Source organism: Sander vitreus, chromosome 22, assembly GCF_031162955.1.
Source record: "Sander vitreus isolate 19-12246 chromosome 22, sanVit1, whole genome shotgun sequence".
Lineage (NCBI taxonomy): Eukaryota > Metazoa > Chordata > Actinopteri > Perciformes > Percidae > Sander > Sander vitreus.
The window spans coordinates 13,029,279-13,173,457 of record NC_135876.1 but is presented as its reverse complement, the minus strand read 5'-3'; the positions used below and the strand labels follow the sequence as shown (position 1 = coordinate 13,173,457).

The 144,179-nt window shown below is 39.4% G+C and overlaps 4 protein-coding genes and 1 pseudogene across 9 annotated transcripts; all 5 read left to right on the top strand.

The window, feature by feature from the left end:
• Positions 1-44,254: 44,254 nt before the first annotated feature.
• On the top strand, positions 44,255-112,676 carry neto1l (neuropilin (NRP) and tolloid (TLL)-like 1, like). 5 transcript variants are annotated; one of them, XM_078281020.1, is made up of 12 exons: positions 44,255-45,057; positions 46,285-46,341; positions 46,440-46,574; positions 46,968-47,216; positions 89,120-89,161; positions 89,537-89,664; positions 97,897-97,979; positions 98,651-98,796; positions 106,458-106,571; positions 108,563-109,190; positions 110,035-110,109; positions 111,045-111,131. In XM_078281020.1, the coding sequence occupies exons 1-11, from the start codon at positions 45,030-45,032 to the stop codon at positions 110,093-110,095; spliced, it is 1,671 nt and encodes a 556-aa protein (XP_078137146.1). In that variant the 5' UTR covers positions 44,255-45,029; the 3' UTR covers positions 110,096-110,109; positions 111,045-111,131. The 5 variants fall into 5 exon arrangements, 4 of the variants coding, with proteins under 4 accessions (XP_078137146.1, XP_078137149.1, XP_078137148.1 ...); XM_078281023.1 differs by lacking the exon at positions 110,035-110,109 and having other exon boundaries at positions 111,045-112,676; XM_078281021.1 differs by lacking the exons at positions 44,255-45,057; positions 46,285-46,341; positions 46,440-46,574 and having other exon boundaries at positions 47,068-47,216; positions 89,120-89,165.
• Positions 112,677-116,062: 3,386 nt separating this feature from the next.
• Positions 116,063-118,143, top strand: LOC144537109 (uncharacterized). The gene is made up of 2 exons (XM_078280546.1): positions 116,063-116,338; positions 116,464-118,143. The coding sequence occupies exons 1-2, from the start codon at positions 116,161-116,163 to the stop codon at positions 117,543-117,545; spliced, it is 1,260 nt and encodes a 419-aa protein (XP_078136672.1). The 5' UTR covers positions 116,063-116,160; the 3' UTR covers positions 117,546-118,143.
• Positions 118,144-119,791: 1,648 nt separating this feature from the next.
• LOC144537110 (uncharacterized) lies at positions 119,792-122,759 on the top strand (annotated as a pseudogene). Its single transcript, XR_013503821.1, has 2 exons — positions 119,792-120,053; positions 120,219-122,759. The product of XR_013503821.1 is annotated as an uncharacterized LOC144537110 (transcript).
• Positions 122,760-123,264: 505 nt separating this feature from the next.
• timm21 (translocase of inner mitochondrial membrane 21) lies at positions 123,265-126,600 on the top strand. The gene is made up of 6 exons (XM_078281030.1): positions 123,265-123,822; positions 124,439-124,501; positions 124,629-124,726; positions 124,952-125,025; positions 125,225-125,330; positions 125,569-126,600. The coding sequence occupies exons 1-6, from the start codon at positions 123,510-123,512 to the stop codon at positions 125,659-125,661; spliced, it is 747 nt and encodes a 248-aa protein (XP_078137156.1). The 5' UTR covers positions 123,265-123,509; the 3' UTR covers positions 125,662-126,600.
• Positions 126,601-127,067: 467 nt separating this feature from the next.
• LOC144536980 (uncharacterized) lies at positions 127,068-140,083 on the top strand. The gene is made up of 5 exons (XM_078280353.1): positions 127,068-127,432; positions 127,818-127,918; positions 128,042-128,201; positions 133,982-134,114; positions 137,783-140,083. Exons 2-5 carry the CDS (start codon positions 127,899-127,901, stop codon positions 137,998-138,000), a joined length of 531 nt encoding a protein of 176 aa, XP_078136479.1. The 5' UTR covers positions 127,068-127,432; positions 127,818-127,898; the 3' UTR covers positions 138,001-140,083.
• The last annotated feature ends 4,096 nt before the right edge of the window (positions 140,084-144,179 follow it).

Below are 144,179 nucleotides of genomic sequence, written 5' to 3'. Positions count from 1 at the left end.
TACTCAAAGGAGTTTATTCCATCAAGCAAAACACTCTATCAACTTAAAATAACAAAGTGGCTGCCAAGTGACACAAAATAAGTGACACATAAGCACTTTTATATATACTTGTATACAGTAATTAAAGCATGAGTCAGTTCAGCAGATTAAACTTGACTACACAGTCTCTAAGAGCATAATGCTGCTGAGAACTGTATGTGAACACACTGTGACAGCATGTCTTTTTTTCTCGAGTATCTGTTTGTTTTTGTGGGACAATTAAAAAAAACTGCAATGTTTTGCCAACACAGTGTACAATGTTCTGACAGCAGCAGGTTGGTAAAAGTGTGAGAATACTGTCAGCAAATCACAACAGAGTCTGAATCTGTTAGCTTCCTCGGGAGCATGCAGACATGCGAGACAGTCAAGCTATTCAAAAGGCAGAGACAGAGGAAGAGACAGACAGAGGAGCTGACATCGACACTTCTGCCAAACTGAACTTACAATTGACTATGCCCGCATGAAACCAGCCTGAGTTTATTTGTATTAAACAAGGTGTGCTGCCGCTTGACTTACTGATTATCTTTAACGCCTGAGTAGGCTGTATGGCAGCCCACTGCAGGCCTAAACATTTTCCAAGCACCTCCGGGGCTTTCTTTGAATTTCAGATGGGTGACAGTGAAATTGAACAGTTTGAAACATAAACAGGATTAGATGATTTTTATTCTTCAAAAAGAAAGCAGAGAGAACCCCTGTCGATTCTCCTCTGCTGGTTTGGCAACGATAAAGTGTGATTGATATCGTCCGTCGGATTATTTAATAACGTTACCTCGCTGCTATGACCTGGTTGATGGGGACTGTGCCGTTCATATGTCTTGCAACATTGATGGGAAATCTTAAGATACATTTTTTTCTGTTTTAATTCATTATAGCCTGTATGCATAGTATAGTAGCTTGATAAGATATAATTCATAATAAGATTTTTAATGTTCTTATTTTCTGTTTATAAAACAATATATGTTTATTAAACAAGTTTAATTTGAGTGTTGATGTACTGTAGACTAGCTGTTTTCCCCAAAGATGCAGTAATTACCAAAATGAGTTATATGGGCTTAAGAGGGTACGAGGTCAGAAATGAAGGGCGCACCAATTGCCACAACACTTAAAGTGATCCAAAATAGTGGTAAGACTTTATAATAGGCTTCTGTAGGCTCACAAAGGCTTACATAATACATTTCTAATGTATGACTCATAGTGATTTAGTGAATGGCTTAAAGGAGGATGTATTATGAATTCATGTTGCTCACAACTAACAAAATGTTAGTCAGTGACTAGTTAAAGCTATATTGCGTAGTTTCTGTCGCCCCCATTTTTTGGATCTCACTTTCACTTGTTTTTGAAGTTTTAGTCATTGACAGTCAACGTTTTTTTTCCAACCATAGTAAGCGTTTACGCTAGCAGAGACCGGGAAAAAAAAAACAGTACCCTGCTTCACATACAAGTGAGTTGCAGAACGAGTATGTTGCGTTAGCTCCGCCTACCCTCTCTGGTGGAAAACGCGCCACTAACTGTGTGCCGCTTGTGATATTTCTTGGGAAAGTCACCACAGACACCCAGTTTGTAATACTGCCAAATGCAACGGCTTTCATCAGTGGGCCAGAGGCTCAATCACCATTGTGTTACATTATTCAGCAATAGATAATGACTTAACAGACATTTATTTAAATTAAAATCTTCTCGATTTTTACTTTAACTCACTGTTACTTTATGCCTTTAATTTGTATGCCATCAAATTAGCTGGAATCGAGTTAGTACCTATTCTCATAGATATAGATATGAAGCCGTTTCTATGAAACTGGAGTCAGATGTAAACATCTACATGTTTCTGTATGATAGTCTTTGTTTATGTCACAAGCTAGGAGGTGTGAAATATGAGTTTGAAAGAGTGAGTTTTGTATTTTATTTTTTGTTGTTAAAAGAAGTGCATATAAGAGACTAGAACTAAAAGGAAACCCCTCCAGCAGGTGATTAGACAAAGGGCCATATCTTCCCATGAGTGAATAAGACAAGAGCGTGCTTATCATTATTTTATTAATTCACACATGAGATCCCCGTTTCTTACGTAATTTTCTAACTTAAATTTCTTAAGTTATGTGCTTTACTTGTGTCCCCTAAAGTTAAGACATGTTGTTATACTAATGTGCAAATGACTACTTGATGTACATTCACTAAAAGTGAGTGTAAATACATACTATGTGCTGTGCATTCAGAGAGACTGGACCAATGCTTTGGTCTGAAATGCCTTTTTCTGTGTAACTGGATTCCAGTTCAGTTGGTGGCATATAAATTAATATATGAAACAACTGTGAATTCATTATTTGATGATCCCTTAAGGGTTTATTAATCACATAAACTCATAATGACTTTTCTTATATAAGATATAATTGCATTCCCTTAATCATAAGGCATGCATGAATTACATATTTACCCTTATTGTAAAGTGTTACCAATATCTAAAATAACATTATACAATGCCAAAATACTTTCATTTATTCATATAGCACCCTTTCACTCGCAAGTAAATAATAGGCTAAGCAGCACCAGAAAGCTGAGCCTTTTCTTGGTTCAGTGGAGTTCAAACTCCAGCTGCGGAGATGCTTCTGTGCAAAAAAATAATGAATGCATACTTTAATAGGATTTCAACATTTGTTCAGATGCATCATCTTTTTTTTACATTATTGTCAGTGGCTAAATATTTCTGATGAGTCACTGGCGTTTCCTGGCTTTAGTCTCTGGCATCTCTTCTGCGTCTGTTATCTAAACATAAGCACTCACTGAAACAAAGACTGAATACCTTTGGTCTCCCCTTTGTTTAAAATTGTCAAAGCTTTATCTTGTATTGAATTGTAATTTGTGTGACTAAAAAAGAAAAAAACAAATCTATTATATGATACAGCATTTAGCCTAATGAGACTAACTGCATCAACATTGTTATCCTTATGTAATATTCACTACATTACTATTACAATGCATGTAAAGAGGCTTCACACACTTCCCTGTGCTTAAATTCCACTGATCTCTCTCTCTCTCTCTCTCTCTCTCTCTCTCTCTCTCTCTCTCTCTCTCTCTCTCTCTCATGACCTCGCTTGTAGCATTTTGTGAATGCAATCTTAACTGACAAGCTCAACTGTTTTGCATGCAGGGTGGAAACATTAAAGACTGAGTTAATCCTCTCTGATTCCCTGCTGCTGTCACTCACACAGTCTGACTAAAAGCCACAAAATGTTCCTGAATCAAACACCACAGCATCACTCCTTTGATGCGGTGTGTCATTTTACACTAAAACACAGTAAAACCCCATCATTTGAAAAGGATTTCAATTGTCTCTGTGGTAATCACCTGAGAGATGAAAAGAAAAAAGACAGATGTTTAGTGTAGAGATAATGTCTGGGCCCTACTATTCCAGATTTAACCAAGGTCCAATTAGCAGTTCATTTTTTCTTGCAGTCGTGCAGGTTTGCGTTCCTGCCCTTGCTGAACTCTGGATGTTGTGTGATCAAGGTGCACATTTTAAAGTTCTACTTCATTATTATGTTTGTCATTAATATGATGATTAATCATTTCAAATAGGTCCAGAGCAACTTACAAATTAATTCTGCTGGCAGCGATCTGTTGCAGCTCATTAGCACATTATGTCCCATTCCTTGCCTAATAAACTTGTCCAATAAAATAACAAGCCTGTGTGCAAATACCCCAATGTGATTTTGGCAAACTGTGGAATTGTGATGGAATGAAGTATGTAGAAACTGTACATGGCATCATTTTGTACAGTATATGTGTGGAAAAAGCTGCCTTTCTCCCTTTTCATGTTTTTTTTCGTTTTAGCGCTGGTATATAAAAAAAAAAAAAAAATGATACCCAATCCAAGCTATTGCCAAATGAGTTGCTACAAAGCTAATTAAGACTATCAGCTCCACACAACTCTCTCTGTATTTCTCAGTATGGCTATGTTCAGAAGATTGTGTCGTCCGGTGACTTTCCCGCGCACAAGCTCGAGTGAAGATAATTACCTCTTCTGAAGAGTCCATCATGTTTTTTAATCCTCCGTGTCGTCTTTGGCTACTAGCAACTGCGTGGAGGAGGGTGGGGGTGTGTGCGTGATCACGGAAGGCTTGTATCATGTGGCAGCCAACAGTTTTGTTGTCATTACTTAGAATTCCTCATGGGGGCGACAGAAACTACACACTATAGCTTTAAAAGTGCCTTCAGAAGAATGGAAGATAAAAGGGACTTGGCAGCTTGCTGTGAGGTTGCTGTTTTAGTTGTATGTTTCTTTACCTCAGTTTAAGTTTTTTTTGTTGTTGTATTGCCCGGGTTTCATTTTGTGCCCATTGTCTGAGTATGTTTTGTTGTCGTTTTGTTAATGAACACACCAGTTTTTGCACTTTTTCAAGCTTCCTGTCCAGCTTCGTCAAAGCGCCCCACCACCTCATTGGCCTTGGCATGAGGCAATATATATTTAATTTCACAGTTGCAGTCAGATCTATAGACGATTAAATGCTTTGTGTCACTAATCATAACTCAATTAAACAAATAGAGATAAGGCTGTGAGTGTAAAATAGCTTTCATGGCAACAGTGTTCATTTTGTGTGGATCTGATTTGCTGTGAGGAAAGATAAAGATGTCTCACGATACATGTCATGCTGAATAATGAAACAACATATGTATACTTCTGTTTGCCGTTTGTGTGCGTTTAATGTTTGCTCATGCGACTGTGCAATGCTATGTTCTTTGACTTTATGCAAACAGAATTCCCACACACAGCTTGATATAAACTGAAGTTGGACCTGATTTATAAACACTTTTTAGCGTTTTTTACTAAATCCTCTCCCTTAAAAATCAGTGAAATCTGTTCAGACTGCAAAATACCAGTTGCGGGTAAATACAAAAGTTGCACTAGATGCACTACTGTTAGTCTCGCATTGCCAGACCTTCCTCCACAGCTCTGCAAAGGACGGTCTGGCGAGTCCACACAGCATTCTGGGATCGGAAAAAAACGTGCTCTGGTTTTTTGACTTTTTTTTTTAAACCAATCATAATCTTGGGTGGAACATGTGTATGTTCAAAAGTTGCTTTAATCATGCAAAAGAAAACTCAGATTGGACAGATAGTCTAGCTAGCTGTCTGGATTTACCAGGGTTTCCCGCAGCACTTTGCAGCTAAGGCGGTCGCCTTAGCAACACCAGCCTTAACTACGTCGTCAAAATCTAAATATTATTTATCTTTCAGTGCCAAATTTCGGTTCCAAAAGCGCCTGAGCGTGTAAGTGCAAACTTATCTGTGCTCTCTGCATATTGACAGAGAGCGGAGCTCCGATACAGACACACACACGCGCACAGAGGTGCGGGCAAACAACAGCTGAGCTAACTGGCTGTAGGTTCATATGTACTGTATAGGCAAGCGTTTTACCTCTGTTTTGGCTTGTTAGTCATCAGAACTACTGCCATGGTCAATCACAACTACCTTGCCTCAGGTGATTGACAGTGACTTCCAAAACCAGAAGTAGTAAAGTGCAGGCTCAGTGATTACATCTGGCATTTGTTTTGTTAAGGTCAGATCTGTAATGTGATCACCTTACTTAACTGCCATACCTATTTGGTGAAAGGCCAATCTTTATTAGGGAAATGACGTGTACAGCACTGTGGACAGGCAACAGCATGCATTATTCAAGAGATGGTCCATCTCTCCTCTCTGTGCTCTCACTTTTGCAAGCAGTCTCAGTATCCCCCTGATTCAAAGTCCCAAACAAATGTAATCTTTTGAGTAATACCGGTATTATTTTGAACTTATATTTAGTAACAATTATAACTGGTGTATTAACAGTTAATATATGATTGTTGTAATATAACATAGCTGTTGTTCAAAGGCGGGTGTAAAACTGTTTATGGATGTGCTCACATCGCAAAAAGAAATGTTACATTTGAAGGTTCATTTGTGATCGTGAAAATACTTAAAATAATTAAAAAGATTGATTGTCTGTTTATACAATCATACAGATGCATCACAGGAGGAGTTATAAATGTTAACAGTTACATTTATAAACACAAAAAATTATGATTTTAAAAATCCTTATATATATATATATATATATATATATACAGTGGTGTGAAAAAAGTGTTTGCCCCCTTCCTCATTTCCTGTTCCTTTGCATGTTTGTCACACTTAAGTGTTTCGGAACATCAAACCAATTTAAACAAAAGTCAAGGACAACACAAGTAAACACAAAATGCAATTTGTAAATGAAGGTGTTTATTATTAAAGGAGAAAAAAAATCCAAACCATCATGGCCCTGTGTGAAAAAAGTGATTGCCCCCCTTGTTAAAACATACTATAACTGTGGTTGTCCACACCTGAGTTCAATTTCTCTAGCCATACCCAGGCCTGATTATTGCCACACCTGTTCACAATCAAGGCATCACTTAAATAGGAGCTGCTTGACACAGTAAGGTCCACCAGAAGATCCTTAAAAAGCTACACATCATGCCGAGACCCAAAGAAATTCAGGAACAATTGAGAAAGAAAGTAATTGAGATCTATCAGTCTGGAAAGGGTTATAAAGCCATTTCCAAAGCTTTGGGAATCCAGCGAACCACAGTGAGAGCCATTATCCACAAATGGCGAAGACATGGAACAGTGGTGAACCTTCCCAGGAGTGGCCGGCCGCCCAAAATTACCCCAAGAGCGCAGCGGCGACTCATCAAGAGGTCACAAAGACCCCACAACAACGTCCAAGAACTGCAGGCCTCACTTGCCTCAGTTAAGGTCAGCGTTCATGCCTCCACCATCAGGAAAAGACTGGGCAAAAAATGGCCTGCATGGCAGAGTTCCAAGGAGAAAACCACTGCTGAGCAAAAAGAACATCAAAGCTCGTCTCAATTTCTCCAGAACACATCTTGATGATCCCCAAGACTTTTGGGACAACATTCTGTGGACCGATGAGACAAAAGTGGAACTCTTTGGAAGGTGTGTGTCCAAGTATATCTGGCGTAGAAGGAACACTGCATTTCATAAAAAGAACATTATACCAACTGTAAAATATGGTGGTGGTAGTGTGATGGTCTGGGGGCTGTTTTGCTGCTTCAGGACCTGGAAGACTTGCCGTGATAAAAGGAACTATGAATTCTGCTGTCTACCAAGAGATCCTGAAGGAGAATGTCCGACCATCTGTTCGTGTACTCAAGCTGAAAGCGAACTTGGGTTCTGCAGCAGGACAATGATCCTAAACACACCAGCAAGTCCACCACCCGAATGGCTGAAGAAAAAACTAAATGAAGACTTTGGAGTGGCCTAGCCAAAGTCCTGACCTGAATCCTATTGAGATGTTGTGGTATGACCTTAAAAAAGGCCGTTCATGCTCGAAAACCCTCTAATGTAACTGAATTAGGACAATTCTGCAAAGATGAGTGGGCCAAAAATTCCTCCAGGGACGCTGTAAAAAGCCTCATTGCACGTTATCGCAAGCGCTTGGTTGCAGTTGTTGCTGCTAAGGGTGGCCCAACCAGTTATTAGGTTTAGGGGGCAATCACTTTTTCACACAGGGCCATGATGGTTTGGATTTTTTTTCACCTTTAATAATTAACACCTTCATTTACAAATTGCATTTTGTGTTTACTTGTGTTGTCCTTGACTATTGTTTAAATTGGTTTGATGTTCCGAAACACTTAAGTGTGACAAACATGCAAAGGAACAGGAAATGAGGAAGGGGCAAACACTTTTTCACACCACTGTATATATATATATATATCCTTTATGTGCAATACACCATTCGTTTTTTTTTCCACACAAAATGTAATGTATTAAAATAACACACCAACAACACTTGTTTGTACAACCAAACATTGTTTATATTTTAATTTAATTTACGATCCTATTTTGTCTTTTGTATCCAATCTCTAACAATGGAAATATTCCAATTTATCAAAAATATATGAGAGTGACTGAGCACTTGTCTGCTGGGAACGTGAGGATGTTGCTGGAAGACAAATAACATGTGGTCGCCGTTTCAATCCCGTTCCTCTCTAAGCATCTCTCCATAACGTCCTAAATCCTGCAAAGTTTGCTGCAACTCTTCTAAATGTCTAAATGTAGACACAACTAAGCATGCACCATCTTCATTCTTCTGCATCTCTGATGCCTAGAAGTGGTTCAATAGTCCCTCTGAGAGTGTGTCTCTTGATGGGCAAAATCAATAACCAGTTTTCACACATTCATCTTGGTGTTTACGTTTGCCTAATCAGCAATAGAAAAATCACTGACACTTGGTTCAACTCTCACAGGCCCCGCTTAGTAATAATGCTGTTTTGTAATGCTAATCTCATGTGCTCTGGCACTTTCTACCGTAGAGTGCCTGTTAATTGGCCACAGTGACCTGATGTTTGCTTATTAAAGCTATAGCTTCGGTCCACCGTCTCTTAATTTCTTTAAGTCTCACAGACCCTCTAACACACTCCATAATTAGCATACTCACATGGCACGAGCCTTTTAGGCTATCATCAATTCATGTTCTCTATATTTCTTTAAGGCAGAGAGTGGACACTGGAAATGCCATAAATATCTTGAGAATAATTACTGGTCTCAGCTTTGTCTTTGTTCACTCACTTAACCTGTTTATATATTCACACATATGCCGTTTCTGTCTTTATTTTCCTTACAGCACAAGGCATGTGTTTGGTTAAAACCTAGGGTTATTAGCTGTTTCCTATCACATCAGATAGATGGAATTTGCATAGCACAGGAAAAATGCTCATGTTCCTAATTTTCTTCAGTGGCTTGTCTTCCATGAAAAGTGGCTACAGATTGCATTTTAATGTCAAAAGTGTCAGAGCCTCACCGGGACTTGTTGACAACAGTCGAAATTGAACAGGGATAAAAACATGATTGGAAGCATCAATGCTGCAGACAGAAAAACAAAACCATCATTGACAATAATAGTGCAGAACTGTCTGTGCACCCAAGGATGGAAGACGAAAATTATTTGATCCGACGGAGTTGCACTGACACTGACATATCTGCAAATATGATTCACCTTTTTGCTTGCTTCACTTGCAAAAATGTACTACACTATTGAGTCCATGTGTAGAAAACATCATACCTACAGTGTCTCTATCTTCCTATCTGTTTAACTAAGGGTACCATCAGCATCAAGTCTTTCACAGATGTCAGCACAAGGAGCCACTATATTTCAGTTTTCAATCAGCTCTTAATCATTAAAGTTAGCAGTGGATCACTGATCTGTCTCCTTGAGCATCTTGAATGGCTCCTGCAGTCACAGAGCCACACATGATCGATGCCTCCTACTCTTTTCCTGTCGCAGAGGCTGAGTAAAGGTAATAACCAGACCATGACCCTTCAAAGACGTTTACCTTTGTCTTGAACACCTCCTAATCCCACAAACATCCAGACCACAACACACTGACAGCCACACACACACACACACGCACGCACACACTCTGCATGCGTGATGACGTTGGACCCTACGGGGTTTTGTTGCTGGTCAGTGCCTTTTTCCAGTTTGTTGTTTTCCTGTCAAAATAAACGACACACGCATTTGTGTGCTCAAAGTGAGAAATTGTCTCTTGCAATTTACTGCAATTTCCACAATACAGCACATTCACAAACATCCACCCCTGTCCTCCATTGAATCAGAGCTGCGAGTCAGCTATTGGAAATGTGGCAACTAAGGCAAGCACTTGATATGCAGGCATCTGCTTTGTGGCTTATCTCCACTGCTCAACTGTGCAGAGCAATTGCTGCTTGGCTGGCCCCGTAAAAAGCTTTCTCTTTTCTTTTTCTCTCCTTCTGCTTCCCATCATTTCCTCTCTGCCTTCCATCTCAGTTCAGTCTTCTCTGGTTGCCTATGGCTTCACTGCTCTTAATTGCTATTTTGGAAAGACATTATTGAAATCATTTTCAATGATGTCATTTGTAATCAAATGGATGATTTAACCCTAATGTAGAAGACGGTCCACTGCCATTTCAAATTGTGTTAGCGTTGAGGCACCGCTGTTGATAGGAGAATAAGGATGGAAAGTATGTAAAGGGAGAGAAACAAAAACATCCTAATAAGATTAGAAAATAAGATCAATACCGCCAAGGTAATCAAAAACCTAAACGAAATTTTAAATAATCCTCATTTTGTGATCATCTCCATGCCATAATATAAAGAAATGGGTAAGTTTTCCATGTCTTTACAAATGATGTGGGGTTAACAAGAAATTCTTAAGGGCTCGGGTCACACCAAAGCAACACTTTTTTGCACACTATTTACTTTAATGTAGACTAGACTTGCTTCCTTTGGTAAACACAAATCCAGTTTGTGTGTTTTTCAGACCTGCAATAAGGGTAAACTGTATAACAATGTTTCCTTAATATAGTCGTGTTTATCTTTTGTCGGCAAGCTAGCTTCTAGTAGTACTGTTCAACCACAGGTCAGGCTTTGTTTACCACAGTCACTTGAGTAAGACACTATAGTCATTGACTTTATTCTTACACAAACAAGAAATGTCATCTCAGTGTGGCATATTGCATTGCTACAAATCATACAGGATTTTGAAAAAAAGAGCATCATGGACACTTCTGTGTTTTTAAGAGCCAGATTTTTTTGTTATACTCACCCAGCAACACAAATATACAGCGTTTATTTGAAGAAAATAAAAGTTTACACATAACGACTGTTGAATTCATTGTTTCGCAAGTCATTTATATCATCATCATGTCTAGTTTTGTAGATGCATTTGTAATGAACAATTGTATTCTGTGCTAGCCGGTAAATGCGTTTCCTGTGGCTGCTCCACAATAAAAGCCACCGGTGTTTCGACAGTTGACTGTTTTTTTTTTCTTTGGGAATCCCTCGTGTTTAAGTAGGCAAGCGGAATCCAGTGCGGGGAATGGCGGCCTCCACCACTGCCAATTAAAACTACTATATGGAGACATAATTACTTGATGTTAATTCATCAAATGGCTATTGAAGAAAAAATGCTGACTATAAACTGTCAAAAAAAACGATAATCTAAAGGATTATAACTTTAATGTCCTAGTAAGCAGTCTATTATTATGAAATCCACTGCACCTCATTTATAATCAACTTGTTCTACTCATGAGGATTCATTCAATATCATGAAACACGTACTCCACCTTTAGTCTTTTTCTGGCTTGCTGTTCTTTGATGGTATAAACATTAGAGCACCAGTACTTTCATCCCATAGTGCAGGGAGCAGATCTCAAAGTTACTGAGAGTGTAAGGCATGATCCAGCTCAGGGAGTGGCGCAAATGAGATATTAAAATATTAAAGTGAAGACAAGAAGTTGAAGGTTTCCCCTGCCTGGATGAGAAATGTTAAATGCCCAGAATCTATTGAAATCCCCACCAGTTTTGTATAATGCATTCAATCAGCTAATTATTAAACGGTCATACAATTTTAACACATGTGAGGACACTGCAGGATTTCTGTCCTATATAGTGTTCTATAGTGTGCTATGTGAGGGGTCCTCACATAGCACAGTAGGCTTCCATCTAGCTTATCAAAACCACTACAACTCCAATAAATCAGGCTGCATTGAGTTAGAAATGAAGCACATCAAATTAGGATGGAACTGAGATCACTAAGTAATTGTACTGCATATTACTGCATTTGACAGAATGAAGGGAAAACCATAATGTTCATAATCACCCTCTGGTATGAGGAACTGAAGGTTATTAATGTAAGGAAACTGCAAGGACGTGATTGACATTTCTGCAATGTCATGGAAAACGCTTAGTTTCTGATTAACTTATAATATAGCCCAAAAAATATATCTCATGCAAATATGTCTTTATTATAAATGTTTATCCATCAGGTTTCTGTGCTGTTGAATAATCTTTTGTCCAATTATCCCCTCTGAAGTGTGTCTGATTTCATTCTGAAATGTAAATCCCTACAGATTGTTTTGTTGCCATTTTCTTAGCTTCATTTCCGACCTGCCCACGGTGTATCTTTTTCCACTAAACCTCAAACTGGATTCATGTATTTCTGCCTGGGTATAGTTTATTGTATAACCTTTGAATACCTTTCTTTTTTTATTCCCATGCCAGTGTAACAAGGAGAAACTTGCAGACAAATGATAAGAACTATTTGTCAGTTATTCCCAGTTCCCTGCCATTCTATTGCTTTTTTTACGAGGTCTTCTGACACCTTTCCTGATGCCCACATCTATCACTTAAGTTTTCTTATGCTCTGCAGCAATAATCAGGTTGCTTGCACTGCCTATATTTAGTCCATTCAATGTCGTGTAAGGACGGGAAGCGATATCCGTAGTGTAAGCATTATGTGGAAGGGGCTTTTAAAGCTAGTGTCTCTTATGTAGCTCTATAAAGACACTCAAACATGTTGTCAAAAGCATTTATAGGTTCATAATATACTTCAAATTGTTCTTCTGGTGCCATCTCTCCCTATCAAATGTAATTAAAGCCCTCTCCCTTCTCTCTTTCTCTCTCTCTCTCTCTCTCTCTCTCTCTCTCTCTCTCTCTCTCTCTCTCTCTCTCTCTCTCTCTCTCTCTCTCTCCCTCTCTCTCCCTCTCTTTCTGTCTCTCTTGTTTGATGTCAGTTATACTTTGAGCCATTTGCCATGCCGCCTCTGATTGCTCATTCTGGCTTCATTATGTATGTTTAATGAACAAATAGATTCACAGACACCATTAACTTCTCATACAACCGCAAACTCTTATAATTGAAATGAGGCCCAAATTACCTGTGGGTGGCAATTTACTCCAACACATTCTCTCTTGCTGCATTTAGAGGACTATAATACAGTTATCTACTGACTGTCAGACTTGACAGTTGGTCCAGCAACTGGTAGAGAAGTGACAATGAGTACCTCTCTGGAGTCAGATAAAATGTTTTGGGGAGCTTTTTAAGTCTGGATCTAGTATAGTGGCTGGCTGATAAATTGTTTGGTATTAGTGCTGTCATACTTAATGGATCACTGTCAATGTTTCACATGACATTTGCTTTTTATAAGAAAGAATAGTGTCTTTTAAATTCAAAGATAGCAACCACAAAGATTTACTTTTTGAAGATGAATAAGACAATAACGCTTTTACTGCATATCAATCCACCTGCGCGACATCCATCCCGTTTGACAATGGTGGCGTGAAAAATGAGCGTGGCCCAACAGCGTGTGTGATTGATAATTGCTGTACTGTGGCTGCCTGCCTGCCATCTCCACTGTGGCCTGCCAATTCATCAGGCATCAGAGGCAGATTGGGCCGATGACTAATGTCTGTGTCTGTCTGTGACAAACCTCAGCTATACGCTTTCTGCTGCAGCCAGGCAGAGCGCAACTCGCAAATCTGGCTTATTACTGAGGTGACAGTCCAACTCTTGAACTTGGCATCAAATAATAATATAACAGGGAAAGAAATAGCTTGAAACGCCTCACCCTGCCTTCTGACACCTCAAAAGTAAAAGTCACCCACATCAGTCTTAGAGTTACTCTGTGCACTATTAGCATTTTGCAGTCAAATATAGAGCAATTTAAACAAAAACAGTTCCTAAACATTGCATGTAGCCATTTCCATAAACAAGCAGGTGCTGCAAGCCTCACTTTACACACACCACCCTGTGTGTTAATGAGGCAATGTTATGCTCACTCTCTCTCTTCTTTGCTGATTGACTTTCTATTTCCATCCCTCATTTGCAGATAGTGTCGTTATTAAGCAAATGAGTTGCTGCTCCAATGAGCTTTACCATCAGATAGCCGTGACTGAAGGTTAATGACAGTGTTGTTGAATGGAAAATGGGGAACCTCACAAAGCATGACACCCTGCTACGTACATGTGCCCTTTGACCTGCCGTCATCTCTGGGTCCTGACTCCCACAGGTGCACGATCTGTAAGAGCATGCTGCACCAAATGCTCGATGTTGAAAAGAAACAACATCATTAATCAGGGCAGGTAAAGGTGTCCTTAATTTACTTTTCACGTCCACTGTATACATTGATTGTTTATTACAGTAGACGGGCTGGTTGTCATACAATAAATTAGCTAGCAGTCGCGGATAAGGCACCCAAAAAGCAAAAGGGGAGAGAGACTTGAATGTGCCTAAGGTTGTTTTGAATTGAACCTCTTGCCAGACTGTAATTTACTACACAATCTCAGACTACACAACAGGTGAGCACATGCAAGGATTGTACTGTTTCTTATTATGTTAGCAGCAATAGTTTTGTGTAAAGATGCTTTTCTGCAGGCAATATGGTAATCAAGTGATTGCTAAAATATGTTGTGACAGAGCACCATGACCTCAGAACTGCAATTGAAATATCTTTAATGCAGCTCAAATGAATTGCTTTCCCTGTTTGATGTACTGTTACTACTTTATGCAAAACTTTCCCTCTTGTACTAATGTTTTGTGTAACTGCATTACACCTGTGTTGTTCAAGCTATTTGCATCTGCTCTATAATTAGGTTTTCTGGTCTTTTGTTCTCCGTAAAAGCGAACCAAAGAGTAGCTAAGGAGTTTAGCTTCTTTTTTTGACAAATCCAAAATCTGCACTAAAAATCTTTTGCCGTAGGTTAATTGCCACGTTTGAAAAGTCAACCTCCTTTGCCGGTCTTGAATGAATCTTTTCTTTGTCTCCTGTGTGCCAAACATAAAAAGACAAATAAATAGCTAGAATCCTTAGGGCTAGCAGTGCCAACAGACATTGTGTTTGGCTCGGTGCCTGGTTTCACGAGAAGATTCTTTCATTTGCAGCAGGCTTTCCTCCCCTTAACATGGGGATAGAGGTGGGTTTTCCTGTATTACACCAGAAAATCAGAAAATCACTCTTTTAATTTTAAATCTGGGTATTTTTTTGTCACTTTTGTCTTCAGTGAAGACATATGGCAGCTATTCTCAAATGAGCAGCAGGATATACAGTATATTCAATTTGGTATCTAATACCTCATTTCCGCTGTTTCCGCAGAAATGTGGCATAACTAATTAGTAATATATACAGTACTAGTAACGGCCAAAACAAGAATGAGATAGCTACTGTAGGAGATTCACATGGCTGTTCAGGTCGCAAACAAAACTATTAATCTCTAATTTAATCTCAGTATTTGAGGGTTATGTCACTAGATTGTAGTAAAATAAATCTTGTGTTGAATTCCGTTGTAAAAAACAATAAAATAAGATAAAACAGTTTATGTTTCAATGTTGATTTCAGTGGTTGTACTCAGATAATCTCTGCAAAACACTACTTTAGGCAACATTTCTGATTTCATCAAACTACATAAGCCCTGCCTTAGGTAGGCCTATGCAATAGATAATTCCAGGGGGATTCCCTCTTTCATTGATGTGTGAATATGTGGATAACATGACAATCTTTCTTGTACAAATTCTGATATAGCCTACTTTGTTAAACATAAAAGAGTCAGTGTTACAATATAGCCTCTTTGAGCCACTAGTGGGTCCAATAATAGCTCTTTCAAAATGTTCACTATCTGCCACAACTGCCCATGAAAACGCCAATATGGTACGCTGACCAAAAAATTGTAATGACATTTTATTGCATTTAGCCATGTACTACAACAGGCACATGTGTGCATGCGTGCGTGTTGGATTGATAGGGTGAATGCTGTGGGAGTGACACTGTCCAGTTGCAGGTGGTGCTGCTGATACTAATGCACCAAAAGTGGCTTTGATATGTCAAAGACACGTTCAGATAGTAGATGTAAAAAATAATATATTTTTTTTATTTTGGTTTGCTCTGACACTTATTGGGTACTCGTAGGTGTACAGATCTAATTATTGGCAAATTATCAAAGATGTTTTATCAATATTAATAGTTATGAATATGGTTATTAATAACTTTATCAAATCGACAAACAATCAAAACGGGGCACCACCCTGGAATATCAGGGACCAATAATCAACTGTGTGGTATTCCCTTTAAAATACAGATCTTAATTAATTTGATTAATTTATCTGGTATTTTCTCAAGGAACAAAGGGAAGGATGAAGTTCGAGCACTACCTGTGTTCAACCAACAAGTATTACAATAAGTACACAAACAATCACAGGCAACTGCTAATTAAAGTATAGTAGAATTTATTAACTTCAAAATTATCAATGGCCAATCAACAATCCTTTGATCAATTAAACCCAATATACCCTTTATTAAAGTAAAACAAAACAAAACCAGCATATGATGTGTGTGTGTGTGTGTGTGTGTGTGTGTGTGTGTGCATGTTTGCGTGTGTGTGTGTGTGTGTGTGTGTGTGTGTGTGTGTGTGAGAGAGAGAGGGAGAGAGAGAGCGAGGAGGAGGGGTGACGAAACATCTACCCCAAGGTCTTATAAAGCTAATAATGATGTCCGATTTGAATTTAATGAATTTTTGTGAACATTAGGGGTTTCGTTAGCTGTGACTGTCCCTTCAATCCTATGTGTATAGATTGCAGCTAGTTAGCTTCATTTTCGGCGTAATTAGAGTATATTTACAGTTTGAATTTCGTCACGCCACTTATATAAACGGCCCATATTTGACCTCTACATAGTTGATTTCTTGCATAAAAAAGTCTCAGAAGTGAATTTAGTGGTAAAATAGCAGATGAACAATGTATACAATTTCTGAGATCTGCACGACCTATTCAGAAGACTAAGCTGACCTCAGATCAGTGGTGTAGCCTATGCAAATGTTTGGGCGTGACAAAGATAGAGACTAGAGTCAAATGAGGAGGAGCCGCCGAGTTGACGTCAACTAAGCGGCTCGTTGAGATTTGCCCGTGAGAATCTCGTCCGCCCGGGACAGCCCGGGACAGCGGGGGAACAAGCCAGAGTCGACTTTGAAGAAACCATGTCCGATTTCCTTCTAGAGAAAGTGTTGTTCTCTCTGCAGCGTTGAAACACGACGTGTGTTTTCAGGATCCAGTAGTGTTCTTCAGAACACCTAGAAATAAATCCAGTTTGTCCAGAAGTGGAAGTTTTTAGCACAAGCGCTTGCGTGCTCCCTTCAGCAACGGGTTGCGGTGGAAGACAATGATTTTGGTGTGTCAGCAGTTTTTATAGTTAAGGCCCCATGCTGTGTTTATGGTACCTTTGAACCAATGGGAGAATCAAAGTGAAGCTGAAGGTGTCGAACCTTATCTGCAGGATCCTCCCTGAGGCCATGTAGACTCTTCTCCTCCTGGTAGTTTGGTGACAAGGGATGTGGAATTTACATTTAGGCCCGAAAACCCTTTGTCTGTGTCCACATGTGCCACATGTGTGTCTTGTCTCCAGAGGTCAGTTTAATCTGAGGCCTTTTTAAGGCTTAACACAACTAATGGTCCCAACACCCTTCAAACAATGCATTGTGGGTTTTGCCTCGCATTGGGAGGAGGGAGACGGGGGAGAACATCTTCTGTTGGGCCTTGAAAAAATCGACTGCATTGTGTTCAGAGTATAGAGACATTGATTGCAAGTCAGAGATGAGCCTGTCACTCAGTCCTTCTCTCCTTATCCTTGATAGTGTTCCATTTCCAGCTTCTGCTCATTTCTTGCATTCAGTTATTGTTTAATAAAATCTACAGATCATTGCTGCAATGTGGCCTGCAGAGCAGAGTCTGCCAGCCACATGTTAATTACTTGCTTTAGTGGTTAATTACAACGGATTAAAATAGTATATCAAAAAACTATTTATAATGTGATTATGTGCCTATTTGCATGGCACAATCAATAAAGCAGTTAATAAACAAAATTGGCATAACATTCATTAATGAATCAATGAGTCAATTAATTATGCATTATTTTCTCTCTGAGCACTGAATACATTTCACAATTTATGAATGGATTTGTAAGATTGTTTTGGAGCCTGATATTGTCTTGTATTCTAATTCAACTACACAAAACACAATTGGCAGTTTCTTGTTCAAAGTTGCCTTTCTTGAACAAATTAGAAAAGTGCTTTTTAGCATGAGGAGTTTTACAGTAATGAAAGAATATTAACTGGCACAATGTGTGCATTAAAAAAAGACTAATCACTTCTTTAAACACCTAAAATGACCTACAGTATAGTGCATGCTTCTCTTTATGTATATGATATGGCAATAATAATACATTCTTCATGTCTGAATAAGCACCCCAGTGACTTTTAGGCCGGACCAAGTACCACTTTTAACCCAGCAACAGTCTGAAATGAATGCTGTCGTAGTAATGTAGCCTGAAGGCTGCAGTTGACTTTGATGCCAGAGGTTTGCATCCTATCTTCTATCAACGGCAGGTTTCTTTAAACCATTTAGGCGATCTTCCCCTAACTTTAACCGAGCAGTTTTTCTTGACCTAAATTTAACCATATTGGTGATGGTAAAATGGGTCTGGGTTTCTCACAGATGTCATTTTCAAAGACACTGACAAACAGCCTATTTTATCATTTAGGTATGAGGACTCATTGCCTTATTCATGAATAATGCTGCAGTCAGTCTTTGTAAGTTAAATAAGAGATGCCGGCAGCTGTTACAGAAATGAATTTCAGATGCCTGGAATTGAGTGCTATGATTAAAGCTTTGCCGATTGATTCTTTCATTGCATTACTTGATTTTACTCTCCATTTTGTTTGTTTCTTACAGACTTATGACTAATACATGATACACAATGGATGGCTGTTTCAATTCCATTCACCTTTTTCAATTAGAAATTAATTATTTAGGAAGCTACCTCAGTTAACTGCCAAACTAAAACATCTTTCATTGGCCATTTAATTGCCGATCATTTGTTCATCAGCCTGATAACATTTAATAGAGAGTCTGCAATTCAGAAGTGAGCATTCTGTAAAGAAAAAAAGCCTTTCTTTCTTTCTTTCTTTCTTCTGCCCTTTTCCAGCTGAAAAAGCTTGCCAGCACAACATCCAACATCAGTGCTTTGGCCAAGAAGTTCAAACATTTTATCTCCCAATGAGGAAGAGCAGCAAGCAATTAAGACCCATAAATAAGAGAGAAGCTTGTTCTGTTTTTGAAGTTTTGTCATCGCACTGGGTTCACAACAAGGTTGAGTGTTAAATACGGCCCTTCATCCTAAAATTACCAGAATTGTGGTGGGAAAAAAATGTCCAGCAATTCATCAGGACACACATGCCACAGCCAGCAAATATCATATTCAATGATTATGTATAAGTTCACATGGCAGGATGTTTTTGTTTTTTTTATTCCACAAAAAAGTCAATCAAGTACATTCCACAAAGACAAACAAAACAAATACATGACAGACACAAAATCAAGTTTAACCATCAATTACCCACCAAACATCAAAAGATAAAAATAAAAATTGAAAAAATAAAAGGAAGAGAAAGAAAATGGTAATAAATTATTGGAGTTGACCTATATTACACCCACTGTGAGCAATAAATTCTATCTTATTAACGCTTCTCCAAGCGTTAATTGTCAGCCGTTGTAACCCACCATGGAGTGTTGTTCCAAATGCATAATTTATGCTGTGCAATTACATGGGATCAAGCAAACTAGCTTGGCTTCTTTTAAATGTCTGTAATATTTGGGATTGCATCCTCTCTAGAGACTATATATAAGCATCATAATGATACTCTGGGATAAGACCTTACATAAAAAGTCCCATTTCATCCCTAACAAATGTCCGGTTTGAAAATGAACATTTTTCTGTATTTAATTTGAATCTCTATAGCTGGATTTCTTATATCAAAACCAATTTATTTTACAACTTGCAAGAAGAATCAATTGAACCTCTCTTTTGTGATTCTTTTCCAGGTATTTTGAGCCAAACCAGTTTCAGCATTAACAACCCCCATCACATCACCTCCATGGACTCAGACCAGTGTAAGATGGAATTTAATAAAGACTTAAGAATAAATGGTGAATTAAAGAAGAAAGTTGGGGTCAATGTGTGGTGAGAACAGGTATAGTTTTAATTTGGTCTACTTCTGCCTGATCTTTGTTGTATGTGTCTGTTGCAGCTCATGCTTGACTGTGAGCTGCAACAAAGCAAAGACAGAGTCCCTTTGGGACACGGATACAGGATCATGAGGGTCACAGCAGACCGAGAGGAATTCAGCAACTCTTTAAAACCGGGATGGGGAAGACGGCCTGGCAGGTGACTTTCATCACTCCCATCATCACTCTCTCTTTCACTCTATCAACTTCTTGTGGCAGTGAGGCTGCAGGTGAGTGTTCATATGTTCAAAGATTGTGGGATTTGCGTGGGACAGAGGCAGTGGAAACAAATGAATGCAATATTGACATATCATATCACCTTATAAGTTGATATGATGAACTTGTTGGCAAACGGTTGCCTATTTATACATAAATGAATTCATATTTGTGTCCACCTGATGAATGTAAGTGAAATAGTTATTCTCCTTTTAGCTCTGTTTTGGTCTCCACCAACTCCTCGATAAAATATCTGGCTCTGTAGCTGCAAAATGCTCCACTACGTTCACCAGCTAGTCACTTGCATTGTCTGTCCATCGTTGCTGGGCAGGTAGTGTACAGTTGGTTTTTATGAGCATTCTTGCTAAAACATCTGCTTGTTGAGGGTCCGGAAAACCCAAACAACGAGCTGAAAGATGAAAGATTGCTTTTCTCTCCATTCTTTTCATGTTTCTATGTGTGCATCTGTGAGCACTGTACTGACCAACAATACATATAGTCCTGCACATCATAATATTAACATTTTACCAGCTTTTGCACATCATCAAAAAATATAATTATAATATAAAATATATAATTAATTGCAGACATATTCCCTTTACCTTCACACTAAGTCTAACCCATTAAACTCAGGAGACATTTTCAGGACATTTTTAGCAAAAACATGTATGGCAATTTCATGGCTGTTGTATTTTCTGTGAAGCAACATTTAATTGGAAATCGTTTGAGTGTGAACGATATCAACAACAAGCTCATTACAGGCTTACAAATTGCATTTATAGTTGACAATTCATTTTACAAAAAAAATACTTATTTGCTCCTTGATTACAGGGTATTTTTTTTGATGGTGCAATATTAGGAAACAATCATTATTTTTATGTTTACATAATTGTTTAGCAACCCCAAAACAACACATGTGCCTCGGGACACAGGATTAGTGGGAAAGTAAGAGGGGATTGTAAAGTTTAAAGTGTGGTAGAGAGAGCATAGCTATGCTGTTAGTGTATTGAGTGATGAGTTGTATTAGTTAGCCAATTACAGGAACATCAGAATAAACAGCATAAAGATATGGAAAGCTATTCATCATTTAGAACAACAACTCTGTAGGTAATAATGGAAATACTCATTCATCTTCAAAAGTCACTGAGAAATGGTAATGTGTGTTCAGCCCATTACAGCCTGTTGTCACTGCTCTGCTATCTCTAATGTAATAATGGTTTCAACAAGGGTGGTGGTTACACTACATGATTGATTGAGTTGGGTAATATTATTATTTTAATGTGATGTCATACAATTGAGGAGTGGATTGTGATTCTTTATTAATTATGAACATAGTCCATCCCTTGAATTTCTGTGAAACCTATTTATCCTATTGATTTCCCATTACACATTGAATTTCAGCACTTGCACAAAGTTGTTTTTCTTCTTTGTTTGCTGTTTGGTTTGTAATGAGTTCTTTCTTCAAGGGAAAGTGTTGACTCACCAAGAAAAGCTTTACATCTACACTCTGACTCAGTTTTACTGCTGACCCTTTTTGTTTTTGAGTTTGTGTGATTGAAGAAGAAAGTAGCTGAAAGAGGGATGACAGGAAGAAGATGAAGAGGTAACCTCAAATATGTACTTTTAGCCACAAAGACATTTATAGCTTGTGTTTAGCAGGCAGCTCCAGCATCGGCTATGAGTCAGACATTATAATGACTTCAGACCTTCAAACCTCCACGGCACAGAGGTGTTTCTGTTTGTAACCTAGTTACTAATGGGGCCACACTGTGTGTGTCATTTGTCATAAGGGTGCCAGTCCAAATGACTTATTACAAAAAACAATCTAAGCTAACAGAGACTATCATATCCTATTCAGGCAGTTTTTATTCAAAATTCAATTCAATTTGAAATTTTCTATTTGTAATTTGTTCAATTTGAAATTCCTCAGTTTGTAAGTTCAATAGGATGTGCCTTTGTAATCTGCTGTCTTCCTAAAAAAGCAATCTGACACACTGCCTGCCTGTTAGCATATCAGTAAATCAGACTATTGTTAATGTCTTTGCAAATGCAAAATGTAGAAAACTAGCTGTCAGATAATAATGAGACCAAACCAAAGTAATGTAAGGAGGCATTTTTGATTTACATGGAAAAAGCATTGATTAAGGTAAGGCTATGAGGCCTGTAAGGCTGACTTCATAAAATGCAACTGCCTTACATTAACATTAGCTTGTTACTCAATGAGGCAGTGGAGGTACAGCAAATAAACAGAATCACATCAATTTGACGAGTAGTAGTAGTAGTTGTAGTTTCACCTTAGGCTAAGTGGGTTGCGTTTGAATTAGTTTAAATAAATTACATGTTAGATCAAATGTGTACAAACTTGTGACAGACCTATAAATCATATTAGAAACAAACTGAATCTAAACACTACCTTACTGTAGTTCACCCATTAACTTAACGCAATTAAGTACTGCAGCAATAATCAGTACAGTGCCTTTTATAGGCTGGTTATACAAAAGCCAAAGCAACTTATTCAGCAGATACTGTACATAATGTACTTTATGTGGATTTTTATGGTGCAAATTTGCTCCTTATTAATCGTAGTCTGAAGGAGGCATTGTTCTTTCCAAATGATGCGAAAACTAGTTTTGTCAGCATAACCAGTTTACATGTTTTACCCTGCAAATCACTAATTTTTAATTGCCAAAACACTTGTTGGATGTGTATTTCCTGCTCCAGACAGACACATTTCCATTCATTTTAGTACAATATGAATAATGAACTCACTGACACTTGAAACTTAGCTAAGCCGCAGTACCACATTACAGTATGTACAGAACAATTATTATTTTATTTTAGTTAATGTTATCTCATCATTTTGTGGTAATACTGTTGAAAGTATGGACTCATTTGCAAAGTCTGCTGATAATTGCTGGTGCAATGCAATAAGCAAACATGGACATGGTGGAGAGGATTATGTGTATTTAATCTCTTTAAATTGAGTGAGAATGTTTATTAGCTGTCATTTAGATGGCATTAATTGATACCTTATTATTGTACTATGTGCTTGTATGATGGCTTAAGTACATCAGTATCACAACAATAAGAGTCAATGACAACCACATAATGTCGCTATCTCAACTATCTCGTTATAATTGCAAATGTGACATCTGTTAAAACCCTTAATATAGTTCTATCTATTATTATAATCATCAATTATGCAGTAAATTACACACGCTGAAGGGACCATAAAGCAAAACTGTAGTGGAAATAGTAAGACCTTGCACACAGAGAGATGCCACTGCACAAGAAATAAAGGCTGTGAAGTCCTAAATAACCATATAGCGGCTGTACTGATTGTCACTACTTGGTGGTGTGTACTGTATGTGTCAGTGTATGTGTGGAAGAAGTGGCTAATACCAATGTGCTTGTTAATTACAAGTTGTCCCAACTCCAGATCCTTTGGTCCTAAATAATTTGAGTTTTATTGCGTGGCTGTTACACTCAACACAAAGGTCTGCGAAGGTAGTAAATATGTGGAGGAAATGTGGATAGGGACATTCAAACATGAATGTCTGAGGAGCAAGCACTCAACAGTTGAATTTCAGATTGAATTGGTCTTCCACATGGCCATCACTATAGTACACAAGCTTTTTTTAATCCATTGTCTCCTATAGCGAAGCACCTTTTAAATTGACGCTGTAGTGGTTCCCCTCAAAAGTGGAGCCTCTTCATTTCCTCTCTATTGTGTTGAGTGCAGCCCACACAACACAGATGGATGCACCTCTGTGATTACTTGACACACTGATGGCACCTTCTGATTGCTGTTTCATCTGTCATCTCTGCTTTCTTGTACGCAGTCCTCTATGTTGCCTTTACTATCAGCTATCGGAGGACTTTTTTCCCTTTGTTTTTCTTTTTTCTTTTAATCTTACTACAGTATAACCAATATAACGATAAAAGGTTAGCAGCTAAAGAAGGAATCTCTGACTACTGATTTTGGTTTGCTAAACACCACCAGTGCTCTGTGGGTAATATGTGCAACCTTCTGGACATTAGCAGTGGCTTATTGGCTGCAAGTGACAGCAGAGTGCTGTTTTTCAAGGCTGCCGGGTCTGGAGATGTGGGGTGCTGTTTAATATGCATGGACTCACTAATTACAGCCCTCTTACTTTAATGATGTGGCCTTGAGACCGGCATGCAGAGGAATAGGCTCAAATAACGACACATGCACACACAAACCACACACACACACACACACACACACACACACACACACACACATTGTGTCTCTTTCACACATGCACAAATCACTAAAACACACAACACCCATGCTGGATTAGTTTAAATCATTTTGAGGAACCGGTAATGATATCAGTCTAGGTCTTTCTGGAAGTTATGTGGTTAGTTTTGATAAGGGTCAGAACTGATATGACATATGACACATGAGGGGACGTATTTGTGTGAAGCTGATTTAACCCAGACATGGCAGGTGTGTGGGAGAGATTGAGATTGATTCTGGAAGGAGGAAGACGGAAGTGGGCACACTGCATACTGATGCTGAAAAGACACGCTACCACATGGTAAGACTATTGAAGACAAAGACTCAGCATAGCATAGCACAAGCATATTCTTGTTTTCCACCAACGCAACTTTTGTAAATACACCTTTTAAAACCTAAACTAAACACCAAGGAACGGGTTGGTGAAGAAGTCAACGCAAGACGCTGGAGCCACTCGAAGCACACAAGCCGGCTGTCGCTCCTGATGACCGACTCTAGCAGGCCGGAAATGCTAAACGACACAGCGGCTGGGTGAGTAAGTTTAACACAGCACAAGCCCTCTTAGGTAGGAAAGTATACACTTATCCAGGCCAGCTAAGTCTTATTCTCACATTAAACAGAGAGAGACAATATAATTAATGATTTGATAGCCTTTAGTAGCTGTGTTTTGTTGTTCTACAAGCCCAGGTTAGTTTAGCATTGTAATAAACCCCTCAAGCAAATCTGCTTGTTGGTGGACATTTCAGATGGTGGTGCGCACAGCACATATGCCATAACAGATCACATATAACAGCAGCCCATGACCAAGAATGAGAAAAATAAGCATTTAATGGCATAAATATGTCACAGTCATGTTTGTGTGCACCTGTGGAGATGTCAGCATAACACAAGAGATATCCATACAGATAAGGCAGATTTAAGGCTCACTGAGCTAAAATTACTGAAATGCACAAGAGATGCACAAGCCCAGAGAAAATTGTCATGTCAATTGGCAGATCAAATGGGTAATTTTGATTTTTGGTACATAATGTTCTCATTCTGTTACTCCACCAAAGCTGTGAGTAATCTGAAATTTCCCCTACTTCCTCCCTAATCTATTACTCCGCTGTCTGCAGCTCTCTAGCAAAACACTGCCACATATGCATCACAAACTTTCTGCACACACAAATATTTGTCTGCCCCTGTCCTTCTCTCCGACATATTTTCATTCACACACAAGCCCGAGCAAGAAAGCTACACACACCCCCTCTGTGTCTCTCACCAGTGTGTACACACACACACACACAACTAAACACACACTGCCTATGTCTAGCACTTTCCCAAAGCACTGTGGGAGTTTGCTGTGGCGGAGACATTAAACACATGGAAGCAAAATATCCTGTTTGAGCCAAGGCACACTGACACAACACTGCAGCTATACTTTGATAAACGGCCAGTTGAAATTTCAGCAAAAAAATATACTTCACATTCAGGGGCTGCCCCGTGTCACAGGAGGTGATTGCATTGTGTTTGTGAAATACAAAGCAAATTAATAATTCACACAAGGCAGAGACATATTCCACAATTTACACGCTGAGTTTGCTTTGCCATGAATTGTGCTCGATTACTTAACGACGGATAAAGCTTTTTTTGTTTCTTTTTTTGAAGGGGTCTTGTACCTAGATGAACTGTCAATTCCCTTGAGAGAGTTCAGACTGAAAATGAAAGCGAGGCATCCAAATTGTTCCTCAGCCCTCAGCAGGGCTTCTGCTGCTACATGGCAAAAATTCCACAGCTCTATGCCGCACCGTGGCGAGTGGAGAGGGAGATTACAGCATTGTGTATGCTTTCTGAAGCTTTATCTTCGCCCCTGCTCAGTGGGTGGTTTTTACACCCAGAAAATGGATCAATTATCCAGTCACAGACACCCATCCACACCACTCTCACACAATTAACTCGGCCTGACACATGATAAGAGGGACTAGATGATTTGGGAACAGCTTCCTCAGTTGTAAAATCGATCTAAATGCATACCCTCTCAACCTTCTCCAAAAATAACAAATCTCTTTTTTCTGTTTTACTCCAGCTCTCTTGTAATCACAACAGAACCCATATGTGGTTGCCTGCCTCATGTTGTATCAGTAGAAGCAATGCTGCCATAATTCTGGCATGTAGGAATGTTACTACCAAACTGTTTGGATTTAATTAGACAAGAGTAAAGCTCTAAGACTGAGATGCACAGTTGTTTGCATCTCACTTGTCACTGACAGTTGTCTCTAAAAGTCATAAAAGGCAAAGTCATATTTGTAACAAAGCAATATGCTTTGAATGTGAATGCCCCCCGTGGTTCTTTTCCTGAGGTTGAGCGAGAACACGATGTTGCTTTAATTGCTGTTTTGTAACGGGCACACTGAGGCAAGCGGGCAGACATTTCATAGACCCTTAGCTTAGACAGTCTCATAATGTTTGACTTAACATGTCCTAGTTGGCCTAAATTAAACTTTAATCACATGAGCAGATAGAAATGCGAGGAAATGCCTTTTTCTTAAAATAGGTTTCAGAGTAACAAGCAGTGGCCTTCAGCGTAGGTTCAATCTTGTAAAACGCATGCACAAACCAACAAAAGTGATAAAAGCATCAGTGTAATACTTAATAATGCATTGCAGAAATGAGTACTGTAAGAGTCAGCTTACACCAAAAAATGACAGAGGCATTGTTCCAGGCTCAAGCTTTTAACTTTACCTAAAAACCATCACCTGTCTGGCCAGAAACTACTGTTTTGGTTCACTCTTGCGGCTCTCATAGCATTGTTCTCAGCAAAAAAGCTCTTAAAGCCCACTATACACTACCTGCTCAGCACAGCACAGTCAGACACAGTTAGTGTCTAGCTGGTGAACCTAGTGGAGCATATAGCAGCTAAAGTTTAAAATTCCAACACAAAGAAAGCGGAAGGTAACGGACATCAGGCCGAAAAGAGGGACATCCAGCGGAATTTACGGCGGTACCGGAGCAATCCCGGAAGTGGAACGTTGTGGATACAGACTACTTAAAAGGTGATATGTCAATGCTTCCCCCAAGTGACCAAAAAAATCTGCTATTGCATGTTTAAAGCTTTAGTGTGTAACTTTTTTTTATATTAATAAACGTCCATTACATTCAAACCATTGCCAAATGAGTTGCTACAAAGCTAATTAATATAATTAAGACTATCAGCTCCACACAACTCTCTCTGTATTTCTCAGTATGGCTATGTTCAGAAGATTGTGGCGTACGGCGACTTTCATGCACAGAAACTCAAGTGAAGATAATTTCCTCTTCTGAAGAGTCCATCATATTTTTTTACTCCTCTGTGTCCTCCTTGGCTACTAGCAATTGCATGATTGTGATGATGGGTGGGAGGCGCGTGCGCGATCACGGAAGGCTGTATCATGTGGACGCGCCGACAGTTTTGTTGTCATTACTTAGAATTCCAGATGGGGGCGACAGAAACTATGCACTATAGCTTTAATGTTAAAGCCTGGAATAATGCCTCTGTCATTGTTTGGAGTATACTGTATGTGTTGAGTATCCGTGGATCTCCTGCTTTAAGCGGTGAGGTTACAATTTCAAATTCATCAAAGCTGATCCCAGTAATGCTTACTTGACAATTTGCTCCATTTGTACATGTGTTAAATACAGTATATGCAAATATATGACACCTTTGATGGAGCTGGGTTTAGTAAGTAAGGAAAGTAAGGTAATATAACTAATTACTTTTGCTGTTGAGTAAAATGTGATAAGTAGATGATTATATCTTTCAAGTAACTTGCCCAACACTAATACGGATACGCACAAACTAATCTGCACGGACACACACCTCTGACAAATCGTTGTACCGTTCAACCCTGATTTTTCCAGGTAAAGAGCGTTGCAGTCATCCATCGTGCTGCACACTCTGAACTTGTGTGTGTGTGTTTTTAGTGAAAAGAAAGATAGGTATTGGAGAAGAGGGAAAGACAGAGAGAGAGAAAAATACTTGGTGAAGGACAAAGCTGGCTCAGCACTCTGAACCCCCACCAATCTCAACTAACCTCATCATGCTTTGGGGGGATCATCATGCCGCAGAAACAGGAATAACATCAGCTTTGCGACATTCAATATGATCCTTATATGAATTCATAAATAACATAGTCACATGGTGGCAATTACTTTGGGACAAACTTTTCAGAACAACTCACATTTCCATTCGCATATGTTCAGCCAGACATTTTATTGCCTCCCTGGATTTTTTTTATTGCTCCAGCAGATGTTCTAGTGGCTATCATCAAAGAGATTTATGCAAGCTGATTACAGCCAAAGAGTCTCCAGAACTGAATAAACATATTCAAGCCGGAAATGGACCCAGGCTCCTTCTGTAGATAAATAAGGTCTGCTCTCCTTTGGTGTGTAGTTTAACCTGCATGTGGAAAGAGACTGGATAAGGTCTGACATGTACTGTAGGATGTAAAATGTCAGGAATCTTGCTCAGTGTGCTGGGCTTTAAAAGTGATCCATAAAATCTTAAATTCACCTCTAACATAAGGTGCTAGAAAAGTGGCTAAATGTAAAAACTTCCTTACCCTCTCATTATCAGTTTCCTTCTTTCCCCTTTTAATATCCATATTATTTCCCTCCAGAAATGTGTTTTCATGTAATCTCCAGTTCTCAGAGTCAAAGTGTTAGGAAGATTCTACCAATTATATCCCATTTCTGCTTACTTACCCAATTCAGAACTACTATTACGAGTCAAATAAAATCAACTGCGACCACAACATAAGACTGCATTCTGTTGACTTACCAGACTCTAAAGGGCTTCTCAAGTAAGCATCTCAGGCAGCATTTACTCACTGCGTACTGTGGAATTCCCAGCAATCTCCACTAAATAAGATGTCAAAAAACTACATGTAAGCCTATACTGTACCTGCACTGCCAACATCTAAAACTCTCTATTTCATTTATGGAGCTTATTGGAGCCGCACAAGGTCTGGAAATAGGAACTACATCATACTTTAGGCCTAATTTAATTTTGGTCCACAAAAGTTACAAACACTAACATTACTTATTATTCTGCACTAAAACTTTAATTTTTACTTTTGGAACCAATAGTGTGTTATTATTATTATCTGATTCTTACCATATTTTTGTAATGGAAAAATAAATAAAAGTCTTGTAAATTATATCAGAACTTTTCAGAAAAGCTTTTTTTTTTTTTAAATCAGTCTCAACTGGGCCACAATTATCAGAATATTCTGTGAGGTCATGATGTGTGCATTCTCCTACCTGTCTTTATGTGTGTGTGTGTGTGTGTGTGTGTGTGTGTGTGTGTGTGTGTGTGTGTGTGTGTGAAACATGTGTGTATATTTGCACATATTCTATTGTGTCCTGGGGTACCTGCTGCCAATGTTGGGAGTCAGAGAACAGCCACGCCAAGAGTGGCAGCTGACAATGTTATGTGCTTGCTGCCCGCACTGCACCACTGAAGGCAATGAATTACGCAGTAAACAGGTTGTTTGTCTATACCTAAACATTTAATTAGAAACTTTGGACTGCATGCCTCCAAATAATCACACAGAGTCCCTAATGGGCTGCGTGGGCCTGTGGCCTGACCTATCTATCAATATTCAACTTCTGAAAACATTCTCAGTCTTAAGTGACACCAATTCATTACAGGCAGGCAGCACCGGGGACCACCAAGGCTGCTGCTGCTGCTGTCTCTTGGGTTCTGAGCTGTCAATATGAAGGACAGAGAAACCGCAACAGTCAGCTCAAATCAGCAATTAACAAATAACCTTTTACATTAATTTAGGGCCAACTCTTAAATCTAACTGGAATTGTAAATACATTACACTGTATTGCTCTGATGAGTGTGAAATTTAGTGTTACTTGCAGCAGTGGGGCATTGGGTAAATGGATTTTACTTGGCAAACCAAAACCAAAAGAAATTATAGCTAATCAGTGAGGATGAGATTTGTATAAAGTCATATTTCCTCACATCTATAATGCTAAAGCCGTAGGCTAGATACACTTTCAGGGAAGTAATTTAAAATAAAATCTACTTTTGCATTTGTGGTTAGTTTATCAGAGAGATGTGCTGCCATTTTCACAGGGGGTAATAGGATTGCCTTCTTATATTAAAAACATAATTACAAATGTTTTTTACTTTACTGCTCAGATGTTCATTAGTTGTCTGATGTATGGGTTTTACAACATAAACGTTTTGTTCTAACATCAGAGTAGCCTCTTAGCAATTAAAGTAATCTATTAGCGAGCAAAAATCGTATCTGTTACTGACAGCACTATCCTCCTGCTCTAGTCCGAGGGGGTTCAGCTGCTCTCATGACGAGCTTTCGGTGAATGCTGAAAAGATTGATTAAAACACCAGAATGATGTGTCTCGCAGCACAATTAAAATCATTGATTTGAGTGTAGCTTAAAGGGATTTCTAGCCTCATTGATTGTTTGTCCATTCCAATTAGTTGATTATTTCCATGGAATTGAAGCTTTGGTGCTATGACACCTCACCAATGTTAGTGCAGTTTGTACATTATACTCATATCTTCATATAAAAAAGCAAGTCTGACTTGGATTTCTTCACATGACCAAACCAAGCTTGTACAGCTAATTAGATTTATTACTGTAAGGTTTACAAATTAATTAATATATTTTAGTTAATTTGCTAAGGTTGTGTTTACACGGTCAGTATTTGCAAACTTACATCAGCGGTTATGAATCTACCTCTGTGGTTTTCCTCGCATTTGCCTGAATCTAAGTTCTGCTAGCGTCTGATTGTTAGTTCAACTACATGTAATACAGTAAAACGACGAAGTGTTGTTGTTGTGGAGCTGATGAAGTGTGAAAAACAGTAAAGTGCTGCTCAACAAAGTAATTTGTCCAGCTGTTTCTTCTTATTTAGAGTGATACAACCACCACATATCGAACCCTCACGTTACACTGCCTACAGTAGTTATGATAACGTAGCATTACTTCCAAAGCCAAGCACTTTATCATTCCTAACTACATTTTTCCTGGGGTTACAGGTTATGTTAGAAAAGCCCCCTTCAGGATCGGGCCATCCACTGTCTGGTTTAAAGAGCATATGACGTCACTTTCACGCTTTCAATGCTATCATGAGAACTTTCTAGTTGTTGTTTTGCCTGGCTCTCTATCCCATTCTCCAGCCACTGCTCACTCCCCCCAGGCCTTGTACTCTCCTCTCTCTCCCCAGACCTGCCATCCTAGAACCATCCACTAGATGCCCTCAAGACTTATTTGCCAGTTCTGGCTTACCTGACATTCCCTCTCCCACCTACACACCAGTTCCCACTTTCCTCATCAGCCCTGCAGTACATAACCGGCCCTTTTTCACCTGCTCCTCAACAGTTTGTCAAAGGTGCCATGTGCTTCTTGCCTGTGTTTTCTGGCTTCTGTGATCTACTGAACACCTGCCCCTCGTCACTATTCCGTCAGTTTGGACTGCCTTCCCGGTTTTGATACTTGCCTGCTGTCAGGCTACTATTTTGCCGTACTTCCTCGTAACACATCCTGCTGCTGCAGGAATAGCAACGCGGATTTCGGTGCCTCATTCTGGTGCCACTGATATGCCTGCACTTCTCTCTGATGCTCTGAAACAGACGTTACAGGCAAACATTGATGCACGTGACGCTAGTTAACACTATACTCGACAGCAGCTAACGTTAGCCTACCGCTAGCTAGTAGCTGGATTAAACACGGTTAAAATGCTGACAGCTAACAGTAAACGGTGTAAAGTTTGTCTGTATTTCACTGTAGAGGATTCAACACGGGGATGTAACAATCTGCAGCTGCTGTTGTTGGAAAAACACAGACGGTGCGTTCAATGAAACTGGTAATTTACAGTCTCGTGGTGCATTCAAAGTTGTTGTTAAATGCCTTTTTCCCATCTGGTGGTTGTTTTTGTAATTCAACAGCTATTTACTAGTGAAATAAGTTATTGTTATAGTGATTACATTATTATTAAACATTTAATTTTGACGATATGGCCTTAGCAATAAACAAGCCGTTCTTTAATGTCGCCAACTGTTTAGCACCCTTCTTTTTTTTTTTACTTTCTTAAAAAGTATCGGTTAAGGCACCGGTACCGTTTTAAAAGTACCGCTTTAGCACCGGTATCCAAACCAAACAATACCCAACCCTAATATTGACTCTAGATTCAAATGTGTGACTAGATTAAATATATAATAAACGAATACAAATCTTAAAATCAAGTTCATAAAGTCATTTTCTTTGCATTCATTTGATTCCCAATCAAGATACACTGGTAATAATTGCTTTCCATTGTTAATATGTACTTAAAAACAGTTCTGAAATGCAAAATAATAGAATTTTAATCGTGATTAAAAAATGCGATTAATCGTGATTAACTACAGAAATTCAACGATTAATCGTGATAAAGAAAGTGTAATCGTTTGACAGCCCATATATATATATATATATATATATATATGTATATATATAATCTCTATCTATCTATCTTCAAATCACTGAACTCATCCTAGTCTTGCATTACCAGACCTTCCTCCACAGGCTCTGCAGAGGAGGGTCTGGCGAGTCTACAAAGCATTCCGGGATGGGAGAAAACGTGCTCTGGTTTATTGGCATTTCTTTAAATCGATCACAGTCATCTTGGGCAGCGCTAAGCGCAGCACAAAGAAACGGTGCCTAGGAACTTGTTTTGGTGGAACATGTGTACATTCAAAAGTTGTTTTAGTAGTGCAACAGAAAAGTCAGGTTGGACAGATAGCCTAGCTAGCTGTCTGGATTTACCCTGCAGAGATCTGAGCAGCAGTTAACCATAGTTATCATGAATAGACCAGAGTTAAAAATTCCAACACAAAGAACGCGGAAGGTGACGGGCATGGACACAAATTAAAGACATTCGGCGGAATTTCCTGGGGTACCTGAACAATCCTGGAAGTGGAACATCGTGGACATAGACTAAACTCATCCTGTCTACATGCTTTTGGGTCCAATCCTGTCGTGACAAATTAACTTTAATTCAGTATTTCCTTTCCATCGGTCTTTCTGAAAGAATGAAGTGTGTTCCTGTGCTAACTAGCTCTACCCTGCAGTACAAAACCATGCTGCTGCTTTTATTTCCATGCATGTCTTCTACAATGGATCATCAGCTGGTGAGGATGCTGACTTTTTGTTGGATTTAACCTTTAGTTTTAGCCTCCCTTTTTTAGCATGATCTGTAGAAAGCCACCAAGTGCACATTTTGTTCTTGTTTCTGGACACAGAGATTTCAACGATAATTTGCTAGTTACAGTAAAATATGCTAGTGACAGTTTCAGCCGTCAAAATTGATGGTTGCCAGCTGGAAGTGAGAAGCCTGCTTCTGTCTACCGTTGTCTGAAATCTAGGACCCCTTAAGATGAGGTTAAACCACAGTATATAGTTAGACTGTGACAGGCCAATGAGCTAAATTTTGGCAGTAAAAAACATCCCAAGGCTGTCATTGAGGACAGTTTGTACCTATTCATTTTGAAAGAGCACTGGACAAGGTGGAAACTCCAACACTCAAAGAAAAATGGTGAAACGTCATCACTCGCTCAGTAAGTCAGGGACAGACTTTCCATATATAGGGCTGTCCACGCTTTGCTGCGGTCCAACCAAACATTTTGATTGTTAAATCGGACATTGTTATCATCGTAAACTGCAGCGTGCATAAGCAAGGGGGCGATTAGCAACTGACATTCGCTATGCAGTATTTTACAGGCTGTGTCAAGTCTATATTTCAGATTGCTGCAGCACGTATGTCTATATTTGCATCTAACTGCATGGGTGTTTATGCAGTAACAGTTCTGAACACACACAAGTTGGATCTGAGTTGGTATGCACGTGTGAAGCATCTTCTACTCCCTGTGGTCTGCTGCTGGCTAAGCCCCTGTTAATTTCACTAACCACCTTGGCCATCTTTTCTACAGTCATCATTAATCATAGCTCTTCTTCCCTTTCCTCTTCTCTACTCTCTACCCTTCCCTCACATCCTCTTTTATTTTCCTCTATACTATCTTTTCTCCTCTCTGCTGTTTCCTATAGTGCTTCAACATTTGTGATTTATTTGGACTATGGTTAACCTTTTCTCAGATCTCTGCAAGGTAAATCCAGACAGGTAGCTAGACTATCTGTCCAATCTGAGTTTTCTGTTGCATGACTAAAACAACTTTAAACGTACCCGTTCCACCAAAACAAGTTCCTTCCCGAGGCTATTTTGCAGCAGCACCGCGGCTTTTCCTGGCGCCTAGTTCCGCCCAAGACGATTGTGATTGGTTTAAAGAAATGGCAATAAACCAGAGCATGTTTTTCTCCCATCCCGGAATGCTGTGTGGACTAGCCAGACCCTCCTCCACAGCGCTGCGGTGGAGGAAGGCCTGGCAAAGCAAGACTAGTGATGAGATAACACCAACAGGCCTAATGGCAAGAATGCAGTAAAGTTGACAAATAACCTACTACAAACAAATTATACAGATAATGTGCTGCTACACTGTTGTAGAACACTGTTGTCCAGAAAGTGCGATAAACCATCTACACCAAGAATATAAAAAAAAAATTTAAATTACATTTTTATTTATTTTGTATTTTAAGTCTTACAAAAGGCTGCAGGCTAAAATGTTGACCAGTACAACACACAGTCAATATAAGCCTCTTTTATTATAAATAATGACAATATAGTTTGTACATAACATAATGGCTTTGTTTTATGTATAATCAAAGCCATTCATACCGAACGAACAAATGTGCTACAGTACAGAAAATGTAAAAATAATCAGTTAATTCAGATGAGAAACCACCGGAAAATAATTCTTACCAGCATCTTATGAAGTGTACATGGTATGGGATCAAGGCAATATGGCAAGAGCCGCATTGGAGATGAATTATTTATCTGCCATATTGCAACATTTGGGCAGGCCTATGATTCCCTCATGAATCCATATGCTACCACTACCATGTTGTTGTTGTTTTTTTGTTTTGTTTTTTAAATCAATGCATTGAAAGAAATCCAGTTTTTAGCTCATTTTAGTCATTTACTGTGAAATTCAGTAAATTACATACATATATATGTAGGCGAATATATATATATATATATATAAAACTGTATATATGTGTGTGTTTTATAGATTTCTTTCTTTCACTGAATATAATCAAGGCAGCATCACCTTTGCCTCAAAATGTATTTGGCAAAACATATGTATAGATGTAATTTAATAGGAGACAAGGTTAGTGTATGACAACAGGCAGTTATGCACTTTTTTTAACGATAAATTACAGTAAAATACCTAACAAGAATGCCAGAGAAACTGACTGCTGATTTCAGATTTCTCTCATTTTATGTCACAAATTTGTTTATGATTCATAATGCATGAAAACTTTAGGACCTAAGCTGAGGAACTACATTTCTGCCCATATTGGATATTTTTTAAGAAAGCTGCTTTTATTAATTCAGGTAACAAAAAAAAAGATGAACGTAACATCTAGAACAGTGACAGCTAAATGGCTAAATTTTAACTCAGTGCCTTCTGCTCTATGGGTTCAGATACTCTATGAAATCAAAGTAAACTTCAAATAATATATATAAAACTTTCCTCTTTCACTTAGACAAAATCATTTTCTTACGTTATAGACGTTAACTGCTGCCCTGTGCCCCAGAAAACTGAATTTGTCACACACCCATGACTTGACTTCACATATCAATGAGTAGGTTAGGACTCTTTCACATCGCACAGCTTCTAAAGCAGCAGTGGCTATAAGGAAGATGAGAAAGCTCTTCTTGGAAATTCAAGTCATTTTATATAACAAACATAAAAGAAAATACAGATTGCTTTGTTTGTTTATAGTGCTGAAAGAAATGAACCCCTACGGACTTTTATTCCTCACAGCCAGAATCTATATGATTTGATTTATTGGGATCTCCATTAGCTGGGGCCGTAGCCACAGCTATTCTTCCTGGAGTCCACCCACAAAATATATATATATATATATATATATATATATATATATATATATATATATATATATATATATATATATATACATACAGGTGCTGGTCATATAATTGGAATATCATGAAAAAGTTGATTTATTTCAGTAATTCCATTCAAAAAGTGAAATTTGTATATTATATTCATTCATTCCACACAGACTGATATATTTCAAGTGTTTCTTTTTTTTAATTTTGATGATTACAACTGACAACTAATGAAAACCTCAAATTCAGTATCTCAGAAAATTAGAATATTGTGACAAGGTTCAATATTAAAGACACCTGGTGCCACACTCTAATCAGCTAATTAACTCAAAACATTTAAACCATTTAAAACCTTTAAATGGTCTCTCAGTCTAGTTCTGTAGGCTACACAATCATGGGGAAGACTGCTGACTTGACAGCTGTCCAAAAGACGACCACTGACACCTTGCACAAGGAGGACAAGACACAAAAGGTCATTGCTAAAGAGGCTGGCTGTTCACAGAGCTCTGAGTCCAAGCACATTAATAGAGAGGCGAAGGGAAGGAAAAGATGTGGTAGAAAAAAAGTGTACAAGCAATAGGGATAACCGCACCCTGGAGAGGCTTGTGAAACAAAACCCATTAAAAAAATGTGGGGGAGATTCACAAAGAGTGGACTGCAGCTGGAGTCAGTGCTTCAAGAACCACCACGCACAGACGTATGCAAGACATGGGTTTCAGCTGTCGTATTCCTTGTGTCAAGCCACTCTTGAACAAGACACAGCGTCAGAAGCATCTCGCCTGGGCTAAAGACAAAAAGGACTGGACTGCTGCTGAGTGGTCCAAAGTTATGTTCTCTGATGAAAGTAAATTTTGCATTTCCTTTGGAAATCAAGGTCCCAGAGTCTGGAGGAAGAGAGGAGAGGCACAGAATCCACGTTGCTTGAAGTCCAGTGTAAAGTTTCCACAGTCATGATGGTTTGGGGTGCCATGTCATCTGCTGGTGTTGGTCCACTGTGTTTTCTGAGGTCCAGGGTCAATGAAGCCGTCTACCAGAACGTTTTAGAGCACTTCATGCTTCCTGCTGCTGACCAACTTTATGGAGATGCAGATTTCATTTTCCAACAGGACTTGGCACCTGCACACAGTGCCAAAGCTACCAGTACCTGGTTTAAGGACCATGGTATCCCTGTTCTTAATTGGCCAGCAAACTCGCCTGACCTTAACCCTGTAGAAAATCTATGGGGTATTGTGAAGAGGATGATGCGATGCTCCAGACCTAACAATGCAGAAGAGCTGAAGGCCACTATCAGAGCAACCTGGGCTCTCATAACACCTGAGCAGTGCCACAGACTGATAGACTCCATGCCACGCCGCATTGCTGCAGTAATTCAGGCAAAAGGAGCCCCAACTAAGTATTGAGTGCTGTACATGCTCATACTTTTCATCTTCATACTTTTCGGAGATACTGAATTTGGGATTTTCATTAGTTGTCAGTTAAATCATCACAATTAAAAGAAATGAACATTTGAAAAATATCACTCTGTGTCTGATGAATGAATATAATATACAAATTTCAGTTTTTGAATGGAATTACTGAAATAAATCTACTTTTTCATGATATTCTAATTATATGACCAGCACCTGTAATCCTGATTTAAAGTGAATGTAATCCTCACCTCACTGTGACATTTTCAATCATTGACTGCAGTTCAACTGAATGAAATGTACCATGAGCAAATACTGAGGTACCTGACAATGTGGAAACGCAGCGGGGATATTTAAGGGTGAGAGGATCTTAGCAGCCAAGCCGTGTCTTTAAACATTGGGGGCAATAGAAAAGGTCATCTCTCACCTACACTACACAGAGCTCACCTTGCATTTCAGCAGAAACGATCTCTCTCCATGCCAGTGTGTGCAGCGGGGTTAATTTAACACAGGATGAATAACATTTTTACACCTCCACAGAGGGGAGGGAGGAAGTGTGATTTAAAAAAAAAAAAAAAAAAGCATATTCATCATTTTCATTAACACAATGACCTCAGCATAAAGTTGGCAAATTTACCACTAACTATTTTTCATAATGGTTTTAAATAATGGATCTTTGATTTCACACAGAAGTTAACAAAAAGGTTTCTTAGTTCTAGCCAATGAATGTGGATTGTGTCAGCTGAAATGACTATCTCTAGCAGATTGTATCAGCTGTGATACCGGTTGAAAACTCTGTATCCAAAATAAATAATAATTAGGGCTGTCAAACGATTAATTTTTTTAATCGCGATTAATCACATATTTTATCACATGATTAAAATTCTGCATTTCAGAACTGTTTTTACGTACATATTAACAATGGAAAGCCATTCTTACTAGTGTATCTTGATTGTGAATCAAATGAATGCAAAGAAAGTTACTTTATGAACTTGACTTTAAGATTTGTATTTGTTTAGTATTTATTTACTGTAAACAAAAGAAAAATGTGTGACTCTGTCATTATTGCACAATTCCTCCAAGTACCTAACTAAAAATCTCTATCCTTACCAGAGTCAATATAGTGTGCAGTATCTCCTAAATAATTTTGATTACTCACTGACGTCCAGTGATCACCTGTTAATGAGACAGCGTTTGCAGCACCTTGCAGCAGTTCCAGTTGGGCTGCTTTTTCCGTGTCATACAGGCTGTGTGTGCGTGAAACTACTGTCCCCCTCGACGGCAGTGTATAAGACGGGTCAGAACATGCCAACCGTAGTACGTCTTTAAGACCCGAGTCCTCTACGATGCTGACAGGTCTGCAGTTAGTTGCCACCCATTTCACAAGAGCTGTAGTAATGTTTTGGGATTTGGTTTAATCCATTTGTCGGGGCTGAACGTGCCTAAAATCTCTTGCCTAAAATACACAGTCCCCCCTTTGATGTGGTGGGCACTTGGGACATTCTGATTGGCCTCTTCCTGTATTTAAGAGCTCTGCTCTGCATCTTGTGCTCCATCCTGCCAGCCTCAGCACTGGTAACTTAAAGACATAGAAATTTGAACAAAGGCAAACTCATCTAAAGACACACTAGTGTGACTGTACAGAAGTTAACTAAATGTGCACACTTTGAGTATGATGTCATTTATCTGTTGGCTGATGTATGTGCATGAGGTCAAAAAGTCAACAAACTCAATGAGGAGAAGATGAACTATTAAGTGTAAACTATAGCAAACTAAGGTGTATAAGTGGGGTTACCCACATTTAAATCAGCTGTGTGGCAGCAGGGGCGGCCATCACAGTTACTGTAAACTCTGATATACTTGCATCTTTGCTCCCACTGGCTGAATGATCCAGTCCTGAACAATTATTGTTCAAATGTTAGTTGTAACCCCACAACATGCAGAGGGCATGACATGCCCTTTGCCTTTTGGAGATAACATTTATAGTAAGCTAGTCAGCTGGGCATGCTAACATTTGAAGCTTATGTTAGAGCAGATAAACCATTTAATCCATTCCTGATACTGTTTTTTTGGTCATTAAATGTGAAGTATCGCTCTTATTAGAGCCACATGCACATTGTTTCGGCATGCAGAGGAATCCAAAGCTGGACAAGCCTGCTGTGACTATGGTTGCTAAGCTATGATTGGATAATTGCTGTTCTGACTGGGGTATCACTAGGGTTTCTAATAAATGCAAATTAAATTAATTGCATGCAACATACTCTGCTGTTTTGAAATGCATCCGATTTGACTGTGGTTTGTTGGAGGCTGTCAACAAACACAGGGCTGAATCAGTGGCGGCTGTGATTCTGGCTTCACTCTCTCAACCTCAATCCCCAAAAAAAAATCAGTTTTTGTGATTGTATGACATTGGTGAATCTAACTCCCCCATCAGGGGTGTTATGGCCCACAGAGTGTCACTCCCACAGTGTCTATGGCACCCCTACCAAGTGGCTAATGAGGTCAAATGACGAATTACACAGTCAGTTTAACCCAGGGGCTTGGGGCTTTAGAAACAGAACATATTGCAGAGGGTATGCTAGCCCAAATCCAGGTCACCTGTGAAGCTGCGAGTCACTGTCTTCTTCATGCCTGATCATATGGACAGGACGGCGGAGTGTAAGACATGTAGAGGAAGCACGAGGACAATAGATCTGTTGAAAAGTGCTAAGAAAATTCCCCTCTCATATAACTACTCATAATACTATAACTACAGCAGAAATCTGCCGACCAGGCATAGCAATTCAGCAGACATTTAGGTTCATAGACAGTGCAGCTGCCCCTCTTGGGCTGAGATTAATTGCTGGATGGATAAAGTCACAGTGATTGACAGATGAGTTGCAGCATTGAGGAGACATGAGAGAGATGAATGTGGAGCAGTTCAAAGTAAAATTAGCATTGAGCAATTTGAAGAACTCAAACAAAACTATGCTAGAATCAAACATTTGAAGTTTATCTCGCAAAATGTGATTTTAGTCGTCAGCATTAGGAACACTGGGCGATTTATTAATGTCCCAGATGTGCAGGGTTTTGTTCTGACTGTGCATTCAAACCAGATATCCATGCAGTATTAACTACTCTATGGACTGATGCCTCTGATTGAACTGTAGGCACATGTAGGCTACTGAGTATTGTGTGTTGTAGTGGCCTTGCATTTTAAATTCTTCACCCAAAGGACATGGAGCACATATTGCTTCCATCTGTAAATGTGATAGAAGGCACAGGTAACAAAGCACATTTGACCTTCTGGATGTTCTATACCATATATGGACTGTTTAAACACATAGTGAAGTCGATGTAAATTGCAATTAGTTTTCCTGACCCTTCATCACAGGGTTGCAGTCATTATACAGTAATAACTGTACAACCTCTTCATACCAGATCATTAACATTTCAGCTCTAATCAGTGTTGGTTAGCCACAATTGTTCAAATGTATGCTATAATTTGGCATAATTTATTGATTATTTGCATATGTCACCTTCATACGTCGATAGTATAGATCTAAAACAATTTGTCGATCAATCAAATAGTCGATCGACAGGAAAACTATTTGTTCCAAAAATGTGCTGTTCCAAAATATCAAATAGGTTTTCTACTGTTGATTGGACAAAACAAGCAATGTGTTGTGTGTATTTTAATTTTATCTTCTGTCATTTTTAGACCAAACAATTAATTGATTAATCAAAAAAATAGTTGGCAGATGAATCGATAAAGAAATAACTGGCAACTTGCAAATACTTAGTATCAGTATTTTTGTGTCAAATGTAGTTTTCTTTAACTATTTGTCATTTTGCACAATAAAAGATGGCCTAGTGCATTTTTGTGAGAGAGCACAGGACTTACAGTATAATGGCATGCTGCATTGCAAACTAACAAAGGCACCTCAACAAAAATGAAGCCACAGGTAGTTTATGGGCTATCATCTGATGGAATTATTTTCCCACTGGCCCCAGGTGCTGGGCCAGGATAAAGGCAGTCTATCACCAGAGACCCAGACAGCTAATGTAGCATAAACAGCAGCTCAAAATTTTCCCGTGGTCAGAGCAACTGTTTCTTGTAACTGGGTCCTGATTAATGAACTACAAGGCACCTTGAATGACAAATAAATGGTGTTTTTTTTTAAGGCCAACAAACTGCTCAATGCATTACTAATAAGGTTAATTTGAGTCCCACCGGGCAGGAGGCATTAGCCTAAGTGTTTATCTGCTTTAGCGCTGTCCCCTGTTACACTGACAAAAAGAAACGGTGCTGGCAGTGTCATTAGAATGACACAAAGTAGAAGGTGAATCCCCATTTTTGCACATCAGGTCTGAGCCAAATGAACAAATTGCAATCACAAGGTACTTGCTGCTTTCTATATGCTACAAGATAATGTACTTGTTGTGACGGCTTGTTTGCATGTTTTAAGTGAAGCTTATGAAGTTTGATGTTTGGGAAAACAAGCCGGAGAAACTGAATTGTTTGATTTCAAGCTGGACAATGAGCAATCATGAGATTGAATTGAAGATAAAACGGCAAACAGAGCAGTACCTGTGTAATGTATTGATACGTTTACCTGTCTGTGTAGTCGTGTATGTGCTGCATGTTAAACATGTGGTTCCCGGCCTGCATGGATGTCCCATTTCCCCGAACTGATTACAATTACAAATTTAGGTTAGGCCGACACAGCACAATAGTTATCTTCTGCCAAATGACAGACTTCCTTAATTAAAAATGGCAGACTTTGAGGCTGCTGTTGAATGAATTATTTCTCTAAGATGCTCCCACTGCCTCGGCGCCATTCAGTCAAACAGTTTATACATGCTGGAGAGCTAAACCAGAGGCTGCTGTTAAATTCTCCAGGGCCACTGTTGCATACAGTGGGCCAGATAAGCCTCATTTGAATAATTCCCTTATAGCTCTGCTGTTTTATCTCAGAGTTTACCCATCAGAAACGTGTGGTGTTGTGCTTATAAAGTTGTCAGACACCACAGCACCACTGTTAATCAATAACTAGCTTTGGGCACTGCATTGTATTTTGGCGCGGATATTATTGATGTCCCCTCAGACTGTAGGCTTGCAGAGAAATTAACATTTTAAATTTTTTTCAGCCATGTTGTGTTTGTGAAATTTTGGAGAAAGCAAAGCTAGCAACGCTACACTGTGGGCTTCAAGCTCCATGGGAGTTGATTGTACAGTGACAAGAAAGTGACTGGCTAAGCTTCAGTTCTTGTGTTAGGGAGGTCTAAATCCCAAGTCCATTAAATTGTTCTGTATAACAGATTAGCAAGAGCCTATTAGTTGAAAAGAGTTTCCCACTCACGTATTCTCAAAGTCAGCATGGCTCCTGAAAAGTCTGCATTACCTGCTGTAAAAACCAAACACTTTTAGAATAGTGAGTAACAGGCCCATCTCTGGGACAGGATGTAATTAAGAGCAGGACGTTAGAGATGATGGTGCGTCTTTATCTACGAAATCTCATAAGGGGTTTAGAATAAAACGCACGAGGAAGAGAGACAGAAAAGAGCCTTGTACTCAAGTCTATCAGGGGCATAATAACACTACAAAAGGAGGAGGATGGTTCATTAACAGTGTATTTTAAGCTGATCCAAATTGTCCAGCGGATGCTAACCAGTGACATTAACACACGCACTCACACGCACGCACGCACACACACACACACACACACACACACACACACACACACACACACACACACACACACACACACACACACACACACACAGAGAGGGGGCTGGGTCCAAGATTGCCTCTGCAGTAGGAGAATCTGAAGATGGATATTGTCTGCTGGGTGCCAAAACTATTTTGGGAGCCTGAGCCCCTTGACTTGTCCCTGGGCACCCTCTGATCAGCTTTGTCATCAGGTGTGGGAGCGGCTACACAATGCATACATCTTGACACTCACACCTCAGGAACGTTATGGGTCTTTGTCACTTTTCTGCAGGGGGGAATCTGAAGATGTTATCCATGATAACCTTGAAGTGGGCTGTATTTTAGACTATATCCCAAATACAATAAAGACAATGTAATGATGGTAAAAGCAAGAGTTTTAACAAAGCCTGACTGTGGATGAGCAAAAGCAGGATGAAAGACGTGCTATGCTTCTAGTTGTTTAAACATAACAATGCTGTATTTCTCCGGTCTATTTCATTCTGCAGCTTCATGTTTGATCATGCTGATGGATAGAACTCACCCTCTGACATATTTGTGCTTCTTTATTCCATTTCCATTTCATATCTCAATGTCTTTTTCTGCTTACCTTTCCATTTTCCATTGCGCGACAGATCTCCACGAGCTGAAATGAATTCTGCGGCGCGTGCGTATAATGTAACACATACTCATGTACGCACACATACGCGCTTCCTTCTCTACTCTTTCTGGTGCGTGTGAGTGTGTGCGGATGAAGTCGTGTCCTGGAGAAGTTTTGAATGCGTGCTTCAGAAGTACGCGAGGATAGTGGCGCATTAGACGGCTCAGCTGTAGTGTTGAATGAACGGACGAGGAGGGAGATCATACATTAACTCCCGCTCGCTGCGGCGGGGACTCTCCAGTTGATAGAAGACAGGAATGGGATGCAGAACAACAGCTTTTGGAGCAAACGCGTCAAATGAAACCCAAACGAAAATCCATTTAATTGTGTGGGCTACCCGACCCGGTGTTTTCCAGGGGATTTTACGCACCGCAAAAGAGTGAAGAAAACGCTGCAGAGATGAGTGGTGCGTGGTTTCACATGCTCCTGAAGGATCCGCTCTCCTGATAAAGGGACCAAAGAGGACAAAACAAGGCTGTCCATGATATTTTCCCAAAGATCGCAAAGGTGGAGCGATTAGAGGAGGGCTGATGACGGGACTATTAATCCTTTCAGTGCATCAAAAGCACCAAAGGGAATTAGAAACGCTTGGATGGAAATTGGGCGAGTGTTTAGAACTGTTTCTGGTTTTATATGAAACTGGTGATTAGTTCATCTGCAAGGAATTTTTGTTTCCCACTGAAGATTTTATTAAGGAGTAAATTCGCTTGTTTGTTTTTTTTCCACCGAAAGGTTGTATGGTATGAGCCGGAGTGCATTTTCAGAAACTCTCATCTCAATCTTTTTTTTCTCTTCAAGTATTCCTAAATCTAAATGGAATTAGTTGAGTCTGAAGACGTTTGTGAAAGGAACAGACATGGTACATGGGCACATCTTCCATCACGGTAAGCCATCCGTGTTCATCAGCTGAAGCACAGTTGCTCAAAGCTCTTATTGCTTGCTTGTACCCATAACGAAGGAGAAGTAGAGTAATCCTTTAATCGGCGTTAACGGACGCTAAATATCAGAGCAACAGCTTAAACTGAAAATAGGAGCAGAATGGCGATGGAACGAATATCATGAGGTGATACAGAAATACTGCATCCTGCAACCTGTAACTTGAAGGTCACTGCAAGTTCTTTTAGGGTTTCCTTTTCTTTTTTAAATGAACTTCACTTTGTGGGAGTAAAAAAACTGTTTTTTTAAGAAAACTGATTTGTGACAACTCATCATATAGCCTAGCCTAGATGTTTTGGTAGTCAATCGCTTTTCATCCAGTTTTTTAGTTTGATAATTATTAGTAATTTTTAGGTCATTTTCTTTATTTTTACCATTTGTAGTCAATTTGGTCATTTTAAGTCAGTGTTTTAGTTTTTTTTTAATAATTTTTAGTCATTTCATGGTCCTTTTTGGTTTTACTTTCTTTAGTAATTTTTTTTAATCGTTTGTATGTATTATTTGGAAATTTTTAGTCATGTTTTAGTTATTTTTGATCAATTTTCTTTTGTAAATACTTAGTAATTCTTTGGTCATTTTAGAGTCATTTTGTGGTTATATTTCGTCAATTATTCCTATTTTTACCATTCGCTAATTTTGGGTCATTTTTAGTTATTTTTATCATTTGTATTTATTTTCTGCTTATTTTATTAGTACTCTTTTGGTCGTAGTTTACTTTTTTTTGTAATATTTAGGTACTTATTTTTTGGAAGGAGTTTGGTGAATCACTCAGATTATGTGTTTGCACAGAGTTACAGTACAGGCTTATTGGTTATGTTCTCAGCTATTTGGAGTCTATTAGCGTTATAAATGCTTCCATGTTTTGACATTACACAATATATAAATCATAATTGATAAAATGCGAAGAATTGCCTGTTGCTGTAACTAGTTGGGTATTGTGTGTTGTTTAGGGATTCTTTAATGTTACTATCAGGCATAGGCCTGCATTAGCATAAATTAGCATCATTAGCATAACACTGTACATGAAACCTAGAACCTGAAATGTGCTCCTTGCTGACTCAACCCTCCATCAGCTGAAATCAAGCTGTGCACAAAACAGAGGAAATCCCAGAAGAAAAAAAAACGTGCATGTCACAGTTTTCTGTCAAAAATGCATTGTCTTTATTTTCTTACAGTTGTTGCAAGTCTTCTCATACTTGGGTTGTCTGGGGCAACAAGGAAGGATACAGCAGGTAAACTCCATCACTACAGCTGCACATCTTTACTCCTAAATATCCTGTCTTCAAAGCTTTAACCTCTCACTTTTTCTTTTTCCTGTTTCTACTTTAAGTGAAAAACAACTCTGGAGTGAAGCCTGCAGGTCAATGTGGATTGTGGGTAAAAGAACCAGAAGGAGGGCTCTTCACTTCTCCCAATTACCCAAACAAATACCCCCCAGACACAGAGTGTGTTTACATCCTTGAAGGTAAATATTCTCTTCTCAAAAAGTGACGTGATTCAGCTATATGTTCTAAAGCTAAAGCATTTCTGGGGTTATCCTGTGGGGGAAATCACAGTATATTTTTAGACCGTGATGAGATGTATTGGTGTGTTGGACAGGCTGGTATTTTTAACATTAGGAGATGGTATTTTATTGATCAGCACAGATAATTAGGATATTAAAATCCCCAAAGTGAATGTAGAGGCTAATAACTATCACAGTACTGGTGTTTTAGAGATAAATTGACTAACAGCCAGGATTGGAAGTATTGAGCAGTGCTGATAATGAAACAGGTTGAACGTTCATCAATGGAAGCATGACTAATATTTCACACCCTGCTGTGTGCTAGTTGGTCATTATTTTCATTGTGCCTTCCAGCTCCTCCACGGCAGTGTATTGATCTACACTTTGAGGAGAATTATTCAATCGAGTCCTCTTGGGAATGTAAATTTGACAACATCGAGGTTCGGGATGGACCGTTTGGCTTCTCCCCGATACTCGGACGGTACTGCGGTCAGCACAGCCCGCCTGATATCAGGAGTAGCGGCCGATATCTGTGGATAAAATTTGTTACAGATGGTGAATTGGAAGCGGTGGGATTTTCAGCAAGATACAACTTTACTGCAGGTACATTTTTGTAGTTGTTTTTTCCTTACTGCTCTTGTCAATTCACTCCTTTCTTTGTGAGTATGTCCATGCTTTATAGGTTTAACAGCAAGGCTGCGAATGAATAACAAACATCACCCAGGGAACTTGCCCTTGTTGGAGCCTCTTGCAGTTTTATTGATTGTCTGTCTGCACACACTCTGTATTTCCATTGGCAATATACTGTCATTGGCTGGGACACTCTCGTGACTGGGCTGTGATTTCTTCTCTCTCTTATATCTGGAGTGATGTGGAGCAGTGTCAGATTTTAATTCAGCTCAGCTGCACCTCTCCTCAGTTTACAGGGCTGGAAGAAGCCGAGGGAGCGTAGCAAACTAATCGGTATTGTCGAACACAATCGTGGCAATTACGGTTGTGTGTTAAGCCTTGGCTTTCTTAATTTGCCTTATCTTTGGTTGAGATCCCATTACTGAAGCAGTGTAAGGATTGATGACAAGGAATCAGGGCATAACCAAGATTTAATATTCTTCCACCTATACCCGACTGGGTTTAATAACACTGTCAACTTTTTTAGTGGGTTTGAGCCTTGAAAGGCACAGTGCCAGGAACCACAAGCAGTTTGTCAATTTGTTTCCACATCCACTGCATCTTCAGGGGGTATTTTACCATCGGAGATTTGAATGTGTCATTGTTTATATGATAAACACTTATGCAGTACATCAACCTTTCATCCGAAAAACATGCTGCTAGCTGTTGTGTAAAAAGTGAAGAGGGACTATAGATTTCTCTCTTTCTCTAGTCTTTAACGACTACTCAAAGCGCTTTTACACAGTACAGGAACCATTCACACACTGTGGCTGCCATACAAGGTGCCACTTGCTCATCAGATCACACACCAATAGCGCAGCATCGGGAGCAATTCGGGGTTCAGTGTCTTGCCCAAGGACACTTGGGGACACGACATTGGACTGCAGGGCCAGGGATCGAATCACCAACCTTCCGATTGGCAGACAACCGCTCTACCACCTGAGTCACAGCTGCCCCTATGTGTGTTGTTATCAAGAAATCAGAACGCTGAAGCTCTTCATGGGAAATCGCAGTGAAAAAGTGCAGTCAACAGAAATGAAAACTATGGAGGAATAAAGTGAAGGACCATGGATTGTTAAGCAGAAATACTGCTACGTTTCTGACATTTGCAAGTAGCAGTTAAATTGCTCGTGTAAAACTACACCAAGATAAAGCTGCTGTATAGCTCAAAGTATTCAGCGTAACAGCTACAGGCTGTCAGATACAAGAGAGAGAGAAGGCAGTGTCATGCATGGATATATGCTGTGTTATAGAGATTGCATTCTGCTGAATCTCTTATCTTGCAGCTGTGTTATACACATCAGCTCTATTAATTTTGATTTTATTTATTTTATTTGACTATAAAGACATGTATTAACTCCGCCAAGGAGGTTATATATTTCGGCTTGGTTTGTTTGCTGGTTTGTCGGTTTGTCTGTCAGCAGGAAAACTACTGGCCCAGTTTTCATGAAACTTGGTGGAATGGTGTAGCATGGGCCAAGACCAATTACATTTTAACGCAGATCCGAAGTACACAAAGTTGTATTACTTTTATTAACATTGCGAGATAGGGCATTTGTGCTGCATTCATGTGGTGTTGGTATAATTGGGTTCCCGACTGCATTAACGCTGTGAATTGGGCATGCCTGAGCTCTCAGAGTGCCCTTCTAGTTGCATATGTGTATGTGACTTTGTGCTCTTCAGCAGCAAGGCTAGTTGAGTAGCTTTACTATAATAATACCAATGATATCATTGAATGGATAGCATTTTAGCTCATGTTACCTTTAAAAGAATGGTTCGACATTTTGGAGTGAGAGTGAGTGTTAGATGAGAAGATTGATACCACTTTCATGTTTGTACAGTAAAAACGAAGCTACTGACAGCAGTCGGTTAGCTTAGCTTAGCACAAAAGCTGAAAAACGACAGAAAGCAAATTTTCACTTTGCGTCATTGGACCTGTTGTGCAGTCCGTGTTGATTCCGCCGAAAAGCCCATGTACCAGGTGCACAGACATTTGTGTTTGTGTTTGTGTGTGTGTGTGTGCGTGCGTGCGTGAGATCCGGCTAAGCTAACTGGTGTACTGTAGCTTTAAATTCACCATACAAACATCAGTATTGATCTTTTCATCTTACTCTTGGCAAGTAAGCATATTTTCCAAAATGTTTAACTACTTCTTTAATAAATGATAGCCTTTAATAATACTGTATTTTTATGTACATCTACATGACATGTTTGTCCGGGTTTCCTGATGTAGTATGGGACAGTCTGGAAAACTGTCTTCCCTAATAAATGTCAATAAAAATGTAAGTATATTAATTGCGAGAAACGTCACTACAAAAAATATGATACACAGAAAGGATAATTATTTATTTCCACCCTTGATAGTCAGAGATAAAGAACCCAGAGCACATTTTCTATGATGTGCAATTGAAGTATTGTTTCCTCTGCTTCTCTTGGGAGTTTCATTGAAAATTTGCTGAGAGGAAAGAAAAAAAAAACCTGCCTCTCAACATGATGTGGCATATGATTTACATAATTAAAGAAGATACAAGTCTGGAACTCGCTTGACTTGATACTCTGAAATCTGTGTGTAGTGTCTCACATCTGCAGCTGCTTTGCTAACCCTGCAAATTCACACAGCCTTCCACTGATGAATGGGAGAAAAAAAGAGGCAACAAAGGTGACATGAATCAGCTCCACTTACTCTCTTCCCTCAGTCATTTAAGGCGCAGAGAGATAAAAACTCTTATGCCTCTCCTTCACATTCTGCCAGTGTCCTCTCAGAGCCTTGTGCTGCTGATGACTAATGCGGTTAGTACAGCAGCCAGTGGATAAAGAAGCAGGGACTGGAAGCTCACAATATCCTGAGTCATATTAAATGTTGACGTACTTCAGTGAAGCACTTAAAGTCTGCAGATGTTATATGTGTTCAATGTATATGTGGCATCAGAGGAAGAGATGCTGGTGTAACTAGAGATTCACTCAGAGCAGTCACCAAATGAACTTGGCTGTCCCAGTGATGTGATGCGCAATTTATTTATTTGTCAAACAAATTATACCCAGATGCCTCATTCTTTGTCTTTTCTTGCATCACAGAACTTTTACTTTAGTCTATTTTTACCTCTGGAAAATGCACTGCAGCTTGTTTTTTCAAGGGTTTGAAGCTTTTTCTTTTGAAAACTATACATACAACTATCTCCTGAATTAATTCAGCTACAAAGACACACGTTCAATGATTAGACCGGCTAGCACCTGTGTAAGGATCAGTACACGAAAGCTTACCAGGCGGTGGAGTCCATGTGGCAGGCTGCATGTGTGCCTCACTTTAGTTACCTGACTGACCTGATGCATCGTAGTCACAGCTCATGCAGCCCAGATGCCGTCCTAATACTCACACGAGTGTACACTTAAAAGAACAGGTCAACAATTTGCTAAATGAGCTTATTCACTTTTTTTGCTGGGAGTTAGATCAGACAATTGATACCACTTCACGTCTGTACGTTAAATATAAAGCTAGCGCATATTAACACCAATTATAAATGGGGCCTTAGACAAAGCTAGATTTGCTGTTTTTTGTTCCAGTCTTAGCTTTATACTAAGCTAAGCTAACTGGTTGTTCATGTTTACTGTATAGACATGGAAGTGGTATCAATCTTTCTTATCTTGGCACGAAAATGAAACAAATATCAAAGTGTTCCTTTAGTGCATATTCATGCACCATTAGTGAGTCTCAAAAATGCCAAGATGCATTACACATAACCTTAACATATTCTCCTAATGCCACTTTAAAGCATCATGCAGAGCATACTGTAAGTGTATAGCAGCAGTCATCACGGTCTACTGCTCCACAACCAAGTCCACACATTGGCATAGGAAAGGGCTGGAAGCCTCAGGCCAAGGCTGTGTTTACATTTGCAAAATAAATCCTGGGATGAGTTCTATTTTTACTGTTTCATTCTGTCTGTCTTTGTCATTATTTGTATGGAGGAACAATATGGTGGAACAATAATTTAGTTTTGAAACAGTGGCAACTTTAAAGTGAAAGTGAGATATTGGGCCACTGTCTTTGTCATTATTCTGCGCAAATATATTCACAGTGGAACAATAATTTAGTTTTGAAATAGTGTACGTGCTAATATCAGTCATGTGGTGATACAAATACAACCAAAGCATAATGAGTCATACCAGAACAGTAACAAGCTTCATAGCACGTGAAGTTGCTTGCTGTAAAATTCACATCATCTCTGGAGTTCAGCGACACAGCCAAGGTGTTACATTGTGACAGGCAGCCTTCTAGTACCACTGACACAATGTAAAATTGTGAAAGTTGAATTCAGCTTGTGCAGCAGGGGAAATTATTGAATGGATGAAGCATGTGTAAATGTCTGTGTGTGCAAGGCTGTTGGGGGATTTGAGCAGCTTTCTGCTTTTCAGTTCGTCCTACGACGCCGTGACCTTAGAACCCTGTGCACTGGTAGATTAAGTGGTGTTTCAGCACCTTAAGCCAGAGCAAATAAAAGCTGCAAGTTCTCCCCCTCTTGCTCCCTGCTCTCTGGTCCCTGGCTGTGTGCAGAGTCAAGACCTGGTGGTGAGGCAGATGCTGCTCTATGGAGACTACTGGGTAGTATTTGTGCATGTACATGTTCCTTTTATTGAAAATATTATGTGGATATGTAAAAGAAAATGTATATACAGCATACTAATGGGGCCCATTTGGTTTTCAGCTGCTTCTTAGATGTGATGTTTTTGTTTGTCTGTGAATACATTTAAAGATGTACTATGAAGACTGTTCTGTGTTGCTTGAAGAAAAATTAAATCCTAAATTGGATTTGTGTAGTTTTGAGTATATAACATAGTTTTGTTTTTAAATGCATTTTGTTATCATATTAGTGGTTGGCAGGTGTGGACTGTGAAACATGCTTGATAAAATTCCTTGGACGTTTACTCAAACATTTGAAAATTTAAATCTCTCATAAAAAGAAATAATCAAATGGAAACTGGTCAGCATGCCATTCAGCCTTATTTGTTACCCGAGGCACCTTCGGTAGCACTGCTACTGTATGTTTTCTTCTATTTAGCATTCAGGCCATGCCTAATGTATCTATAATCAAGATGACACTGATTGATCTAAGTGCCTTATCGCCCCAGCCAAGCTCTAACTGGACTGAGAATCATTTTGGAATGAAATGAGTCAAATGACATTTAAGATTATGGCTGGAATAGGATATATGGGCCTATCATAAAAGAGGCAGGGCCATGAGATTGAACCTAGATGGGCTCAAACTGGAAAATTGAAAATTGAACCGCAGAGATCGACTCTTCGCTCTTGGAAGTAACTGACTTCGGCAGCACCATTGCCCCACAGAAAGTTCAGCAACTTCCCAGTTTCACATCTGGCTCCAAAGTCATTTGCCAGTGGCGATACCCGACATTTAAATGTTTGAGTTGCTTTTTTGTTCAGTTGCATCCACTGACTGATCTCACAGAATGACGTTTCCAAAGACACTGACATTCCCCAGATTGGCAGGAGGCATGTCATAATTCATGATAGTTATCATTTACTGTATTTTAAGACAGCGTTGAACATACTCTCTAACCCACATAGTATAAGACAGAAGTAGATTTAGGAAAGTAGGTCAAAATGTAGACTGCAGTGTGTAAAACAGATGAAGTTGATGATGAGAGTTAGATTTCGGGCTCTTATTTTGAAGATGCACATGTTTTATAAAGACTCAATATTTGGAAAAATGAGTAATGGAAGAAGACAAACAAATACACAGTACAATTTGTCTGATTGAGGACTGAATTGCTGGGCTGTAATTGGTCTTTACTTCTAAATTTTCAGAAAGGAAGAACACGGAAATGTCAAATTTCTTCTAAACTATTTACCCAAATCCAAAATAATTTGTAGGTGAGAAACAGGCCATGCAGTTGCAGAGTCATGACACGAACAGCAGTCCAAAGAGATGTCTCACAGTGAAAACTGAGCTTGTGGTTTGTGGTTTGGCTTTTTCTATTGTAAAACCTCTCAACCTAAATCCAATAAAGACACTGTCAACACTTGGTCCCACACTGCTATAGCACCTAAGGCACTGGGAGTAACATTTCATTTTCCATGGCCCAACACTGGTAGGGATTCAGATTCACAAAGGAGCACAGATAGATGAAAGTTAGTTGAAATTCATGAGAGAAATCTCCTGTGGTGCATTTTCTGCTGTTCTCCCAAGATCTCAGTGAAGAGTTTGCCTGAATAAGCTGCTTGCATATAGTCCCTCCTCATAAGTCACAAAACAAAAAAGCATCCCAATGTTTTGCTCTAATGCTCATCAGTGCTTCCTACAGTGCAAGTCACATTCTCTGGGACTTTGCTTCCTGATTGTTCAGCACTGCCTACTATTTCATTGATTGTTATGGGTCTGTCTTTTCTCTACTGGGAAAATGTGTAGGTGTACATCACTCACAGGTATGCTCCCTTAATGTGTAATGCAATTTCTCCAAAGTGATGCTATTAGCTGAAGGGTCTTTGGCAAAGAGAAAATAAGCAGGTATCTTTGTTTATTCTTCATTTGACTCTTTTCATTGTGTTAAAAAAAAGCTGACATTAGTCTAGATGGAGAAACAGACCTGTGTTTGGAGAATAGTTTTTTTGGGGGGGTTTTCCAGTGGAGTCCCTCATCTAGCTTTGTGTTTTTTAGAAATAATGGCGGTTGCTACATTTGAGCTCCGCTGAAGACTCCCTTCCCTCTTCACTGCCTCTGTTTTAGCAAAACGAGACCGATGGAGTGAGTTAGCATTGCAGGCACACCTCTTGCAGCTGTGGAAGAGGGCGGTTTCACCCTCGCTCTACTCACTCATCTCTCTTATGTCTTTTTTTCAGCCAACACTACCTCTTTTCTTCTCTCCTTGCCTCTCTCCCTGACATGCCTGGCTCATGCTCTCTGTGTTATGCACCAGATCTATCTAAAGCAAGATGTCCCATTCACTCACCTTGGCATACATGTTTTACATGCTTTCTGTGGTGTTCCAGGACATTAAACTATGAAACCACCAATGTCCACATAAAAGGATAATTCCAGTTTATTACAACCTGGTTTTTATTTTCATAATTTCTATCAGCAATAATAACATTATACTTAAATGTTCTGTTACAAAGACCCATCATAGAAAAAGATCTGACTTCCTTTTTCAACTTTGACAAACTGTAGGCTGCTTACCACAGTATTCCTGTGCCATTCCAGCTCTGCTTACTTTCTGTTTTACCTTTGAATTAAAGTGCAGTAATGTAGCTAAAATGTTGTCTTGTTTACAACCTGTCTAATCATCTCAACTCATGTTACTTGCCTTGTCTGAAAGACCTCGTCTGTTTTTAGTGACAGTCACCATGTACCCAAATCTCAGCTATTACTGTTATGTTATCATAACCAACAGGAGTTGTAAGAAACTGAAATTATACTTCACCTGCATTTAAAATAGCACAATTTAATATTTCAATGGAATTGTTTTGGAACTTTGACACAGTTGATTTTGTTGACCAATAATGAACCCTCTTTACAATGCTGACATTTAAGGGGTCCAGAAAGTCCAAAACAGAGGCTGTCCTAGCTTATGTGTTACATCATCCATTTTTAATATTCAATAAGTGTTGTTTGTAAACTGTTAAGAGACAGTTGTCAATGATACAATGAGATTTGTAAACTGTAAATTTATTTAGCAACAAAGCTAACTACCCTGTTAACTGACAACTTATTTTAATGACTGACAACACAGGTTAACAAGCTAGCTAGCTCAGATAGCTGTTGAGACTGACTAGCAGCAGCATGTTCCCAGCTGGCTAGTGTGTTATTCATTCACTGGCTAGCTACAGTGGTTTACCGACTAGACCTGCATGTTGTCAGTACATCACCAAGTTTCTAAAACTACACACTTCACAAAGATGTATGGATGAATTTCGCTGTACTTTCGGTGTGTCTGCACCTTTATTCTCTTTCCGCCCTACTTGACTTCTCTCCAATCCTTCCTCTGACGTCACATCTTGCTCTATCCTGCATAGCAGAAAAGTCCCGGCACAAAATGTTCACCAGCATCAGACAACGAGCATTCACTCAGGGGACATAAACAGAGTTTATCGGCCCGTGGAACTTAACTCACTATCCAACAGGATATACATCCTTTGGCTGTTTCAGCCGCTCCTAGCCAATTACCCTGCAGATCAATCAGCGGCTCAGGCTGTCTCCTCCTTCCGTCCTCTGTGGCAGTTTGTTAGCCAGGCCTGCTGTTCAGTTACAGATGCTGTGGGGGTCAGGGCACCTCTCTGTTGTGGCTGGAAGACTGCAGTAATGTAAACCATGCTGGATGTGGGGGTTTATTTGTAGCCTGGTTTGGGGATTGGAGTGAAGGGGTTGTGTGTGTGTGTGTGTGTGTGTGTGTGTGTGTGTGTGTGTGTGTGTGTGTGTGTGTGTGTGTGTGTGTGTATTGTACACACACACACACACACACACACACACACACACACCATATGTATCAATACCCATATGTACATACAATATGCTGAAACATGTGTATTTGTGTGTGTGTTTGTCTACATCATGCATCTCTCCAATCTGCAACAGAATCTTGGCTGCCTTCCTATTCAAACCCCTGTGTCCTTTTTGTGCTACATCCACAATAGAGTGACCTATTGTGTATTCACGCAGCGTTTGCTACATTGTACACATGATGCAAATGGTCTTTGCTCTTAGAACTGCATTGGAAATTTGCTAGGTTGTGTGTGTTTTCTCCTCCACTCCCTTTTTCTGTAGGCATAATAGGTCGCACAGGGCTTTTTGTTTCATTAGCCTATCACCATGGTAGATCCATGGCTGTCATGCTGAGAGCCTGACTCTCTCCATTGTGTTGTATAAGCCAGCAATAAGATTGAGCTGTGTGTTTTAGCTCTGCACACATTAAGGCCTCAACCCATTGAAAATATCTTGGAGAATTATTCTCTTAGGAGTTGATTGAAAAGGTCTTTTCATTTTTGGAAGGTGAATGAGTTTTGTTTGCTCATCACTCCTGATTTGTACCTCTGATTTTCGAAGGACGTCGCAGAGCAGATTGCTTTCCACGCTTGACGAGTTTTGCGTTTGTTTTCATCTTCTCATCAGTGGGATGCTTCCTTAGGGAGTTCCTTTATTAACACACAGGGATGAAAAAGTCCAATAACTGCCTCAAAGGGAGTATGAATGACGAATGGTCTGTTTTTATTATATACATGTCGCTCCAATTTTCTTACATCCTTTTTTGGCAGTGGATTACGCTCTGCATTCCCAGTTTATCGTCTAAGAGCAAATATCTGATTCCGAAGGGGCCTAAATCACATTTGGCATCACGGTAATCTAATAAGTGATGGCAAGCTTTTGTTTTGCCACTGGGAGAATCATGTCAACGTTCAACAGAGGGGAGTAAGACTGTTATGGGATTATGAAATGTGGAATTTGAGTAATCCTCATACCATTTAGAATGATAGCACAATTCTCAATTCAAGCAGACGGCAAAAACAACACATAGTACTTCCATATGACAATAAAATGTTGATGGTACATTTCATGAAATAAAAGTGCAGCTTGGGTCATATACTTTTGGACTGTTTTGGAGGGTACATGCATGTCATTACCATATGATTTTTACAGAAAGACCTGCTCTGTTCTCATGCCTCTCCCTGTTTTTCCCTGTCTGTGTGAAGGATTGCTATTGCACCCAGGGGATCCATTATGTGAGCTTGCGGGCTGCTAAATAGCTCCAACTGGAAAGACCAGGTTAAATTTGAATGTTTACTGTTTGTCGTCCTGTAAGTGCATGTGACAGTTGGTTTTCTGGGGCTGTGAAACAGATTGTGCAATGTTCTATGCAGTTGTTTTCTTTGCTGAAGGTGTCAAGCATTTGCTTGGCTTTGAAACCTTGAGTCACGAACTGTAGGGATGAAAGCGCCACAAACATAAACACGTTCTTAGCGAGGTGTTGGTTTCCATCATCTTTTCTCGCACATTTCGTCTTCTTTCATCCTCGTCAAAGCTCACATTGCTCATCCATCTGTGATTATTGAGGTGCAGGAAGGTGCGAGAGAACATTTTTATTTCCTCCTCAGACCACTGACTTTAAACCAATGGAGTCCAGCAAGTCAATTAAGACCATTGTCTTCCATTGGACGTCTGAAGTCTTTTTGGGAGATTGCCAAGACCAAGGACCTGGAAAAGTCAGGAAGTCAATCATGTGTGTTCATCTCTTCTCAAACTAACACCAACAGCCTGCTGAACATCATGGCCTTGATGGCATTTGATTTTCCATTTGGCAAGCTCGATTAATCCCAACACTCCTATACAATGCGACGCACATGGCCACCCACCGCTGCTGGCTCTCATTGTTCCCCTACGCCTGAAAATGTACAACTAGGGGAAGCAGAGGTGGAGAGAGAGCAAGAAGAATGCCACTGCTGCATGTACTGTATATATGAGCAATGCACAAAGACAAAGAAAGAAGAAAGGAAAGAAGAATCCAGCGATACAGAGAGAGATTTGGATTGCTGTGAATAGGGTACGGCTACGCTGTGAGGAAGACTGATAAAAGATTGGGGCTGCTCCATGTCCCCTCAAGGCTCTGCTTCTATCTGAATATTCATTGAGCTGACACTGGCTTTTCTCGCCACCGTCTATAAAAGGATGCCAATTGGCTTTTACCTTGTGGCCACTAATAAGCCTCTTTGCCTAACATGCATACAAACGACTCTTCATGATACACAGACACACATTTCTGCACTTCCTTATAAACAGCTCTTGCTGCCCGAACAGTTGGCTCTCTGTACGTTTAGATTGCCGTGCATGAAGAAAAACGCATTACTAGGTAACAGATTTTGCTTTACATTTCCAAGATATGAAATTGAAACGTGCTGACTCTATCTTCTATGCATGCACTAACATTCTGTATAATGAAATAGCTGATCTATTACAGGAGGATCAAATTGTTTTGGGAAATCCTTCAGTTTAAAGAAAAAAGTAGATTATTCTTCCATTCAGCACATTTATATATTTTTTCTTCGGTTATGATCCTGCATCATCAGTTTTACAGTAATAAGAGAACAACACTAAACCTAAATCTGTTTTCTGGAAAATCTACAGATACAGCATCTTGCAATGATCAGCCATGCTGAGTCTGTCTGTTTAAAGAGAGTAGAGTTAACTGGTGGAAAAAGTCCTTTTTTTGACACATGCTCGCTGTGCACATGAATGGAGGAGTCATGCAAAAATACAAGGCTGCTCTTATTTTTGTGTCCTTTATGTGCAGAGAAGACATTTCTCATCCAAGTCGAGCTGAATTCTAACTGCGGGAAACTACTCAAATCTGTATGCTTCTCCTAATCCAGGAACACACACACTGGACCTCCGCTGAGCAGCTACATCTGAGCCCTCAGATCAAAAAATCCTTTTCATTTTGTACTCCAGTTTGTTTGTTGTAGAGGTAACGTTGGTTCTTGGTTTGTATGCTGGCTGTAAAAAAAAGTGCATGTTTGTAAGGGAGAGAAAATAATGTCAGATTCCCTCCAAATACTTAATTTCAATTTATAACCACCCTCGCCATGTACAGCAATCTTACAAATTCAGGCATATTCCTTTTGAGGCTCTTCTGGCAAGATGTAGAATTCAAGTGAGATTGAAATCACCATCCCTTTCCTAGATAGCCGTTTGCCACAAGGATATAATTTTCTTTTTCTTAAGTTATAAAAGATTAGGTTGAATCTGTGGGGCGCTCTGGGCAACACTTTATATCCTGGTATTTTAAAAGTCTGCCAACTTTACCTTCTGATTTAGTTGCTATTTCGCAGTCTCTCTCTAACTCTGTCTCTTTGTTATGGGAGGTGAAAATATGTGTGCTGGCTGCACTGGTGATTCATACAAAAGGAAAATAATTTGCCTTTGTGCAAAATGAACTTCACATATTATTTTCAAAGACCTTTGACATGCTCGACTCTGATCTCTGACATGAAGCAAAATGCTATACAATCAATTCCATCTCAAACCACATGCAAAAGACCATTCCACCACACGCACGGAGCATTATGTATTGCATTTTTAATCACACAGCTGTGAACTAATCTGCCACAGCATTTATTTCACCACAGCACAGAGCAAGGTAAGAGGGCCTGAAACAGAATCCCAGGGTCATACATCAGACAGAGAAATAAAGAAAAGTGGGTGGGTAGGAGATGGTGGTGGGATTAGGTTTAAATCCCCCTTAAAAAACTAATTGTGTGTTTGTAGTTTATAGGAGAGATTGACTGATCAGCAGGAAAGTCTGAATCATTGATTTGATCGTGCTCTGCTTCTGCAGAGGCCAGGCTTTGTGGAAACTTATTGTGCTATACAGAGCTCAGTGAAAATGCTTAAATTGAGTGTGCGGAAAGAAGGGCTTTGGTGTGGCTTAAATATTCATTTGCTAGTGGCACTAGCTCTGAAGTGAGGTTTTAGCTCCAAGCGGTGGATGTCTTAACATGATACATGTCAAACCTCTGTGGTTTGGCCCCTTTCAGCTGAAACAAAGGTTCATTTTAATAAATCTTGCATTTTACTTTTGAGCTGCAAATCATGTATTGTTGTCCTGTTAAGAATGAGGAAGGCCTTTTTGAAAGATGGCCTGAAGCATAGGGGTGTGTTAGTTGTAGTTGAGCATGTAAATGATGATGGTGATTTTCTCCCGTTGATTTTGTACTGATGCACAACGAAGTAGTTCATTTCTTGGACAATGTTTTTCAGGAAAGGTAGCTCGATAAAGCTCTATCATATTGAACGGGGAAGCCATTAACCACAACAACAGGTTGTTTCCACATTTGTTTAAAATGGTTTCACAGAGTTGAGTTGGAGTAAAAAACATCAATGCTTAGAGCTGGGCCATATTGAGAAAATCAAATATTACAATATTTTTTAGCAAATACATCAATGTCGATATTGCGTCGATATTGTAGGTTTGACTATTGGTGCTTTCACAAAATATTTACACAATGAGATTTAAAAATTTCAAATAATCATCAGTAATGTCAATATAATGACTAAGGCAAATAATAAAACAGCTAGAACAGTCTGGTAAGTTCAGAAAATTACATCACTTTACTGTAATGTAGCCTTTAAAACCAGGAAAAGACAACACTTGTCATATTACAATATCCAAAATTTAAGACGATATCTAGTCTCATAAGTCAGTATAATATCAATATATTGCCCAGCCCTAGCTGTGCTTGTGTTTTCCGAAAATGTCAAAACAAGCGTGATTGGTTGTTACTCCAGGATTCAGACGTTATTTTGAGGTTCCATTCACACTGAATGAATGTTTTGCATCTAGTGTTTAAGTCTGTATGTTGTAGGTTGACACTAACCATTAAGATACCACCGCCTGTAGTGCAGTACCAAGTATGTGATCCCTCACTGGCTGCCCAATATGTGATCACAATCAGTTGATTATGTGCAGCCAAGCCTCAGATACCGCTGCCAGCAACTGTGCCCATTATAAAGTTTTATTTGAAGGGCAAATCCATAACTGTCCACACATTGTTGCCCTCTTCAGCAGCAAGGGCATTTGCAATGATGTTATGATATGGTCCACAGCAATGAGTTTTGAAAATAAATAAGCCTCTGCTGCTTTACTGTGGTAAAATACATTGTTTTGTTTGTTTTTTAAATCGGTGAACGTAATGTTACATTTTTTTGGCACAGCTTGTGTTTTTTTTAACACGCCTCAAAATCTCTTTTGGGTGTTTTCTGTGCAAATCCTGATTGGGATTGGTTTTTCATTAAATGTCAGAGGGATTTCATAAGCTAGAGGCAACAGTTTGCCTTTGGGTTCAGATGTGTGAAGCTGTGTAATGATAGTATTTCCCTCCTAGAAACTTAACAGATGGGATTATAGGAGAGGCATTAGATACCAAGTCACAAAAGAGTTTACATGAGAGCAGGGCATGTCCACCAATGAGTCTGTCTTACATGTTTGTAATGGAACAGGGCAAACTCCATCTTAATCACTTCACCACCTCTGTCATTGCACCCTATATTTCTTTAGCTTTGAGCAATCTGTCCATGCATGATTAGCCAGCTCACCAAAGAGCAGCGTTTCATTACATTCGACTGGGATCTTTATTTGATCCTACTCTTTTAGCACATTTTCCTGTTAATACCCCTTCTGATGTCTGATTAAAACTTTTACAGTAATGTGCCTACAACACCCCCATCCCTAACACACACACACACACACACACACACACACACACACACACACACACACACACACACACACACACACACACACTCCCTCTATCAGACACAAAAAGCCAATTTGAGAAAATTAAAAATCTTTTAAAAGGATGTAGGAATCTCATGCTTTTCCCAACGGACATTTTTATGTAACTCAATTGATGCATGACTGCTTCCATTAACTTCTGATCCCTAAGTTGGTATAAATACTCTTTTCAATTTAGATAGTGGCAAGTAGTGAATGGGCTGTTGCGTTGCTGTGCATGTAGAGTACCGACCTTTGCCAGACTTCTTGACGAATCATTCATTCTTTTATGATCAAGCTTGTGTTCACCCACGCAGCTCTGCCGGCACATTCAAAGAACCAGCTGTCTCCAGTGACGTGGAGATACACATCTCTCAATCTTTTATGGTGACAAAAGCCTGAAATTGCATATGTAAATCTTTTATAGCACAATTCTGTGCCACATATCATATTTCTTTATTCATTCTAAGTCAATCAATTTGCCTTTTTCGTAAGCAAATGCCAGTTATTTATCTTCTCCATCATCCACTTCTTCCCTCAGTTACCCAGGTTTTATGCAGTGCTGGAGCAACCTTGTATTGTTGCCCTCACACCCATTCCTCCGAGGCTAATAGCTTGTAAGTGTGTGTGAGAAAGTGAGAGCGAGAGAGGGAGAAATGGTGACACTCTAATGGGGTTTATCAAAGTCAACCTGAATACTCTAACAGTCTGGGCCTGAACATCAAAGCCTAGTTTCCACTCCACTGCCAACTACTCTGGACATCCATCAAACACGGAGGCAGGGGAAAGCCTAAATTGACTAAATTGGAGGACGGAAATGTTTGCATTGTAAGGACAAATACTCTGATGAAGGTCTAATCCCAGTGTGTTAATGTGACTGTGATAAAACCTGAAATTTCAGGAAGCTGGCTCAGAGGTTTCGCAAGAAGCTCCTTTGTATTTGAAACTGTGCGGAAAAAAATGAAGGAGCAGTCATCCTCGTCTGTAAATTATGCTAGAGTGCTGCAAGGTCTGCTCTAACATACTTTATGACATGCTATCGATTCAAGAGAAGATGAAAGGAAATGCTGTGTGATTTGATTTCTCATTCAGGGGTCTTAATTTCCCCTGACACGCATTGAGAAACAGACGGTCCTTTTGATTGCAGTGAATCTGACCAACAGGGTTATTCTCTCTGGGTGATCAGAGTGTTTCTCCCCATTTTTGTTAGACTTCAAAGGTTACATACAGAAATAAATGCAGTATATACAGTATATATATATTCATCTTTTTGATTGATGTGGATGCACTTCAATCCATCATGAATCTGTGTGTGTGTCCATTTGGATGTAGAGTAATGTTTGCATACTTTTACTGGCAGTGATAAATGAAAGTGTATTTTTATAATGAATACAATATTAAAATTGTGCACAGTAAACCCATGTGAAGTGATGAAAATCCATTATGTGAATTGCACTTTCTCCACTGGTCACAGAAACAGATATTTGCAAAAAGCTGATCATGCGTCACTTTGAATTGCATAGTTACATATCATCTTCACCCATATGTTGCCACTCTTAAATGGTGCTTTCCAGGTTAGAACTGGGCACCATATAGAAATGGATTTTGGTATTATGCTGCTGTGCGGTGCGATTACAGCCCCCCTTGTCGGGTGCATTTATGGCTGTAATATTGTGAAAGGCGAGGTTACAGATGAGATAAAGGGAGCATATTGACCGTGTGCTTCAGTTTGTAGCTGAGTGGAGCAGGAAACTGCACAGTCTCTTACAAGAAGCAATGTAATCTGTTCTAATCAATTAAAATGGTTTCCTCAAAGTGCTTACAAATCAACTTAGTAATGCCATAGGCATGGCAATGATGTCTTCATAATAAAAAAGAAAATACAGTTAATTTATCTGTGTGCATTTCAAAAGTCTACAGCCACAGTAGCGGCTCTGTGAGGCTGCACTCAGAGACAGCTGTGCTTTGAGCTAAATGCTAACACGCTCACAATGGGAACATGCTTCTGTTTTCATGTGTATGAGGTGTTTACCATGTTCACCATCTTAGTTTAGCATGCTAACATTTGCTAATTAGCCCTAAACACAAGGCACATCTGGCAGATGATGAGATATTTTACAGGATAAGTGAAAACCTGGTGGTTTTACCAAAATCAATAGGATTCATTTGCTGGGGACAATGAAAATGTCATGGCAATCCATCCACTAGTTGTTGATATATTTTAGTCTAAAGCTAGACCAATACATTTTTGATATTTGCTTATTTCAGAAATATTGGTATCAGTGTATGTCGTGATAAATACAGAACAGAAAGGCCATTTAGAAACACTGTCACCGGTAAATAGTTTGTCCACCAAAGGCGCTGACAAAAAATGTAGTATGTGTCTTGGTCACAATTATTTATTCATTTATTTGAATTAATGGGATACATATCAAGATTTGTTTTATGTGATAGTATAAAAAAAAATATATATATATATATATATATATATATATATTTATTATTGGCCAATATAGTTAGCTGTTTTTTAACTAATAGATATCAGTAACCAAAATCCAGTATTGGTCAGGACAAACATGCTCATGCACATATCATCCACATACCATATACTTCTACCAAAATGCAGCAGTGTAGATGTAGTGTAAGCTAAGTGCAAAGGCCAATGCACCAGTGACACACATACACATGCACACACACCTTAACTGTATAGTTATTGATTGCTCCTCTCTATTTTGCTGAGACAGATGCTGTTTCTCCCAGGATGGTACTAGACCACTTGGCTGGTGGCCTTCCTCTCTCCCCTTTGCCTCTCTCCCTTTCTTGCTAGATAGCTATCCTTCATCAGCAACCACAGGCACACACACACACACACACACACACACACACACACACACACACATGCTCACCTCGAGTCATCACATCACTACTAATCAGCTGCCTCTCTTACTTGAATTTAGACAGCTTGCAGTCACAGTTTTTTTCCTCATCTCTCTCTGCTTCTGTCAGCCTCTGTTCTGCCCATTCCCCATAACTTGCTTTTTCCATTTCTCAATAATGTTTATAGCATGTATTCTTTAATTTCCCTCCTTCTCTCCAGCCTCTGCCATTTCTCCACCATCTGCTGTTTCTTTATTCTCTTTCTACTCCCAAAAACCGTGTCTCCGTCTCTCTCCTTGTCTCACTTTCTCGACAGCCAGGACCAATTTTTCTCGCCCGTGTCACTCTTTGTGTGTCAGCCTGTTATTCATGCCATTTTGCAGTGGACAGGTTGTACCCTGCTTCTGTCTCTTAGCACCACGCTGGGCATCTCACTGACTTACCACTCACCCTTGGTTGATACTGTCTCTGTCATACTAGATGACTTACAAAGCTGATTCACTGTTTTTCTTCCTTTTTACTGCTTCATTACCAAACTTCATTATAGTTAAGAGCACATAATTCCCGACACTACTGTTTTGTTGTGATTATTTCCTGAATTAGGGATGCAACTCTGATTATTGTTTTGATTAAGCAATTCATTGTCAAGTCTATAAAATGGCTTACCCTGCACGGTAGCTGGATTCTTGCAATATCATAAGATCATGCGAGAATCATGGGATCACCTATCACACGAAAATCCATCTTGTCAGGCTTCAAGTAATGTTTGTGTCTGAACTACCAGCTTGTCAAACCAAATCAGCGTCCAGTGAGGAGCTACTTGCACCTACTGGCGTGGGTTAGGTGTGTGTGTGGCAGCCACGACTATTACTAGTACAAAACAACAATGGAGGATGTGATAAACAGATGGTTCATCCAATCACCTGCCAGGTATTTTTTTGAAAGTGCCTGCCCTTTTCCAAATGGTTTCCAATGACGGCTTCTCAGATGGTTCTGTGTAACAAACCATCTGGCTCGTCAGGTAATAAAATGGCAGGAAATGGCGATTTTTGTGCCCCCCAAAGACGCATCTTCAATTCCCTTGTTTTGTCCGATCAACAGTCTAAAATCCAAAGATATTCAGTAATAACTTATATAAAACAGAGAAAAGCAGCAAATCTCCACTTTTGAAACTTCAAAAAAAAGAATCCCCTCAACTCTAACCTGTATACAGCATCTAAAGCAAGTGTGCAAGTGTGAAAACATTGTGCACATTTGTGGCAAATATTTATACCATTTTATATTCATAAAAGTACAACCTGTTATGATTAACAGATAGAAAGTGAAAACAGCAATGTCTCTTTTTAGAAACAATATTCCGCTTACTCAGGATAATCCAGAGACATCATTTTCATTGAGACTACCTTAACTTGACTAAGTATTTCACGTTAAAAATATAAAATAATGTGTGCATATTGTAGGGTACAAGATGTACTAATTAGCTCCGCACACACTGTATGTTTCCGACTCAAAATGTAGATTTTGTTGGGTTATTGAACAGACAGCACACAGGCATGTTTCTAGCAACGGAGCTGTTTGGATTGTAGGAATGAAAACATCAGCAGTTTTTTTTTTTACTGTATTCATCATCAACACAGCTTTTGGAAAAATAAGCAGTGGAGGAAATGGAGCTTTGGGATGCAATCAAATGAATATTGACTGCTGTCCTTTTACAAATTGTACAGTTAATGCAAGAAAGTTGTTTCAGAAGTCACAGAAAAATTCCCAAAGATTCAGCGTAAGTGAGATTTTAATTAAGTCCCAAACACAATGCACACGGCAACATTATGTTGAACCACTCCGCATGGATACAATTCCTTATTAAAAAGCCTCTGTTAAACTTAACTTAGCAGTAAATGATGTTTTAGCCGTCCTTCTTGTCCCCAGAAGGCTCCCTTGTTGTCTAACAAGTGAACTGTGACCTGTTGAGTAATTTGGTTGTGGGAACCACAGTTGGAACAGCTTAACAAGCAGTAATCTCCTCATCTGGCGCTATGTGCCGTGTCAAGCACAAGTGGGCTTTATTTCACTTATTCGTTGGCATCCATCAAAATTAGATGGAACTATTTTTAACTTGGCACCTGTGAAATAATGCATGTGAGGAAAGGATAATGAATGATCATAGCAGGTGTCAGAAGTATTCTGGTTTAAAGCCTCAGGGCTGAGGAAAATTGGACAGATCTTGCTGTGTTTATTTATTAATGCACGAATCTGGCAGACATGTAGCAAAAGCTATGTTGCTGTACAGCTTCCCTGCTGCTAAGACCCCTTCAGCTAGTGCTATGAGCTTGTGCTTGGCTAGCTTCCTGTTGCCTTCTTATTGTGCTGGTGGCAGGCAAGAGTCCCACTGCCAAGTAGGTCTTATCCTTCCTTAAAGCTGCAAGTATTATTTCGAGAAAAAAAACACTGTCACTGCTTATAAATGAGGTTGGAGAACATTTTAACTCCTTCAAATTCAAATTGCAGCTGAACTGTGTTTTTCAAAAAGTCAGTTTCTTCTTAAAGATCTATACAAATCTAATTCTCTTTACAAATTATACACTTGTTAAGTAAAGCTGTACTTGTTTGTGTTCTCCAAACTCTTATTTTAAATAGTGACTGCTAACAAAGTTGAATTTCCAATGACAGTAAGAGGAAAATAAGCCTAATGTAAATGTATTAATGTTGCCAAATGTTTAAGAAAGCCTAAGGAGGAAAAACACTTTAGTTGTGCTTTCCCATTAGCTTTTCTCAACTGGCAAATGGCTGCACTTTATTTTTTTTCTGTTGTACACCCTACAACCTACACCTTGCAAACAAGCACACACTGATGCACACCAAGCACACCAGCAGTAAAACACGGACAGGGAGGAGAGCCTGTCGCAGAAACTGCATCAAAATCTGCACTGACAGAGAGCAGAGTTTTGCAAATCTTAGTGTAAGTAATGATTAAAAGGTGACTGGGTATTCATTTAATGGATGCACACACAGATACGCTGATATTTAGTAAATTTATATACTAAACATCTTTATATAACCACAGTGTATGCATACCGTCTGTACTGTAAAATACACTTAGAGGCTCCACTAATGTCATGTAACAGTGCTTTCAAATGTGCCCTCATAAAGCTCATGCAAACTCATAAACAAACATATATAAGTTGTTCATTTACACTCTGTGCCATGCTCTGATGAAAATTTTATGAAGTGAAAGAGTACTCGTATATTTGTCATGTCTTAATGTCTTGGTGGACTTTATTGGTCTGTGAGATACAAGTAATACAATAATGTACATCTTTATACTTCGTTTATTCGAAGAGATGGGTATATTTACCATATCAGGAAACTTGAGGAATATCAGGCAAGTTATCACGTACCGTTTGTACAATTCTAAATGTACTTTAAAGGTCATTTCTATGCTTTGTGAAACCTTGTGCAGAACAAGCTGGCTACACTATAGTTGAATTGAGAGGCAGTATCAAATGGAAAAAACCACATGCCTTCATTTGAATTTGAATGCACGAGATGTTATTTCAGAGCGTTGGTTATTTTATTTGAATAGCAATTTCATCATGGCCTGCAATTCAGTCTTTTTCCATAATGAAATGATTATATGATATGATGATAGCTGATTGACGATATTAAATTAAAGTTACCCTGTGGAGTTTATGACCACTAATAGCACTGTATAGCTATGTTTATATGAGTGGGTTCCTTTTTGGCAATACACACAGGAGGATGCAAATGTAGGGCATTCCCATCCTCCCGTTGTTTTCACCCTATTTCACTGATCAACAGTTGGTGGCATGACCATAAACTTAACATAAACATAAACAATTTTTAAGAAAAAAACCCGGCTTTGCCAATGTTTTGAGGAAGGAAATGCATTCAACACATTAGTTAGACCTCAATGATGCACACAATGAGTTTTGGTGAGTAACACTCCACAAGACACTTTTTAATACTAACATACTTAACCTTGGTGTGATGTTAAAGAGAGTGACAGAAAAGTACACCTCTATTTAAAGTTGAAGAGAAGTAGTTTCACTTTGAAAAGCTATCGAGAGATAATGACAATGCAGAGCTCCAATATTAAAACTTAAAAAAGAGAATAACGTTTGAAACACTAGCATCCTATGGTTTCTGTGGAAACATTATTTTGCAGGACCATATTTTGTGTGCATAACAATATAGGCTCAAGTGCATAAAACATCATGTGAAAGTGTGAATGTATGAATAATGAAAAGAAACATTGTGTATCTCACTGACATCGTTGCCCATAAATTTGTCTCTCCTGACATACTGTAGATGTCAGATTACTAACAAGGGAACACTCAACATCCCTGATGCAAAGTGATGCCAGGCATGTGTGTGGCATGTTGAAATGATGCAAGTCTGGTGTCCTTGTTTCTGGGTTGTCATCACTCTCATGAGTCCATGACCTTAGACCCTCACAATGACAGCGGAGCACAGAGACCACAGATCCAGAAACTTACGCTCAAGCTGTTTATGTCAAACACATGACCTCCAGGATATAGGGCTTGGATGTTAAACACTCACCAATACAATGCTTGTGTCGGACACAAGGTTTGAGGGGTGGAAATGTTGACAGTATGTCATACAATTGTTCAGTGACGGCCTGTTTGACGCTTTCAACTCAAAAATGATGGCTGAAGGATGAAGGAGAGGAAGGCTTTCCTAACCCCTCTCTGTTTTGCACCATGGGACAGAAAGCACAAGCGGAAGAGTTTGACAGGACAGGAAGAAGAGAGGCTGGCATGTTGACAGCTCCCCTCTCCTTCTCCGTCACACACACAAGTATGCATATTTACATAAACAGAAGAAGGGCTGATTTTAATACAAAAATCTGCACTGTCTAAAGCCTGTCAAAGGTCGGGTGTATGGCTCTTTTCATCATAATTTGTTAAAAAGCATAGGTGCCCAGTCAACACACTATCACCTTGACAAGTAAACTATAAAGTTAGATTTTAAGATGCAAAGTGTGCCAGGAGTGCCTGGAAGAGCATTGTTAAAATATTGTAGCAGGATAATATGAAAAGTATACCGCAGGAGCTGATAGAGGACAAAGCTATCAAAAACTAAAAGTATGCTGAGCCCGTAGAGAGGATCTGGCAAGGATTACCTTTTTTCACATTGTTTTCCAGATTAACATCAGCCAAACTTTTAAAGTATGGATGATAAATAAGTAGGGTGTGTTGTTTTGTGGCAGATAGTGTTTTAAAATGAATCCAAAATGTGTAAAAAACTAAAAAAAATACAGTTTAGAGACTAAAAAATGTTTTCATCCGTTTTATACAATTGAGTTATCCTAATAGTATCTGCCTCAACAGTATAGGCTACAGTAAAACATCTGCAATCTTAATATATCTGCATAAAACAGATGTCTATTGATAGCCATTGCAACAGTTTCTCTCCTTTTATCCATAAAAGAAGCAGATATTTCAGTGAGGTGCCGGAGGGTTGAGTGCAGTGGCTTACAATAGAATTGAAAATAGATGGATACTGAAGAAGAGGTGGATAAAAAAAAAAAAAAAGGATATGAATAAGGTCGGAAAGAGACGCAGCAACAATTCAGTTATTAGACTTTTCCCCCTTGCTCTCACACCTCTGAGTCCTCTGAGTGTCCAGGCTTGGAGTGAGTTGCTACATTTCATGACATCCTAAGCGCTAGGGACACATATAGATTAGCCCTCAAGGGCAGTCTCACAGTGAGCCCATTGGTACTGACTGATTATAGATTCTGCTTTAATGTTCTGCATCAACTAAGGATATCAGTGGAAGGGGACAGTGCCTCTGGATACTTCATAAAGTCACAGTCAATATTACAGTGAATACGGCTTTAATTTACTACCCTTTTTTACCAAGTTTTTTTTGTTTTCAGTAAGATCATGTTTTACATTCATACATAGTGATAAACTTCTCTTAATTGGAAATGCTCACTACAAGCAGTCTTCTACAGAAACGCTTTGCATTCACAAAAGAAAAGAAAAGTTAACAGCTTGGCTCCTACAGAAAGATAGCGACTTCCAGTAGGTCAGACTGGGCTTTCTGCATGAATAATCCCAACCACTTCAGGTGCCTATGCAGTGTTGACATACTACATATATTAATGCCATCCACATTAAATAGCATTAATATTTCCCAGTGTCTCATACCGAGAATGAAATATAAGCAGATTAAATGCTAAAGCGCCATCATTGCCCACTGCCTTATCCTGTAGCCTAGGTTAGCAACAATATACCAGTGCTCATATTGTGCTAATTTTCAGGTTCATAATTGTATTTAGAGGTTATATCAGAATAGGTTTACATGGTTTAATTAAAAAAAAAAAAATATATATATATATATATATATTTTGTTGTACTGCACTCCTCTTTTCACCCTGTGTGTTGAGCTCTCTGTTTTAGCTACAGAGTGAGGCATCACACTTCTGTTCCATCTTTGTTGGGAGTCACACATGCGCAGTACCTAAGTTAGCACTGCTAGCTGGTCAGAAGCAGAGTATGAGGGCGTGCCATGCTAGCAGCTAGGCGAGCATTATAATGTGTGTTACAAAGTGACGTGCGTTCGTCACGGAAGTAAAGGCTGGACTACAATAGCTCAGTTTGGAGCAGTTTGTGAACAGTGTTTTCTGTTGGAGATGGTAAGTCCCTTTGGGGTGGACTTTGCCTTTTTCACTTTGTAAACCTATAACGTGCACAAAAAAAGATATATAACATAATAAAGGAAAGGGAAAAAGCCAAAAAGCATATGAGCACTTTAACTTGTCTCATAGCTACCAGATAATGATCTCATAATTATGAAATATTTTCTCGTAATTATGAGATAGAAGGCTAACTCATAATTATGAGACAAGATGTTTTTTTCTATGTCTCTTGTTTTTCTATGGTATATGTCTTGACATTGCTTCCCATGTGGACACAGGACACACTGGTGGCTCTGTGAGGCTGTACTTAAGCTAACATCAGCATGCTAACATAACATGACAGTGCTAAAAGGCTGATGTTCAGCAGGTAATGGTTACCATGTTCACCATCTTATTTTAGCGTGTTAGCATGCTAGAATTTGCATGCTGTGAGCTGGGTACCGGTCACTGTGATTTGACGGTCGTGGCAGCAGCCGACAGTTAAGTTAGGGCACAATAACGACTAGTTAAGATTAAGAAAAAGTTTGTGGTTTCGGTTAAATTAAGTAGCCTAGTACTCCCGGGACACCAACACCCGTTTCCTGGGTGTACATCTTGTGTTTTCCCCATGACCTTCTTCAGGGACATGAACATATGTTGAATACATAAAAAATTAAAGTGCATTACTTGTCACAGCTATACAGTAGGTATGACTGGTTCATGAAAACAGCCTGCTTGTAGCTGTTAATTATACAATATGAATTGTCTGCATAACACCATAATATGCTTACCTTAGAAATTAAAGGAACATTGTTTCATACTTTTTTGTTCTTTGTATTAAGTGCTTTTCACATTTTCAGACTGGCAACACTTAACTGATTTGGACGTGATTGTCCATCAGTGGTCACAGTGCGGTCTCTGGCAGCACTCCAGTCTTTTTAGAAGGCCTTTCAGTGGCCTTCGCTGACTGAAATGATGAGCCTGTCACCAAAGATGTGTCCATATGGGAGCATGTCAGAGCAGTCATAAAAGCAATGACAACACACAGGATGACAAAATGGAACATCTGGACGCTCAAAGCCGAGGGTACTAATATATGCACTCACATACAGTTCTTTTACACATACAGACATCACACATACATATACTGTACATACAGGCTCCTGCATGAACTCTCCCTCTAGGATCTCTTAGACAAAGTATGATTGACCACAACACCATAACAACCTCATATCTCACCCTCCTCTCAATGATATCGGTCAGTGTCGGCAGTGATCATGGTCGTGCTGGGATGAGGCCGCACTGAAATTTATTGTGTGACACTGAAGCAGCTCTCCCTTATAGCATGATGATGGTGAGACTGCAGGAGACGGTCATAGGAGTGTGGACGGGTTTTAGTTGATAGTTTATCAGTGGCTCAATGTGCATGCTGATATTTGTTGCTGTGCCAACAGGGACTTAATCAAGTGTCACTGCAGTGAGTGGAAGTATATTTATATGTGCAAGACCTATGTGTCTTTGCGAGAAAGTGGAGGAATTTACCATCTTGTTTTGTTGTAGTGAATAAATCTGAGGTCTTTTACAGTGAGGGTGTTGATTTAATGGACCAGTTTGACATTTTTTGAAATACGCTTGTTCGCTTTCTTGCCTTTAAAGTGAATATAAAGCCCCCGCAAGCAGCGGGTTAGCTTAGCTTAGCATAAAGTCTGGAAACAGAGGGAAACACAAGCTTGCCTCTGTCTGGAGGTACCAAAAGTACCGCTTTTATACTAGTTTTTGGACAGATTAATCAAACGAGATGTAAGGTGTTAATGAGTTTAAGTGGTTCTTCTTGGCAAATTTCGTTACATTCGGACAGAGTCAGGCTAGCCCTTTCCCCCTGATTTCATGTTATTTTTATGCTATGCTAAGCTTACCAGATGCTGTAGTTTTTAATATGTTACACATACATACAACAGGTAGCGATCTGCTCTTTTAAGTCCTGGCAAGAAAATAAAAGGGCATTGTTCCCAAAAGGAAAAGTATTCATTTGAGACACTTAATGTCCGTGTCAATGTCAGCTCAATTTGCTGCCTACCTTTCTAACTTTAGTAAAAAATAATTTACATTTAGGCGTTCTGTAGCTTACAAACCTATACTATAGATTAAATACACATCCACACCTTGCTTAACGCCCCAGAAATTTGTATTTGTCATCTATATGCAAGGTAGGTGCATGCACTGGCTTTGAAGTGCTGATATCTCAGTACTGTGTTATTGATTATTGGCTCCCAGTGCCATCAATAAGTAAGATTGCAGTCCAAGATGAAAACAGAGCAACCATGACTGTAAACGTACAGAAGTGCTGAGCTTTAAGACCTGGATCAGTGTGATAGAAGAATTGACAGATACTCATTCTGACCTGCTCTGCTCCGCTGTGACTCCAGGTAGGAAATACTTTACTCAGCTTATTTTTTATTTTATTTTTTTAACACTCAAAAACCTCTGCGTTTCATTTTTCCTTTAGAAACACCTGCTGGATTTTACTGTCCTCTTGGGGGTGAAGCAACAGCTAAGAAAGTGTGTAAAATGTGGGACTTCTGCAGTTGCTGCTTCATTTCATAGTTTCTGTGTTACATGAATTGGCTCTCGGTGGATATTTAGCACATACAGTATTTATCTCAAGTGAATTTATGATTGATGAATTCAAGCTTGAGTGCTTGTGTCTACTTTGAGCAAGATGAAACAAGAAAGGTTCCTTACCTTTTCTTGACAAACATTTTTGATGATCAAGTATTTTTATCAAACGGTCAATAATATTATGTCTATAACTGTCAATAATATAATGAATAAAATGCAAATAAAAGAGGGGTTCAAATTATTGAAATACTTAAGGCGTGTGGATTTTCAAAACCACTCCCATTTCGATTCAGTGTTAAACATAGACTATTAATATTAATGGACAACGCATCCGGTTCGGCGAAGTGCTGCAAATGCGGAAGTGCCTTAAACCTGCAGTCTATCTGAATTCCAGCAGGGGGCGACACATGGGGTTGTGAAAGGAGTTTGGTTTCTGTAGAAGTCTATGAGATTTGATTTACTTGATTTATTACCTCAGTAAACATTTTCATAATGAGTTTATGGTCTCAATCACTAGTTTAAAGTCTTCTGCAATACAGAATGATGTTAATTTTTTATATTATGGTCTCGTTGATTTTAAAATCGGCGATAAAGCAGGGGGTGTTTTAGGGGGTGGCTATGATGTGATTGCCAGTGAAAGTGTGTAACGTAACGTAGAGTGTAAGGGCTCCTTTCTGACTCTTCCCTCTCGTCTAAAATCGTCACATCCGCAACCAGGATGGCTGCGCCCGTAACGGCAAACTCGACAACGGATAGCAGATCTCCACAAACCAATGGGTGACGTCACACATGCTCTGTCCATTAATATTAACAGTCTATGGTGTTAAGGCATTTTAGCTGTTTCATTGTTCCCAAATCGTTGGCAAAATGAAGTCCAGCAGTTACCCTCCATTACCCTCTAGTCTGCTCTGCTGGGAGTTGTTGGAAACAGTAAAACCTAAAGTTGCAAGTTTAAATGCAGTATTCGTTGTGCAGATAGACATTTTATTTCTATTAGTATGTGACTAAAGCACCACCCTGCCCTTCTCCAGCATCCCTCTCTCTCTCCTTCACTGTTGATTGCATTCACTTATTTGGGTGTTATGGCCATGGCTTAAAAATATGCTCTGCTGCAAGTAAAGCACTCAGCCTGGTTTATAATGTTAACCTCTCTAGGTGATTACTTACCAGGAAATTGTATGCAATTTCATACTTCATATGACGTTTTGGGAGAATTGACACAATCGTTGATGTACGCAAAGTGAATTTTCTTTTTCTCTAAATAAAATCCAATGAGATGATTGTTCCAGTTGGTGTGAAGCCAGATTCAGCAGTTTACTGCCAGACATTCTGTCGAGCAGTCTTTCCAAAAATAATTTGCTGACTGGCGTAAATATTTCCTGCCTCTTATGGCCTTAATGCACAATACGTATTTGTTGGCGAAATTTAGCAGGAAAAGTGTTTTGGAAATAGACTGCATGTCAGCAAGGGTAAGAGCAAGGCAGAGTCACAGACAATGGCACACAGAACAATGAGTACAGTATGAGCTTATGATTTCGTAGGGAGGAAATTAATCCAAAGAATCCAATTCTAACTGATCCAACCTACCTTTATCGTCATGAAGAAACGATTATGTAAACAAATCTGTACATAAAAGAGGAAATTGATCCAGTTTAGTTCGATCAAATGTGGAATTAAATAACAAGAGGGTCATAAATGGCTGTATGTGTCCCTATACAGCTGCTGTTTCCAATACTGGTTGAAGAGACACCAGCTCTGCATGGATTATCCTCTGGGCTCAGTGGAGAGAGACTCAGTCAGACCTAACACAGGTAGCCCACCAGACAGAATATTTCCATTCTGATTCAGCAAATTTAACACGTGGTGCATCCCAAAAGACAGGGGTCAAAGTAATGAAGACAGGAAATCTAAGCTTGTGGGTTTGTGCATATCAGGGTCTAGCAGCTTCACTTCATCTTTCCCTATGACATGCTCACTTGGCCCGGTTACCTGCAGTGTTTGTGTGGTCAGAGAAGCCAGTGTTGGGGCGTTAAAACAAGCTGCATCTCCTTGGTGACAACTGAAAGCAGCGCCTCGCTGACATGTGTGAAGAAGGTGGGGTGATTATTAGTTGTGAGCCATCATAGGTGCTGCTGAGGAAAAAAGGTCCCTAAGAACTCTTGTTGCAGCTTAACATCTAATCAGGTGGGAAGAAGCCTACGGGAGAGGTGAAGTGAGGCTGATATTTTGAGCATGTAGGATTTGTGAACTGAACTAGGAACTGTTTCCAACTAGGCTGCAAACTACACACAAGATGTTAGCCTCATTGTGATGTAGTATGATGTACAGTAATATGTCCAGTTGGATTTAGTTAAAGCTGCTATAATCAATATTTTACAATTCATCACAGCTAAGTGTACGTATGGGGGTCGTTTGTAGCGATGAGCTCACATATTTCGCAGTTCCACTCAGTTCTACGGAGCCTTTTAGCGTCTTTCATCTCTAGTTTTGGCTTCCCAGGCCACAACTTTAGCATTGTGGCTCAGTCTAACTGGTCTGATGGCGTCGTTTTTGGTCACAGTGTTTAGCAAAAAGCTCTAAAATCTTTCTCTATGCTACCTGCCAAGCACCATACGGCAGACAGACAAAGTCAGAGAATAGCAGCTAAAAGAGAGTGAGTGGAGACCTAAATATAGCTAAAAGAGAGTACCAAAAAATTGTTTTGCAGGTCTTAAAGAGTACTAAATTAGTTACGTCAGTGGTCTTATGACAATCAGATTTTAATTTGATAAATTGTCAAAATGAATGCAATAGAGGCCAAGATATCCTGCATTTCAGTCCTGAGAATGGGTCAAGCTCCAAAATCACTTGATAGCTTATTTTCCACTGACCTTCCCTGCCTGGTCAACATCCACATCTTTGTGGTGACATAAGGATTATTTACTCCGGCTTGATAAAGCTCCTTTCACAGCCTCAGAAGACAGCTGTTTTGTCAAACTGAGGAGTACTCCCTATGACTATTAAACCGGCTCTGAATCAGTGACCCCGTTTTTCACCTGGCATTAGCATTTTTCCTGAGTGATCAGATCACTGATCTCATTTGGAGACACATTCTACAACGCACGCACCTAGAGCTCTCCACTTGCGATCGGATCACTCAGATCGCATTTTAATACCAGGTCAGAACAGGCCCAGTGAAGTGCCCCCTTTAAATGATACAATTAACAGTGAAATTTAAATGTAAATTGAAAAATTCCTATTTGTATTGTATTAAGTGAAATATGCTGCTACTGGTCTCAGTAATTACTTTAGAATACTCATTAATGTATTCACCACTGGTGCAAAATACTTATAGTAATGCAGTCAAATTGGATTTTAACAGCCATTCTCCAAAGCCGCTGTCTAATTACATTATCTCCCTCTTTAGTCTCAGTTTTGGGTACTGCTGTTTTCTCAAGTGCTCAATGTTCAAATATCTCTTTTCGAGTGTTCTTCAAAGGAAATGTGCCACTCTATAAATGCCTTACTTGTGTACTGGAGTAGTAAACTGTACTCCATACCGCCCAGCCTTGTTTTCCAGAAATAGACGTTAGAAGTAGCTGTCATAGTAGCTCATGTGCTGTAGGGATTATGTTCTCAAAGGGAACATGAATGTTGGAAATGTATCCAGCACGGCTGACAGTTGTGATTGTTACCAGAACTGTAAGTTTTACAGCTTGCTCTGCCTTTGGAGCTCTTGTTGTGCTACACAGCTGCACTGGTGGTGTCATATTCTTAATGCAGCTGTAAATCCTCTTACAGTTCTTTTCAACAATTTGTCAGTAACTTTAGTGATGGAAGAGTGAAAGAAACCGTGGAGCCCTGAGGCCAAAGTCTCAATCTGCATCTTTCTCCCTGTTTCTTAATCTCTCTCTCTGATAATCTTTGCCTCTGCCAGTCTTTCCATCCCTCTTAACAACCACATATTTAAATGTTTTTCCCCACATCCCCTTCATTTTCCTCTGCTCACTGATTCAGTCTATTTAAAGTGCCCACATTATGACAAAATCACTTTTTCTGGGATTTGGGGTGTTATTTTGTGTCTCTGGTGCTTCCACACGCATACAAACTTGGAAAAAAAAACATCCATGCTGTTTTCTGAATGTCTTCTGCCTTCAATCTCTGGGTGAGCTGTTTAAAATTTGCAGGGTTTTCTACGTCAGTAGCCGAGACGAGGTGGCTAACCGTAGCATGCTAGCGCTAGCATGCTAGCTCGTTCTCAATGGCAAAACACTGCTACAACACACACTAGTTCACCATAATCTACAAAAGAACTACTTACATGTCCCTGTCCTGCAGGTATTCCACGCAAAGTTGGAAGTGTGCCCTCGTTTAGAAGAAGTCTCCCGGCTAATCCTGCCTTGTACTAACTGAAGTTGTAGAAACAATACAGCTAGTTGATGTGATCCTTACCAAGCTACTGCGCATGTGCGCCTCCCAACAAAGATGGGATAGAAGTGTGATGCCTCACTCTGTAGCTAAAACAGAGAGCTCAACACACAGGGTGAAAAGAGGAGCTGCAGCAATGTGCAGTACAACAAAAATATGGTGTTTTTTGAAAGTTAAACCATGTAAACCTATTCTGGTACAACCTCAAAATACAATTATGAACCTGAAATGAGCATAATATGGGCACTTTAAAGACTAATATTACACACAATTTCACCTTAAAATCCCATTATTTTTAATCTTAAACCATGTTACCATAACTGTTACTGTTATAACTTGGCTAACAATTTGTTCTACATTCCTCCCTTAAATCCAGTTGTGTTTGTATTGGCCACTAGCTAGTGTATATGGCTGCAGTTTATCACCCCACTGGGTCAAATTGTAGCCTGTGGTTGGCATAGAAAAGTCTGTGAGCCACTGATTCCCCCCTGGGCCCTCTGGAACAGATGCAGAGCAGCAGTGAAAATTGAAACAGGACTCTGCTACCTCTCATAATTCCATGACAGCGAAATGAAACACTATCTCAAGAAAGCAATCAGACTCTCAAATTACCTTTCTTGGGGGTGCATTGTTTGCAGATCAGCAGAACTGTCCTCGCTCTGTCCCTTTATGTCATTGTATATCTCTCTCTCTCTCTCTCTCTCTCTCTCTCTCTCTCTCTCTCTCTCTCTCTCTCTCTCTCTGTGTCTCTCAGACACTCTGTGTGCAGTAATGAGTGACAGAGTGGCGATGTTGTGTTGATTTATTGCATGGTTGCCCAAATGGAACTTGGATGGAATGTGTCTGTCATTGGGGCGTCACGTAGATAGAAACACCTGTGATGCCTAGGGACAACTAACTGCTCCATCAGGAATGGGTTCCGGTCTGAGCCATCAGTGCATCAAACACACACACACACACACACACACACACACAGACACACACACACACACACACACACACACAAGTTTGTACAGATACACAATCAAATGCACGAGCACTAAAAACAAAACGTGCGCTCTGCATTGACAAAGCTCAATGGTGTTTTAAGCCCCCAACATCGACTTGAAGGCAGCGCTGCGACCGTCGACTTCAAGGCACCTAACTCTAACCTTAACCGTAACCATTGCCTAATTCTAGTGCCTTCCAGGCAGCACTGCCTGGAAGACGACGTTGGGGGCTTAAAACACCAAACACCATTGACAAAGCTGTCATTTGCACAAATTGGCTTGCAATCACATGTAGTCGCATATACAGTATGCCAGAGGTGTAGTGGTGTGTATATGCAGATATATATGAATATACATAATTTATGGCGTTAAAACAGTATTTCACTGATTTAACACTACACTGTTGTCGGGCTCACAATGGACAGTTTAAAAATAACAGTGTCGAAATTGATGCGACGGAACCAGAAATATTGTCTTGTTTCTTCTTCCTTGTCAAAATCTGATGCCCCTATTACCCACAATACAATTCAACCACTGACAGTGTGGGGTAGAGTTTAGATTCTCTGCCCGAGCCCGACCCAAGGTCCTTGGGCCTTGTTTTTTCATTTTCAAACTTGTAGTCTTCAGCCCCTACCGATCCTGACTCAAGTGACATCACTTGAGGCAATTTATCAGATTTTGCGCATAGGCTTTATTCAACTTTTTTCATATATGCAATAACACTACCTAAGACATGTAAACAGATTTTGATGTAAAATCAGAGTTCCCCTTTAATGGTGTAGATGGGATTTTTGTTCCCTGTGTTTAGCCTTTAAGGCAGTGCCTACTTTCAGGCAAAAGTTGTACCCCCCTAGGTGCAGTAAAGCACTGTTTTCTGGATAACCACAAGGAACAAAAGTCGTCCCATAACCTGTAAGTTTTGTGGACGGGTATGAACCACTAGCACTTTTAGCAAGCTAATTCTGCAAAGCTACAAATATGAAGTCAACGACAGTCACAAGCTAGAGGAAGAATTATCCCCACATTGACATTGGTTAACAACCCTACACCAGCAGCTGCTGAATCTCAGAATGTTACACGTGTTAGTGATCAATGCCATTCATAACACTTTTACCTGAACATCTGCTGAGATTTTAAGATCTATTAACAAGCATGCTGGACCTTCCTCTGTTGGTCTGTGAAAACACCAGTCATGGAAAACTACTACATACAAATCATATGATGTCTTATTGATGCACTGTTGCAAATAAAACTACCCAACAGTAAAATAAAAGCTCTGCAGCATACCCATGTAGCTAGACACCACTACACCACTGCAGTATATGCTCAAACACATATACACACACATTCATGTAGGATGGGGTACCTTTCTCATTTCACATTTTTGTACGCAAGGTGCTGGAGTAGCGTTGCTCTGTGCCAAATGTTATTGTTTCCCAGAGGCATTCTGGGAGGGAGGAAGGAAAAAAGAAGAAGGAGCGCAGTTAACAATTTGACCAATAGAAGAGATGGAAGAGCTCACACATGCATAACTTACACACAGACAGCCATAAACGTATTTCTCAAATCCGTCACTGTGAATAAATGTGCAAAATGAACTGAAACTCCAACCCAGTAACCAAACTTCCTGTGGTCCTCTCAAAGCTAAAATCATGATGACACTTTTATTCAATCTATATAGCATATACCCTGTTAGTCTATCGGTAACTGCAGCGTGCACCATATTCCTAACATTAGAAATGTTAATTAACAAAATAAGAGGTTTTCTGCTGCAACACCAGTTCAGCTCAGTGAGCTGAGTGACATTTTAGTCAATGAAATCAAAACTAAAGGAATTACAAAAACATGAACAAAACACACAATTAAAGACATTACACCACATCAGTGTATTTTTAGAATGCAATGTATTGTAACCATATAGAAATCGAATAAATGTGCATTCATAAATATGCCATATCTGTAATGTATGTACTCTTAGTGGAATGCCATACATGTCCATATTCAAAATTAAAACAATGTAATATATGGACTACATGTCCATATATATATATACAATAATAAGTGTCAATTTTATATATTTGACATACTGTATATTTTAATGAACTACACTTTCATATATTCATTCAATAAAGATGTGATATCATGTGCTTTGCTATGCATATGTGTCATTATCATATGGAACTATTGAAATCTTTATTTAATTTAATTATATACCATTTTTCTATATTGGTAGATGTCTTAATCAGCTACACTTCATAAATGTTCATGGCATAGATGTAACACACATCAGTTGCATCTATGTGGAATAAATATACAATATATTTGACACATGGACATAAATGTGCAGACATGTATAGCCATCATGCATAGATATACAATATAAAAAAACATATGTTATTTTTGTAAATATAATGCATGTTTGTTAAATATCAATGCACCCAGTTTGTCTTATATTAAATATGTTTATCTATGTAAGTTAACCCTTTCAATTGAAAAAATTCAATTTTAAAAACCCTAAATAAAAACATTTTATACATATACTATGTGCATTTTTAATTGAGCGATCATGGAATTTAAAATACATTACCTTTTGTGAAAAACAGCTCAGCTTGTGACTCTGTTACCGTAGCAACACCTGCGGCAGACAGACAGACAGACAGACAGACAGACAGACACAAAGATGGGAAGAAAAGAGAGGCAGGGGGGGTTCAAAAGGATACAGATGACTGCAGCCCAAGACCCAAGGGGGGCCAATGCAAAGGTCTATGGTGCTGATTGGGTTGAATTGTCCATAATGATGACCAGTGATGGACTCTGGTGTTATTTGTCAAGTTTGCCTGTCATCAAGTTGTGATTAAACTGATTCACCCATTAGCACTATTTTTTTACTTTGATCCTTACAGGTCAAAAGACACTCATTAGTTTACTTAAGGAGCGCAAATCCAGGCTGTTGAATGACCATATTTTCAGACCAAACTTTATATTCAAGGCAACAACCCCGTTCTTCCATCTAATTCTCAAGACCACACAAACACACACACGCAGTCAGAATAAGCCAGTCTCATCTTTGAGCCAGTGTAATTTTCCTAATATGTTAAAACGTGTCTTGTGCTTTAAGTTCACACATGAATGTAGAGAAAATTCTGACTGCACTCATTGTGTATATATGATCAGCCCCCACAGCAATTTTGAACTACTGTTTATCCACTTGTATATAATAAATACATTTGATGTGGATGAAGGGGTACTAGTTAATTTGACCGGGCCATGGGGTTACATTGGACTAAAACCGCTTGCGAACCGTTGGTTCAGAGGTTAGCGATGAACAAGATGACCCTGAGTGTCCAAGTTTGCCATGCTGAGTTGTCCTTGAGCAAGACACTGTATCCCTATTTGCTTCAAGATCTGTCCTACAGTATAGCTGCTTCCCTTATGGAGATCAATAATGTGTCACATGAATCAATAGTTCACACACAAGGGCAGAGATCACACAGTTCTTGTAATCTATCTGAAATGCTGTGACAGTCCGTCCTCCAAGCTCCGACAGATGATCTCTTATTTATTTATTTTTTTAACTGATACTTCTGGATACTGAACACCTCCACTCGGACATACAGTACTGGGATTAAGTGCCTTGCCCCCTTTTACTGTGTCACACACCATTTTTGCATTCAGTGTATTGTAGTTCCAGCGGCTGCTGTGATAAATACAGGTCAAGGGCAGGCTTCGTGATAGTGAAGCGGAGTGAGTTAAGCTTCCCTGGATAAACAACAGAAATTGTTATTCATGTCACTTTGTGCTCCATAAGCATGAGACACACACTGTTCTTTCTCTTTTTTTTCCCTCTGCAGACTAGTTCAGTACAGTTCTTAGCAGGATTGTTGGTGTGTAGCTGGTGTTGCTTGTGGCATGGCGTTGGGGTACACATCGCTGCTAATCGCTGTTCGGGGCACAGACCCAGCTCACTGTCCATGACACCCAGGGTGTTGTGAATCCTATCAGTCCCCGACAGATCCTGTGGCCTCCTCTTTTCACAGCTACTGTTCTGTGTAGTCGGGCTGTCATCCGTGGGGTCAACAAAGCCCTGTCGAGCGGGTATTAGCTATATAGCTAATCTTTACAGCACCATTTGATCAAAAAGACATTTTATCACAATAGCATTTTGTTTGCTCTGGCAGTGTTTTTGAATAGTCTAGTATGCAACATGCATGTTTGTTTTGGGAGTTGAAAGCTAGGTGACCTGCTAGATTGAAAACTGCAGACACACACTCAATACAAGGAAATGTGAAAATATGACAGACAATCACCTCTATCAAAATTGTGCTTTAGTTGTGATTGAAAGGGCTGGAAGTAATCATACTGTAGAGTGAAAATGTTTTCCTTTCCCATCACACTACCTCTTCCTCTGTCTGTCTCTCCAACTCCATCCACAGCTGTGCCGGGTGTGATTAATGGCAGCCATTCATTAGCTTGATCAACCACTTTAGCAGAGATTATTAATCAGATGCTTATTTAAATGTCACCGCCACGCAGCTGAGAGGAGATGAGGCCACTGGGAAATTTAGTTTTTGTGTGTGCACTCTGCATGTTTGTGTCCCTTGGTTCCTGGAATATTGCCACACACCGAAAGCCTCATTCATATGCTGTTTAACATACATTTGGCTCAGCAGCTAATACTGAAGGGATGCAGTGGAGCCTAATGTTCAATTCCAAATGAGACGTAGTGTCTCATTAATAAAAGATAGTGTTGTGCCTGTATTATGAAGAACAATACAATACTTCTGGGATTGTACAGTTACTAGGAATTTATATCTAACAGTTCTGCGATGCTATGAGTCATCTCTGTGATTCTGTATTGTGTGTGTGTGTGTGTGTGTGTGTGTGTGTGTGTGTGTGTGTGTGTGTGTGTGTGTGTGTGTGTGTGTGTGTGTGTGTGTGTACATTTCCCACTACACAGCCACACAGACCAAATCAGGGCCTACTCATCATTTGTTCCAAATTCTTTTACTAGAACAAATTCCTAATGATTATTTTTGTGTCTGGCTGCCAAACTGAATTACTGTTGCCGCACTGCTAGCATTATAAACATGCTTTTGAAGCAATGTGATGAGCAAATTTGAGTTGGCATTTGCAAGCTGCTCGGGTTTGCTTCTGGGGGCATTTGCACATAACTTCTATAAATTCCCTCTGTGCGTCTCTCCGGCTTTGCTAGCTTTCATACACAGGTGTATACCTACTGGGCATTGGTGTGAGTGTAGTTGCTTTTGTCAGGATGATGATGAGAGAAGCGCAATAAGTGCATGAACAAAGTGCTCTGGGGCAACTTAAAGTCTGTGTCCTGGGCTTTAAAGTGAGCATTTTCTGGCTTGCAAAGGGTAAATACAGTAAGCTCCAGAAGATTACACTCTTGGTCGAGCTTTATGAAGAGAGGAGAGGGTGTGGCCATGTGTGGATGTGCTCTGAATTCAGCTCAGTCAGGCAAAGGCATTTATACAATGCAGTGGAGAGAGCGAGCGCTATAGAAGAGCTGCAGTGTGAATACACTGTCAGCACATACGCCACATGTCAGCACATACAGTACGCTGTGGTGCATTTTTTTGTGTGTAACTATAGTATTTATTATTCATCGTAGCAACATATGGTGGGGTTTTTGAAGTTTCATGTTCACCCTATAATCATATAGTAGCTCATATAGTACAGTAAATTATGTGACCGAGCTGAGGCATCAAGGTTAAATCACATGCTGTGGTAAAGAGTACACATTCTTTATGTAGATTATCAATCATTTTATCAATCCATATAATTGATTGAATCGATTAATCAAAGACGGCAGCGAAGGAGAGGGGGTGATTGATGGCAGAGGGGATGGAACTCACCTGATTGAAATTCCAGAGCCAGAGTCTTAAAAGGTCAAGGGTTGCATGAGAGGCATTTATAGGCACAGCAGCCTCTTAGCGGGACCTTTGTTGCTATGTTAAGTGTAGCCGTTATCAAAAGTATACGTGCGTGTTTGTGTGTGCGTGTGTGTGCCTGCAAATATCATGCATCTATTCCTCTGAGGTTGCTTGGCCTTGTGATCGTGCTGGGTTAAGTGATGGCAAAGCCTAATAATAAATCTCTGGCGCAACAGGCACAGATGACCTGAAGGTCACTGTTTCATTAACTGTCTTCCACTTTGATTTTCTCATCCCTCGTTCCTGTCTGCTTCCCTACCTGCCTACCTGCTCGCTACACACACCTAAGCATCCTGTGGAGGGCAACATGGATGGACATAGAAAGGAAGCTTGTCTACTACATGGAATAAATAAACTAACAGGAATAATTTGGCACGTTTGGGAAATAAACGTATTCACTTTCTTACTGAGGGTTCAATAAAAAGGTTGATACCGCTCTTGTATCTGTATGTTAAAATATGAAGCCACAGCCAGAAGACTGTTAGCTTAGCTTAGCATAAAGAAAGGAAACAAACTGGTTCTGTCCAAAGATAAACTCCACCTACCCACAACTCTTAAGCTCACGAAAAACACATTGCTATATTGTTTGTTAAACCTGTACAAAATGTAATTGCACTGTACGATTTGACCCCATTTCTTACCGAATTTTTGAGCCGCAGGATTCATTTTAGAGTCCGACTGAATTTCATCTTCGTCGTCCGTCGTTTGCCATGCAGTGTAATGTACAGGGGGGAGCGAGGACCGATGAACTGCTCCCGATTGGGCGTTGGATGTTCGGATAATTTTCTGGCGTCCCAAAGTTTGGTCGCTCTCACACAGACCCATGGGTCAATTTTTCACGGTCAGTGCCTTTATTCTCACTGCGCCTGTGTGAAAGGGCAAACAGAGCTAACTCTCGAACAGAACATGACTAACTTTTTCCTTTGTTTACGGTCTTAGTGCTAAACTAAGCTAACTGTCTCCTTGCTCTTCATAGTTACCGTACAAATGGTATCAAAATAATCAGCACATGAATTGATAATGAAAATAATTAGGTGCAGCCCCCTAACAGTGACTAATGTGCTGTCTCACTCAAATATACAGTCACATGTTCAAACAATGACACTCATGAGTCACATTCATCAGTGAGTGACATCAATACTGCCTGAATAAAAAAAAGAGGCTGAAATGCTTTGATTCACTTCTGTGGGAAGCAATAGATGACAAATTACAGTTGATGTCTGGTTTTTCTCTTGAAAGAAAAAAATCACTTTCTGTGTTGACGTTTGCATATCAAAACCTCAGATGGAGTAGCCACGTGGGTGGATTTGTTTGAATTGTATAAGCAATGCATTGCTTTTCCCCAAAAGGCGAATAAAAAATTGTTCACTACCAGTTAGCCATCCAAGGCCAGAGGAGACACCTGTATTTTTAAATTGCACAGTAGTCCCCATTTAGCTTTTTATAGATCGGATCATTTGAGCCTTAGTTGAAAGCAACAATTAATGGGGAGGAAATTGTAGTGAAAGCCTCAGGGGAAGCGCTAACATAGACTCTAAGCATCTCTCTTGACTGCTTTTGTGTTCACATGAATGTATTACTACTTTCCAGTTGGTATTGAAAGCACTAAGGAGAGAGGGTTTTCTGCAGCCTTGCTAGATTTGTTACAGGCACTCAACAGGCTTTTCTTCTTTCCACCATAACGGGAGGTTCACCTTATCTGAATCCCCATTAGAGCACCGCTGAAATCAGGCCAAGAATCTCTCTCCTTTGATTATAGTTTTTATGCAGCAAGTATCATCAAACACACTGAATTCTTACCCTCCCTCACCCACCATTCCATTGTTTTTGACTTTTTTTTGGTTTTGTTCTGTCACCAGGCATGCATCATTTCCAGGTATACGGGACTTGCTCCTCATGTCCGGCGTTCATACACTGAAGCTCTGACTCATGTCTAGACAGAAAAATTAGGGCACACATACAGACAAAAAAACTGTGACATTTAGGCAAGGTGTTCACGCTGTGCAATCAGACCTCATTTTCCACACTGAGCTCAGTCAGTGGTTGCCATGTCTCGATTTGGCAAGGAACAATCAGATTTAATGTGAAGCCTTTTTTATGTTTCCTATTTCTCTGTCCTCAAATGAATGCAGCCCAGCGCTCCCAGCTAGCATATCTTTGAGAGCACAACTGCTCTTTCACTAGGCTGGATTATAATGGAATCAGATGGAATGTAATAAATGGTGTTTTTTACTTCAAAGACATTGCTGTATGTCATAAATCATGGCAACATGCAGTGCCATTATAGTGGAATTCTAGCTCAGAAATTGGTCTAAGTACGATTAACCCACTTTAGGGTTTTCAACATAGTTTATGTTGAAAACTGAGACAAAACTATTTGGAATTAGTTTTAAATAACTGACAGGAAGGTTAACAACAGTGCAGTCATTTGTTTTGTCTTTGTAAAAGTGAATACTGATTACAATTGACCTTAACCTTAAAGTCAGTTATGCTTTAGAAGATGATATATCTGAAATTCTGCCAGAGCATGGTGGATAAAACACACAAACATCCCTGCACAGCGCACACACAGAAATGATGATGTGAAAGAACAGTGGAGATGGTTCAAGAGTCAATTTCTGTCTTGTGTGAAGTCATCTGAGGAGCGATATTGAATCTTTGGGGATAAAAGACAAGACTGTGATGTTTTACTAGTAAGACGAGGTAACACACCTCAGCAAGGCCGGGCCTGTTGATGTAATTTATTGCAAAATTATACAGACAAAAAGTGTTTAAAACCTTTTCGCTTCAAGCTGACTTTCAAAACTTTACCAGACGCTTCCCTTATCTTATTTAGCAGACAAAACGTATGGCCTCAGCTTTGTTAAAGTTTCTTTTTTATTGTCAGTGTGTTAAAGTTTGCTTAAGGATTAGATTCCTAGTCCCCAGCGGTCTGCTAAAATGTTCTGAAAACTTTTTTTAGGATATTTCTAATGTTTTTGCTCTTCCATTTATCTCTGTTAAGCTTCTGTTTGGTTTTGTTCCAACACTACATAAGGGAACAAAGATAAGACTTAAAATAATTTGGTGAGCTCAGAGTTTTTACTCATATTTAGTGTGCCAGTCCAAACAAGCCTTATCTTTGTTGTATTTGTATTGAGACTTGCAGTGTAATCAGTCCTATAAGTCAAAAGCGAAGTGACAGTGACCCTATTGTCATGTGCCTTTAGTTTGACCGGTTGTTATACCCCTAGAAAACAACATACCAACAGCAGTTAGACAGCTACTTTGTCTAGAAAATGTATTCAGTCTATACTTAATTAAACCAAATTACTATCAAAGTTGCTGTAAAATACAGCTGCATATTCTAGTGATTAGCATGTTGAATGAAACCCCACAAGAACATCTAGTGACAAGAGTTTGACCTTGATCCTTTAAATGTGCTTGCAAAGCCTTAATTGCCAGTAAATTTGGTTGATTTCAGATTTTGACTATTTTAGCTCTAATTACCTCAGGGTAACATTTAAACTTGTCCAATGCTTTGGTTTATGCCTACATACTTGGAACATGAATGCCATTCATATCAGCCTAAGCTGTACTTACTAACATGCTAACCTAAGGTGGTGAACACGGTTAACATTGTAACTGCTTAACATCATTGTGTTAGCATTGTTATTGTGTGTGTGTTAGCATGCTGAGGTTAAAATGTGTCTTCTTGGCTGTGGTTTGTGGGATAAATATGTTATAGGATAGAATGATTTTTGAAAAAATTTAGTGCAAAGATGTCTTCAAACAGCGTAACGATCATGCATAAGTGGAGGTTCCAACGAAGAATCTCAAACTCATGACATCTTTTTACCACAGGTTTGGACTTTTTGGCATGACAGAAGATGACAGCTTTAGAGAGAGAAAGGAAGCCAAAATAATTCAGGAGTGAGGGCAGCAGTAGTTTTCTGTGCAGGAAGTTCCTCAGTACATTGTTACACCTGGTTGTTTTTGCCTTTGCAAAGATCCTGATTTTGTAATCATGTATTAAAAATGAATGCCCCCACCCCTCTTCTGCTCTCTCCTCAGATCCAGATTTTGCAGACATGGGAGTCCCCCCACCTCTACCCTGTAGGTATACTCCCTCTCTCCCTCTCGCTCTTTCTGCCTCTGTTTCTTCTTTATCACTTTCTGTCTTTGTCTCACTTGTTTTCATATTCACTTTTTTATCTTAATAAAGCCTATTTAAACTGTTCTTCTATATATATATATATATATATATATATATATATATATATATATATATATATATATATCAATATATATATATCTATATATATATATATATATATATCAGTATATATACATTATTTGTGTTCTAGTTGTATAAAGTATGTATGTTTGTTTGCACCTGTTTGGTATTTGTGAGTCCATGTGTATTTGCTTGACCCGCACACGTGTATATGTGTGTGCTTGTGTGTGTTTATGCATATGCATATGTTTCAGCCTGTCAGTATGACATGGTTGGTCCAGAAGGTATCGTTGAGTCCCATCAGATCACCAGAGATGGGAAGGCTGGCGCCGCAGAGGCCGTCGACTGTAAATGGTACATCCGTGCTCCGCCACGCTCCAAGGTTAGTGACGCTAAGCTACGCTCCCATCCAACTGTGAATTAGATTTACCACCAAATCTTGAAATGTCACACAGAATAAAATGGAAATGAAATTGTGTTCCATCAGCTGGGTTAATGACAGCAGAACGCAGTAACGTCAGACAACAAGTCAAGAAAATTAGGTGCTGCAAGACTGTTGTTCATTTGGCGAATTCTAAATGACTTGATTCCTTGAGAAACTTTCAACTTCAACTTTCTTTTCCTATTAATTTGCTGTTTCCGTTCAGCATTCCTTCAGACATGCAGTAAGAACATAGGTTGCATCAGGAAGCTTTGATATTGCATGTGGGTTTGTGTGCAGCTGTCAGCAGTATCCCAATGTGAGTGCTCGTGGCTGCGGGGGGACTTGTTCCTCTGCTAGGGTCAGACAGATAGTCAGAAGGGTTTACTGGGGGTCATGCCCATTTTTCTAATCAGCAAGCTGTTGCCAAGAGGAATAGAGGGATGGAAGGAGAAAGAGAGAAGGAGATGAGTGTGGGTAGACCGAACAGACAGAAAGAGAGGGAGCATTAGTGCTGATGAAATAGTGTTGCCATGCAGTTTGACCCTGAGGCTTCCTACAGCCTGTATTTGTTTTCTCTGCCAGTGTTCTCCACGCCGCCCTGCATGCATATACAATTACTGACATAGATCCACACACATACACACCTTTGCTACATCCCCTAACACGCACCAGACATGCTGCCTTATCTACCAAAGGTACCTGTGCTGCATTAATGCTACAGGATTAAATGTTCCCGAGGGTAGAGCAGCAGTGCAGGAAAGGGCCACATTTTACAAACGCTATAACTTCTCATATGAGTCCACAATGCTTGATCATATACGCACACACACAGTCCAGTCTATGACTGCAGTAAATCTACTACTGAAATAGTGTTGGCCCTCTTTTGGGTGCGTTTGAAGGTTTTGAATTAATAGAATAAGGTCACATTTTTACTTTGATTTTTATGGTTAGAACAACTCAGTCAAGGACACATAGTATTATGAGGCCTGTGTTTGGTTTGGTCACATTTGTAATGCTGTAATTGTAAATGGCAAGATAAAACAGACCTGCAGTTTATGTTGTAATGGCTTAAGGATGTTAAAAAAGCTTCTTCTTTTTTAAACATTTTAAATTAAAAAATGTAGAGGCAACCCTCTTTTAACCATTTTTAAGGAGAAAGAAATAAAATTAATACATATGAAAAAGTGACTAACTATATATGATTTTATTAGGGGTGTTCAGTTCTCAGAGTGTGCGTTCTCCCAGGAGTGAGATAAAGCAGTTGCAATGTCAGCTTAACCATGTCATTATTGGTTTCACTAATTTAGCACTTGTTAATGTTACACGATGTTATCCTTCCCTTTTTGTGGCCACCATAGAGATCTGTTTAAAGTCATACAGCCCACATTAGGGAAGCTATTAACTTTGCAGGTTTTTCATCATTCTTGTTCTACGCACATACACACTGACTTATGATATGCCTGACTGATAATATTGGTGCGACTGTGATTCATGGCCACAGCAGTTGCTTAGCTCTTATCTGACATATTCGTTGGGTCGCATATTTCCAGTTAACGCCCTCGTTTCCCTTCAGAAATGTCCTTCGGAATTCAGCTACTTCAAGCCCCAAGGCCACAGGAACTCTAAGACTGCGTCATCCATCTAGAGCTATTCTCTTCATCATCAGCACTCATGTGGAGCCATACAATAAATGTAACTTTGAAACTGTTATTAGGAGGGACGCTGGCCTTGGTCAGTTACAGTCGATGCAAAAAAGCAGCATTGATTCCTCAGTCCCTCTAAGTGGAGTGCGTAAGTCAGCCAGTACATCGTGGCTATAGAACCAAAGAGGACCATAAGTCAATTGTGTGAGCGTGGCGTGCGTGCATCCGTGTATGTGTGTGAGGCTACAGCTGTGTATGTGCATGAAAGAGCGACAGAGTGATTGAGCCTGGCAGTATGATGTATTTTCCTTGGTCTGAATCAGTGTCATATTTTGCCCTGCAGGAGTGTCTCACAAGGCAAGTCATGGGCCAAAGGCTGACAGTCATAGGCACTGATGGACAAGGCAGCAAATACAATTTTTAGCACAAATCTATCTTCAGTCACATACAGTCCTGAAGCTCTCACCTCCACCACCACTGTTCACACTCAATTACACATGAAATATATAAAACTTAGTGTATTTTCTGTCTAAAACAAACACACACACACACACACACACACACACACACACACACACACACACACACACACACACACACATTACCGCAGTGAAGGATGCAGGCCACCCCAGTAACCACTGTGTATGTGCTGGGGGCTTTCATTTCCCTATGCTGACACAGTACTGCACTGTACCCAGTTTGCCAGAAACAGCAGATAGATAATGACATCCTATACCGGAGGCTCTAATTAGACTGCACTCCAGAGAGAAGGGAGGAGAGCGGGACAGAGGAGGAGGAAAAATGGGAAAGGAGGGGATAAGGGAAAGATATACTTTATGCATTTCATCAGAGATCTAAATGTATAGGGAGAAACTTTAGGGGTGAGACGAAAGATGGCAGAGAGAGAGAGTGGTTGCGTGAAAGGTGAGGAAAGAGGGGGAGGCTGACTGAAAGATATACCTGCATCTAAGCAATAATGACCATGTGTTGTTGCCAGAAGTGACAGCACAGACTGCACCAATTGTAATGCCATAATGTGATTGCTTTACGCCACCATGTGTCATTTCAATTTTTTTGTCATATAAATAGATTCTGCAGAAAATACCTCAAAAATGTTGTTAATTAGCTTTTACTGGTATCCAAGTTAGTGGGGAAAAAATGCAGTTAGTGCCAAAGCTGTGCAACACAATATCCCCTTTTACACATAAACATATGCAAAATATCAGCTGTGTAACAGTGTTTCTGTTTGGATAGCTGTCCGAATTCAGCTAACAGCTGTTAGTTGTAGAGGAATACATGTATTTTCAGTTGCCTCATTTTAACTCATAGCAGTTACTGAGTTTTCCACAGACGTCATTTGCATCTTTTACACTGTCTGGATTTTTCCACCACAACTGTCTGCACTGTCTGACACCTTCCCCATCTTTTCATGACAATAATGGCCAAAATATGGACATTCATTCTGACTGTAATGAACAGCACATACACTGTTACAGGCACCTTTTAAGCAACAGTGAGAACATCAGTCAGTGATGGATATCAGCCTATTTTTTTCTGCTGGAGCCAGTCTCTCGCCTTACAAATTGGTGATTGTATCTATCTGATTCATTGCCCGTCATTTGGCTTTGCGATGCCATCTGCAGTCAGATTTTTCTTAATCATCGGTTAGTTAGTTAGAAGAGTTCGCAACGAGAGCTGTAGAAAAGCTTTTATTTATGGTTTTTTTTGCACGTCTCTCTCACACAATGAGGCCCTCTTGATGGTCACATTTAGTAACTAGCATTGATCAAACATTAATTTAGTGAATGCAAATGTTGAGCAATGATATCACAGGCTTTAAGAATTGCGAATATAATTTTTCCATGCTTAAACTGAGCAGGATGCACATGAATGAAATGGGAACAATTGCAGTATGTAATACCATTTATTATTTTATGTCACAAAAAACATTTTTGATCCAGGATAATAAGGCATTAATAATAAGTCATTTTTTACAGCATAAAATGGTGTATATGGCAGCATGTAGGGGCTTTTTTCTTTTATCACTATGTTGGCCTATTCCGCCAAATAACAATAATTGAAAAGACTTGTTTCTTGGTTCTTTCAAGTTTACCTTGCAACTTATCAACATGTACAATGCTAGCCATGTCCTGAAGTGGCATTTCCATCTGTCCTGCACTAGTGTTTTTAGGTTTTACAGTTCACACTGGCAGCAGGACAACAGAACCATAGTTGCATTTTTAGATACAGTAGTACATCAGTGGTGCTAAGGTAAAGGGTACAATAAATAATATTCAGTAAGATGTGCTGTTTTTCCAACTAGTGCAAGTGCTGGATTGGTTTACTTTGCCTTAATACATAAAAATGATCATCTCTTTGTCGTACAGCTCCTATTGCAGCACAACCCCTATTCTACTTAAAGTGCTCATATTATGCTCATTTTCAGGTTCATAATTGTATTTAGAGGTTGTACCAGAATAGGTTTACATGGTTTAATTTTCAAAAAACACCATATATTTGTTGTACTGCACATTGCTGCAGCTCCTCTTTTCACCCTGTGTGTTGAGCTCTCTGTTTTAGCTACAGAGTGAGGCATCTCACTTCTGTTCCATCTTTGTAGGGAGTTGCACATGCGCAGTAGCTTGGTAAGGACTACTACCCAGCCAGAAGCAGAGTATGAGGGCGTGCCATGCTAGCAGCTAGGCGAGCATTATAACGTGTGTTACAAAGTGACGCATGTTCGTCACGGAAGTAAAGGCTGGACTACAACAGAGCTGTTTGGAGCAGTTTGTGAACAGTGTTTTCTGTTGGAGATGGTAAGTCCCTTTGGGGTTGACTTTGGGCTTTTTCACTTTGTGAACCTATAACATGCACAAAAAAGATATATAACACAATAAAGGAAAGGGAAAAAGCCAAAAAGCATAATATGAGCACTTAAAACCATCCAAGATACTAGGCATGTGGAGGACAAACCCATTAGCTGTAACATGATACAGCAAGAAGAGAGTCCTAATTATTCTTATCTTTTTTTAGAACAATTATTACCCATTACCTTCTTGTGAAACCTCATGCGGAGTCAGCAACAACTGCAACGCATCATTGATGTTAATGTAGAGCTCTTACTAGCAGTGAAAAGACCTTGAGTTTAGTCTTGTATGAAATCATAGCAAGTAATGCACTGGTCCATTAGTGTGCAGCTGTGAAATATGTCATAGATAATGACAAGACCAAGAGTCAACAGCCACACTAGCGGCTCTGGGAGGATATACTAAAAACAGAAGTGCTTTCAATCTAAATGCTGCTAACAGCATGCTAACATGCTCACAATAACATTGCATGCTGATGGTATGTTTTCCATGTTCCCCATCTTAGATTAGCAGGTTAGAATGCTAACATGTCTGTGACTGATGGGAATGCCCTTGGCTTTTTAGTATTTAGTCATTAACCAAAGTATTGGACAAATACAAATTTTGACCAGATGATAATGCTAGATGGCCCTTAAGGCATTTCTCCTTCAATATCAGAATCCCTGTGCTCTACAAACTAGTAGGCTAATAGATGCTTTTCTAATCACAAAATAATCCATTTTAACCCAATTCCCAGTTGATTTCCCCTCATTTTAGTAGTAGCTGTCATTCAGTTAACAGTTAAAAAAAAAAAACATTACTTACGATTTCTGATAGACTTTGTGGCCTTCTCAGCTCAATTTGCTGTTGCTTAGACAAAAAGATCAATGTGAAAATGCTGATAAATAATTATACAAAATGTTCTAAATACATTTTTTTTATGACTTTGTCTGAGATTTACAAAAATACATTATAAATACACTTAAGCTGCTCTCTCCAACATGATCTTAGTAGAGCTGTTTTAATGTGTACTCAACTGAAGTGCAACTTCACTTTTCTACAGAATGGAAACATCACAGTTTAATACATTTATTTATTTTTTTATTTATTTTTTTATTTATTTATTTTTATTGATAGTATCCAGAATCAAGTCAAGAGACAAGTTCTGCGGTCCTTCTTCCTGATGTCGCAACTCAAGTGAACAACCTAACCAGCCAGCTTCTCTTCTTCTTTTTGGACTTTTTGTCCAACACTTTCATCTTGGACTCGAGCTCATCCAGCGTGGCTTCTATAGTGGTTTGCCTCTGAGCCCACACCTCATATTTCTTCTGCAGAGTCTGCTGAATTGAGGCCTTAACCTCCTCTGCTCTTTTCAGTGCAGTCGCTCTCCTTCTGTGGCTGCTCCAGCTGTTCAAGGTGGGAGGCCTTTGATTTCTTAACCTTATCCTCAAACAAGATTGCTGTTTAGTTTCTGCAGCTTCTTTTTGGCTTCATCCAGTTTGAGATTGAGGGTTGCTATCATCTTATTAGCAAGAATCACCCAGTTAACAGTGTTGATTTTAAAATGCGAGCCTCACTCAGCTCCAATTTGAGCTTGTGAATCTCCTCCCCGTGAGACTTAGACCTAGTCTCATTGCTGCGGGCCGGTTCCAGCTGGTCTTTGAGCGCTTTAATGGTTTGCTCAGCTTCTGCAGTAGAGTAGTAGTTCTTACTGTGAACCTCTTCCAGCTGGACCTTTAAAGTCCAGCCCTTTCGCTCCGCAACTGACATTTGCAATGATATAAGTGCGCCTGGAATTGGGAGTCTTTGAGATTACAGCTTACATGCTTTTTACCCACATGAAGGTCAACTGCACCAAAACCAACAAAAGAATAAGAATCCTTGCAAATTGAGTCTGATTTGTTTAATATTTTATTCATTGCAAAAATTCACATTACAAGAAAAAAATTGAGTTGCCAAGGGGTAAGGATGATGTTGCGGTCCTCTCACTTGAAGGATTTACGTGGGTGCCATGGATAGCACTAATCCAAAATGGAGCAAATGAATGAATGACATTGTTTAGCTGCCTAGAGCACAAAAAAAAAAAAAGGTTTTGTATTTGTAATTAGTCTCTCCTGATTGAATTACCTTTTATAAGTTACAGACTGTTGCATTAACTGCATTCTTTGTGCTGTGGGTGGAAAACTTCATGTCTAATTTGGTTGCTACTAGCTGACGATAGAATGACTGAGCCAAGTGACCTATTTAACATGCTTATAGATACATTTTTCCCATTACTGGCCTCTTGAACCTTAACCTTGACTATAACCTTAACAATAACACATAAAATCAGACTTACTTGGCAACATGCCACATGGATTGGAGCTATTTTTAAACATCATCCACCCATAACAACTGATTTGTTCTTTACTTGTCTGTAGAGTATGTGATTGCTGCAGTTTTTTTCAACTCCTAAAACTTCATATTTCTGGAATAAAAAAAAATAAAAAATTTTTATCTAACATCCTAAAATGTCCTGCAATGTTTCCTTTCTGATCACTGACTGAGTTCATCCACCCTGTCGAGAAACCAAATTTTATATGCACGATCTTAAAAGGCATTGTGCTGGAAATACATGCAAAATGGGATAGATCACAACAGCACTCCACAGTTACGTCTGCTAAGAAATTGTCTTCAGAGTCTCTTCCATACTCTTCTAGATTAAGACATTAGTATCAATTCATCACAAGACAGAAAAAGACTGATTATTGTGACAAATGCCAAAATAGTGGCTGAATTTGACAAATCTTTATTAGATGGAAGATTATTGACACCAATATGAAACCCCTGGGGGAATTGGCTAGCTTGTTTCTCCCCTCCGCTCCGTTTCACTTGTCTTGTTGTTGAAGCCGAGTTTTCATTAGCTGAACCATTATCCTGCTCCATCTGCGGCTTTTCTCTTTGGGAATTTGAGGCGTCACATTTTCCTGTCACAGTTCGGGAGCGGTCCACTCATTAACTGTAATGATGGCGAGTGTTGTGCCCAGCCGACCAGAACCATAGCTGTGATTGGGCGATCTCAGCCTGATGAATGAGTGATGACAGACAATGATGCGGAGGCAATATGGAAGTGTTAGTTTCACCTAGAATAGCTGTTGTAAAGAGTCAAGGTGGATAGCAAGGTGGATATTTCACTCAAGAAGGGATTGTTAGGGTAATAAAATAGTCCATACATCTGTCATGGTTTGAAAATTTGTGTTATATAGCGACTGTATATGTTTGCTGTCCATGAATTTCAAAGAGGGGGTCTAAAATGAAGTGTAAGTGGATAACATTTTCTCTCTTGAACATCCAAAGCTTATGGCAAAATGTCCAAGGTCTCCTTAAAGTTTAACAAGGTTGTAGGTTTTGTATAATGCTTTATCTCAATAGATATGGATAATGAGTCTAAAGCCAATACACTCTGTCTCTGAGTCCTCATTTGATATGCGTGTGTAATGACTTTGTACAAGCTGCAGTCTGTCAGTCTTATTTCATTACAGAGCTGCTATATCAGGCTCTGGGATAATTTAGTAAGATGCACAGGCCATTGTAGGAAGGAGCTTAAATTGTTTCTGTTCACCTTTTTCCTCTGTCATGTCCACATCTTTAAATTTCCTCATTTGATCTCTGCTTTTTCTCTTTGCATTTTTCCCTCCTCTCTGCCTCCATGCATTGCACAGATCTACCTGCGTTTTCTTGACTATGAGATGGCCAATTCCAACGAATGCAAGCGCAACTTTGTGGCAGTGTATGATGGTGGCAGGTGTGATATTTTTAACCCTTCATTTTGATAAATCATACAAAGGCTCAAGGTGGCCATAGTTACTCATTAACTTTAGGCCCTTCATTTTGTTATCATGACTTACAATGTTACTTTTTCTTGTGAAGAGTTAAATATTGAATTATGTCAAGACAGGAAATGAATGGTTTTGACAAGATACAGTCCCTTTGCCCATGGCAGGTTAGCCTCACGTGACTTAATGGTTAACACGCTGATAACTAAATACCAAGGTTGATAAACAGATTAAGCAAGTGTATTTTCCAAAATATCAAAATGTTTCTTTATTAGAACAGCTAAACAGCTATTTTATAGGCAACTTCACTTGTAAAACACTTTTATCTCTAGATCATTAGATATTAAAGTCATGTTAAAAACAACAACAATAATTAATATCTTGAGATTAGGATGTCATTGAATGATAAACGACAATATGCTTAATATGAGCTTCCTAACAATCTAATTTGTTATCTTTAGATATGAACCTGAATATACAGTTGTGATCACACGATAGTGTGTCTTAAAATAATATGAACAACCATGGCTGCTCTGGGCTTCAGTTAAATAATGTGGATTATTGAGATTCACATTGAGATTCAGAGCAAATGTCGATGTTACTTGATAATAAACTGTTATCTCATCCTGTCTTGTCTCAGTTCGGTGGAAGACTTGAAGAGCAAGTTCTGCTCCACGGTGGCCAACGACATCATGCTGGTTTCCACGCTGGGCGTCATTCGCATGTGGGCGGATGAAGCCAGCCGCAAAAGCCGCTTCCGCATCCTTTTCACGACCTACCACGAGCGTAAGATATCTACACGTTACACATCTACATGTTCTGTTTATCATAAAGATATTTACTGCAGCATGACTAACCTACTGAGGGAAACTGATTAGCTTTATTAATCAGACTGCTACTCCATGACAGCGACATTGACGCCTAAAATAAAACAGGTATGTTCTTTAGTGGTAACCATTAAGGGAAGATGATGAGACACAGTGACCACTTTTAAGGCAACTTATATTGGATTCCATTAACAGAAAACGTGTTGTCAGAGGTTTCCATTTAGTTTTATGACCATTAAACAGCAGCAAGCCGGAAATCAAGGAATGCGATTTCCATTATAGGGAATATTGCCTGTGGGTCATTGTGAATATGACAGTATTGGTGGATTTTAGCTCATTGCTACAGCACTACCAGCACTGTTCTTAATAGATATAGAAAAATGGAAAGAGAGAGAGAGAGAGAGAGAGAGAGAGAGAGAGACTGAGACAAAGGAATATCTAGGTGAGCTATGGTATGTTCACATCTATCTATTTTCTTTTAGCCAAACACCTGGGAGAGATTCACACTCACTCACTCACACACACACACACACACACACACACACACACACACACACACACACACACACACACACACACACACACACACACAAACTCTTTCTGGCTCCTCATTGATGGGAGCTTGTAGTTTGACAGGGGTTGCAGAGGGCATTCTTTGCACCAGTGAGGTAAATGAACAGGGTCTGAGGCTTGTGAGTATACAGTATGTCAATGGAATTGGGCCCCTTTTAATGCCACACACACACACACACACACACACACACACACACACAAACTGCACGATTGAACGTTGCATCTGCATTTTTGGAGCTTGAAGAGAACTCTCTTGAAGCAAACTGGATAAGATTATAAAAAAAATGAAAACAATAAAGGGCTGCACAAAATTATTCAAATACAAACAATATGTACAGTAAAGGCCCCATAGTATGCTCATTTTCAGGTTCATACTTGTATTTTGGGTTTGTACTGGAACATGTTTACATGCGTTAATGTTCAAAAGACACATGCCTGTCTCTTAAAGCCCCCCTCCCGAAAAAGCCCAGTCTGCTCTGATTGGTCAGCGTTTCTGCATCTTCGTTCTCGTAGTCTCTGCATCATCAATGCAGCTGGGGAAAAACTGTGACACCAGTGTAGTGGCTCTTTCTACAAATATATAGTATATTTGTGACATCACAACTGTACGGAAGTCTGGCTCGTAGGCCCAGTTTCTGAATATGGCTATGTGTTGTTGACCGATTTGATACTTTTACAGTATTGATATAGTACCTCGACCTGCTTTATAATTAAAAAAGACAGAAATCTTACTTCAAGTTTCTTAAACATCACTTGCAGTTCCACTGAAATTTCAGAGTTGCTTTGCACTTTATTTTATATGATGGCAAAAGGAAACACCATGCCAGATGCTTCCTTTCAGATTGCTCTATTATTGCCACTGTGTTATATTGGGATGATGGCTATTGAGAAGAACAAAAATGCATCACGGATAAAAGCATATATTTAAAAGTCAGTGGTTATTTATAAGGGGGTTGAACAAATTTTTCCATCGTGCTGCATGGTTGATTGGATTTATTAAATGTCCCAAACTAGAACCACACACTTAATCATCCAACCCTGAAGGACAATCAGTTGTCACTCCTCACATATCTACAACTTGTCTATATTGGTTGGCTGGTGTATAATTCAGTGATCTTCTACAGAACAAGGGACAGGCAGCATTAGCAGCGGAGTTGTTTGTGTTGTGAAGTCAGTGTCCCCTTTTCTAAGGCCTTTTCACCAAGCAGAGCCAGGATGTGCTGTTGCCGAGGCAACGCTTCTGCCTAAGTCACTCAGGCGATTCCCAGCCAGACCTCAGCCTTTAGAGCAGCATCCACTACAGCTCAGCAGCACTGCACCAACCCTGTCAACAGTGAATTAACAGGTGTACCAGAGACCTGGGAACCACAAGCAGTAGAACAAGTAATGTGGCCTGGTGTTGCTGCTAGTGCAGACCAACTTGTTTTAAGCATTCTTTTCTTTTTCTTTTTTTTAAGTAAAACACACTATAGTACATTTGTTAAAGTGCTGTAAGGCATCTTATTTCTTTTAAGATTATTTCTTTGGGCTTTTCTGCCTTTAATGGACAGGACAGGTGAGAAAGTGGGGGAAGATATGCAGGAAATCGTCACAGGACGGAGTCGAACCCTGGACCTCTGCATCGAGGCATAAACCGAGCAGGCGCACATATATTTAGAGGTTTGTGCCAACCCGGCCACAGCTTATTTCAATATGCATTGTCATTTCCTCACAAGGTAAAACTTGTGTACAAGATGTAATGACATGTAAATCTCATGTACATGGTTTTGACTGATTTTTACTCATATGCACAAAACACTGAACAGATGTGGTAACAAGTTCATGTTTGAAAAAAGGCTCTCATTTGAAATGAGTTGTTGAAAAATATATTAGATGACAATTACATTACAGCTCCCTGAGAAACTTAAAAGGGAGGAAAGTATTTTATTGACTCGACTAAGTGAACAAGATGCCACCTGACATTTATATGATTTAGCTTTTAAAGGAAAATTCCACCCCAAACAACTCCGTGCTACCCGACAACTACCAATATCTGTTCAGTGTACCAGTTTATTAACTTGTACTTGTAACTTGAAATTTGGAAAACTTGAAAAAAGACACCATTATGTGACAATACAAAGAGTATGTAATGCAGACCAAGCCTTGATTAGTGTAGAGTTTCTCAGTGACCAGCGCAGTTGGAGAGTGGCTTGTCCATAAGCAGAAAGCAGAAAGCTGGTGCTGTTAATAACCTCAAAAATAAATTATAAAAATCATTACTTAGAAATGATGGGGAGCAGGCGAGTACAGTTGACAGAAGGGACAATGTCAGGTGAGGTACTGTATGCACCGTGTACTATAGAAGTACAGTAAGTAGTTAATTAAGTCTCCTCCTCAGGTGAAAGGAAGAAAATGTATAACTACTTTTAAATGTTGAGTGTGTGTGCTCTTTTACAAGTGCACTGTCAGAATTTGCAGCTTATATGGCAGTTTTTACAATAAGCGCTCCCTCCCCACAGTAGATCCCAAGCCTTTATATGTTTGTTCACAGCTGCTGACTCCCAGCAAGATGCTCCTATGGGGAGAGCAACCACATCCACCTTTATCGTCTGTGCTGTGTTCACGCCCGCTGATACTACTGATCTTGCTCAGTTTCCAGGCTCTCACACACACACTCACTCACTCTCTCTCTCTCTCTCTCTCTCATGCTATGCAGTACTACAGTGTAAGATTTCCAATGTGAAGTATAAGAAAGTGAAGCCTATCTTTACCCAAGAAACAATTATGTCTTAGGTGATAAATGTGCTTGTGTGACATCTAGGCTGTCAGAATTGTTATGCCTCATCAACAGAGACCTGTCTCTGGGGTTGCAGATCGAAATTTGCTCTGGCGTCACTACACACATCACTTCTTGTTTCTGGCAAAGCTTCCTTGCTGAATTCATGAAACCGCTTGAGAACAATACAGTATGCTAATGTCTGTTAACATATGGATCTTTGCTAGGTTTTAGATCAGATTATATCATCTCTACGCACTCATTATTGTAGTTACTTTGGGATTAAACGGAGTATGTGTGAGTATGGGGATAGATTGTGGCATTGTACAGCAACAAACAGTAGGATAAGAAGCAGTGATGGATGGATGGATTTTGGGATATCCAGGGTTTGGAGAAATTCCATGCACTGGGATTTAACAAAAGTTTTAAGAGTCCTTTGAAAAAAATTTCCCTTGTTCCAAGTTGATGATATTTTCCAACGCACCTGCACAGAAGAACTTTTGGATGTTCGAGTTGTTTTTTCATTTAAAAAAAAAAAGGTGGTTCTTCAGGCAGTATTTTTAAAAGTGGTAATAAATGAGGGAGAAGAAGGACTAAGGAAATTAGGGACTAAGGGGATCGGTGATGTATGCTGGTGCCAGTCCATGCTGTGCTTTAAAAACAAATACAATGATTAAATTAAAGCTGCAAGCAGCGATGGATGGGCCCTCGCGCCTCTGCGCGTGTCGGGGTTACCGGCGGAAGTTTGCGCGGCACTCAGACACTGCAAATCATCACCAATGAAAAGGGAACTCCCTGCTGAGTTCAACGATCCCTCACACAAGACTCTACATCATACAGTTCATTAGCTGTGAAAAGGGGCATGGCTAAATTATAGGGGGCGGGTCAAACCATGACCAATTAAAAAGGAACTCTCTTCTGAGTTCAATGATACCTCACACAAGACTCTACCTTAAACGGTTCAAATGTTATGAAAGGGGGCGTGGTCTGAGTACGTGGGCGTGGTTACAGTATAGGGGGCGGCTCAGTATCACATGTCGACCACACATCATAAGTTTCATGTAAATCGGATGATGTTTGTCATATAAGGCGCATTTCCTGTTGCCAGCGGGGGACGCTATGACCAAAAGTAAATATTGGCCTGTAGATGTCCTCAGACCTGGACCCTTGTCAATCGTGAGAAATTTTGGGCAGATTCGACAACGTACACTCAAGTTACAACAATTTCTTTGTTCATCGCTAAACACTCAAAATGGCCGCCACGCCACGCCCACATCATTTGACGAAAAGTTTTTCTTTTAATAACTTTTCATCTTTAAGGTGTTGAGATGGTACAGACCAAATTTGAAGTCCGCCGGATGAAAGCTCTAGGAGGAGTTCGTTAAAGTATAGCACCTTGACTTTTAGGCCTACTTCCTGTTGCCACTAGGGGGTGCTATGACTTTAAGTAAATATCGGCCTTTATTTGTCCTCAGGGTTGGACTCTTATGAATCCTGAAAAGTCATGGCCACGCCCTATGACGAAAAGTTTTTCTTTTAACAACTTTTCATCTTTAAGGTCTTAAGATGGCACAGACTTTGAAGAATTTGAAGTTGATCAGATGAAATCTCTAGGAGGAGTTCATTAAAGTACGACATGTGGAAATGGCCAAAATCGCACTAATTTTGAACTTTGAAATCAAAATGGCGGACTTCCTTTTGGGTTTAGGGTATGGCCCAAAGACGTTTTTTTGTACATCTCGACATGTTACATATGTGTACCAACTTTCGTGAGTCTACGTTAAACGCACTGCAGGGGCTCAATTTTTTTAACTTTGTAGAAGGCGCTAGTGAGCCATTTTTGTGCGCCTATTCCCAAAACCCTTAAAATACGTATATTTTCACCAGACTTGATGTGACCGCCAATTTTGGTGAGTTTTTGAATATGTTAAACCCCTCAAAAAGCCAATTCATTTGCAGAAAATAATTCCTTCAGTTTCAATAGGGCCTTCGCCGCTGTCGGCGCTCGGGCCCTAAAAATCTTTTCTACAGTATATTTCAATGGTAACCAGTGAAGGGAGGCCAGTACCGGGTAGATGTGGTCTGTCTTTTGGGTACAAGTGAGGAGCATTTTATAGCTGTAGACAAGATAGGGATGACCACAGAGAGTGACAGTATTTATTATCAACCATATTCATGGTAATTAATTAAGACAATGATGGCAGGAAAATAAAAATATATGGCCATAATGTTATGACTTAAAAACAAGAATCGGCAGTGCATAACCAGTAACTGACAGCAATGCTCCAAATTAGAGCAAATAAGAGATTATATGACTGCAGGTGTGTGCTGAAAAAAAGATCATTATTGCAAAAGGAAAACAGCATTGACAACATTAGACAAAATAAAGACACATCATCCTCATCTCGTAGAAATAGCCTAACTACACTCCAATGGAACAAAAAAACAGCTTTGTAATGATTATTTGATTAGAAAAAAAAACAAAAAAAAACATGATAACCATGTGTTGCTTCTAGTGCTTCACTGCAGAAGCCTCTCTTCGCTCTTGGAGCCCCCCTCTGCAGAGACACCCAGACTATTTTCATCAGACACTCATTTAGGAGTTAATGTATGCTTCCAGCTGTGACTGGGGATGTTTCTGTGTGGGCAAAAGGGCACTTTTATTACAGAATGTCTTGAAATTAATTTAGCAGATTAGTGGGGATCTCACTCTTTATATCGTCTGGTCTCATCCTGTGGTGTGTGGAGGAGACAGGAGGTGAAAGGAGAAGAAGTGGGCTCCCTCTTCTGGTTATTAACAACAACAAAACTGTTACATTTTTGGCATGTAGTGTGTGAAAGGATGAGAAAGAGGGAAACCAAGAACATACACACACACAGAGCCAACATGACTCAGGAAATGCTGGCAAATGCCCAGACAGGATGGGATACAGAAAGATAGAGAAAGGTCACTCTAAATTGGTGTGTTATTATTAACTTGGGATGAGTGCTGGGATGAAAACAGCCATAAATCACGGTGGTAACACTGTCAAATAGTCCCCAACTCTGCCATACCACTGGCAAGCAGCTTTAGAACCAACGCCAGTGTTGTGTGTGAAAGGAGAGAGGGTGAGTGATAAAGAGAGAGACTATGACAGAGAGAGAGAGTGTAACTTTAGGAACGTTCAGAAGTGATCTCAAAATACTTTTACCCTTCACATACTTTTCCACAAGACCATGTACATAATGGATAGTATATTTACTAATGAATATTACATGCCATGGGTTTTCTTTAATACAATTCTGCAATAGTGAAACGTAACTAGGTACATTTACTCAAGTATTGCACTTAAGTTCAAAATATTTACTTTGATTATTTCTGTTTTACCCCACTACATTTCAAAATGAATGTCCTTTTTACTCCACTACATTTATCTGGCATGTGACTGTAAAATTCCACTATACACTGTAGCATGTGGTTAGCTTGCTGTGGCACTCTTCCTCGCTGTGATTGACAGTAGAAAGCAATGACTTGGCCAATGAGCTGGCGTATGCATTAGTATGATTGGTTGTTGAGAGCAAGGGCACCTTGGGTTTAAATTATGTAGCTCCATCGTCATATATACGATGGAGCCTGTAACATTACCACACTGATTTTACGATCATGTCTTGCTGATGGGTGGCTCTACCTCTTGTGATGTGAAGGCGGTGCTGTGTCTTGAACCACACTGGTCTGAGGACATGTTTATGTTGATGGCCTGGTTTAAATTTGTGTTGACATGGGCTGTGCATCGAGGAGAAATAAACAACATCCTGCTTAAATAGATATCATTTGTTTGGGGGTTTGTTATGTGTGAAGATGATTGTGAAATGTCATGGCTACCTTTCTGGTCACCACACACACACATACAATCACACATACAGTACACACACATTCCAAGAAATTCATTCATATCACAGAATGTTTCTGCAAATATTTAAAGAGGAGGGTAAGGTTGAAAATTCATGAATAACAGATGGGTTTGGGGGGAACAGGTCTGATTTGAGTAATGCCCATCCAAATGTATTTCCTTAAAATCTGGCACACCGGAACATCTCTTCAGCTGTACTTCAAATACTAATTTGTGTTGCAGCATATCTAAAGTGTCCTACACAATTCACTAAAAGGTAGTTTAATTTTTACTCAACTGTTTCTATGGCAACTGATTAGATTACAAGTGACTAAGTACAGGATAATGTTTCAGTTAAGCGAAGATAGTGCTACAGTATATTTCTGTAATAACTATTGTGTTCATTTGCTCTGTGCTTTCCAGCTCCATGTGATGCAGATGCCTTCTTCTGTCACAGTAACATGTGCATAAACAACACGCTGGTGTGTAATGGCATGCAGAACTGTGTCTACCCCTGGGATGAGAACCAATGTAAAGGTGAGATGTTACTTTTTAGCATTATGAAGAAAGACACTAGACTATGTTTGAGTGTTTCAGCACCACGGAGAGCGACAGCAAAACAGAGTGGGTTTAAACAGTACTGTACTTGTCACTAGAGCTATTAAGTGGTCATAGCAGTAGCTATGTAGTGCTGTGACACAGAGGTATTTTTAGTATTTTCTGTGTCACTACAGGGTCTGCTATTAACACTACTAGAGGCATTATTAGTATTGCCTCCATGACACCACTGGTACTGACACTATTATTAAAACACATATTGCAGCCCAGGTGAAATCAGGCAGCAGGCATTAATCACGATTACGTTTACATTTAGTTTGCTTTTATTGTTTTTTTTTGTTTGTATCATTTTAAACTATGTATAATGATGGGATCCTACATGAACACACCATTCTCTGCCAAAGTTAGAACAGTTTTGGTTATTTAATTTAGAGAGTTCTGTATTTATGTTTTCTGTGCTCTTCTCACTGGTTTTAAAGTGGTTGGGGCTTAGATGAAAAAAAGTGATGTCACGTATGTCAGTGCACCAATCAAGATTTAGCTGCTGTTTTTGATTTGAGTTTTTGAGTGTTACCATATATGGTAACTTTTTTTTACTGTGATTGTTGATGATTCAGTCTACAATGTTGAAGAAAAATTTAAAAATGAATAAAGCCAAGCCAAGTTTTCAAGGGCTTTAATAATGTGTGTTAGTATTTTGAAGTGTCTGTGCTCCTATTAAATATAATAAATTATATGATTAAGAAGACCAGATTTTATGTTCCGGGTTAATATTTGAAATCACTCTCAACTGATCCCTTACTTGGTCCAGGTCTTTGTTTTCATTCTTTTAAGGTGCCCTTATTTATTGCCTCAAGGCAAGCTGGGGTGGGTGTTGGACGTCAGAGTACGGACTTATCTGCTAATGTAAGCTACCGACCGTTACCTTGAAGCCATCCAGAAAATAGACGGTAGCTTAGGGTGATTTAACGTCACCGCTCATTTTACACACAGTTTAACAACAAAACAAAACACTGAGTGAACATTACTAGCTACATTTTTCATGTTGGTTTTGAGCGGTATGCACCCCCACTAACCTGGAAAACGCTTTTAAATCAGTAACGTTACTACAGCGTGTCGGAGGAATACACACAGTCTCCTGCAGCGGCGACTCAGAGGCAGAGGGGCCGTCACAGCAGCGTGGCTAACGTTAGCTTCTTGTCTCATCTGGGGTCTGATAAACGGTAAATTCATCAACTTCAGTGTCCACAATGCTATTTTCCAATAAACTGTAGCTGTCATATTTCACGGGCTTGAGTGCGGATTTCATGTTGCAGCTTTCGTCGCTGTTTATCACTTATTGAGTGAAGTAGTACTCGCCCTGTTGTTTATTTGGTTGCCATAACTTCGCGAGTGATGACGTCCTGTCACTGTTCCAGTTGCTCTGCTCACCCTAGGGGGAGAGACAGTTCGCTTGAGTTCAGTAGAGCAGACAGCGCTACGACTATATGACTTTTCATTAACAGCTGAAGGAGCGGTGGTGCGCGGTGTACATAGCAGAAACCCTGTTGTGCGTCTGCCCTATTTCTGATACCATGGCGCTGGAAATTTTACCGTGGCGGACCGCCGCTATGCTATCAACATAGAGGAAACACTGCCTATACCAATAATTAGCTGAGATGTGTTACAACTCTGGGAACCTTTCTCTGCATTATATTGTCAATTAATTAGTCTTCTGTTCCTCGACTTTTCATGACCCATGACTGTATTCCACGTACATGAGATGAGATCTATACTGCAGCTCCCCTGAGCCCTCTAGGATTGAAACTCCCACGTCAAAAATACAATGTGCTTTGATGTTCATTACGCTGTTGTGCTTCGCTTGCAGTTAAGATGTGTTCTAATTTGTTATTTCTTTAAACATATATGTACACATACACACAAAAAAACTATCTCCCTTTCTGTTGTGCTCTCTCTCTACCACTGTACAGAAAAGAGGAAAGCCAACATCTTGGACAACCTGAACAACACAAACGGGACCATAATTGGTGTCACCTGTTGCATCGTCCTCATCCTCCTCATCGTCTCTGTCATCGTCCAGATCAAGCAGCCACGTAAAAAGTACATCCTGCGGCGTGAGGACTTTGACCCCACTATGTTCCAAGAGGTCTTTGAGCCACCTCACTATGAGCTGTGTACTTTACGAAGCGCCACCACAGCCGCAGCAACCTCAGCAGACTTAGTTGACCTGGCGGAAGACTTTGAGAACTACCACGCCCTTCGCCGTGCCTCCTCGCGCTGCGTCCACGATCACCACTGTGGCTCCTCGCCCAACCCCGGCTCCGCCCACATATCCCAGCTGTCACTTAGTGGAAGAGGAAGCCGCGGGAACTTGAGCGCTCGAGACACAGCAGCCGCCACTCTGCTCACAGACCTTCCACAGCCACCCATGGCAGTGCGGCCCTTGCTGCCGTCCACTGGAAACCGCAGGAGCATCTTGGTCATGAAGCACAGCTACTCGCAAGAGACAGCGGACAATGGATGCGACCTGGATGACGACCTGGAAGAGGTTCCCACCACCAGCCACCGGCTTTCCCGCCACGAAAAGGCAGTACAGCGGTCAGTATCCCTAGATTTCTGATGAGGAAAGAACAACAACTGTAGAGTTAACAATGGGGATGTTTGAAATGTGTGTGGGATACTTAGGCCTACATTTATTTTTGTTTTACTCTTATTTTAGCTTTCTCCTTTCTCTCATTATTTTTTTTTAGATTATGATAAGCTTCTTTTTTGCATTGATCCTTGTTCTTTCTCCCTTTTCTATCATTAACAACCTTTTTTCACAAAGGGCTAAATTTTCCCCCTCTTGCATGCTCACCCTTGAACATGTCAAGCGGCCCCTGCTAGTTTTCATCCAAATGGTGATTTATAGCTTACATCTATAAGCTCTACTGTACTTTGAGGTTTGTCAGAGCTCTTTAAGACCTCAGACCTCTTTTTAGAAGATATTAATTCTGTAATCAGTTCAGTTTAGACTGTTACCACAAGGGCTTGAATCAGTGCCTCATAGAGACGACTATAACTTCATTGACGTGAACGCAAATTATTATAAAATATGCATTTCTATTCCTGTTTATAACTGTGATACTGAAAATATGACTTATATTCTATATAACTCAACATTTTGGCATGAATAAGATTTTGAAAAGTAAATGTATATGTTTACAAAAACACTAATGGGAAGGTATATTAGTACATTTTTGGATATAAGACTTTCCTGCATGCACTTTCTATGTGCTCTGTCCAGAGTTTTCTTGACTGTTAATTCATTGTCTACATGCAAAGCTCCCAGAGACACGCAAAGCACTAATGAAGTTTATTGCTGTTATGTAGCACAGTATGCATTCTGACCTCTCTATGCAAAAAGAGTTTGATATTAAATGAAAGAGCCATGACATTTCAGGTTCTGCCTCATTGGCTCTTTGAGCAAACATGAATCAGAGTACAACACAACTAGGGTCTAAGAGACAATCTCAAGGTAAGCACCCTTATCCAAAAATCCAAATCTTTATATGTTGTTGTGTAGTCATCATTTGCCCAGTCCGTATGTACTTTTATGTTTTATTTTCTGTGATTTTTGCGCGGGTTTGTATATATATATTTTTTAATGTTTTTGTATTTATTCATTTTCACCAAGATGGTTTTCTTGCTTGCAGCCATCTTGCCCTCGCTGTTAATTTGTTTGAAGTCTTTGTGATGCTCAAGTTTACTGTATGTCCTCCCAAGGACATACATTGTATCACTCAGTGGATATTCATTAGCATGGACTTTTTTCCATCATCTTTAGTTGAAGCTGTTATCAAACGTCTATAACCTCTGCATTTTTCCTCCCAGTAGGCCTATAGCAAATAATTCACATCAATCATGAAAAGACACTTGTTAAAGCACAAATTGGAAAGCAGACACAAGCCCACATTTTCATTAAATTACATCAGTGGATTTTTGCACTCACTAAAGAAAGCACATTGAGATAAACTCTTTTGTAATTTACAAATCTTTACTGATCACACACACATACAGAAGTTCTCTGTAGTTTTGCATGATTTATGTCACTTGTAATATTTGATTTTGTGTTTAGTTAATTGTGAAGCATAGTGTTTATGCCTGTGTGTACAGTTTGTGTGTATGCTCCAGGACTGTGCTTTCATGAGGTTGCAATAAGCACAATATAAAAGAAGTTAGATGAATACATTTGAGATGCAAATAATTGATGAGAGGAACTTGTTCATCAAAAAGTTACATTTCAATGCAGGGTTACCGAAGTTCATGCTTGCAGCTTTCTGCATGCATATAATGGAGCAGTCACATAAAATGCTACCCATTGTTTTGTCTTTTAGTGTGAAAAATGTGCTGTCCTGTTGTGTGTGTGTCTGCTTATGTTCTACATTATGTTGCATTGTCTCCATCATGTAGACTTCTTGAGAATAGTGCGATCCTGGATCAGTACGAACGGGCTTCACTGACATATGAAAAAGCGGAGCGGAGATTTACACCAGCATGATGCTGATGATGATGAAGGGACACTTTGACGAAAGGATAATGAAAATGTATTCAGATGAACACAAAGGACTAGATGAAATGCTTCAAGTGTGTCAGCTCTGTACGCACTGTAGTCAATCCAGATTTTTTTTGTCTCGCTGGAAAGAAATGGACCTCAAATGACCACGATTACTGATTATTCATTATTAAACTTTAAATTTGGGCTGTTAGTCAGAAACATATCTGTCATTGTCATGGATCCCTCACTGATAACTAAATGAATGTGATCAAACATCTTCAAGTTCATTTTTAAGCATGTATCTTTCAAATGAGTAGCATACACATTATGATTTTATAGAAGATTAGAGATGCTTGCAGTTTGTCAAATCTAGATTTATTTTATTAGTGAAAATTGGAATTAATCACTAACCCTAATTGAATTTAAAGCTGTTGGAATAAACAGTTCAAGGGCGAGTTATGTGGCTTGTGCATGCTTCTTTTGTATTCATCAATCATCATACATACTAACAATTAAATATGAAAAGCCCCCATATACTAATACATAAGTCATAAGGACATAAAAAGTAGTAAAAACAAAAGTATCTTCAAAATTAATTAAATGCATGTTGTAGCCAAATCATTAGGTAAAGATAATTTCACGATTTTCATTTTATAACACTTTAAAACTCCCTTTTAAATATGTTCACTAACTTTGACAGGCATTTTTATTTTGACAAAGAATATTTTTTTTCTGGCAAACCTATTTACTTCAAGTCTGTTTGTCTTCTAACTCTCTTCTACTCTAGGAGCTTAATATCTTTGTATTAAAACAGACTTTTATAAATTTAATGGATGACAGTTTTTACAGTTACTTAAATTTACTGATGCTTTGTAAAATAAATAACAATAAACTTTGCCCTTTTTCTTTGTTTTATTGGCTTTTGGTCAGCGGTTCCTCTGTCCCTTTAGAGTCTCCTCAGACTGTCAGCACACGCTATCAATGTTTCACAATCATGTGTGTTTAGATGTTGGTTTATTTGTTGTCGCTGATTTTCTTTAGAGAAAAACCCAAGTCAAAAGGATTTGTTTCACCAAGGAGGACAATAAAATTAGTCCTAGATGTTTGAAATAATCACAGGTATCTGACAGATAAGTTAATTGACTTTTTGTGTTTGTCCTGATGAGATTAACCCCATATATACTGCAGAAGGGACCGATCAGCCTCACACTCTAATAACGCTCACTGTTGGCAGGCTGCTATTGTAGGAAAAACAAGCTGCAATATATGGAAAGTGAGAAGAGATCAGCTTTGAGCACAATGACATAAACATCCTGACTGTTTTCTTTTCTTACGCTCTGCCATTGTCCGAGTTCCTATTTTCTGTGTCAGTTTTTATGGTATTTACCATCAATGTGTACATTGTTTTTTTTGTATTCAATGTCATGTATGTATTATTTAAATCCATGCTCTCCACTCTCCTTTTCCACCAAATACACACAATCATTCACAGACCCATATTTCTGCACATACAAAATAAAATGATTCTTTTCTATACACACACTGCACTTATGTCTGGGTTTTGTCTCTCTGTTTTACAATGGTGTCAACACTTCTGTTATAGATGTTTAAAAAGCTCATAAAAAATACTTGTCTCTTCCTCTCTCTTCTTTACTCTCCATTTCTTGGAACACACACACACACACAACGTCACAAAGTCATCTGCCAGTATAGATAGAGGCAGACAGCTCAGTAATTAGGTAAGCCTGAACTAATTCGATCACAAGCAGCCTAGGCAGCAGATGAGAAAAGTGTAGGGCCCAGAACAGACTTAAAGTAATAGTGTTTTCATTTCTCTGCAGATACATCAGACAGATGCATCATTCCTCTGCATCTTGCCAAGTTTGACAGCATTTGGAGCTAAGGTTTCTCTCCCTTGCATCTTGAGTGAACTGTTGCCCTGAGCAGCTTTAACAATGTAGAGTGTTGTGATGAGAAAAAAAAAAAAAAGTTTGTGGTGTACGCAAGTTTTTCTTCTTTGGGACCGCAGTGCATTTGCCCTATACCTGTGCTCCACAAGTGGCTGCGATTGACGAGCCATGGAACACTGATTATTTCAGATATGGGACAGAAACTTTGGGTTTTGAAAAATAGAGTACCTTTAATGTAAAGTTGTTCATGGAGAAAAAAAAAAAAAATAAATCAGGTTTTTCAAATAATTTTCATGTAACCATCCAAATACGAAATTGCATATTTTAGCTGCTGATTTCACATTATATATCTTTTTTTGATGTAATTTCTTTAAAGTAGAGTATCAGGTTGTTTTTATATCTAAACAAGTACAGAAAGCTGTTGACAAGACGGTAAAAGTGAATGTTTGAAATAAAGTGAAATAAGTTAAACTTTATAAACGGGTGCATTTACTTGATTCTACTGATCCATCGAGCAACTTTTATTTATTCCCACTTTCACTGATGTCTGAGCATTATTCACTTACTTTCTCTTTGTCAAACCTAATTTAATTGTTTGTTTGTTTTTTAACCTGTGTGCATATTTATTTGATAAAATGCTGGACAGAATGTTTCCAATAAACTAACGTTTACTGTGATGATTTTTTTTTGTCAGTAGCATCTCATTTTATTATTTTCTGTTCTTCTGTTCTGGAGCATTGCAGATACTCAGGTCATATTTCACTGCTCTCATAGTGTCACTTTCGGACACAAAAGCTCTAAAGAAAACACTTTACTGTACCTGCCCAGCACCAAACAGCTGACAGACAAAGTTAGCAACTAGCTGGTGAACACAATGGAGCATTTATAAAAAAATAAAAACAGGTAAAATTCCTGTGTCAGGCAAAAACAACTCAAAAACTGCAAATCTGCAATCTGTCTTGTGCGTATAATCAAGAAAACTTGCATTCACAGGTATATGATTTAGATTGTTATTAAAGAGCCTAAAGTAGACAGAATTTACGTCACAAACAGGATGGACACACGACAATTGCTCCATCTTCTTGTAAGTAAAATAGTTTTCTGTAGTCTTAACTAGCAGGGCTGCAACATCAGAAACATGTGGGCTGGCTGGTTGAAAATGTACAAAAGGCCCCTAGTCCACTAGTAATATCCAGGGCAGATGTGTGCAAATATTTCAAAAGGATTAATCTATTCAATGCACCTGGACCTGATGGCATTCCTGGCCGAGCTCTCAAGGTGTGTGCAGACTGCAGAACAACTGGCAGATGTCTTCACAGACATTGTAAACCTCTCACTGCTCCAGTCTGTAGTCCCTACATGGTTATAAAAATACCACCACTGTCCCTGTCCCAAAAAAGTCCAAAGCACTCTGAACAACTGCCACCCAGTAGCACTCACCTCCACAATCATAAAGTGTTTTGAGCGGTTAGTCAAAATCTTGATCACTTTCTCCCTCCCTGTCTCACTGGACCCACAACAGTTTCCTTATAGACCAAACAGATCACAGACTATCACCCTAGCCCTCCTCACTGGCCTCTCCCACCTGGACCAGAGGAACACATAGGTGAGAATGCTATTCATTGACTTTAGTTCAGCATTCAACACCTTTATGCCCTCCAAGCTTGTCACCAAGCTCAGAGGCCTAGGACTCAACACTAACCTCTGTGATTGGATCCTGAGCTTCCTGACTAAGCACCATCCTCCACCCTGACTTAACACCGGAGTCCCTTAGGGCTGCGTTCTCAGCCCTCTCCTGTACTCCCTGTTCACACACGACTGCGTGGCCACCCACAGACAAGATGACTGTCATCGGCCTGATAACCGACAGCAACGAGACGGACTACAGAGAGGAGGTCAGAGCCCTGACATCTTGGTGCCATGACCACAACAACTTCCATTTCAATGTTACCAAAACTAAGGCGCTTACATCAAGCAACATCAATGGGACTACAATGGAGAGAGTCAACAGCTTCAGGTTCCTGGGTACACATCAGCAAGGACCTGATGTGGTCACAGCACTGACACCATCACAAAGACTGCAAGACAGCAGCTCTTCTTCCTCCGCAGGCTGATAAGGTTCAACATGGACTCCAGATTACACAGCAACTTCTACAGATGCACCATCAAGAGCAGGGCAAGTGGCTGAGATGTTTTACTTGTCTAAACTGTAAAATGTAGGCCATTGTTGGATATCAGAGCTGCTACACAGTCAAAAACACAGCCCTTTGATTGGACAAGTCAGGAACACAGCATTGGATTGGTTGACAAACTCAAACCAAAGCGTTATGAATGGCTAGTGGCTAACAACAATAACAACTTTTTTAAACACAGAAAAATGGAGGGATTCAAGGATTCAAGGATTCTAGCTCCTGAAAAGGGATACAAATGCACAGGAGCCCTCATTGTGTCCAGTTTTTTGTAATCAGTCCTGTTCAACACTTTGTGGTGAGACAGAGGCAGCTCAATCAGCTGGAAAAGCTCCGCTCCAGCAATACAGTATGCAATTTATTTTCAGATAAGATCACATTTTTTTCACTTGCCCAATCGGACAACTGCATGACGCATTCCAGTTGCCCGAACACAGAGTTTACTTGCCCTGGACAAGGATCCTGACCGGCTGCATCACCCTGTGGTAGGGCAGTTGCAGTCACTGTGTCATTGTTACCTTGATGTAGTTGTTTCAATTTATTCAATAGCAGTTTGCGTTTCAGTTTTTATTTTATATTTTATTAATGCCATATTTATGCCTATATTTTAACTTGCACTATTATGTTTTACAGTGTAGTCTAAGTGACAAAAATGTAAAAAAAAAAAAAAAGTAGTTAATAAAATAGTACCCACATTTCCTTTTGGGCGAGGTAGATGTAGGTTACATCTTTACTAATTGGTCAACACTGGTTTTGAACAAAGTGCCTTCAGTTAAAAGCGGAAAGAAAAGCTCCCGCACGTTTACTGTCGGAACTTAACAGTGTGACATTTAGCGGAAGTAAACAACAACAACACCCTCTTGTAGCTTTAGCTGCATTAGAGGTACTGTAGCCGTATTGTAGATAATTATTTCAGTTTCAATTACGCAACAATGCCTTCAGTTGAGTATGTGAGACAGTTTGTCAACGAGCGTCTAACTGCTGCTGCTGAAGAAATATTCAGAGTTTTTGAAAAAACTATCGTCGAGTACGAGGAAGAGATCGATCGTCAGCGCAGACTGTTGAGTAACGTTATCGCTTGGAATCCCAAAATAAAGTTACACATCATAGGTGTGTAAAATATTGATGGGTCTTTAAAAAAAGCAGCATCCTAATGGTTTAAAGACATAACGTGTTGTAATTGTCTACCATCACAGTAAGTTATATCCTATTTCTTTTGTTGTGTGTCCCTCCAGAGCTCCCACAGCGACATGTCTGTGAGGAGGAGGAGGTTCTAGCTGACCAGCAGCAGATGTGTACTCAGGAGAGGAACTCCAGTCTGGACCAAGAGGAGCCAGATCGTCCACAGATTAAAGAGGAACAGGAGGAACTCTGCGTCAGTCAGGAGGGAGAGCAGCTTGTACTGAAGCAGGAGACTGATGCCTTTATGTTGACTCCTACTTATGAGGAAAGTCGCCGCAGTGAAGATCAGACTCTGAACTTTAGTATCGATCAATCTCAGTGTGTGGTGGAGGAAACGAGTCTAAACTACATTCCAGTTAACAGGTCTGTAGTATCAGAACCAAACACTGACCTCCTGCTCCTCTCTCATGAAACTGAAAGCCAAGATCAAAAAAGAGGCAAGCATGGAGACTCTGGAGCAATTACAAATGCAGATCCAGAAACAAACAAGAGACATCACAAAAGCAGAAATCACAGTAACAGTGTAAACAACCCTAACTTGTCAGAGATTCACCTTGATACTCACACAGGTAAAAAGATGTATAACGATATAAGAATCCACACAGATGAGAAGCAACATTCTTGCCAAACATGTGGGCGAAGTTTCAGTCGGATATCATCATTGAAATATCATTTAATAACCCACACAGGTGAGAAGCCATATTCTTGCAAGACATGTGGGAAAACATATGGTCAGATATCATCATTGAAGTATCATATAAGAACCCATACAGGTGAGAAGCCATATTCTTGCAAAACATGTGGGAAAGCTTTCAAATGTAATAATATTCTGAAAGTCCACATGAGAACCCACACAGGTGAGAAGCCATATACTTGTAAAACATGTGGGAATAGATTCTGTGACCTGTCAGCATTGATAAGACATATGAGAATCCACACAGGTGAGAAGCCGTATACTTGTAAAACATGTGGGAAAGATTTTAGTCGTAGCGATGATTTGAAAGTCCACATGAGAATCCACACAGGTGAAAAGCCGTATACTTGTAACACTTGTGGGAAGAATTTCAGACGTAGCACTGAAGTGATGGTCCATATGAGAAAAGCCCACACTGGTGAGAAGCCGCGCCTTTTTTAAAGGCATATAAGAGTGCATGCAGACAAGTCATTTTCTATTTGAATCCACACCAATGAGGAGCCAGGTGCAGCACTTGTGGAAAAAGTTTTTCTTAAATCACGTTCTTGAAGAGACACCTGAGGAGCAATACAGAGAAACCATTGAGCTGAAACTCCTGTTAAGACGTGTTTAATAACTGAATTAAATACCCGTTTGCAATAGCTACATCTCTGTAACTCAATGTGAAATATTTCCCACAAAGGTGAGATGTCAATATGATAGTGTAAAGTTTCCCTTCATTTGACTTTATTACTTATTTTTTCTGTTAGCAAGATTATTTCTTTGAAACGATCATGATCTCCCAACTCAAGGAAAAATGTTTCACAGTGAGTGTACAGTATAGGAAAGGTGTGATCTTTTTGCCAAATGTCCATTTACAGAGTGTGTTAGAATCACTTTTAATTTAAAATTTAACAAGACCATAAAATCCACGTACACCTGAAGTGGTATAATCTATATGAAGCCTCCTGGACATCTTTGCAAGAAGTCAGATTTTACATTTGAGAGTGACTGGCATCCCTGTTTAATATTACCATTAAAGAAATCCTATTAATGAGAAGATGTCTCCTTTTTGCTATTTTTTAATACACTTTCTCAGTTATGTGCCTGTCCATATTTTTAGCATTTTCTTTTCTTAATAAATGACAAATGATTAACCAATCATTAAATAAGTTTCCTGTTAATGCCAATTGTTTCAAAGAATAAAATGGCAACAATTATATTTGTAAGTGGAACAGACCGTACCTCATTTCCACTTTCAGGACTTAGTGTAACATTCAGCGGATTTAACAAATTCAATTAAACGGCAATTGTGACTAATTGAAACGTTGCTATATATATATATATATATATATATAAATATATATATATATATATATATATATATATATATATGTGTGTGTGTGTGTGTGTGTGTGTCTTAATACTGAATACTTGTATTTGAGTACTGCTAATTGTTAGCTATATATCAGTGGTACTTAAATGTAACTCTTAAACATCAACTTGCTAAATTTCTACAGTGTCATGAGTCCAGAAAGGTTGAATTAAGCAATTTATTTAAATTGAGTCAGGTTTCATTGACATTTTGTTAAGGGTCCAGATTAAATTGCATTTGGGTCCTGATTTGGATCAGAGTCCATGTATTGTATGTGCTATGTATAGCTCCATAGTAAGTAATGGAGAAAAATAAAATAGTGTGCTACGTTGAACTGAGGGTGTAATGCAATACCAGACCACTTATCATTTCTCCTGACTCTAAAAAGAAAGTAAAACCATTTTGACAGACAGAAGGGCAGCATGAAAATGTATATGAATGTTGTAAAAACATTTGTTTATTTAAATGCATTCCTTGAATGTATGCAGGGCCGACCACAGCCTGTGTGTGTGTACTTGAGCTGTACACCTGTATATGTTCACACCCTGAACTCACTCAAGTGAAGAGACCATGGACTCTCTGTGGGAGAGATTTCAGATCAGTAACTTTAAAAGCCACACAAGAACTCACACAGGTAAAAGTTGTATCACTGCATCAGAGGTTTCAGGTGTAGTCAAACCCATACAGGCGAAAAGCTCCATACTTAGAAAACATGGAAGAGGTTTCAGCTCAATAAAAAGATGTCTGACTGCACAGTTTACGTAAAATAAGTGTGTCCATGTATTTAGATACATTACAGTATGGCCAGCATTTCTGGGAAACATCCCAGTCCTCTTTTAAAATGAGCATTGTTACCCATTGGTACCCAGCGCTGATGTTTAAAAAAGGTCCAACTCGACTAGTCACTAGAACACTTTATCGGCCAGGTAAATAAATTATATAATTGCATGGCACTGATGGGGGCCATTCTAAATAATGTTTAAATGTCTCTTACGTTATGTGTTTTTTGCTAATAGTTCTTCCGTTCCTTTACTTAACTAACATTTTGAATGCACTGTGAATACACTGGTATTTCTGCTATAATATTGTGAATACTTCTTAAACCAGTTTGTTTGTTTTTGTTTTTATACAAAATCATTACCTGCAAAGTAACAAAAAAGATGACTGTTAGTTAAGATTAGTAATTTATTAAATAGATCGACATTTCCTTGTAGGATGACGCGAGGTAGATGTATAGCCTTGCTACTGATGTTAAACACACAAGTTTGGAATAAAATGTCATCAGTTGCAAGCGGAAAGAAAAGCTCTAGTGTGTTCACTGTCGGAACTTAACAGTGTGACATCCAGCGGAAGTAAACAACAAGGGTTGTAGCTTTAGCTGAATCCACGTATAGTACATCCATCGCGGGCAGACGTTACTGTAGCCGTATTGTAGATAATTATTTCGGTTTATTACGCAACAATGCCTTCAGTTGAGTATGTGAGACAGTTTGTCAACGAGCGTCTAACTGCTGCTGCTGAAGAAATATTCAGAGTTTTTGAAAAAACTATCGTCGAGTACGAGGAAGAGATCGATCGTCAGCGCAGACTGTTGGGTAATGTTAACGTTATCGGTTGTGATCCCGAAGTAAAGTTACACATCATAGATGTACATGGTCTTAAAAAAATGAGCAATGTTATGGTTTAAAGACATAACGTGTTGTAATTGTCTACCATCACAGTAAGTTATATCCTATTTCTTTTGTTGTGTGTCCCTCCAGAGCTCCCACAGCGACATGTCTGTGAGGAGGAGGAGGAGGAAGAGGTTCTAGCTGACCAGCAGCAGATGTGTACTCAGGAGAGGAACTCCAGTCTGGACCAAGAGGAGCCAGATCGTCCACAGATTAAAGAGGAACAGGAGGAACTCTGCGTCAGTCAGGAGGGAGAGCAGCTTGTACTGAAGCAGGAGACTGATGCCTTTATGTTGACTCCTACTTATGAGGAAAGTCGCCGCAGTGAAGATCAGACTCTGAACTTTAGTATCAATGAAACTCAGTGTGTGGTGGAGGAAACGAGTCTAAACTACATTCCAGTTAACAGGTCTGTAGTATCAGAACCAAACACTGACCTCCTGCTCCTCTCTCATGAAACTGAAAGCCAAGATCAAAAAAGAGGCAAGTGGTATCACAAAAGCAGAAGTCACAGTAACGTTATTAACAACCCTAACTTCTCAGAGATTCACAAAGTTTCTGACACAGGTAAAAGGTCTTTCAAATGTGAGAAATGTGGAAAGGTTTATAAGTACAATTCGGTATTACAGAGACACCTGAGAACCCACACAGATGAGAAGCCATATTCTTGCAAAACATGTGGTAAAGCTTTCAAATGTAATAGTACCTTGAAAGTCCACATGAGTAGCCACACAGGTGAGAAGCCACATACTTGTAAAATTTGTTGGGAAGATTTTGAAAGCATCTATGATTTGAATGTCCACATGAGAACCCACACAGGCGGGAAGCCGTATAGTTGTAAAATCTGTGGGAAAGATTTCAGACGTAACTATACTTTGAAAATCCACATGAGAACCCACACAGGCGAGAAGCCGTACCTTTGCAAAACCTGTGGAAAAAGATTCTCTCATTTGTCAGCATTGATAAGGCATATGCGAGTCCACAGAGGTGAGAAGGCGTATTCTTGTGAAATGTGGCGACAATTTCAGACGTAGCACTGAAGTGATGGTCCATATGAGCAAAGCCCACACTGGTGAGAAGCTGCACCTTTTCAAAAGGCATATAAGAGAGCAGACAGACAAGTCATTTTCTATTTGAATCCACACGAGAAAGAGAGGAGTCACGTGTAACACTTTTGGAAAAAGTTTTTCTCAAATCACGTTCTTTAAAAAACACATCGCCTACACTCACCTAAAGGATTATTAGGAACACCATACTAATACCGTGTTTGACCCCCTATCGCCTTCAGAACTGCCTTAATTCTTCGTGGCGTTGATTCAACAAGGTGCTGGAAGCATTCTTTAGAAATGTTGGCCCATATTGATAGGATAGCATCTTGCAGTTGATGGAGATTTGTGGGATGCACATCCAGGGCACGAAGCTCCCGTTCCACCACATCCCAAAGATGTTCTATTGGGTTGAGATCTGGTGACTGTGGGGGCCATTTTAGTACAGTGAACTCATTGTCATGTTCAAGAAACCAATTTGAAATGATTCGAGCTTTGTGACACGGTGCATTATCCTGCTGGAAGTAGCCATCAGCGGATGGGTACGTGGTGGTCATAAAAGGATGGACATGATCAGAAACAATGCTCAGGTAGGCTGTGGCATTTAAATGATGCCCAATTGGTACTAAGGGGCCTAAAGTACCAGTACACCACCACTACCAGCCTGCACAGTGGTAACAAGGCATGACCGGATCCATGTTCTCATTCTGTTTACGCCAAATTCTGACTCTACCATTTCAATGCCTCAACAGAAATCAAGACTCATCAGACCAGGCAACATTTTTCCAGTCTTCAAATGTCCAATTTTGGTGAGCTTGTGCAAATTGTAGCCTCATTTTCCTATTTTTAGTGGAGATGAGTGGTACCCGGTGGGGTCTTCTGTTGGTTGTTTGTGTTGTGGCTTCACAAATGTTTTGCTGCATACCTCCGATGTAACGAGTGGTTATTTGAGTCAAAGTTGATCTTCTATCAGCTGGAATCAGTCGGCCCATTCTCCTCTGAGCACGAGCATCAACGAGGCATTGTCACCCACAGGACTGCCGCATACTTTTTCCTTTTTCAGACCATTCTTTGTAAACCCTAGAAATGGTTGTGTGTGAAAATCACAGTAACTGAGCAGATTGTGAAATACTCAGACCAGCCCGTCTGGCACCAACAACCATGCCACACTCAAAGTTGCTTAGATCACCTTTCTTTCCTACTCTGACATTCAGTTCAGTTCAGGAGATTGTCTAGACCTGGACGACACCCCTAAATGCATTGAAGCAGCTGCCATATGATTGGTTGATTAGATAATTGCATTAATGAGAAATCTTACAGGTGTTCCTAATAATCCTTTAGGTGAGTGTACAACCGGAGAAACCATTGAGCTGAAATTCCTCAACTGAATGTAAAATATTTCCGCAAAGGTGCAATGTAAAGATGTAAGTGTAAAGTAGACTTACAGTCCATGTAGTGGGATTGAATGGTTCTATATGAAGCCTCCTGGACAGCTTGGCAAGAAAATAAGATTTTACATTTGAGAGTGACTGCCATTAAAGAAATCCTATTAAGGTGAACATGCCTCCTTTTTGATATTTATAATACAGTACCTCAGTTATGTGCCTGTCCATATATATATATATATATATATATATATATATATATATATATATATATATATATATATATATATATATATATATATATATATATATATATGTTTTTTTCATAGCATTTTTGATAAATGATTAATCGATCATCAAATTAGTTTCCAGTAAATGGCAATTGATTCTAAGTGGAACAACCCTACCTCATTCCCAATTTCAGAACTTAATGAAACATTCTGCGGATTTAACAAATTCAATTAAACAACTTGTGTTGGTGGCTTGGTTGGCTATATATATATATATATATATATATATATATATATATATATATATATATATATATATATATACACACACAAGTAGAGAATAAAAATATACAACCTACATATGTAGTGTATATAGTGCATTAACAACTATTACGACGCAACTTGCACGCTATAAAATGCAGTAATAGTTGTTTCCAGACACGGAAGTTCTACATTAAAAACTCAGTCTCCCATGATTCCTATAAACGGTGTGACGACAAAGAATGCGCCATCTGAACACGACTGATTTGATATACCGCTCTTGTAGCACAAATGTATGTTGTGCATTCATGACCAATAATAGTTACTTTATATTATTTAAGCCTGCAGTAGGTGTATGTTAGTTTTACCAGCTTTAGCTAGCTTTCAGTCAGTGCTAAATTGCACACTAACTCCGCTTTCTGTGAAGGTAACTACAGCTAACTCGCAGAGGACATAATCATGGCTTACATGCAGATAGTGAAAGGTCTCCAGCGGAATCTACAACAGACAGCGACACTGTACAGCGCTCAGAAATGCAAACTCACACAAGTCAGTTTGCTCATCCACACACACAGGACAGCGTCAACAGTATCGAGACTGACTTTCCACAGGAGAATCGAGGCTCCTTCTGTCATGCCAGTACTGAGCTGCTTCATGCGGCGGGGTATTTCGCTCGACTCTACAGCCAGAAATCAAAGCAGCCCCGAAGAGAGAGACAAGTCGGTTTCCAGGTACCAGAGTGGGAGCCCCAAACCTTCAGCTGCACAAAAAGGTAAGCGAGGCAGTGACATACGTTACTGTAGATGAGTTGTGTACTCTCATTCTAGTCCACTAAATTGTAAGATATTTTCCAAAACAGCTTTCCCCCCCTCAAATACAAAGTAGATTAACGCTCAAGAACACATAACATAGTTGAGGTAGCAAGGTCGTTTTTAATACTCATATTGCATGGGCTATAATCTATTCATTTATTGATAGACTCAAACACTATAAACAGTGATTGGATAGTGTGTATATTTAAAAAGTATCTCAATCGTGACAAGTCATCATCACAAGTGAACAGAGTCCAATGTATTGTCTTAAAATGGTGGTCCAGGAGCCAAATAAAGCATTCTTTATTTATTTATTGAATATAGCAAGGACCTGTTTGCATTCGTGAGACTGTAACCAACACATTTTTTTTGGTAATTTTACTTGATAAAGTACCACACTGGGCGTTTCACAGCGGCTCGGCTGCAGGTATTGCTCTGTTTTAGACTAAGCTTTATGACTTACCACAGTTAACCTTGAGGATAAACTGTTGCCAATAAAACAGGCTGATCAGAGGAGTTATTTGATGTCAAACAGTTTACTGATTGTCTAATAAATCTCACCCTCATATCTTCCAGTAAAAGAAGCTGGCAGAGACTTCACCTACTTGATAGTTGTACTCATTGGGCTTGGAGTGACAGGTGACTACAACCTCAAGATTTCAAGTAAAAGTATCTTCTCGTTTCAAGTCAAATAATGGATATGGGCACTAAAATGTGTTGTGTGTGTGTGTGTGTGTGTGTGTGTGTGTGTGTGTGTGTGTTTCAGGTGGACTGTTATTTGTGGTGTTCCAGGAGCTGTTTTCTTCCTCAAGTCCAAATAAAGTCTATGGGAAAGCCTTCAACAAAGTCAGGTTAGACCCAGAGGTAAGAATGACATCACAGGTTGCTGAGGCCAAATAGTACCTCTCTGACATACATCTCCTCCACAGTACTCAACTATAATGTACATTGCAGTGGTACACTGAATGCATGAATTTAGTGTGACATTCATTTGTATTGTATGTTACCTATTCTAGATTTAATTCAGTGTGACTCTTGAAATCATCAAGTAAAGTGCAAAATAACACCTTTTGTTTATTGAAAATGTAGGTGATTGGTGCTTTTGGGGAGCCAATCAAGTGTTATGGGGAGACTACCCGTCGAGGAAGGAGGCAGCATCTCAGGTGAGAATATTGTTACTATGTCCAAAAAAGCTGTTGTTTATAAGTAAATGAGGTAATGAATACATTGCACATTTCTGTCCTGAGTTTTAAATAGTTTGTTTGGTACATGAGTTAGCATGTGTGGTGGTAGTGCTGAGGTATAACGTGTGTGTGTGTGTGTGTGTGTGTGTGTGTGTGTGTGTGCGTGCGCGCACCTTAGTCATCTGGAGTACCTGAAGGACGGACTGAAGCATATGAGACTAAAGTTTTACATTGAGGGCTCTGAGCCGGGCCTCAAAGGAACTGTACACTCAGAGTCAAAAGAGGTTGGTATTTTCCTTGGTTAAAATGCAGTTTATGAAATGGATGTGACACACGAAAGCAGTACTGTTCACGTTTAGCTATCCCAATATTTAAGAATTACCGGTATACATTAAGTCATAAGTAATTTCACATCTGACAGCAGGTACTAAATGTACAGACAGAGGTGATTATCTGTTATTTTAAAGTGGTTTTACAGATATCCACCAAATTAAGATACTGTTTCAACATGTTATTCCACAGAATCCTGAAACTGGAAAATATGAATTCCGTTACATATTTGTGGAAGTAGACACCTACCCAAGACGAACCATTATTGTGGAAGATAACCGATAAGAAAGATAATGGACCCAGAAGTGTCACTTATCTGAAAAAGCATTGTGAAAATGTAAATGTGTTTGTGTTATTGCACAAATAGCTGAAGATTTACTGTGAATGTAACTTTAAATCACCATTAAAAGATGTTATGTGGCTGATTTTAACATTGCCACAACAATGGGGCATTTGGCAAATAGCTTTGCAAAGTACAGTCTCTTTCACAGACTCTTATGTGTTGTTGTTTTATAAATAATAAACATGCTACAAATCGTTTTTTCGAAAAGACTACAGGATGACCTGATTTTCGAAATAACCTTTAATCAAAGATGCTTTGGAATTGTAATAAAACAAGTTGGTCTGTTATTTGCACAATAAAGTGCATACAGCAAAAAATACAGTATTAGTGTTTTGTTTTACAGTGTTGGGTTTAAACTATGGATGTTCCTATGGTTGATCTTTCAGCTTTATGGAATTGAATGGTTTAACGGTATTTGCAGTTATTGTAATAAAATATTTACCCTTAAAGTCTTTATTTATAATACTGTCAAGTATCTGTCATTTTAGATATCTTAACATTTTTTGCAGATTCCTTCTTAAAAAAATTAGCTCAGTCATATGCTTCCTGTATATTCTGATATGTCTGCTTTTCGTCATTGTTTACTGCATTCTGTATGTGGTTGTCTTTTTAAAATGGTAGATTACATAATAAAACTGACCACTAGATGGAGGCAGAGAGGCGAGAGACAGGAACAACCTGATATGACCTTTCGGATTATTTTGTATCATTTCACATTGTGGAAGCTATTACAGGAAAACGCATGCCTGATTGTATTGTATATATTATAAACAACGAACATCCATTTTAATGGTGTTGAGATAATCTCGTCTATTGAAAGTTTTTTTTGTTTTGTTTTTTATACATTTGTATAATATAAATACATTATTAATGAAAATGTGTATTTGGTCCCATTTTTACCCTTTTGTCAGACGAACCTATGCTACCTTCCATGACCCTCGGAAGTATGATGAACGTCAATGAAAATGAAACGCCCTAACAATAGCGTCAGCCCGAGCTTCTTTGTGCGAGAAGGCTGAATCTTTGGAGAAACAGACCGCTTGTTATTACAATTTTGAATCATTTGACAGTTGTACTGTTTTACTGTTTGCGGCACTTTTCTATGAACCTAACGTTACATGGAATTCTTGTTTGATTATCTAATGGCAGCAAAAAGTAGCTGCGTGCTGCTTGACTTTAAAACAACGATAATCCAAAAAAAACATCAATATACGTTTTCTGACACCAACGACAGCACGTAAAAACTAACCGATTCATTGTCTCACATTCATTGCCTGAACACGTCTGTGTTCAGGGGTAGCAGCTTAACGGGAAGTGCTGAAGGCAACTTAAAGTCCTATGAACACCGCCCACTGTTAAACCAAACCAAAGGCAGCAATGAACGCAAAGAGGATGTAGCTACAACTCTGTAGGACTAGTTCACTTTTTTGTTAAATTAACGAGTAACGTTAGCTTGCCAACTAACTCGCTAGTAACCTTATATATAATATAAATAAGATATGTTCATAAAGCAGGTCAATTTAAGTTGTTTTGTTCGCGGCGGGCGTGGATAAATAGAGTAACGTTAGGGTTAGCGGCAGTTGTTGTTGTGGCCTGCTAACTATTACACGATAGCATAACGTTAGCGAAACTAACTCGCATCACATATCCGAAGCGACGAGGTGAATGGCACACCTTTCCAGCTAACTCATAAGGCTGAGTTATCGCTATACAGTAAGTTCAAAATCCTGTTCTTGTGTTTGTATTTAGCTAGCTAGCTAAGTAAACGGAGGAACTGTCGTGCTAAACGTACCATCTGTTTTAAGTTAGACTTTAGAAAATGCTTTAACATGTAACTTTAACGTTACCTAGCTCAACCATAAGATGCTCTGAACTTTGGATTTATAAAAGTGATCTAACGTTAGTGTTAATCATAACCTAGCTATGTTATTACAATTGATTTTAAAACGTAAGGTAACATTTAATTTAGCCTCCTACGGAAACATTACTCATAATTGTTACTGTGTATATTTATTGCTATATGTTTGTAAATATTGTCGTTTTTAATGTACTACGGACCTTCCATTTGTGTCCTGAATACAGTTATTATTATTTCCAGGGCAAATTGTGGTATTGGCCAGGGATCAGCAAGTTCCCCAGCTATGAAAGTGTCTACTCACTGATTGACATCTCACAAGAAATGGAGCTGTACTGGTACATGTGAGTAGCCTATAACTTGTGTAGTTATAATTACAAATGATTTTGTATATAAAAGTGGAGTTTAAGATGGATGTGTAAAGCTGCCCACTGTGTCTCATTTACCCTCTCCTCTTTCCTTTACAGAGTTGTTATTATATTCATCATTATCAAGATATTCTTCTATGTGTGCTGGTACCGATCAAGACAGAGACAACTAGCAGCATACTTGAGCAACCCACGCAATGCTCAGATAGTCATTGTTGGAGGAAGGGCCTACCTTCATCAGATGTGTGAGAGACAGAGTGTAAGTGCAGAGCCCCACGCACACACACAGCCTACATTTAAAACGTACCATCTACCTGTCAACTACTGAAGTGGTTTTGCGCCTACAGGATATGTCTTTATTATGGCTGAGGCTAAGTATAAGGTTTTGGTAATAAAGATAATATCTTTAAGTTGGCTGAGAGACTTGAGTATGGTACACTGAGCAAAAAGAGTGAGTAACATAGCAGCAAACTCGTCTCCTGGCAAAATTTGCCATTTTGAAGGAAAAATATTGCACCCTTTGTGATTTTTAAGGGTTTAGGAGGGGTGTCCTTGCTTTGCCTGGGCACACATATTGCACTTAAGGCACAATCCTGACTTCATGTTTGCTATGAAACTATTTTCGGTTGCTGTAACTTTAAATGTTGTTCAACTGAGCTTCAATAAGTAACCTTGTTCAAAGTTATCCAAGGGTAATTACACCCTCAAATTCTGCTAGAACCCGCTCTCCCAGTATATTTAAGAAATGCAACAGAGTGACTGTAGGAGGTGTGGCTACATATTGTGGCTACGCAGGGGATGCAGAGGACACTGACTGACCACCACCAGTCACATGGAACACCATTGTTATTTTGAATGAGTCACTTCTCCATGTTGTCACACACAACTTAGTCTCGCTTTGCCAGACCTTCCTCCACCGCTGCAGAAGAGGGTCTGGCTAGTCTACACAGCATTCCGGGATGGGAGAAAAGCGTGCTCTGGTTTATTGACATTTCTTTAAACCAATCACAATCATCATGGGCGGCGCTAAACTCTGCACAAAGCTGCTGCAAAATAGCCTCTGGAAGGTACTTGTTTTGGTGGAACGTGTACGTTCAAAAGTTGTTTTAGTCGTGCGAGAGAAAACTCAGATTGGACAGATAGTCTAGCTAGCTGTCTGGATTTACCCTGCAGAGATCTGAGGAGCAGTTAACCATAGTCCTCATAAATAGGCCGGAGTTTAAAATTCCAACACAAAGAAAGCGGAGGGGGAACGGACGAAAAGACATGCATCCGGGGGAATTTCATGCAGCACCAAGCACAATCCCGGAAGTGGAACGTCGAGGATATGGACTACACACAACTAAACCACACTTGCCGTAGCTCCTCACAGGACACAGATTGGGCACAAATTCATTACTTGAATCCGAGTCTTGCGTTACCAAATCTATCTTGACAGCACTGTGGAGTAAGGTCTGGCTATACAGGATAGGAGGAAAAATGCTTTGTGTTGTCTCCGGACGTAGCGACCGTGCCTCTGCGAAACTAGTCTTAGAAAGGAACTGGTTTTGGTGGAACATTTGCACCCCTCAAAAAGTTAACTGTTCACACAATACTGTAACATGAGCTATTTAAATTAGCTAGATACATGGTTAAACGTAATTTGCTCTTGCCAGTGTATCACCATGTGTATTCCATCCAAAGCAATCCCCACCAATCGGTCCCAAAACGTCCCTGTTAGATAGTAAATGCCGTAAACATATTCTTTGTAAATCTTTACAATCGTTCCCCGAAAGAACCAAGCAGGCCTGCCTTATTGCACGATTCAATTTTTCATCTAAACTTGCCATTTTCAGCGAGTAACATTAGCTGGCTAGCTCGGAGGTTGTTTTTGTTGTTTACCATAGCGAAGGAACGAATTTTGACACACAGATAGCAGCAGGGGAGGGGACGGGCAAAGTGAAGCACCGGATATCCGGCTTGTCAGGCTTATCATGGCAATGTACCTTTGTTGAAACAGACTACCTGAAGCCTGATGAGATGGTTTTCTGTGTGATCTTGTGATACCACGAGAATCCAACTGCCGTACATAGTAAAGGACTAGCAGCTCTTCTACGAGAGGTTCTCCGGTGGGTGATTTTGTGAGGGAGTGTATGGCCATAGCCATTCTGTTTATCATAGTTAACATTACTGTTTGTAGGCCCTACACAGCTTTTATATCTTAACATACGTAATAGACCTTGGAGTCTTGCCTAATTTGTCACGGTTAGGGAGGGGCTGGAAAGATCAGCGGAAACAAACTTTCAAATCCAAGCAGATGCATACAAGCCGATTTTGAGCAGAACATTTTTTTTATTTTTTTTATTATTATTTTTTTATGAAGTTTGTTGGAAAAATCACATATGCCAACAAGTTTCTATGTGATTATTTGTACTGTGAAAAAAATAATAATTTAGTGTGTAGTTCCTCTTTAACTACTTTAGCTTTGTTTGGCACAGTGGCAGACACACTGAAAGTGGTGCGTCACAAAGTGAAAGTCCTGCCCTATTCTCAGAACTGTCACTTATTTTATCCAACTGGAGTTTGCGGTCCTGGAGTAAGAGAGAGACAAATAAGGTCACACTTGTGTTACATTTTTGCAGAGGAGTTGTTTGCTCACTCGAGAGGGCATGTGGTTTTCAGCTTAACTTTGAGTAGAATGATGAGAGGTTACATCTCATTCTCAGTGACCTACTGCGCGAGTGTGTGGATGTGTATTAATAGATTAGGTACAGGCTTCTGGTATGCTTTTTGATTTTATTGACAACAAGTCTGGCAGGGCACGTAACAGCGTTCAGTTATTCAGAAAGTTTGACTGGACCCTTTTTTTTTTTTTAACAAGTTTGTAAAATTTCAACCATGCATGTGAGATTTTTTTGGTGCGAATATCAGTAAAGGCACAGACAGCAAGTCAGGAGTAGACTGGTTCGGGGCGCCCTTTTAGCTCATCTGGTTGAGCGTGCGCCGCATGTACTGAGGCTCAGTCCTTACTGCAGTGGCCTGAGTTCAAGTCTGACCCGAGGTCCTTTGCTGCATGTCGTCCCCCGTCTCTCTACCCCATTTTCTGTTTTCATCTGTGCTATCATTAAAGGCCAAAAAGGCCCCAAAAAAAAGAAGAAAAAAAGTAGACCGATTTACAGACTGCAACATATGCCTCTTCGAAGGTCTTGGTTTTCCCCTACATCTCAAAAAGTCAAATTGTCAGTCACTGATGTTCTTTGTGCTGCACACTATTTGTTCTTGATATTTTCTTGATAGTTTCTATCTCTTGTCCCATGTGACTCATAAGTTATATGGGAGAAAAGGATGATCTTGTCTAATGTTTAATTTGCTTGAGATTGTGATTTGAGTATATGGTTAGATGAGCTGTTCTTTAAGAGTCATTTGATCACTGGGATGACCTTCACAGTTCTATTTCTGTTTTGGTTTGTAACTTCTTACATTTTGCTGACAAGCACCCATGACGTGATTTTGTTGATCTTTTAAAATTGGCTACAAAATGCAGGCTTATCTTTTATTGTTCCCTTAAAGTGCTAGTTCTAGTTGAATGTAGGTGTGTGTGTGTATGTGTGTGTATATATGTAGATATTTTCAGTGATATGTCTAGAATAGCAATGCCTTTCGTCAACATCAGTTTTTATGGAGTCTGTTCTCAGTGGGCTATGCCACAGGTTTAGGCAGCCATCGTGATCGTGCTTCCCAAAACCCAAAATACGCTCAGTGAATCGCATAAATCCGGTTACTCTGACATTTTTCTTTAAACTTACTATAAGTCTTGTCCACTTCTTAGTATTTATTGCAAAATATGCTGAATAAATGTCAAAGGTATCACCACATTCCTCTTCATTTAAATGGAAGTCTGCAGTAAATTGTAAAAGTAAATTTCCCGTTAACCTTGACACTGCCCCAGTTCTTGAGATTGTTATCATTGCAGTTGTTGCATCTAAGAGGCAAAGACTGTTATATTTATAGCATTGTTTGGAATATTTGTGCAACAGGAAATGCCCGAATTGCAAAAAAAAAATTCCACAGACCAGTTATAATATCCACATATTTAAAGACCAGTTAAAAACGGTAAAAATCTGAGAATAAAAGTTGCAGTGCAGTATAAGAAATTAACAATTATTTAAAGAAAGGCAACATCAAAAAGAAAGGTCTTCAGCCTTTTCTGCAGTTTTCTGGGAGATATGTGGAGCATAGAAACTGAACTCTGCTAACCCCTGTTTAGTTCTGACTCTGGGGACAGAAAGCAGACCTGTCCCAGACGACCTTAGAGGTCTGGGTGGTTCATAGTGTAGTAGCAGATGAGAAATGCATTTTGGCCCTAAACCATTTAGTGTATTTAAACTTTTGACCCACTGAAAAGCTGTTCTAGTAAGTAAAAGCTGAAATACATTTCCTTCTTGGCTATTATTTTTGAAATGATCTTTTATGGACATACCCTTTGACCTATTGACACAGTAAACGTATGGTAACATGAAATATATGGAGTTGTGAAAATTTGGAGTTTGAATGTCTTTAGCCTAGGTGTCTTTTAAATATATGGCCTCAACTATGCGAATACAGGCTAATTACATGTCCAGTAACCCACCCAGAAGCCCTCCTACCTCCTCCTTGCACTCATTTTTCACTTTTTGCTTCTTCTGTCTCTTACTCCTCTTTAGCCTCCTTCAGTCCCTAATCTGCCCTTGCTCCACAATTCTCATGTTTGCTCTTACATCCTTCTCTTTCTTCCTCTTCCCCTTGTTCCCTTTGCCGTCTCTGGTGTATAATGTTCCCTGTTTAGATTTTAATGGAAGGCCCCACGGTCATCCATAACCCAGCACCCTGAAGGCTTTCTGGAGAGAGGCCAAGACTGTGTGTGTGTGTGTGTGTGTGTGTGTGTGTGTGTGTGTGTGTGTGTGTGTGTGTGTGTGTGTGTGTGTGTGTGTGTGTGTGTGTGTGTGTGTGTGTGTGTGTGTGTGTGTGTGTGTGTGTGTGAGATATGTAGTATCACTCACTAAGCCTTCAGTCTTATTCATGGCTACCTGAAAAGACAAAGTGAACCCGAAAGAGCTATGAGGAAAAACTTTTGATACATGTAGGCCCTACAGAGAGCGAGAGAGATGGGAGTGTAGGCCTGTCGCGATAGTCAATAATAAATATTAAATAAAATAATAAATAAAAATTTGCTCGATAATTTCCGTCGCTCCAGCTGTTTATGAAAAGTCATATAGTCGTAGAGCCGTCTGCTCTACTGAATCAAGCGAACTGTCATCCGCTCTCTGGAACAGTGACAGGACGTCATCACTCGCAAAGTCAGGGCGAGTACACTTGTCACTCAATCTTAGGCAAAGTGACAAACGGCGACAAAAGCCGCAACATGAAATCTGCACTCACGCGGGTCCCGTGAAATATGACCGCTACAGTTTATTGGAAAATAGCATTGTGGACACTGAAGACGATTTTGGAAACATTATTTTAAGGTACAAAAGAATCTTTGGTGTTGGATCGATCGATATTGAAATCGATCGATACGTAAAATATTTCATTCGACACATTAAATGGAACCGAAATGAGGAACCAAAATTTGCGTTTTTATCCGGTCCGATTCCTACTGGTTGCGTAGGAACCGGTTTCATAGTGGAACCGGGTTTCGGTACCCAACCCTATTAACATGGTTCATCAGATTCTGGATGAAAACATTCAACACTACAGTATCATTCATTCCTCTCCCAAAAAATTGTCTTGCTGTTTGTTTAGTGATGTTTGTACTTCAGTGTGTATAGACTTAATTGTCAATCTAGGCCTGAAGCAAAGAGTTTAAAGGAAGTCCAATAGTATCATAACCAGCAGCAATGTCCTCTCTGGAGACTCTGTTTTGTAAAACCAGCCTAGTTAGTATCCTCATAGTGTTAGCAGTGTTGACATTTGAATTGTTGGCTTTTGCTAATAGATTTATGTGCACTGGTGTATTTATATGTGCTTTTGCTTTTTTGTGTGTAACACGTTAACTCTCTCTGTGTTTCCTTCCCTCTGTAGCAAACCTCTGTCTGGCCTAGTTGGTATGGTGTTCAAGATGACCTGTCGATAGAAGAGCCCTCCACAACCCTGCCACCAGCTGCATCCTTCTCCCACTTGGACATGCCACCACCATATGAGGCCGTCTCTGGAGGTAGCACTCAAACATTCTCATTCACGAAGCGAATCAAAAGTTCAGCCAGGAAGACTGCCTAATTCTTATTTTTACCTCTTCATTCATAATTTCCTGTAAGCAGTAAGGGGAAAGTCCACCTTGTTCTATCACTGAACGTTCCCTGTGGTCGCTACATAGTTTCACTTACTGTGATAGAGAACAAGGTTTTCAGTAGAGATGGCTTTGCTGTATGTGTGTTACTGAAAAGGAGAAGAAAACTGAGCATTCTTACATTTTGTTGCATTCACTCTGAACAAGATTGTTTAGACTACTGGTATTAGAAACTAATGCCCAAGGTGCACGTCATAGCCTATAACCTAACAGAGCCTATGTACATTGCCATCATTGGTTCTGTGTAACCCCTTATCACAGAAGTAAGTCCAGTTTAAGCCTTAAACTATTACTCCTTCCCCCTAACCAATACCAACCTATTCACTGATCAGAGTACAGTTTATTAATCCAGTTACCTGCACCAGGTTGATACTACTCATGACAAAAACTGGCCACCAGCTTCTTTAACACTACCAGCATTATGACTCCATCAGAATCGGTGCAGCCTGGAGATTCATGTACCTTAGTGATTGTAGGAGTCATTGTCACAACCAGCAGATTAACACCAGATGGAGTCTGAAATGCTATTCAAGAGTACAGTACTTATATTGGTAAACTTGTCTCTTCTGATTTAAACAAGCTCCCACATGTATGCGCACACAGAGTACTCCGTTTGCTTTAAAAAGACAAAGTACGCTGTGTGTCAGTAACTTAATCATAATGAAACCCACAGCTTCAAAGCAAGGCAAGGCAGCTTTATTTGTATAGCACATTTCAGCAACGGGGCAATTCAAAGTGCTTTACATAAAACATTAAAGACCAGTTTAAAAACGATTAAAAAAATTTAAAAACGGTAAAAATCTGGGAATAAAAGTTACAGTGCAGTATAAGAAATTAACAATTATTTAGAGAGAGGCAACATCAAAAAGAAAGGTCTTCAGCCTTGATTTAAAAGAACAGAGTTGTGGCGGACCTGCAGTTTTCTGGGAGATATGTGGAGCATAGAAACTGAACGCTGCTTCCCCCTGTTTAGTTCTGACTCTGGGGACAGAAAGCAGACCTGTCCCAGACGACCTGAGAGGTCTGGGTGGTTCATAGTGTAGTAGCAGATGAGAAATGCATTTTGGCCCTAAACCATTTAGTGATTCATAAACCAGCAAAAGTATTTTGAAATCCATTCTTTGAGGCACAGGAAGCCAGTGTAGAGACTTCAGAACTGGAGTGATGTGATCCACTTTCTTGGTCTTAGTGAGGACTCCAGCAGCAGCGTTCTGAATCGGCTGCAGCTGTCTGCTGTTTTATTTTTTATTTTTTTTTGGGAGACACCGTTACAGTAGTCAAGTCTACTGAAGATAAAAGCATGGACGAGTTCAATGTTTTCTGTGTATACTAGACAGACATGTCTTGATGTGTACTGCGTATGTGTCCATTAGGTCTCAAGTTAACTCATTTCTGTTTTTAGCTTTGCTGGCAAAGGCAAACCTACTAAGGGAGAAGAAAAAACTATTCTAACTATTTCCACTAAGAGAGGCTCATGCACTCACCACACTACTGGTGCTTTGGGAGCAATCTAATATTTGCCATTTGTTGAGTTCCTTTTATTCTATGTACCCCTATTTATGTTTCTCAACATGTAATTGTGAGTACATGAAACAGGATACAAACTAGCCAGACTAGTTGTTGAATTTTTGTGTCAAGATTCAGAGTCTCCTCTTTTGCAAATGCCATCTAATTTGATCTGAAGTGCTCGTTGTCTCTGAGAGCAGGATGTGAGGAAACGCTTCATAAAAACTGTCAATAAATAGTCAATTCATAGATAATTAAATTTTAGTTAAGTTATTTTACTGTTAACCAACAATGAAATGTGTACCTATTATTTGTAATGTTATTTATTTTATCATTAGTTCAGTGTAATGCAAAGTAATTAGTTGATACATAGTTAATACTTTAAGTGGTTAATAACGGTTTTATAAACCATCTATAAACACGATTTGAATATCTAGTATAAAGTTCCAACTAATGCTTACCAAACCATTTGGTAATCATTAACAAATACTTAAATACATACAATGTTGTGATGTGTGCAACAATAAACTGTTAAACCTAACTCTAACCCTAATACTTAGTAAACATGATTAATTTCATAGTTCACAGTAAAATAACTTTAACTTTAACTACCTATCACTTCACCTATTTTTAGTGATGGTTATTATTAGTGTTACCGGATGGGGTTACAGCGGGTGGAAGTGTTGACATTTCAGCACTTATTGTATTACATGATGTTGGAACCTAATTTTCACCCCCACATATGATCTTTTTTTAAAGATACCAGAGGGTGTCTGAGGGCCTGCTGGTTCACCTTCTTCCTACACTGTCATAATGCGTCTGAGCAGACTCAATTTTGCGTACTCTCATTATGAAATTGTATTTCTGTGACCTTTTGAGATATCAGGTATCAAAAATATAGAGGGTGGGGGAAAAAAATCGATACAGCATAGTATTGCGATATTTTCCGTGGCAATACTGTATCGATATAGACGCCAACTATCGATCTTTCATTATATATGTGTTGGTCAGTTTGTCTGCTTGACAATCCCATTTTTGCAGCAATAAAATTGAGATGAACAAACGGAGCAATGTATCTTTTTTAGATGAAACAGATGTTGACAAAGTTTCCTTTTGGGGACATAATTTGAAATTAGGAAAAATTTGAAGTTGCAAAAAAGGTAATAAATTGAGGTATATCGCAGAATATTGCAATATGTTTAAAATGTCAATAACATCGTATCGTGACATAAGTATCGTGATGGTATTGTATCGTGAGGCCTCTGGTGATTCCCACCCCTACAAAAATATACCGTACGTCATCGTCTTCACTGCCAAATGTTCCTGCGTAACTTTTAAACCAAGAGTGTTGTCAGACTGAGAGACAGTGAGGGAAAGACAAGTGTACCGGAGTCACAAAGTTGGTATTAGGTAAGTGAAAATGGAGCGAATTTTTTTTAATGAGACTACAGCAAACAAGTAAAAGTAAACCATAAGGACCATAAGGAGACTAAAATAACAACTTGGCGACGACGACGTTAAAAAAAAGAAGACGTGCTGCAAACATTTCTCTGATGAGAGCGACGAGGAGGATTCAGGATTCCACTGCTCTGGGGTCAGTTTTTTCCGTCAACATTTTGCCTGTTCTTCCTCACCGTCACTGGGTTTCGGAGATTCTGACACGTTTTTGTTCTTCGTAAAAAGTGTTTTCTTTCAGCGCATTTTGCTCCTGTGTTTCTGAAACACATAAGATTAATTCACAACAATGTCCTGCCCGTCTCTTCCTGTGCACAGTTCTTCATCTGGACAACGTACACTTGTCACGTGGTGATGCAGCTTGGGGATACATTGGGAGCGTTTGTTTTGATGCAGTGGAGCTCCTCGCTAGTGAAAACGCGGCAGAATCATTGACCCATAAAACTTTGATAGCGTGCATGAATTGATATGGTGATCTTATTTTGATTTGAATGTCGAAGCTTATTTGACTTAATGCATATGTTCTTTTAGACCGCTGATGGACTGGTTGACCCTTTTTTCTTCTTTCCTTTTAGAGGATGATCTGAAGCCCCCTCCCTACAGCGAGTGTGCTCATGGCGACGAGGCTGACGCTCCTCGTCCCTCCCATCAAGCTCCTCTCAGTTCCGAGGGAGACACCATTAGCGTCAACGAAGCCCCACCCCCATACACACTGTCGCCCCCTCCACAAGTCAGTCAACAAGACGTCCCTGTAAGCCACAGGGAGTCCCACTCAGAGAGCAGGTCCACCTAATCAATTCCTGATGCCATTTTGCCTTTTTTCATGCACTGCCTTCTTACATTCAAACTCAGTGATTGTTACCAGCCTAACTCTCATCGCACGAGAGCAGATGTTTATGTGTGTGTGTGTGTGTGTGTGTGTGTGTGTGTGTGTGTGTGTGTGTGTGTGTGTGTGTGTGTGTGTGTGTGTTTGGGTGGTTTTTAGATCTCAGTTGTTTTTCTACTTTGTATTGTGTTTAAAAAAAAAAAAAAGTGGTCATCTGATTGAGTTTGGCAGTAACAGATGACATCAGCAAGCCTGTGTGCCTCAAGTCAAGGCCGCAGAACCCGCTCCCAGCTAGGATAAGAAAAAAAACCTTGACCTCGAAGGTAAATCGGTGAGATACAGATGAGCCAAAAGACAGATACTTTCAAGTGTGTTCTGTTAGTTTTATAAAGTTGTTTCCTGCTGTATGTCCGAGGCCACTTCCTTTCACAGATATAAACCAATTGACTTATTCTACAAGCATGATTGGGGAACGGAGTTACGTTTAGTTCCTGCTACTGCGATACTTAATATGTGGGACATTACATGGTCTTTGTGTGTGCGTCTATAGACTTTGTTCTGAATACAGGATCCTAATAACAGTGCATTATAGCCAATTCATAGTGTAGACCGTCTAATTAGATTTTGGTGCACCTTGCTGTGAAGATGTGCATTTTAAATCAATTGGAAGTGTTTCAACTTCTGCAAACTGTTATTACTCTCAATGCTTCATTAATACTGCATGTGTCATTTGAAGTATGTCAGCAGAGAACTATTTGATAATAAATGCACTAATTGTCTTAAATAATTACCTCATTAGCATAACTGGTTATGTTAAATATATCATGATGATTACACTGGGACATTAGGCAATTTAAGTGCCTATCACATCTGTGAATGGAAGTGAGCGAGGACAAGCGAAACAAGTTAGTGAAATAAATGAACACGCAGAAGAGAGATTGTTTTCTATTGATGATCTCATCTACTGCTGCGTTCTGCCTGTCGCTGCTTTACATGAGCACCTATATGCCAGAAAGCAAGAATCTGTGCAAACGGTATAAAAATACATTTCTGTGTCTTGTTATTGGACAAATGGTCTTCTGAAGCCCTCAGACATTTTCTGTAGTTGTAGATCCAGCTGTAAGATAATCAGATCAGTTATGAATTGTAATGTTGAGCTGAAGGCTTGAATTGAGAACAATATCATCAAATGAGAACTCCTGAAAAGAAAAACTATTTTGAAAAAACATACGCACAGGGCTGCAAGCTCAGGCTCAAAACATTTTTGGAGCTAAAAGCTAAAAAGTCACAAAACTCAGTTATTTAGTTTTTTTCATAATTGTTGCAAAAATGAAGACTAACCAAAAAATGTTCCTTATGTGTCTGTTCCTTATCAGTTTATCTGCCACAGGCTGGTAGAGGTCAGCCGACTTTGTGTATTTCTTGTGTTTTTGTATTTTCTGTTATAGTACTGCTTTTGGAAAGGTTGTTACTTTGCTTTTTGGATCACTGCATTTTAGAAAATAACACTGTTAAGACGATGCTCCACTTCCTGTTTGTTTTAGCAACAACGTAATCTGTGTACAGTTTCTGAACATTTAAGAAAAACAAAATGAACGCTGTATAAATGTATTTGGGGCCTTGGGGAAGTACATAAAAGGAGATCTTCGCGGAGAATCTGCATTTAAAATGTTTTTTAATGATAATCTTTCATATTGTAATGACAAATCGTAGAGCTTCGGTCACGGATGCCTTTAAAGAATCTTTCCTGTGGTTATAAAATCTGAAGCATGCAACAGAGAAGCTGCAAGGTACAAATCCGAATGTAGCTTTCAACTCTGTTGACATCACTAGCATACCAGCCGCATGATGACGATTGACTACCTTAACCATGGTGTTACAGGCTCCCACTTTAATGTACGTTCTGTTCGTTAACTTCATGTTCATTCCCGTGGTGGTTGACATATCCGATCTCTCCACTTACAGTAGTAGCTTTGCGAGTTAAGGAGAATTGACTTTTGTGTTTTGATTTGGGGGAAATCCGTTTTCTGTATTAAACTGTTGTTCAGAATTCTGCTGGTGTTGTGTTTTTTTTTTTTTGTTTTTTTTTTTGGCTTTAGCTTGTGAAGTCACTTCTAATCAATGTCCCTGCACTGCAGAGGAACAATAGCTATACCCTGGTTCCAAAGTAGACCCTATTTACTTAATTTTGCACTCATAATAGACGGTCATTCCTAATGATGTTTCTATTTTGCAGTGTACCACTATTTATTTATTTATTTTTGCAGATTTGGTAAAGGTTTCTGTTATGTGTCAAGCCTAAACCTAGACAACCTTGATGAGTTAATCAGGGTTATTTTCTCAAACTTTGGAACGCTTTGCCCAGAGCCACAGAAGACATTATATATGTGTTTCCCAGGCCGTGTGACGAGTAAAAAGAACTACATATGTAACATTGTGTGAAGTGCCCTTTTAAAATGCATGTCAAAATAACCCTGCAAGTTTATTTTCAAGTTTTACCCTGTCCCTACACACAACATAAGACAAGTTTCTGCAAAAGCCTTTTTAGTAGAAAATCCCCTCTTTGTTTCTCTTCCCAGGCAGTGTCCTCTTGCTGAGCTGCAGTGGAGGGATACACCTCCTTAATTTGTCTAACTAGGAAACTGTAGGCTACTGTATCCCTTACAGCTATCGGAATCCTGTTAGGAATTGGTCTCTTCACAGCCTGAATGGGCACGAGGGATGATTACAGTGTCCAAAAACTGTTGAAATGAACATGTGACTACTGTTTTGAGACCAACTTTGAAAAAAGTAATCCTATGATGGGCCACTAGAGAGCAGTCTTGCACCAGTGATCATTTAAACCACGTTTCTGAGCAGCCTGTACCTGTTGCTGATGCATGACAAGAGCAGTGCTCTTGGTTGCTATCATTTAAGTATTGATTGAATTCTTTTATCACACACTTTTGTGACAGAAAATGGCATCGACATTTGTTCCAAAGTTTTATAGTTTAGATGGAGAAAAAATAATAATGGGCTGTACAATCGATCAAGATACAGCTCTCTTGTGGAATGTATTGCAGAGTGGATACTCAAGGACATTCATTTTTCAAATCTTAGCCTCTCAGCCGCTGCATTACTAAGCTGAATTCATATATATATCAGCTGAGCTCGAATAATTTACAATGTCTGTACACTTGATTATAAACCTTTTCGGTAAGCGAAATGTGTGTGGGACAAGTCAGATAAAATGTCATGGCCAACTGCAAAAACAAGCCACAAAACGAAATGAATGTGGAACTATTTGGATTATGATCCCATTCTCATCCCTGTTTTTAATAGTAAAATATATATATATATAGGAATTCAAATGTACTAAAATGAATCGATTCTTATTCATTTTTTGAAACGGATATTCACTTTAAACATTGAAATGAATCCATCATCCTTCATTCATTTGTGTATTCATGTGTGAGAGTATATCTTGTGTCAGTGTTAAATATAGTTAGATAAGCACTCTGTGTTTGTCACTCCTGTATGCTGCTCACTGGTTTTGCTTTGAGTAATTGATGCTTTCAGGGGAAATATTTGCATTTTGGAAAACAGGCAACAATACATCATTTAAACCACTTTCCTTATCATTACATCTCGCTGTAAACAGCTGTATAATGGATACAAAACAGAACACTCCTCAAGGATATTCACTGAACCCTTTGCAAGATTATTGAGGTCTTCAAGGCCGTTTGAGAAACGGAATAGATGGCTCAATTACCCTCTGTTGTCTGTCAAAGATGTATTACAATTCCAAGCCTCGCGTGTCAGAGCCTATCCATTGACTAGTATTTTGAGGGAGGTATGCATGCAGTGGTTGTGGAAAAAGCCACACCTTTTGAATTCAGCAAGAAAGGCACATTCCAGGTATGGCTGAGGATGGATAAGATGCCAAAAGTATGCCTGTTATTTATTTCCCACCTCATTGCAGGAGGGGGTACCCTTCAGTAGTTATACACTAATTACATTTTTTTTCATTTTGCCATAAATTCATATTGCATCCTTGTGCGAGGACTGTAAAACATCACAACATCGGAACGTTACTGAATTTTTTAACTGTTAACAGATTTCTTCCTTTCTCTGTCTGAACACCTTATCACTTTTGTTGTAGTTTCTTACTTTGTTAGTTTGGTTCAGTGTGATGTAACCCAATATCCAGTTAACTACAGTTTGTAATATGCTTTTAAAGTATATAAAACATTAAGAAATTTAAGGCACCTCCACTGTAATTATATATGGAAAACTAAGCGTGCCTGATAAGCTTCAGTTCTTTTAGTAGCTCCTCTGGCAAGTGGCCACCATGGCTTTTTCAAACTTATTCAAAAATCTAGTTGGTGTGTTTAATATTTAAGATGTTTGTACATCAGCTACCGTGGCCTGTTTACAGAGAGGGTGATATCCTGCCATGCGTCTGCAAAAAGTCCGAACATTAACATCTGCTCAAATATGATCAGAGATAATAACCCTCAGTGGATGAGTGAATCATGTCAGCGTTTAAGCACATAACATGTCAATTTACGGGAAATTGCCCACTAAAGTGTGGACAGTGGAGCTAAACTGATTCTCTGGCATTTCAGTGGCACACAAAAACTATTTAACCTTTGATGTCTGTTTGCTTCCCATTTGAGGAAAGACAAACAGCAGTGGAACGTGACAATGTACATTCACACAAGTACTGTACTTAGTTATAGTTTTGAAGTGCTCACATTTGACTTGAAATCTCCATTTTATTCTAGTTTATACTTCTATTAAAGTACAAATCAGAGGGAAATATTTTCTTCACATATGTAGTTACTTTACACATGTAGTGTGTGTCACGTTTCAGATGTTTATGAGTTGTTAGCAGTTGCACCAAAGAATAATTGCTCCTCTAAATATCCCAGATGTTCCATTTAAATAACCGTTTGTGGCCCTAGGAGGCAAAACTTTCAAATATGTCACAAAAAGGGATTAGATTCCAAAAAAAGTGAATACAAATTTGTGTGGCAGAACTTTGTTTTTCTCTTTCCCATGCATCATTTCCTGACGCCTCCGTCTATTGACCTTTTAACTACCAGACTAAATTAACTGTATATAAAGTAGATAAAAGTATATCCCCAGTATTCAACCAGCTACAACAATAAAATGCTACTTATGCATTGTTATAGGTACAGGTATAAGTATGTCAAGCTAATAATGCCATATATGATGATGCAGTATATAATTTGATACATTACACATACATTAAGATGAAATATTTCTCTACATTTACTTCTACTACTACTGCTAAAGTCAATCTATTTAACTTGTAGTATTTTCATTTTTTTTTTATTGGTACTTTTTACTTAAGTAAAGGATCTGAGTACTTCTCCACCACTGATACACTTTTGTATGGTTCATCCTAAGTTTTCTGGAGGCCATGCTTATTTTCATTCAGTTATTTCATTTGAAAAACACTGATTAGTAATGAGGGGTGGTATTCAGTGATTGGTCAAGAGACAAGTCAGACAGAGTAATGTTATATGAAGGAAATGAAGTTTTAAAGAGAGTGAAAGCAGGTTTTCTCCTCAGTAATATGACTAAGTGTGTGGTTTGTGTCCCACAGTGTTTTTAAAATACTGCTGTCCATACTAGCTTTCATCAACATCAAGTGTCAAAATCATGATAAGCAGGTTCATCGTGTCTCCTTGGCCCGCCACTACTGATGTAATCTAGAGGGCAGGGACGGGCCTGCTCCCGTGTCTGTGTGATGACAGGATAAGTGAGGATGCCTGAATGTCACAAGGGAAGGATGAGCACCTGGTGCAGACAAGTACAGTGGTGTGAAAAAAGTGTTTGCCCCCCTTCCTCATTTCCTGTTCCTTTGCATGTTTGTCACACTTAAGTGTTTGAACATCAAACCAATTTAAACAAAAGTCAAGGACAACACAAGTAAACACAAAATGCAATTTGTAAATGAAGGTGTTTATTATTAAAGGAGAAAAAAAATCCAAACCATCATGGCCCTGTGTGAAAAAGTGATTGCCCCCCCCTTGTTAAAACATACTATAACTGTGGTTGTCCACACCTGAGTTCAATTTCTCTAGCCACACCCAGGCCTGATTATTGCCACACCTGTTCACAATCAAGGCATCACT

Excerpts from the sequence above, each read along its gene's own strand:
- LOC144537109 (XM_078280546.1), top strand. The coding sequence starts at position 116,161 with ATGCCTTCAGTTGAGTATGTGAGACAGTTTGTCAACGAGCGTCTAACT. Across the intron at positions 116,339-116,463 it reads AATAAAGTTACACATCATAG|AGCTCCCACAGCGACATGTC; the intron begins GTGTGTAAAATA and ends GTGTCCCTCCAG.
- neto1l (XM_078281023.1), top strand. The coding sequence starts at position 45,030 with ATGGTACATGGGCACATCTTCCATCACG. Across the intron at positions 89,162-89,536 it reads AGTCCCCCCACCTCTACCCT|CCTGTCAGTATGACATGGTT; the intron begins GTAGGTATACTC and ends CATATGTTTCAG. Across the intron at positions 97,980-98,650 it reads GCAGTGTATGATGGTGGCAG|TTCGGTGGAAGACTTGAAGA; the intron begins GTGTGATATTTT and ends GTCTTGTCTCAG.
- timm21 (XM_078281030.1), top strand. The coding sequence starts at position 123,510 with ATGGCTTACATGCAGATAGTGAAAGGTCTCCAGCGGAATCTACAACAG. Across the intron at positions 124,502-124,628 it reads CATTGGGCTTGGAGTGACAG|GTGGACTGTTATTTGTGGTG; the intron begins GTGACTACAACC and ends TGTGTGTTTCAG. Across the intron at positions 124,727-124,951 it reads AAGTCAGGTTAGACCCAGAG|GTGATTGGTGCTTTTGGGGA; the intron begins GTAAGAATGACA and ends TTGAAAATGTAG.
- LOC144536980 (XM_078280353.1), top strand. The coding sequence starts at position 127,899 with ATGGAGCTGTACTGGTACAT. Across the intron at positions 128,202-133,981 it reads AGATGTGTGAGAGACAGAGT|CAAACCTCTGTCTGGCCTAG; the intron begins GTAAGTGCAGAG and ends TTCCCTCTGTAG. Across the intron at positions 134,115-137,782 it reads ATATGAGGCCGTCTCTGGAG|AGGATGATCTGAAGCCCCCT; the intron begins GTAGCACTCAAA and ends CTTTCCTTTTAG.